Source organism: Phodopus roborovskii, unplaced genomic scaffold (genome assembly GCF_943737965.1).
Source record: "Phodopus roborovskii unplaced genomic scaffold, PHOROB, whole genome shotgun sequence".
NCBI lineage: Eukaryota > Metazoa > Chordata > Mammalia > Rodentia > Cricetidae > Phodopus > Phodopus roborovskii.
Window position 1 is genome coordinate 33545503 of NW_026126567.1, and position 113652 is coordinate 33659154.

General features: G+C 44.5%; 1 protein-coding gene across 1 annotated transcript; it reads left to right on the forward strand.

Moving 5' to 3' along the window:
* The first annotated feature begins 254 nt into the window (after positions 1–254).
* On the forward strand, positions 255–98786 carry Frmpd2 (FERM and PDZ domain containing 2). The gene is made up of 29 exons (XM_051202593.1): positions 255–390; positions 21652–21777; positions 23213–23370; positions 26077–26142; positions 28411–28602; positions 28843–28975; positions 30319–30403; positions 31130–31265; positions 32451–32522; positions 33108–33282; positions 36654–36801; positions 37340–37478; positions 42486–42641; positions 48127–48312; positions 54550–54694; positions 62318–62522; positions 68399–68487; positions 69868–69960; positions 71087–71194; positions 71284–71400; positions 74502–74660; positions 78050–78201; positions 81699–81792; positions 82711–82796; positions 84464–84611; positions 86415–86629; positions 89291–89389; positions 92765–93105; positions 98486–98786. Exons 1-29 carry the CDS (start codon positions 366–368, stop codon positions 98784–98786), a joined length of 4149 nt encoding a protein of 1382 aa, XP_051058550.1. The 5' UTR covers positions 255–365.
* Positions 98787–113652: the final 14866 nt, after the last annotated feature.

The window sequence follows — 113652 nt, forward strand, 5'->3', positions numbered from 1 at the left end:
AGGGATCTTTCTTTTATTGAGCAGGTGATAAAGCAACGTCATGATAAAAGCCTTTCTGAGCCAGCTCCTACAGCCTTCAGTGGCTCCTAATCCGATTGAGCTCTTACTGCTTTCTGGGCCCACTGGCCTTGAGAAGACTGCTGTGTGGCTATGCCAGTTACTGGCAGAGAGTGGCAGGAAGGCGGAGGGACCTTATTGACTTACTCACTGGGCAGCGAGTGCTTAGTGACAAACAGTAAACAAAGGCAGCCTGGGCTGGACTGAGGCTGCTCCTTCAGGAGGGAGAGTTGTAGCCCAGTGAACCTGTGTACTGCAGGGAAGTTTTTCTAAGTTGAAGGCCTAGACCCGTTTGTAGAGACATCTGGATGCAGCCATTGACAAAGGACACAGGTACTGCTGGGCGTGGCTCTTTTTTTCTCCTGTAAATCTGAATCAAGGAAAGTGAGAATGTATGACAGAGAAGGCTGGGGGAATTAGGATATATTTGGGCCCAGTCCTGCATTAGTGACACTGGGGACATTATTTACTCTAGGCCTCTTCTGGAGTTTGATAATCTGGTGTTTGTTTTCTAAGCAGAAATGAAGGACTCAGAAGAGAAGACATGAACTAGAGTCAGGCTCTTCCTTCTCTGAATTACTTGCTCTTTGGCTTCTGTGCAAATTGAAGCAATGTTTTAAATTCCCCAAGACTCAGTTTCCACATCTGCAAAGAAGGGGCAACAACAGCCATATTACAGCAATTAGAGTGTGTTTTCTCGGGAAACAATGACATTTGTGTTCTCCAGAAATGACTGTTTTGGTTATTGCTTAAAAACATACCCCTTATACCTCTGTGTTCATTGATGTGAATTTGGGTTGGCAGGAGTCGAAATAGCAGACCTGATTGACAACTTGCAGTGCTACTATAACCTAGTTAATCAGAGGTTTCTATACCAATTTTTGGGTAATGGATATTTTTACTTTCTTTTTATTATTAATTTATTTTTTACATTTGAATCCCAGTTCCCCCTCCCTCCTCTCCTCCTAGTCTTCCCTCTGCTCTCCTCTTATGTGCTCCGAAGAGAGGGTAAGACCTCCCCTAGGAAGTCTACTAAGTCTCTCCCATTATCTTGTTGAGGCAGGACCAAGACACCTCTCCACCCCCACATCCCTGTCTAGGCTGGGCATGGTATCTTCTCTCCATATAGAATGAGTTCCACTAAGTCAGTTTGTGCATGAGTGTTAGTTAGATATTGGACCCACTGCCAGTGGCTTCATATATTGTCCCAGTCACACCATTGTCACCTATATTAAAGACGTCTAGTTTGGTCTTATGCAGGTTCCCCAGTTGTCAGACCTCAGTCAGTGATCTCTCACTAGCTCCTGCCAGCTGATTCTGTGGGTTTCTCCATCATGATCTTGACTCCTTTGTTCATATTAGCGCTCCTTCAATTGTACACTAGGAGCTTGGCCCATTGGTTAGGTGTGGATTTCTTTATCTGTTTCCATCTGTTTCTGGAAGAGGGTTCAAGCTTCCCTGGGATTATAGATTGTAGGCTTGATATCTTTTGCTTTATGTCTGGTATCCACTTATGAGTGAGTACATACTATATTTGTCTTTCTGGTTTTGAGGTACCTCACTTAATTTTTTTTTTTTAGTTCTGCCAATTTGCCTGTGAATTTTAGGATGTCATTGTTTCTTACCGCTGAGTAGTACTCCATTGTGTAAATATACCACAGTTTCTTTATCCATTCTTCAGTTGAGGGGCATCTAGGCTGTTTCCAAGGTCTGGCTATTACAAATAATGTTGCTATAAACATAGTTGAGTAAATGTTGTTGTGATGTGAGTGTACCTCCTTTGGGCATATGCCCAACAGTGGTATTGCAGGGTCTTGAGGAAGATTGATCCCTAATTTTCTGAGAAATTGCCACACTGATTTCCACAGCAGCTTGCATTTCCACCAGCAATGGATGAGTGTTCCCCTTTCTCTACATCATCTCCAGCATAAGCTGTCATTGGCATTTTCGATCTTAGTCATTCTGATTGGTGTAAGATGGAGTCTCAGAGTGGTTTTGATTTGCATAATGGATTTTTTTTTTTTAACAATCACCTACCCAAACCCATGACATTTTGGGCTGGAGAGATAGATGGCTCAGTTGGTTTGGTGCTTATCATGCAAGCATGAGTCCTTAGTTTGGATTCCATCAATATAAGAAGCCAAACATGACAGGCAGCATGTGCCTACACTCACTGCTAGAGAAAGGCACAGTTAGATCTCTAAGGCTTGCTGACTGGCCAGTCTGGCTGAATCAGCCATCTCCAGATTCAGTGAGAAACTCTGTGTAAGACAAAAGGATGGAGAGCAATAGACATCCAACACTGGCCTTTATCCTCTACATGCATGCATACTCAAGTGTATGAGTGCACACACCTATGCACACATGTACACATGCACACATGCACATAATCCTTCCTGGGGGATAGAATGATTGGCTTCTACTAGTTTGTTGGAGCCTCCTTCAGGATCCAGAGGACTTTCCCGAAGGTAGAACACAGTGATGGGGAAGTGATGAATTGAGATAGGAATGGGATGTGCATGCAGAGAGTCAGGATAACCTCTCTCTTTTGGGCCAACCATGTACCTCACAAAACAGCTGGATTCTTTGAAAAGCACATGATAAAAAGACGATTCTGAAATTAAATGTAACCTAGTTGCTGTGACATGAAATCCTCCTAATTAGGAAGGCAAGAGGACTGGGCATTTTAGGCAGAGTGAGAACCTCTGCCAAAACAAGCAAAAGAAACCCAACAACAATAACAAAAACAGAAAAGAAAACTAAAATTAAATAGAGGAAGTTGGCACCTATTCTCTTGAAGAGAACTGATTGACCTTCCCCCAATCAGCAAATCCCTGATAGGGGTGGGGAGAGGAGAGCTGAGGGCATCTCTCTGAATTCTCTTCATCTAGACTTCTGAGTCTGCCATACCATGCTTTGTACACATTACTTTCATGAACTGAAATAGTTAGTCTCACAGGATTTCTTTTGACTGATTATTCTGCATACTTCCATTTGTACTGCTGACTTTGTCCTCCAGTTTAAAGAAAAAAAAAAAAAGAAGAAGAAGGTATTGCATCTTGCTAAAAGGTGTATTATCTATACAGTGGCATGTGTGCAAAGCAGTACAGACCTTTCTGGAGAGTCTAGGGCACTCCCTTGCCCTTTCTGCCCCCTATCAGTTGTACCCCTTCACTTAGGGTTGCAGGAGCCGCAGAGTGGTTTGGTAGGCGAATGGAGTATGGTCAGGCTCATAGTTGGCATGGGAATATGTGTGAAACAACTTTGAAGACATCTCTTCCCCTCCCAGGTCTCTAGTATCTGACCCTTTCGGCCACTGTCTCACCACAGAGTCTCCTTTTCTGCATATCCATCCTAAGTCCACTTGCTACTAGAAAGTTTGACTTGACTTCTATTGGAAGTTCCTTGTCTGATGAATCCTGTAAATTTCCCCCTTAAGAAAGCTGTTTTCCAGGTTCTACAAACCACTGACTGGTTCTGGTTTTCAGTCTACTTGAATACAGTACAGCAATCCTACCTCCAAATTCCAGCTGACTGCAGCACCTGGTTCGTTCAAGCACACCACAGGGATACAGAGAAGTGCCACCCTGAACTTTTAATATGCAGACGAACCACCAGATGGTTATGATGCAAGTTCTGACTAGGAGGTCTGGGACACCCAGCATTTGTATTTCTAGCAAACATCAGTGGATGCCTCTGTGGCTGCTCTGAGTTGAAGGGATAAGGACACACAACGTGTAGGTCCCAAGGCAACCTACTTGTGAAGTCATTTCTGTTCTCAAGCCATGGTTTTGCATGTTTATAACCGCTGTTTGCTGTGCTCACCCATGCCCAGTGTTCATGAGTAAATGGCGTTTGTCAAGGAATTAGCATACAACTGATATGGTGATTTACTGTGCAAAGAGAATGCATAGCTCTTCTGAAGTGAAGCAGGGTCCGATTCCATGCTGACCCCAGAGCTTGTCTAGCCATTCTACTTAGTGGTTCCCAGTTCCTTGTGAGTGTCCATGCTTCATGATTGCTCTGGCATAACAGCTTTCCTCTGTGGATGTCTTCTCTGAGGACTGTGTGGAAACTTGGTCTTCATTTTGCTCTTGGTTGTTTCTAGCTTTGTTATGAATTGTCTGCCAGTCTCTTCTTGCCTTGGCCATACACCTCTTTATTCTTCTATCTTCAGGAGGTAAAGTGGCTGTGTTTGCCCAGGGTTGTTGGAAACAGTGCAGTTGGTGATGGCATGAAGTCCAGGAGACAACCTAGCACCTTCTCTTCCAAAGCCTTACAACATGGAATGCTGGGAAATGCCTCTGTGGCTCCCACTCTCAGCTCTCACACTGCCTGACTGGGCAGAAACGAGATCTCTGGCGTCAGTGGGATTCACACAGTTAGGCTGTTCTTCTCTAGCCACTACTGTTTATTAGTCTACTCTGAGTGGGTAAGTTTGGCTGAATGAGATAACTGTAGTTCTGGAAGAATAGTTTAAAACAAGATTTGATCCCATGGGGTTTATGACAGGGCAAGAACCCACTTGAGCCTCTGTCCTGCATGTGTCCCCTCAACCAGAGATTTATTCCTTAGCTGTTGCTGCTGACGGAAGGAGGATTATGTTCTCTGTATTGGGGGTGCCTGCCAGAGCTACCCGGCCCTGTTCCTCAGGAATCTGTCCTTCAGTGTGTGTTTATCTTGCTTCTGGGCCCTCAAACTCCAGGTGCATCTACATCACTTATCTGCGACACCCTCCTGTCCATGCTGCTTTGTGTACCATTTAGAAACATTCTTTAGGTGATGATAAATCGATGATGGATTTGAGGGATTGTAGTTTCAATTTCAATATATCACTCTAAAAAGATCCAAATAAATTTAATCCTCAGATTAAATGGGAGTTATGAGAGGGCCCAGGCTGCAGCCCCATTTGCTAACACAATTTTTAACTTATTACACAATGCACGAGCATTTGAAAATGGCATTTTTTGTTTGGCTCAATGCCCTTCCGATTCATCTACATTGCTACACATATCTCAGTAGTATTTTATGATATGACTATACCACAATATGTATATACATTCACCAGACAAAGGATATTTTAGTTGCTAACAATTATTGATATTATAATTAGTTTATGTTCTGAGTAAAATTAGCAATCATATATAGGTTTTTAAAGATCAGACATGCTGTAGCATGTGTCATTATTTTATTCCTTCTGATGGCTTAATGATATTTCATTGTATGAGCATTGTATATTTTGCTTATCTATTCATCTGCTGATAAACCCATGGGTTGCTGGCTGTGTTTCTTTGTTGTTTTTGCTGTTGTTGTTATTGAAATCATTCTGAGAAAATTCCTTTTTACTTTTGATTATCTGAGAAATCATGTATGGGGCTTGGAATTTACAAATGCCTTTTCTGTATAATTGGATGTGATTAGATGATTTTTCTTTAGCTTCTGGAAGTGATGAGTTATATTAATAGATTTTTTGAATGTTGCACACCCGAGTTATTAAATTGTGTCTTGAAACTTGTTCATTGAATAAGAAGCAATGTCTCCTTTCATTTTAGATTTTGTTATTTATATCTTTTCTGTTTTTCTTGGCTTCTTTTTCCTATATATTCATCAATTTTATTTCTATTTGAAGAAATAGAATCCTACAGGCGTCTGGTTTCTCTGTTGTTTTTCTGTTTTGACTATAATGACTTTTACCAATTTTATTATTTGTTCTCTTTTATTCAAGTTCACATTCCTCTTCCTGTTGTGTGCTACATGGGACATACAACATGGATTCGGGTTTTTATTCTTTCCCAGACTGCACACTCAATGTTACACCTTTCTGTATAAGCACTGCTTTTATTGTATCTCACACATTTTCACTTAATTAAAATGTATTTTGGGGATGGAGAGATGGCTCAGCTGTTGAGAGTACTGGCAGCTCTTCCAGGAGACCCAGGTTTGATTCCCAGAGCCAACATGACAGCTCACAACCATCTGTAACGCCAGTCCTAGGGAATCTGATGCCTTCTGATATCTGTGGGCACCAGACACATACACAGTGCATAGAAGTACACACAAGCAAAACACCCATATGCATAATAAACTGTATAAATAAATAATTTAAAATGAATAATTTAAAATGTTTTAAAATTTTTCTCTTGGGAAATTTTTGCTCCATGAGATTTTTAATATTCAAACATCTGAGGATTTTAAAGATATTTTCTGTTATTACAGCAAGTGTGTGTGTGTGTGTGTGTGTGTGTGTGTGTGTGTGTGTGTGTGTGTGACTGTGTCTTTCTCAGTCACTCTCTACCTTATATATTGAAGCAGAGTATTCATCTGAACTCAGCTCACCAATTTAGCTAGTCTAGGTGGAATTACAGGCAGACTGCCATGCCAGCTTGGTATTTACTTGGTGCTGGGACTCTGAATTCCAGCCCTCCTTCTGGTGCAGAAAGTGGCTTTACCTGCTGAGCCATCTCTCCAGTTCCTCTGTTACTGATTTACAGTTTAATCCCATTGTAAACATATTTGAATGATTTCTGTAAATTTGTAAAGTATGTTCTGTGGTGTACAATTGTGGCAAATCTTGGTAAAAGTTCCATTTGAGCCTGAAAAGAATATATAGTCTGCTGAATGAAGTAGTCTATAGGTGTCAGTTGGGTCCAGTTGATGGATGAGGCACTCAGTTTAACTACGTCTTTATTGATTTTCTGCCTTCTGAATCTGTTAATTACTGATAGAGCAGTGTTGACATCTCCAGCTGCAATAGTGCACTGTTTATTTCCCACTGCAGTTGTACCAGTTTTTGCCTCCTGTATGAGCTCACATGCATGAGCACGCGCGCGCGCGCGCGCACACACACACACACACACACACACAGAGAGAGGGCACGCACACACACGTATGTGTGTGTCTCTCTGTGTGTGAGTGTGTGTATTTAGCATACAAAGGATTGGGCTTCCTTATGACATTTTCATACATGCATATCACTGTCCTTTATCATATTTACCCTTCCATTGTCCACTCTTGTTCTTCCCTCTGCCTCCTGCTGGTCCCCTTCTGCCTCTTGGACAGTCTCTCTTCTGTCATATATAAAACTAGATTTTCAATATCAGAGAAAACATGCTTATGTGTCTTTCCTTCATTGTCCTTTCCCATTGCCCCTCTCGCCCAGATTATTTTGCTTAACATTATACATCTAGCTTCACCTGCTTTCTTTCAAGTGACGTAGTTTCACTTTTATTTATGGCCAAATAAAACTCCATTGTGTTTCGATACCACATTTTCTTTACTCATTTATCTGTTGACAGGCATCTGTACTGCCTGGTTTTGTGTGTCACCTTGACACAAGCTAGGGTCATCAGAGAGGAAGGAACCTCAGTCGAGGAAATGCCTCCATGAGATCCAGCTGTAAGGCATTTTCCCAATTAGTGACCATTGTGGGAGGGTCCAGCCCTTTATGGGTGGTGCTAACCCTGGACTGGTGGTCCTGGGTTCTATAAGAAAGCAGGCTGAGCAAGCCATGTTGAGTAAGTTAGTAAGCAGTTCCTGCCTCCAGGAACCTGCCCTAGTTGAGTTCCTGCCCTGACTTCCTTTGATGATAAACAGTGATGTGGAAAGTGTAAGGCAAATAAACCCTTTCCTCCCCAACTTGCTTTTTGGTCATGGTGTTTGTTGCAGCAAATAGAGAACCTAACTAGGACAGCATCTAAATTGATTCCCAAACTTGACTACTGGGCAGTGTTGCAACAAATGTAGGCATGCTCATATCACTGTGGTATGCTGACTGAAATGTTTTGGGGTATATGACCAGATGTGGATCACATAGCAATTTTAAATTTAGTTTGTTTTTTAAAGACCCTCTGTATTGATTTCCATAACGGCTGCAGTAATTTATATTCTCTGCAGCAATATACAAGGGTTCCTTTTGCTGTTGTTTTTTGATGATGACCATTCTGACTAGGGTGTCTCAAATGCTTTGATGCTCTTCTGTCAAATGCTTCTGTATTAAGGATTTGTGTGCCTTGTTGGAGTGCTGACCCCTGTCACTGTGCAGCATTCTTGACAGTTTTCCTTGCTCTGAAATGATAATAATCACTACAGCTTTCTTTTATTTGTGTTTAGTATGATGTATTTCCATCCCTTTATTTTTAATTTAGTTTTTGTCCTTTCTCTTCTATCTGTTCCTTTATGTTTGAAGTATGTTTCTTATAGCCAATGTAGTAGGGTTTCACCCTCCCTTTTTTAAAAGTAATTTGTCAGTTCCTTTCAGTTACGATCAGACCATTTATATTTGAAGCGATAATCGATACACTGTGCAATGACTGTGCTTATAACTTGGCTCTCTCCTGTGCTTACCTTCTTAAATCTTCTATTGTAATACTATTGTTAATCATTCTTGAACTTTTTATAAGGCTCCATTAATAAGGTTCTATCCTCTGCCGTATCAAATAGATTTCTTTTTACGAATGTTTCTAGTGGTTATGCTACCATTTGCAATAAAAATTTACAGTGTACCTGAATCCGCTTTTAAACAATAAAGACGTAGTTGGATGCCAATGATCTTAGTTTTCCCCTGTCTTTATGACTGGCTGTCACTCACTTTATTCATTCACAGTGTATGATGACCCAATCCTTTGTTGCCATTATTATCTGAACAGTTAATTTCACAGATCTACTAAGAACAAGGAACATAAAAAGTTGTGAGTGGTCTTATTTCAGGATTTTAGATATTTTGGTCCATTATCTTTTTGCTTGAGCATTTTTTGAAGGGAACCCCAATATAATTTGTAGTGGGATATTCACTTTGTCTCCTTCTGTGGCACTGACCACGCCCATTGGGGGGTGGAGCCAGGGGCGGAACTCGGTTGGAGGAGGAGCGTGACTCTCTAGCAAGCTACCGGAGGACAGGAGGACTTGCAGAGGCATCCTTGGGAGCAGGAACCTGCTGGTGTTCACCTGTCTATGTTGTGAGTTATTTCTCCCTGAATAAACATCTATTCGGTCTGATTGTTTATCCAGATCCTATTGACCCGCAATAATAATTCTCATCCTTTCCATTGTAGGTAAGTTGTGATTTTCCTCTAGTGTTTTCCAGGATTTTCTTTGTTTGGTTTCCAGTACTTTCTATATGATATGTCCATGTATGTTTGTGCTAATGAATGCTCTTTGAGCTTTGAGGGTCTGTGTTTGGTGTCTGTTACCAATTTGGAAACTGCTCAGCTATTATACATCAGTATCTTTGTTCTACCATTACTCTCTTCTGAAGAGAACAGATAGAGACTTTGCTGCTGTACACAGTTCTAGGATAATCTGCTCCGCATTTACAGTTCCCCTTTATCCTGTAGTGTCAGCGTGGGAAAGTCTGCCGATATTATGAAAGGGGAGGAACAGGCCTTTAGTGTGGGCACTTATGTTTGTCTAGCTAGACATTATGCTGTTTACTGTTTGCTGTAATTGTAGGTATGTATTTTTTTTAACTCTTTATGGGCCCACTACCCAGCTCCCAAATAAATACATGGAGACTTCTTCTTACTTAGGAATTCCTAGCCTCAGCTTGGCTTTTTTTTTAGCTAGCTTTTCTAACTTAAATATATGATTTCTCTTCAACTACATTTTGCCTCTGGACTTTTTACCTTTCTTTATTTTAGATCCCCCCCCTTCTTACTCTGTGGCTGGCCCCTGGTGTCTTCCTCTCCTTCTCTTTTTCTCACTCCTTGATCATGTCCCTAGATTTCTCCTCCTATTTATACTCTCTATCCTCCAGTCCCACCCATTTCTCTCTCTTGCTTAGCCATTGGCTTTGGGCTCTTTATTAGATCAATCTGGTGTTTTAGGCAGGCAAAATAACACAGCTTTACAGAGTTAAGCAAATGCAACATAAAAAGAATGCAACACATCTTTCCATCATTAAAAAAATATTCCCCAGTATAAATGGTGCAATATGTCTTGAACTAGTATTCTACAACATCGATATAACAGTTAATTTTATGTGTTGACTAGGCTGGGCCACTGATGATTAAACATCACTTTGGCAGTGTGTAAGGGTGTCTCTATTTGAATCAGAGGACTCTGAGGAGAAGCAGAAGGTCCTTCCCACTATGGATGGGCCTGATCCTGTCAGTTGAGGACCTGGATAGAAAGAAGAGTGCAGAAAGGAGGTATTTGATCTCTTTCTGTGTAACTGCTTCAACTGAAAGAGCCCACCTTCTGTTTCGTGCCGGAAATTATATGATCCATATTCTTGGTTCTCAGGCCTTTGTACTTGGCTGGATTACCACACCAGGTTTCTAGTTTGTAGATGGCAGATCATGTTACTTCTCAACCTTCACAGTTGTGTGAGTCAATTCCTCATAACAAATCAGTTTCACACAAGCACACACACACACACACACACACACACACACACACACACACACACACACACTCCCATTGCTGGTTGATTCTGTTTCTCTGAGGGCCAGCTAATGTCTGAGGCTTCAGTTTCCTTCATTGTTCTTATTTCTCTCCTTTCTCCTGTATTTAAGTTTCTTGGAAATTCTCTCTTAACTGGAATCTCAGCCTTGCTCTTTAGAGAACAACTTCCCGACAGACATGAATTAGTTGAACTTTAATCAAATGCCAGATGCGATGGTTCTTTTCATATATAAATTACTAGATTGGTGGAACATAGCACTTTGAAGCTTAACTCAAAGGCGCAGTACACAACCATTTTTTAAACTCAAGACCTAAATAAAATGGATGGCAACTTAAACAGGGGTAGCTCTAACTACTCTCGTTAGCTCACAGGTCTACCCCTCCCTCTTATAGCCATGTGACTTTTGTAATCATGCAGCAGTTAAATTTCACTTTCTTTGCCTTGCTTGGTTTAAAGCGTTTTCATGGAAATGGCACAAGTGGAAGAAGACTCTGAAAGCTGTCAAGTACTATATTCCCCACAACTCATTAGCATAAAGTGTGACAGCTGAGGGTTCAGGCAGCTCATGCTGAGGACACAGAAACAGTCCCACAAACCTTTGGAAAGGCTGCAGTGGAGCTTAAGAGCAGGCAGGATTGTTTGTGCTCAGGTAGAACAAAAGCTGTATTAATACTCTTGAGTTATGTTTCTGACATTTTACTTTAAATTTTTGCAGATAATGTCAGGAAGACAGTATGTTTAGAATCATAGACTTTTCCCATTTCTCAAACTAATTGCTCCTCTCAAAAGAAAAGACCAGGCCCCAGGCTCAGAGCCTCTGGAGTGTATTACCTGTCATGAATTCAATACATTAAAAAATGGTTATAATTTCCTTCTCATTATATCTAATGATACAAGTTTCTCATTACTATAATAACAGATGGTTTCTTTGGGGGAATAAATGCATTTACATGGGGGGAACTTTTTCTTAAGTCAATGAGACTATAACAAATACAAGAGGTAGTATGTAAAAGACTTGGGGATAGGAGACATGCCACCTCAAATGGCTCTAAATTGCACCTCTGGCTGGATACAATTGGCTAAGGAGGCCATCCAGCTTAGAGCACCAAGGAGAGAGGTGGGAAGTTGGGCAGCACTAGCTGCCATTCTCTGCCCAGCTCATTCTATCTGTCCAGTCTAACCTGTGACATAGGAGCTGTGGTCTCAGCCTAATGGATGGAGAAGTATCAGTTCAAGAGCATCCTTGCACAAAGTCATGTCACAGTAGTGCTGTCTCCACAATGTGGATGGGTCATGGGGCTTGGGTCCTAGAGGGCAGAAAAGAAAAGGTACACTTGGAGAAGCAGCAGTGGTGTGATTCCAGGCACCACAGACTTGTTATGGTATGAATCTGGAATGTTCCCCAGAGGTTCATGTCTCCAGGTCTCATTCACTGACTGGTGGGGTTGTCTAGGGAGGGTGTGGAACCCTCAGGAGATTCAGATCTGTAGGCATTGGGCTTGTGTGGTGGTTTGAATAGGAATACTCCCGATAGGCTCATAGCTTTGAATGCTTGGTCACTAGAGAATAGCACTATCAGGAGGTGTGGCCTTGTTGGAGGAAGTGTGTCACTGGGAGTGGGCTTTGTGGTTTCAGAAGCCCAAACCAGCCCCAGTGACATTCTTCCTACTGCCTACCAGTTCAGATGTAGAACTCTCAGCCACCTCTCCAGCACCACATCTGCCTGCATGCCATCATGCTTTCCACCATGATGAAAATGGACTAAACCTCTGAACGGTAAGCCAGTCCCAATGAAATGTTTTCCTTTATCGAGTTGCTGTGGCCATGTGTTTCTTCATAGCAATAGACACCCTAACTAAGACAGCCTGGCTTGGGCTTCTGAAACCCCAAATCCCACCCCCAGTGACAAACTTCCTCCAACAAGGTCATGTTTATTCCGACAAGGCTATACCTACTAATCCCTCTCAAGTAGCATTGCTCACTCCTTAATGACCAAGCTTTCAAATATGAGCCTATGGGGGCCATTCTTATTCAAACCACCACAAGCATCATGGGAAGAGCTGCCATCCTCACCATGATGGAGAGTGCCTTTGAAACCCAAGGAAAATCTTTCTTTCTGTAAGTCACTCCTGTCACGTGTTTGTTCGTAGGAATGCAGAAGTCACCACAGAGAGCTCTGGAGGAGCAGAGCCCTGGTGTCTGTAGTCTTTTGATCACAGGCATGAATGGAATAGAAGACCCTTTTCCTTTGGAGAAGGGGAGGATTCAGCTTGTGGCAAACGGCACTCAGATCCTGATTTGGCTATGGGTGGACGGTTTGCAATGCCCCTCCAAAGGCACAAGCCCAGGGCAGGGGTGGGGATGGGGTGTCACAGAACAGAGAATGGGGACAAGATTGTTCTTCAAGCTGCAATTACTTGGGATCCCCACACCCTTCCTGGTTCCTTCTGGGGTGTCTGTTTTGGAGGCCTTGAGATTGTTGAAGCATTTCACTAAGGTTGAAATGGGATGTTTATATAGCACGTCAGTCCTGGCAGACAGATTGAAACAATTAACACTGTATCTTCAAAGTCACATCTCTGGAAGCAGCTCATGGTGCTGATGCTTAAAAGCCTGGTCTGGATGGTTGCAGCAGAGATGAAAAAAGACAGCAGTCAAGACGAGCTGACGCCTCCTCTATTCTCAGTGCTTTGATATAATCTCAGCAGTTCTACGATGCAGCGGCTGTTGACCCTAGGCCTCAGATAACAAAACTGAGGCTCAGAGAAGTAAAGCATATGTCAATGCATAAGGTCACACGGTCAGAGTCAGAAAGCTGGGGATTCAATGTCTAAAGCTCAGGTCATGCTTTTTTCAGAGAGAGAGAGGGAGAGGGAGAGAGAGAGAGAGAGAGAGAGAGAGAGAGAGAGAGAGAGAGAGAGAGAGAGAGAGAGAGAGAGAATGAAAGCAGGGCCCGAGAAGACCTGAAAAGTACTCCTCCACAAACTAAAAATAGGAGATCCATACCCTCGATTTTGAAATCTGTGACTGTTACCATATGTAGTAGAAGAGACTGTAGATGCAGTTGAATGAAAGGATCTGAGATGGCAGAGTGTTCTAGATTATGTAGGTGGATCTTATACATCACTGTGCTCACAAGATGGGGGCAGGTAGAAGACAGTGTGACTCTAGAGCAGCTACTGGAATGATGTGGCCAAAAACCCAGGAATGCTGACAGCCCCAGAAATGGAAAGAAGCAAGGAACAGATTCCCTTAGAGCTTCGGAGAGGGAGTGCAGCCTTGCCCTCACTCTGATTTCAGCTTTCCAGTACCTGAAACTATATGACAATGAAGTTCTGTTGTTTTAAGTCACCAAGCTTGTGGTACTTTGTTATGACAGCCATAAGAAAATAATGGGGGACATACGTAAAACAAAATTAATAAAAAAATAGAGACATAATAGAGGGCTTGGGAGTGCATCCTGAAGGCCGGCTCTTGAGAAGATATGAGAGGCAGCATGGATTCCGAGAAAGTTAGGAGGACAGGGAGGAAGAAGTAACAGAAAATAACTGGAGGAAGGAGAAGGGCCTGGCCACCTGTCCCCGTGAGACAGTGATGTGTGCATTGTCAACACTGCCACCTTTGGCTGTATGTATATGCCTTTACTTCTCTGCATCGGTACCCTGAACCCCAGAGATAAGAAAAGACCCCCAAGACCTGGGTCAGGCTTTCTTCCCAGAACATTCCAGAGGGGTGTACATCTCTCTAGAAGCCATGGGCCAAGGTCAGAGTTCCTCTGTGGTTCCTTGATGGGAGCTGGAGAGGGGCCTGGGAAGTTCTCAGAGTTTCACTGTTCAAGATCATTGTCTAGTCCAGATCATAGGGCCAGCAGAGACTGTTATATCTTCAGAAGCCAGCACCTGGCAAATGTTGCCCAAATAGCTTGACAACAAACACACGCAGAATTCGCTGCGGTAGGTACCCTCAGTCACAAGCAGCCACCCAGTGATCACCACTCAGCAGTTGTTTAGGACACACGCATGTCCCATGTCCTTCCTGGGGGTGGGGCAGAAGTCCATGTGAGCCTTGTCAGTGATGTAAACCATGCACTCACATGACTGGTGAGGTCCAGATGAGTGGAGATGTAAGGCGCTGAACTTCCCTTAGTCACCCAGCTGCAGGCCAGGGCACGGAGGCTTCAGCCAGCCTTTGCTGCAAGCATGCTGCACTGGTTTTATTTGCTAGCAGCTTGCAGCTGGCCAAGCTTCCTGTTGCTGCCAGGCAATAATGCACACCGTTCCTGCTCATCCCTGTGACTCTGCCTCCAGACTCTGTCTTCTGTCTCCTCATCACCTTCGCCATGCAGGGTTAACTCTGTTAACCCTGAGGATATTTGTTCTGTTTCTGAATCCCCTCACCCCACCTCTGAGTCTCAGCTCGAATGCCACTTCCAAAGATTCCTTTCCTGATATTCAGATAAAGTACCCCCTCTCTCTGTTATATCAGCTTGCCTCATTTTCTCTCTACAGCCTGTCATTCTACGAGACAGTGTTATTTTATGTGCTTACCTATTCATTGCCTGTCCCCAGCCCTCACAAAGGCAGGGTGCTATACTAGCCACTTATCTACTCAGAGAGCTTGAAATACACTATGCCCTTAATAAATACCTGTTAAACAAAGGATAGCTCAGGTAGCAGTGCCAGGACAGCCTCACAGATGAAGTTCTAGCTTCTGCTTCCATGGCTCATGTGAGAAGCACTAAAGGCCACCGGTAGCAGAATGTTAGCTTGAGCCAAACCAGGATGAGGGCTGCTGGAGGCTGGAGATTAACCAAAATGAATCTTGGCAAGCAGGATGCACAACAACCTGGAAATGCACAGGGTTGGGAGTATATGGGTGCGTGTAGGGAGCCCAGGATTGAAAGAGTGCTCTGAGGTTGTGAGGTGACTCCAGAAGTCCTCAGATAATGAGGTCCATGGAGACAAGATACAGGGAGGTTTGTGAGAGACGAGAATGGGGTTGTGTGTGTGCACCCATAGGACAAAGCAGCCCCCTTGGCTTCATGCTTTTCCAGAGAATCCCCACTGGCGGACTGACCAGACCAATCTGAGTAATATGATCCTGTGTTCTTTTAATAGTTAATAGTACCCCGTTTAGTTCATCGCACAGCAATGCCTTGCCCACCCGACCATTTAGAGAAACTTGGAGAGAAGCCCAGAGGTGTCATGGTGTGTTCCCAGTTCCAGACTGCTGCTCTGTGAGGTGTTTTGTGCCATCGTCACAGCCAGCAGAGTGTGGAGGAAAAGCCCATTGCGCTGGAGATCAGGAACATGAGCCCAAACCCAAGCCACGTGACACTAGTGGGCCAAATTGTTCTGTCTCTTCACCTCACTTCACACATCTGTAAAGCAGGCCTGACAACAGCACCATTTACATCTGTAGTGAGGCTAAAATCGTTGACTCAGTTGTCACACGGAACCCTGCTTGACATCTGGTAAGCACTAGGGAAGTGTGTGTGAGATCTTGTTCAGAGGAAGTGTCAAGTAGCTCTGAAACCACATTTGAAGAGAAAGTTAGCCATGACTTCATGTTGGTTCTTGAGGCCTGGCCTGGAGTGGAGGCTGTGAAATAGACCTCCAAAGGCTACTGCTGTCCACTGGGATGTCTCCCACAGGCAGCTGGTGTGGTGGATTATGGCTAAGGGCTGCCGGGGAATACAGGACTCTGGGTGGTTCAAGGCACCCACAAACTCTTGGGGCAGGTCATAACATACAGCTGCAGCCCTAGAACCAGGCAGAATGTTTGCACAGAAAAGTGGAATGCATGCATTCCTTCCTGCAGAGCCATGATGGCTTTGGAACAGGTATGGGAGTGGGCACAGGGCTGAGTCAGTGTGGATGCTGTGATATTGATACTTTCTATAAAAAGAACAGCTTCAGGTCTCAAGGGTCTCAGAGCCTTGACAACAAGAGAGGTGTAAGCACGCATCTATGGTCTTTTTCATGTTGGACGCTGTCCTTCTGTTTGAGTCAGGGGTTGCGATTGACCTTTTATGTTAGCTTTCCTGGAGTTCTTACTTCTCATGTACATCTGTGTCATCATCATCCAGTGTCTAGTCACCTCATCTGAAGGGCCCCTTTAGTAGTTTGTTTTTCCCTTACATTCAGGGTGATTCTGCTCATCGCTCTCTCTGCTCATCTTTCTCCACGCCCAGGGATTCTGGCTCCCAGGAAGTTAGTGAAGCTGAAGGTGTCCAACAGATAACTGAACAGTTGCTCATCTTTCTTCATTGATTTTTCTTCTGTTTCCCCCAAGCCGGTAATCTCCACCCCCTGTTTGTGAGTTCACTACTGCTGATGACATTTTGGTTACCGCTCTTTACTCTTTGGTTCCTCTTCTTAGAGTTTCTGTCTCATCATGCTTTCTCTGCTTAGTGAGGGATCTTTCTCCGGCTTCCCTCAGTTCTTATTGTTGTTCCTCTTCCTCCACCTTCTCTTCTCCTTCCTCTCCTTCTCCTTGTCACAGGGTCTCTCTACCTAGCTCTGGCTGTCCTCGAACTCACTCTGTAGACGAGGCTGGCTTTGAACTCACACAAACCCACCTGCCTCTTCCCCACAAATGCTGGGGTTGAAGGTGTGTGCCACCATGCCTGGCTCCCCTTCAGTTCTCTAAACACAGTTTATGGTGGCAATGTGAATACTTTTAAAGCAGCTAATGAAAAGTCTTTGTCTAGTAGTTCTAATAATCTGGGCCTCCCTAGGAATAATGACTTGTCTATTTTTTTTTTCATTTATGGGCTACTCAATAGAAGATCTATTTGTTGTGTTTTATGTATATGAATGCACTGTCTGAATGTGTGTTTGTGTACCAGATGAATATAGTACCAGTGGAGTCCAAAATATCTCCTAGAACTGGAGTTCCAGATAGTTGTGAGCTACCAGGTAAATGCTGGGAGTTGAACTCTGATCCACCACAAGAGCAGCAAGGGCTCTTAACCTCTTAGTCATCTCTGCAGCCCCCACAGGAAACTTTTCTTGTTTCTTCACCTGTATCATATTTTTCTAGGGTGATTGAAAATAACATTTTCAATAATACAATGAGCACCTGTGGAAAAATGTCCTTCCTGTTTTTCCCCAGGACTGCCATAGTTGTTCCTCATTGTTACTGCTTGTATCTTTAATTACTTCCCAGAACTTTCTTTCCAAGCACTGCATTCTCTATTATGTATAGCCACCAAGGTCTCCACTCAGTTTAGTGTCTCTTAAGGTTGGTGAGGGGTGTCTTTTAATGCCTGGATCTAATGTCTTCCTAGGCTTTGCTGAGGATATTTGTAGAGGTCTAAACACCATCAGTGTTGATCTGAGAGAGGCAAGGAGGGAATCCATCTGGTTCAACATGACTCAGGAGCTGGTGCTGGTTCAAACTTCTAAAGTCAGATACTGGGCCGTTAATTTTAGGCATGTTTAAGTACAGCATAATTTGGAAAATTTTCCTGGTGTAACACAATCCCCTGTGCACATGTACTCATAATTACATCAGAACTCTTCTCACAGTGTATGCCACTTCTTCCACGAAGATGTGTTCTACAGATAGGCTACTTGTATGATCTTAAGGGCCTAGGGATGGCCTTAGTCATGCAGACAGCATAGAGGTCATTTGGATTATTAGCCATCTCCAGCTTGGAGGAGCTTGGAGGAGCCCTGGGCTATAAAGATAACAAAAAGGTCACTTAGATGATTAAGTATCTCTGGTCCTGGTTGTGGGAGCCTAGGGGAGCCCCTGGCCATACAGATAATACAAAGGTCACTTAGAATATTAGCCACCTCGGGCCATGAGTGTGGAAGGTTTGTATGGCTTGGCCCTACAGGCAGGGCAAATCACCAAATTATTAACCACTTGATTCCCAACCTGCAGTGTGGAAAAACAGGTTATACAAGTCTCTCCTTGAACAGAAGGTCCTCCGTGTTTAACATTCTTGGTTTCCTTAGTGCTTATCTTTGAGCACAAGGACCTCTGTGCTCCCAACAGGTTCGAGTGATGCAAAGGCATACCTTTATCCACCTGCTGAGAAGCCCCCAAATCTGGCTTAGCCTCTACTTCCTGCTTGTTCAGTGTCTAATGGGGAACCAGAGGTAAATAATTAGAATCTTTTTAAGTATTGCAGAGCACGTGCATTATTCTGAACTTAGACACAGTTCTACAAATGAAAGTGACTCTAATGTTCTTGGAGATGTTTAAAGGTTTTTCAATTTGGCTACTATTTTCTTACCAGCTTCTCTGTGGGTCCTTGACTCACTTCTTATCTATACGATTGTTATTGCAATCACAGACAGCTGCAATGTTAAATAATTGATACAGATTAATTTTTTTAATAATTTTAAATATTTTTAAAAATATCTGTGGCCCTGGAGGAACTCTGGATTGGGTTCATATAGACAATTATTTGTTTGAGTCTAGTTTCAAGATTTTATTTTTTAAAGATCCCGTGTCCTCTGTAAGAACACTACATACTTTTAACTTCAGGACATCTCTCGAGCCCCAATACAAACAATTCTTGTGAGAGATTTCCAGGGATGAAAATGCCAAAGAATGGGATTAGAAAGGGCTATAGCTGTGGCCTGAGCCTGTGGTGTCTGAGGGAGCTGCTCATTTTCTCACTGCTTTTGTGGACAGGAAGATTTGGGAAGGTCCTTACTTCGGTGTTCTGTGACCTCCTCCCTCCTCCCTTCCTTCCTCTGCTTTCTTTAAATAATGTCTTTGTTAAGGACCCCAGATGTTTGACCTACATATTCCCTGCTTTGGATTTTGCAACTGCATTTCTGACAAAGTTCAATGTGCCACTTGGGTGGTGCCATGGCCTTTGTGCAGGAGTGTAGTGTTTAAATTTTTAAGATGCTAACAAACCATTTTCCAGTGTACCTGTGCTTTTCACAGTCTCACTGACAGTGTGAGAGATCTGGTTTCTAGGCATACTCATCAGCCCTTGGGGTTGTGACAAATGTTTATCTTAGTAATTCCAGCGTGTATGCAGCATCACGTCATTGTGGCTTTAATTTGTGCTTCCCTAATATCTAACGATGTTTAATATATTTTCATGGGTTTAATTTGGTATCTATGTAAATACCTTTGGGGAAATGTCTGTGTCATTTTCTAATTGGACTGTTTATTTTCTTGTGTGTGTTTGTGCACTGACCAAGTGTTCATCTGTGTAAGTGTGGGCATTAACTTACCATGGCATGTGCAAATAGGTCAGAAGATGAACTTGGCATTGGTCCTCATTGGGAAAGAGAGGGCCTGTTTTAGGCAGGGTCTACCCCACCCCAGACGACACTGCCTCCCTACCCCAGGCTAATTGGCATTTTAACTTCCAGTATTTACTTGTCAGTGCCTCTAGTCATGCTACAGGTGATTGTAGACTCTTGTGTTACAGCTAGCTTTTACATGGGATTCAAACTCAGGTCTCCATGCTTGGGCAGCAAGAACTTTTGACCACCAAGCTCTCTCTGAATCTATTTTCTTATTGATGAATTCTGAGGGATTAAAAATAGATAACCTGAATATGTGTGTGTGTCTTTTCTGATATGTGATTTTACATATTTTTTCTTAGTATAATTTGCTTTTTCATACTTTTCATGGGATTTTTCTCAGAGTAAAAAAAAATCAATTTCAATGATGTCCTACTTATCACTTAAAGATCCTTTTATAGATTGTGGTTTGGGCAGCAAGTTCCCAAAACGTTTTGCCTGGTCTTAGTCCCTGCTTTGCTCCTTGGCTTCCCTGAAAGTACATAGTTTTGTGTGCTATATTAAATCTACTACCCACTGTGAACTAATTTTTGTAAAGGTGTTAGATTTAGGCCATTGCTCAGGGTTTCTATGAAGGACACATGGCTATTTTTTGGAAAGGCCATCATCCTTTCTGCTCAGAACAGCGGTATGGAAGTGACAGCCTCAATTAGCTACAACCTGTATATCAGGCTTACATTGAAGTTTTTTTTTTTTTTTCTTTTCTTTCCCCCTAGTTTTGTCTCTTCCCTGGGATTTTGAGGTTTTCTGTCTGAGAATAAAAATATTTTTCCCTTTTCTTTGATAAAAGGCCTTCACCATGATTACAGAGTTAGAAGCACACAGCTAAATGGGAATGTTTAGTTCATATTTCTGTAACAGCTTTTAAAAGGAAAAAGAAAAAGGCAAAAAGTGAAAATAATGGAGTGGAGAGGAAAATAAGAAAGGGAAGGAGAGGGCCTGGTTTGAGTCCTAATCCATCTCTGGCAAATTTTAATTGCTACATATAATTATACACTTCTGATGAGCAAAGACAGCATGTAACGATCCACTGGGTATAAACAGAACACCTAGCACATCAGAAATTCACCTGGCTGCTGGGACTACTTTCTTGTCTGACTGGAGACCCCAGTTGCCCTCACAGATTCTTTGTGACAAACCACAGCTCACAGGTCAGGTGACTTCAGGAGCTCCCAAAGCTGCCTCCATGTCCAGGTGGAAGAGCTCGGTCTTTCCATTCCCCAGGGGGCTGAGCAGCTTTGCTTAGCCCCAGGGTGCTGGGGGTGCCTGTGGGTGCCTGTGGGTTCCTGACCCAGCCCTGTGCCTTCCAGCTTCTCCAGCAGGGCTTTGCAGATTAGTGAGGGTGTCTTTGTGTGTGGGGGACCGGTTGAAATGTCAGCTGTGGTTTAGAGGATCCTTCTAGAAGGAAAGAGAGCCACCCTCTTGGTGGTGGCATCTTCTCCAGCTTCCCTGTGTGTCCTTCCTGCTCTGAAATCTGGGCTCTTGTTCTCTTGGGGAGGGGGTGGTTCTCACTTGTTCTGCAAGCAAGAGCTGACAGAAGGGACTGCCCTGGCACTGCAGCCAGCTCTGAGTGGCAGCTGACAACTAAAGGCATACTCATGTATCCCAGACAAAAATGGTTGTCAATCTGGTTTCCCAGACAGAGACACTCCCTGGTGTAGAGAGCTCTCCCGGAGGAGGGGGTACTTCTACATGCCACTTGTCTTTCACCCATTTCTTCAACCTTTCATCTGATAGCTGATTGATCCATTTGATTGCTCATTCCCCGAGGAGCCACCAACCTGCCGGGCTAGGTGCAGTCCTGAGACTCAGAGGTGCAGGCAATGAGAACAGGGTGAACACGCACTATCTAGTAGCTGGAGTGGTAGAGCATTCATTCCCAGGCACTGCGGAACTCTGTCTTCACAGGCATGAGTGCGGCTTCTGTGACACTTGCCAGTGCCCTGCAGGTCAGGGGTGAGGCTCTGTCTGAAGAGGAAATCTGGTCCCTTTTGTCACTGGCTGCTGAGCGGCTCCTGGAAGACCTCCATAATGGTAAGAGAGTATTTGGGGCAACTGGGTCCTAGGGAATTGAAAGGAAAGTTTCTTAAAACAAATTTCCTTCTGGCTGCTTCTTGATCTGTGATCAACCCTCAGCTTTTAGAGCAAGAGAGCAAATGGTCCCCATCAGGCAGATGCTGAGGGTGGCTTGTCTCCAAGGTCCGTGCCATGCAACCAAGGCTGTGTGTGCTTCTGCTTGGGCTTGCATGGTGCTTACAGAGAGACCAGATGCAGCGCCATAGGCCTCTCCCAACACCTGGGCTGTCCCTACACTCCATCAGATGCTGTGCATTTCTGTCCCATCAGAGGCAGAACCTATGCTGTGGTCTAAACAAGGGAGATTAACATAAAAATCACTAAACTTGGATGTGGGTGTAATGAAGATATAAGAAAATCCTACCTGGACCCCCAGAGCCAAGGACAGGTCCTCCTTGGGTTGGGTTTTATCCTGATGGAGGAGCTGTACTTGTAGCTCCTGATGATGAAGGTCCCTAGATGACCTGGCCAGAGGTAGTCTACAGTCATGGTCCAGGTGGAGTAGAGGCAAAAGTCAGGTGATGACTCAGAGGGCCTGGAAGTTAGGGGTGACCCTTTGGAATGTGGGCACACTCAGGTAAACAGGCTGATGGTGCGTGGGCAGGAAGATGCCTGCAGCATCTTTGTGGACAGGTCCATGACAAAGTGGTCACAAGGTGAATGAAGCCAGGCCTTGAGATATCCAAAGGCTTTCATATCCTGTGGCTGAGTCTAGGATAGAGATGTCGCTGCCTGGTCATTATATTTATACCACTGGTTCTCAGACACTGTAGGAGAGCCCCTGCTTTCCTGCAAGGTCTCTGCAGTGCCTGTTCCGAGACACAGAGATAGATGCTTAGAGGAGTCTGGATGAAAAGGTGGGTTGGAGCTGTGCCGTGTTCAGTCCGCAGGTGAGGTGAACACAGACAGTTTACACTTAGGTATTGACCCAGAAGCCTCTGACTTAGCAGTTTCAGTGAATGGATCAGGGTGTGTGGGAGCAGGTGGGCCCCCAGCGTCAGCCAATGGAGGGAGACTGTATACCTACGCCTTAGCTTCTCTTCCTCCTGAGTTCTCACTCCCATCTCCTGCCCTGGGGGATCTGATTAACCCTTGAAGAGCTGGGCCATGATCAGCATCCCGAGGCCCTTACCCAGTTGTGATTTACTCAGGTTTGCATCAGTTTCCAGTTGGTCTTGACCATTTATTTTGAAATTCTCAGGTTTTCAATAGACTCAGATCCGGGTGCTAAATTCTTGGCCGCAGTTGCAATTATCTTTTGTAATATACATTTCTATGGGCTGGGTGAATTTTGCTCTGTGCCCATATAGGCCTGGGTTGGGGTCAGTACTAGAACAAGTGCTGTCTGGTACAGTGGCCCTGTGCTTACACCCCATCATTGCCTGGTTTCCAGATTCCCCAGACTACGTGGTCTGCCCCTGGTCACTTCTGCTTTCTGCATCTGGGAGTCTTTCTTTCCAAGACCACGTTTCTCACATAGAGGCTGCGCCATTCAAGGCTCCTGAGCTGCTACGGGGACCAAATGAAAATGAGCAGCTTGAAGCATCACAGGTGGGACACGTGGTACCCTGCCTCCTGGGGGAGACACCCCGACCCCCCTGCCCAGCCCAGTTCTGAAGCTCTGAGCATGTTCTTCGCAGGCTTTCCTTGCCAGCCAGTTACCAGCTCTTGGAGAAGGCAGTTCAACCTCACTGAGCCCAAGTTTCTCAGCCAGTTAAGGAGAGACAAACAACTTTGTGGGTCAAGCTTTACCAGCATTAGAAGCAGCGTAGGGGCTGGGAAGATGGCTCAGTGGGTTAAAGTGCTCAGAGAAACTCAGGTATGACAGGGATGAAAGCTGGAAGAGGGTTCCAGAGCTTGGCTAGCCAGACAGTTTAGTCAACCGGCAAGCTCCAGGTTCAGTAGGAGATCTCAAAACATAAAGTGGACATGAAAAAGGAAGGCACCCAGCTGCCAGCCTTTGGCCTCCACACGTGTGTGTATGGCCACACACACCACTCCCACATGTGTATATACATACCAACACACAGAGAGAAACATAAAGAGAAGCGTTGGGGAACACCGTGGGCAAATGGTCTTCATTATGTGGTCATTGGAGACATGAAGCAGGAGTCTCCCGAATGCCCCAGCCAGCCCTCCACAGACCTTTACCCTCAGGCAGCTTCAGGTAGCTTTAGCTGCCGAGGTGTTTGGTAGTGTACTGTTGACGTCATCCATTAAGTAGAAACAAAATGGATGTCAGTGAAGAGGGGACATGAGAAAAGATGGCACTTATGTGAGATGCAGAAATTTGTTTAGTGACAAGAGAGAGGGAGGGAGGTACAGAGAGAGAGAGAGAGAGAGAGAGAGAGAGAGAGAGAGAGAGAGAGAGAGAGAGATTATAAAACATAACATACAGTGCCTTATGCTGGATGGCAGCATCAGTTTCCTCAATGGAGAGAACGACAATGTGTTCCAGTCTTTTCAGTTTTAAAAAAGAAGAGCTCAAATGTCAGATTGCTTCATAGTGCTGGGTGGGCACAGCCCTTCTTGCTTGGCCTTTCATCTGCAGGGGAACCTGCAGATCTAGGGTGCTGCTCCTCCCAGGACCACCCTGGAATGCCACTGCTTTTCCTTTGGGCTCTGAGAAGAGTTCAGGGCCTCTATGGCTTCCGTGTTTGGTTCATCAGGGTCCATGTAGCTCCAAATTATACCATAGAAGTGAGAACATGGAGTACCCATTGCAAAGGCTTCTGTCCCTCAGGCCTGCACCTAACCCATGGAAACCTGGGCTGACCAGGGTACTGCCTGAGTGCATTCTGCCAGGTGACAGGGGCAGGCCAGCGTAATGCCTGAATCTTTACACCCAGGATGCCATCCCACTTCTTCCCAGGGTTACCGAAGCCATGCAGATGCAGTCTGGGAGCTTTCTCACACTGGGTCTGGGGGGTGTGGCTGGGTTATAGGGGTGCAGTTTCAGATAAATAAAGACAATGGCTTATAGGCACAGGTGACACTCCTCATCTCCATGATGTGGGACCTGCAACCACTTGTGTTAGACAGTCCAACACAGGGGCGCTGGATCTTCTCTAGCCCTGGATGTTAAGGCAAAAGACTGACTAGACTTTCCCCAAGGCACTTTATGTGAGCTCCCCGAAATACCCCAGGGAGGGCAAAGCTTTCCCCCACAAGCAGTGGAAGACACTGGGAAAGTGCCAGGCAGTAGCCAGTAACCACGGCTTTAACGCACGGTTTGTTACTTCAGGGGCTTCTCTTGCACAGTGTTCCAAAAGTATTTTCCTGAGAAAGATGTTCAAGAATATGATCTTTGTCTCCTACAATGTAAGCCTCCAGCACCATCAAAAGGCATTAATTCATCTGGAGATCACAGCTGTGGTGCTCAGGCCATCAGCTCCAGGCTTGGGTTCAATCTATGTTTGGGTTTTATTTAGGCAAATCCTATAGTTTCCCTTTGCTATAGTTTCCTCTTATCTAGAATGGGACAATAAAAAACTTGCCTCAGAGGGTTGTTGTGAAGACTAAATACATTTAAATAAGCCAAAGGCTTATAATAGGGCTTGACCTGATTATAATGACCACCCCAAGTGCTTTCATACTCCATTCTTGTGAGGGTTTGGGCAGAACACTCACTTTAAAAACCACAGAGCTTCAGAGAAGTCAGATCATGCTCTTCCTGTCACACTGTGTTATTTTCTGAAGAGCTACAGGACTTTCCAGTAAGACTGACCCATATCATGCAGTGTATGGATGGCTATGATTACAAGAAACAGAAAGCCTGAAATATAATAGCCAGAGCCTCAGTTAGTCATTCATTACTTAAGGAGCAATTTAGGAATGGGTAGCAACAACTAAAAGATATCAATAAGGACTCAGGACATACATTTCTATTCTAGTCCCCGTGCTTATTTACACATGGTTGCAAGATGGCTGCTATGACTCCACATATCATACGGTATTACAGATAGAAACAACAGGGCACGTGTGGGACCAGTCACATGACTTTTTTTCCCCAATAAAGCTAAAGTTTCTTATTCTTCTTCCGGAAGCATCCTAACAGATGTTCTCTCTTATTTTTTCACCAAACTGGGAGTCATAGTTACTGCTAGAAAGTAAATTTCTAGCCTGCAGCGTGGGAGGCAGCAAAGGTTAAGGAGGTACAGATGGTGCTGGGCTAGCCAGATTCCCATCCCTTGCTTCAATCACAGGACTGGGGAGCCCCAAGCCTGACTTCTAACCATGTGCTTTTCTCTTGGGCAGATGCATGTCTATTCCTTGGGGATGACTCTCTACTGGTCAGCAGGGTTTCGTGTTCCACCAAACCAGGTCTGTAAACAGAATGCCTCAGGTGTTAGCAGGTCACCCCTCTGGGCTAGCTTAGTAGCTCTACCCTAGGCAGGACACGCATCGAGTGTGGTGTCACCTCCCTTCTGTGCTAAGTCTTCCACAGGTATTGCCAGTTGATTGTCCAGTTCGTTCCTGAGTCCGTAAACCTCAGCATCTTCTTATACTCCAAGCAGACCCAAGTTGGGACTGGCAGTCAAGATAAGATTCACTTGTCCTCTCTGACCACAGGAAGTAGCAAGCTAGAGGGTGTCATGTACAACAAGGACAGTTGTTCATGTATTTTCTCCAATGCTTTCAGAATCAGCCCTTTCTGAAGTGAACTGCTGCCCTGAGAAAAGGGTTTTGTGCTCAGTAATTGAGATAAAACTCACCGTTGCAACCTCTCCTCTGGAAGAGGTTTCACACTAGTTTGTTACTGCCTGTGGCAAGCCTCAAACATGGAAGCTTTATGGAGCAAAGCGTGTTGCACAATTCTGCTGATGAGTGCATGCAGCATGTGAATGAATACATTGGTATATGTGCCCCCCGCCCGATGTGTATGTGTCTGTGTGCACCTATGTATGTGTGAGTGAATGCACATTTTCATCTGACATCATAAGAGCCCTTTAAAAGCTAGGCCTATAGAATCATTGCTGATCCACAGGACCCTTGGTCCTTTCTTACAAATACCCTCTTTTTCTCCCTCCTTCCGTCCCTCCCTTACTTTGTCCCCATCTCTCAAGCAGAAAACTATTTGCAACTCACCCTGCTTGAGGTGAGACAGCCACTGGCTACCTGCTGTCCCTATGGTTATATTTATTCTATCATCTCATCAGAGCACATAGATTCTAGAATCTGGCTCCTGCCCCTGTCTTCTGGTTCTCTGATATCCCCAGGGTTTGTCTTATGAATGTGTGACTTGCAATTCTAAAAATGCTTGGCTAATGCTTTGCTGGCCCCATCTTGTACCCAGTACATTGGGCTTCACACTACCATTCTGTCATAGCTCTTACTGTAGCCCTTTCCTTACACACACACACACACACACACACACACCAGCTCACCTGCACCTCTTGCCTCTGTGCATGTGCACCAGAAGAGATCATTCTGCCTGTTTCCAAACCCCTGCTGCTGTTTGAGATCTGCCTGGGTTAGGCTTTTGTCTGAATACTCTTCCTGAGGGCAAACGCTCATCATCTTCAGCTGTTCTTTCTCTTTAAGTAGTAACGTTTGTGTGGGACTGTGATCCTTAAGGCAATGAGGATGAAGAGCTACTGTGGGGACATAGTGGCCTGGTTGCTGTGAAGACAGGCTCCCTGAGAGCATGAAGGGAGTGCTTGTACCAGACTATTTTTTCTTTGGCCTGATGTCTGTGTGGCATTCTACCAATGGTGACTGCGATTGAGCCCCTGCCGGTTGCTCATGGCTAAGCATGAAAGGCCACTTCAATTTACAGGTCTGTACCAGAGGAAGTCCTCATGAGATAACTGTCCTCCCTCACCAGATAACTGTAGGAAGCACAAGGCTACCACATCAATGCACTGGTGTGAGTGTGTGTGAGTGTGTGTGAGTGTGTGTGAGTGTGTGTGAGTGTGTGTGTGAGTAAGTGTGTGAGTGTGTGTGGGTGTGTGAGTGGGTGTGGGTGTGTGTGGGTATGTGTGAGTGTGTGAGTGTGTGTGAATGTGTGAGCGTGTGTGAGTAAGTGTGTGAGTGTGTGTGGGTGTGTGAGTGAGTGTGTGAGTGAGCGTGTGAGTGTGTGAGTGTGTGTGAATGTGTGAGTGTGTGTGTGAGTAAGTGTGTGAGTGTGTGTGGGTGTGTGAGTGAGTGTGTGAGTGTATGTGTGTGTGAGTGTGTGAGTGTGTGTGAGTAAGTGTGTGAGTGTGTGTGGGTGTGTGAGTGTGTGAGTGTGTGTGGGTGTGTGTGGGTATGTGTGAGTGTGTGAGTATGTGTGAGTGAGTGTGTGAGTGGGTGTGAGACCACTAGTGCAGTCAAGCATTTGTCTCAGGTCAAGGTCCATGATGTCTGGCACAGGCTTTCCATCAGCTCACCGAGCTTGCATTACATGGCTCAGATTGGAGAGTAGCATGCACAGTAGATGTAGGAGCCATCGCTTGGCTTCAATGACAAATCAGGTGTCTGTTCCAGGAGAAGCAAATGCATGCTAGTAGTGATGAATGTGTTTCCTGGAGTCTCCGGGCCACGTGGGCCTTGGTGCCCCGCAGCAGCCATCCCACCTGGCCATATTTCTCACCAGTGTGCGCTCTGCAGCCCCTGCAGCTTCGAGAACCCGTGCACTCCCTCCTGCTGGCCATGTGCGAGGACCAGCCTAGAAGACGGCGGCCACTGCAGGAAGTTCTGGAAGCCTGCCGGGTTCATCAGGAAGAAGTGGCTGTGTACCCAGCCCCTGCCAGTCTCCATGTCAGTCGGCTGGTGGGCTTGGTGTTGGGCACCATCTCCGAGGTCAGTTATTGAATCCATCTTTCCCACTGGGAGCCACTAGCTGTGTGTGCCTATTGGAATTTAAATCAGACAAATTTTAATTAAAAGGAAATTCGATAATAAATTCAGGGGTTCCATGACAGAGCACTTGTCTAGCAGATGCCCCTAAGGAGTTAGCCTGACAAGGCAGCTTGCATTGTTGGTATCAATGCACCGGTCTAGACTGGTTGCTGATAGGTGAGTTTATCAATCCTCACTCAGGTGGAGAGAAGAGTTGTAGAGGAAGGCACCTGTGAGCGGCAGAGCAGAAGCCACTTTCTCAGGAGCAAGCTGAATCGGGCTGGCAGCGAGAGCCCCGGAGCTCGGGCCTCTGATGGTCTGCAGCCTCGTAGAGGTGAGTGTAAGGCTCTGAGAAGTTCTATATAGACAGAGGGTACTCAAAGGGACAAGTCTGTAACTCCTGCCCGGAGTGTGGATAACCCTGCTGTGTACACGGAAAGTTCCCATGAGAGTGCTATTCTCCCAGGAAGTAGCAATGGCCAGGGCCTAGGGTCACTGTGCCTAGTAAAGTTGAATAGAGTTAATTATAATAAATATTAGCTGTTTAAGTTGGAGTCCAGTTGTCCAAATTGATGAGAACAAGTTAGAAAAACTAAGAAAGAGGTTTTCTTTTGTTTTATGCATCAGTGTTCTGTCTGTGCACTATGTACTGACCTGATGCCAGTAGAGACCAGAAGAGGGCATCAGATCTCTTGTAACTGGAGTTTCAGATGGTTATGAACCCCCATGTAGGTGCTGGGAATGGAACTAGGGGCCCCCAGAAAGGCAGCCAGTGCTTTTACCATGGAGACATCATTCTAGCCCCAAATAGAAAAAGGTTTTAAAAACGACCTTGTAAGTGGAATGACAAGCAAGCAACTCATAAAGGACTTTAAATTTTTACTCTAGACATGCTGAAAAAGTGACTTTTACATTAACCTTCGAATATGTCTGTACCTGCTTCTCAGCTATCTGAACTTGAGTTATGTTTTAACTCCTCTTCTTGTTTCGATGACAAAAGCACCTGCAGGAGGCCGGGTCTGGTTTTGTTCCCAGTGCAAGGATACAGTGGAGAATATAGATGGGTTGACAGGCCCAGGTCACACGGCCTCCACAGTGAGGAAGTAGATGCTGGCACTCGCTCATTTGTCTTTGTTCAGGCTGGGAGCCCAGCCCATGGAATGGCATGACTCATAGGACTGATCTTCCCATCTTAATAACTGATATAATGTGTCTCTCAAGACATGCCCAGAGGCTTGATTCCAGATCTTGTCAGATTGATCAGTGTTAACCATTGCACCCTATGCATTTACTCATTCATTTTGAAACAGAATGTCATAACGTAGCCTAGAACTCTTGATCCTCCTGTCTCGACCTCTAAGTATGAGATCACAGGTGCACACCACCAAGCCTAATTTTATTTGTTTATTTTTATTTAAAGTTGTTTGTTGTCCCTAAACCAATGAACCGCCGTGTCTTTTGTCATTAATTAGGCTTACCCTCCCTCTAACATTCTTCCTACCTCCCTAGTCTTGTGACTGTCCTTTCCATTTGTGGTGTGAGAACACAGACTCAGAGATGTTTAGTGCTGACCAAGGGTACACGATTGATCAGTTGGGGCAGTATCCACAAGCTGTTTACCCTACAAAGGCGAGCTGTTTGTTTGCACAGCCCCCACCCACCACGCTGTTTGGTTAGTTTCAGAGAGAAGCACAGGGACACAGAGCTCCTTGGAGCGACGCTGGAGCACCACGGCCCACAGTCGTTGCAGCTTTGTTAATGGGTGAGTCTCCTGCTCCTGAGCACTGTGAACTAGGTGTGGGAGTCTACACACTCTGATTCTTTGTTGACTAGTGGTGAGAAACACCATCTTCAGAAAAAGATATTAGTGAAAAGCCAAGGAACCTCATGTCTTCTGAGAGTCCCATTCAGGCCCAGAGATGAGTAGAGTTTGCTGAATTCCTGTCCTCTCTGGTCACCTTCTGCACGGTAATCAGCTAAGTCACTGACTGGAGAGGCTTCACTCCTGGGGAGTGGGTTTATTACCCCAGCATCCCCTGAGTACATGACATAGTGTATGCACTGTGATGGCTTCAGCCCCTCTGGGTGATTGGAGTCCGTTAGCCTCATTGTACCACAGGACCTCTGTTGAGCAAAGCATCAGTAGGTGGTTCACAACTGTTTATTGTCAAAATGATTTGAATGTCTAAAATGAAACAAAGTCAGAGCCATGATCTATATAGGGAATGTTGGGACCTTGGGGTCACGGTGAGCACAGAGGCAGAAACCTGGGATGGTGGTAGTGGTGGTGGGGAGTATATGTGGTCTTATACCTTAAGTTGTTCCCCAGCTAGTGGTTGTGTAGCCTTAACCTCTGAGGGTCTCAGTTTCACCAACAGAAGATGCTGTGTTACTTCTCATGATGTGGGAACTAACACGAGGTGGCAGCTGCTTCTGCTGTAGGACGGATGCATTATCAAGTGCTTTACCCTTCCTCACTCCTGGCCAGTGCTGTTGCAGGTGTGGGATCCTGTGACTGTGAGGAGGGCTTGCAATGTGGCTCTGGACCTATGCTCTCGGCTGAAGCAGAAAGCTCAGAGCCAGCTGCATCTTCTCCAAGGAATTTCCTGCAAAGAAAGGGGAAGGTGAGCAAAGAGGTCTGGGGCTGGAGGACACTGTTAAGACTGGTTCCAGCTGGGACTTGTGACACAGGGAGAGAATACAGGCAGTGACTTCAGTACCCAGGGACCCTGTACTGACAGAAATCTGTACCTGGCTACTTGAAGCTAGGCATCATCCAGCCCCCATCCTGACACCTGGACTGGCTGTACAGTAGATGCTCTTTAGGATATGAGGTTGTTTCAGGTCCCCCATCTCCTGAAGTTTGAGGCTGTGTGTGTAGAACAATAGCCCAGTGTGGCACCTAAGAGAGATGACAAGACTGAGTGCACTTGTGAGAGGCCTTGCAGGCAGGGATGTGCCTGGGACTGCAAGGTGGCCTAGTTAGGAAGAAGCGTCTCCTTTCTTGCTGGTGTGTGTGTGTGCGCACGCATGCGTGCGTGCGTGCGTGCGCGTGTGTGTGTGCGCGCGCGTGTGTGCGTGCGTGCGTGTGTGTGTGTGTGTGTGTGTGTGTGTGTGTGTGTGTTAGGATTGGGGAAATGCGGAGGAATTGAGCCAGAGAGCAGCCACACCAACTTGCCCAGCCTCGAAGGCCAAGCTAACAGGACATACTGTTAGGGGTGACCCCTGCGATCTATCTATAGTGCCTGTGGATATTTCACAGGCAGGGAAGAACTCTGCTGAGGTCACTTAGCTTGTTAGGAGCAATTTCAGGGTTGCACTCAATTGCTTGCCACCTTGTTTTTTTGAGGCAGGATCTCTCATTGGACCTAGAACTCACCAAATTTGGTTAGACTGCTTGACCAGAAAGCCCCAGAGGGGAGTCTTCTGTCCTCACCTTCCCAGTGCTGGAATTATAGGTGCAAGCTACCCAACCTGGGATTTACTTGAGTTCTGGAGGGAATGAACTCAGGTCCTCATGCTTGAACTTGGCACTCTACCGACTGAAGATCTACTCAGTCCTGGTTTTTCTTTAAGTTTTGTTTTTGAGTCAGGGTCTTACCGTGTAGCTCATCCCTCAACCCATAGAGAACTGAGCACGAGCATGTGCCGCTATACCCAGCTTGTTTTAGGCTTTTGATACGCATGAATACTATGAACTTCTGTGTAAATGTTAACCTCTAATGATGCACAGGGCCGTAGAAGGCAGAGGGTGATGAGCTCCAAAGCCTGGAATCCTACTTTTGGTTATTCTGGATGTTTTTCCTCAGTTCTCCAGGCCAGAGTTCATCCTGTTGGCTGGACAGGCCCCGGTGACCCTCCATTTGCCTGGATCCATTGTGGTAACTACCTGGGAGGGGCAAGAAGGAATTCTCAAGCCAAACAAACTCAAAGCTGACTAGGCTTTGCTTGGGGTCTTTTCTGGGGATATCTTGGTAGTCTCCCTGCTCTAGGCCCTTCTCCCATGAGCCCCCTTGTCTCTCTTCCTCCTGGGATGGTGTCTTTCTTTTCCCAGGTTCCTATGCCATTCCCATGCCTGTCTTCTCTATAGCTCAGAGCAATGCAGATAAACACTAGGAAACCCTCTCTAGCTCAGTCAGGGGTGCATGACTTGTGGATGAATCTGAAGGAGAGTTGGGAAAGTTATGGATCTTATCTCCCCACATTGCTGACCTCATAGAATCTTCAGAGAGTTCAGACTTGGGTCTGGGTTCTGCATTTTACCAACTGTGCAACCCTGGATAAGTCCCTTATTGTCTTTAAGCCTCAGTTTCTCATCTGTTAATAGGGAGCAAAACTATACTCACTTCACATATAGTTAGACAAATAAATGATGTAATCCATGGACCATGCTTAGTCTGGGGACTAGCTCAATTAAAGACTCATAGTCTCCTCTTAATTGTAAGCATTGATGTTATTGTTTTCAGACCAAAAAAGGGAAATCCTATTTGGCTCTCAGAGACCTCTGTGTGGTCTTGCTGAGTGGACAGTGTCTGGAGGTGAAGTGTGACATGGAGTCCACAGCAGGAGCTGTCTTCAATGCTGTCATGTCCTTCGCCAACCTTGGGGAGACCACCTACTTTGGTTTGGCTTATGTGAAAGGTAGGCATTTCTGGGGACACTATTGACACGAACTTCTGGAAACCCAGGTTCATGAGTTCATAGACTCTGTTCCTTCTGGAAAACTTCTTGATCCCGGGACACAGAACTTTGCTTAACTCAACACAGGTGAGCAGAGATGGTGCATTGGTGAGCACAGATTGTCAGGAGAGAATGGGGTAGAATGTGGATTTGTGGCTTGCAGGGTCTGATCAGTTAGAGCACTCTGAAGTTAGACAAACAGATATTAGAACATTTGTGCATTTTCTGAGGAGCTGCTGGAATTTTGCACCTTGGTCCCAAAGAGTCCAAGTTAATCTCTCCTGAGAGAATGGTTTGCAAACATTTTATCTCCTCTCCTGCAAGCACTCCCGTACTGCAGATGGAGCTATCAGCCTCAGTGCACTGTGCAGAGGGAAAGAGGCTGAGAAGAGATTTTATGGGACTTAAGTCTGAGCTCCAGGCCCTGTCTGTGAGGTATTAAGAGTCTCCGTGTTTCTCATTCTCTAGCCTTTAAAGGGGGCTTGTGAGCTCTTAGTGTGTCACAGTGGGGCTGGTGGCAGCATATCCTTGTCTTTCCAGAATTCTCAGAAGACCCCACCACCACCACCACCACAAGGATACCTCTTCCAAATAGAACTGTAATTCTTTACTTCGATGTAGGTCATGGTCAATGAAGTCTAACTTTTGCTAACATACAAATGGAAGCTTTTTTTTTTTTTTAAGAAAGAATTGTATTCTTTTTAAGTGCCTGCTGTGTACCAGAAGCTATTCAAATCACTTTATTTAAAAAATGTTTTAATTAAAATACAGTTTTATCACTTCTCCCCTCCCACTCTTCCCTCCAACCCCTCCCATGCCCCATCTCTCAAATTCATGAGCTCTTATTCATTAATTATTGTTACATGCAAACCTGCTGAGTCTGTTGTGTGTGTGTGTGTGTGTTTCCAGAGATGACACTTGGTATTGGTTAATTGATTGATTAGAGAACTCATCTCCGGGGAAAACTAATTCTCCTTTCTCTCCCAACAGTCATTAGTTGCCTGTAGCTTTTCATCTAGAGCTAGAGCCTCATGAGATTTCCCCTATTCACTTTGGCATGCCAATTGTCATTGCCACTATTCAAATCTTAGTCAGTTGCATTGTTTAGATTTCATGGGTGTAGCTTTGCTGCTATACCCAGAAGGCATAATCTTACAGCAGACTTTCAGGTCTTCAGGCTCTCACAATCCATCCACTCCCTTTCCACCATGATCCTGGAGCTTTAGGTGTAGGGGTTGTGTTGTAGACATACTATTTGGGATTTGGTGCCTCTTGGTCAATTGTTGTCTGCATTTTGACCAGTAGTGGCTTTCTGTAATAGTCTCTGTCTTCTGTAAAAGAAATTTCTTTGATGGTGAGAACTGCACTCTCTGACTGTTCAGCCCACAGAAGATATTGCATTTTATTTATTTGAAATGTAAAATCCAAGTAAAAGCCATGGATTGGGAGATAGCTCAGTTGGTGAAGTGCTTGCCTTGTAAACAGGAGGACTTGCGTTTGATTCCCAGGACCCATGTACAAAGGAAATCTAAGTGTGATTGTGTGTTGTTGTAATCCCAGTGCTGAGGAGGCAGAGACAGGCAGATCCCTGGGGCTTGCTGACCTGCCAGTATAACCTACCTGGGAGTTCCAGGCCACTTACAGTTCCTGTCTCAATAAAAATGGCAGATGGTGTTTGAGTAATGGCATTCAAGATTGTCCCCTGGCCACTACAGTCACATATATATATGCATGCTTCCTCATATATGCTCCCACAGACATGCACATATATGTTCAAAGCATGAAATGAACAAATAATTAAAATCTAGGTGAGTACAACCTCTACCCTCCAGTCAAGGATTATGGGGATGATTCCTGGATTTCTGGGGCTGCTTAAGGAGGGGCCTCATGGGGAATCATGGATCTGGACAGAGATCATCTTGGGAGGTTTTACCAGCCCGACTGTATTGGGAACTCATCCATCCCTTGGAGAGAATCTATCTTAAGGGAAAGTGAGTATGGTGTGGGGAGTCAGATATAGCAGGAAGAGTGGAGGACTGGGGTTGGTGGGCAATGGCCATTAGAAGTACCTGGACATATACCTACCACTTCATATATAGCTCCCCTGGGAAGCAAAGGTTGGTTTCTGATTCAACAGGCATACCTTCTAGATGTGGTGGGAATTCACCTTAGACAAGTCACTGACCTACACACTGAGGCTGGAGAGTGGAGCCCAGGAGCAGACAGCTTGGGATATACAGAGTATCAGAGAGGAGCAGACCTGCAGGAATCCTGGGAGTAGCCTGTGATGCTCAGTCTGGTTGAGAACAGCTTTTAAGGGAGCAGAGGCACAGTGGTGTTATGTTCATTGGTTTGGACTGATCTATCCTTCATCTAAGTGGGCTGGAGGATCAACTCTGCAGGAGCTGAAGACCCAAGCTTGCAAATGAGATAGTTCTTACTGCTGACTTGGTCGATTCCTGCTGTTCCAGCAAAGTGCCATAGCTGGGTGTCTTAAACAGTTGGCTTCCCCCTACCACACACACACACACACACACACACACACACACACACACACACACACACACGAGGGAGAGGGAAAAGGGGCAGGAGAGGGAGAGGAAGAGATTAAACTCAGTCATGAGTACCATTAATCTAGATGTTTGGGTTCACTGCATGATTTGGAGGAGGATGCAGACATTTAGTAGGTAATGTGTATGTGACTGGGAGGTACAAGATGGCTCAACTGATACAGAAAGACCTGGCACATGGCAGGGTCTTCATACTCCATTCTTTTGTCATATGATGACAGCTGGAAAGCAGACGCTAAGGGACAGCTCTTCATTATAAATACAGTTGTCACTCAGCATCCACCATCCAGGCCCTAGAATTGGAATCTAGGACTCCAGCAGACTCCCAAATCCATAGAAGTTCTTGTATAAGATGATAGGGTATACGTCTGCATGTTGTATACCCCCATGTGTCTCTAGAGTACTCACTTCAACATGATCACTTTCTAAATGGGTGCCACACTGTAGAGGAGACAGTGACAGAAAGGTCTGTACATATATAGTATATGCAAAATAAATATTTCAATATGTGGCTAGTTGAATTTGCAGACAAAGACTGTGTATATGGAAGGCTGGTTGTGATTATGTTTCTTCTTTTTTTCCTTTGTCTCTTCTCAGTTCCTATGGTCCATGTAAGTGTCCCTTGTTACCAGATACTGAAGGGACCTTCTGCTCGCTCCTGTATCGATTCAGCTTACACCCCACCCCTCTGGGTAGATCTTAAGGGATGGTTTAAGGGCAGGGCACCCCCTATTAATTCTCCAAACTCTATTTCCATTTTAGGTGAAGAGTTCTTTTTCCTGGACGAGGACACTAGATTGGGCAAAGTTGCCCCAGAAGGCTGGAAAGGACAGCATCCAAAAGGTCCCATGGATACTTTGACACTCTTTCTGAGGATAAAGTTCTTTGTCAGCCACTATGAGCTGCTCCGGTGAGTGCCAAAACTCATTCCTAGGATCATTAAAGGGTCTATACCTGTACAGGCTGGCATTACATGTAATGGATAGTTAGAGGCGCGAAGAATGATAGATTGCATATAAAGGTCAATTTTTGTCCATAGAGTTCTGATGTAATAGAATCAAAAGGAAAACTAGACTTTTAGAGGCAGGCCCTGGTCAAAATGAGAAGTTCTCTTTTCCCTAAGTGCCTGTCATGCACAGTTCCACTGCTCAGGGGTAAGTGCATTGACTTTGAAGTAAGCCTACCATCTCTGTTTTCTGTTGCTTATTGGAGACACTATTCAACTGAATATCAGTTTTATGGCTTAAACAATATCCTTATGGGTGCTGGGTGAAATATCTAGTCTAGGGGGAGGGGGCGTGGTATGAATGGAGGAGCCCACACTAGATTCTCTGGTTCTGTTCCCTGGGTTCTGCTGGGTTGTATCCATTCTTTCCATGCTGAGAAGCCCTCCAGCGAAGCCCTCTCCTACCCCTCAGGCTGTCTTTATTCCTGTGTTTCTTTGCTAGGCACAGCCTGACAAGGCATCAGTTTTACCTGCAGCTTCGGAAAGACATTTTAGAAGAGAGGCTGTATTGCAATGATGAGACACTACTGCAACTGGGGGTCCTGGCCCTGCAGGCTGAGTTTGGAAGTTATCCTAAGGAGGTAGGGGTGATACCTTGGGTCTTTGGGTAGAATCACTGGAAAGATGACTGTGAAAGGAGACAGCTGTTAGAATGGAGAGGCTTTGCTTTTGAGAAGTGACATTAGCATCTCTCCATCCATCCACCTACCTACCCATCTACCCATCCATTCACACATCAAAAAAGCACTCATTAAACACTTTTCCTTTGTTCTGGGTAAACATACAAAGTTCATACATCCTAACATGGTTCTAATCCAGTACATCCCTCTTTATATCTGCCAGTTTATGCTACTACAAATGAAATAATATCCTAAACATTTAACTTACAAAGAAAAGGCTGTAGGTTTAGAAGCTGGAGAGCAGTAACCCATAGTGGGAACACATGTTGAGGCAGGGGGGGGGGAACTCAATATACCAAATAGAAATTCAGAGGGAGGGAGGTGGAGATCCCATGGTCCCTTTTGGAGCCTCCAATGATTTAAGGTCTCCCTTTAGTTCTTCCTTCCTGAAAGCTCTATCATTTTCCAGTAGCACACACTTCAGATCAGGACTATCCATACTGGACCCTTTTGGGATCACTAAGACCAGAGCCAAACAGTAGTGATGCATGTACCACCTACTAAGTTTTTATCAGCACCATCACCAAAATTAATAGCCAATCTTTACAAAGAGATGACTCTATCTGCCACTGACCTAAACATCTAACTCACATAAACATTGCAAAGTTAACATTACATATTCTAGATAGACAACCTGTAAGGATGTAGATTTTGGCAGGTGAGGTAGTGTGGGGAGTTGGAGGAGAGAAATCTGTAATCAGAATATATTGTATAAAAAAATCTATCTTCAATGAATGAAAAGATTCAATCAGCTTTATTTTTTAGTGTACTTTTAGCTTTACAGTAAGATGAAGTGAGAGACACAGAGATTCCTTGACCCCTACTTACAGTCTTCTCCCCAAAACAATATAACCATCCTGCTATTTTTCTTATAGTCAACCAACCTGTGCTGATACATTGCCATCATCTAGAACCCATAGTTGTGCTTTTTTTCTGTGTGTGGGTACTTCAGACAGCATTTGGGGAGTGCATTAGATTTCCATTGCTGTAACAAAACACCTGTGGCCATCAGCTTCCCCGGAGGAAAGATCCATTTGGCTCACAGTTTCAGAGGTTTTAATCCATGGTCATTGGCTCTGTCACTTTGGGTTGTGGGACACAGTGGATCATGATGGAAAGGAAGATGAAGGCTGCTCACCTCAAGATAAGCAAGAAGAGGAGAAGAGATGGGGTCCAAATATCTCAAGGGAGTGCCTTTAGTGACTCAGCTTCTCTCACATAGCTACCTCTTAAAGATCCCACTTCCTTCTAATAGTACCAAAGGCTTTGAAATCACATAGCCTTCAGGGGACATTCTAACTACAGTAAGGAGGCTTCAAAAGGGACAGCTCCTCTGTGTTGCCATTGGTCAGGAGGAAGAGGCTTTAGGTGTTTCATGAGGTAATGAGGCTGGCTAGGTTGCACCTGTCACGCTTGGGAGGCCTTAGTATGTCTTGCTAAGGCGCTTATGTATTATTCGTTAAGTGCTTCTGGTGGTGGGAAAAGAACTGAAAACTGCTATTGTGAAAGATGGGAGCCCCTGCAGAATTCTAAGCAGGGAAGTAACATGATTACATTTGCATTTTAAAGAGGGAGACAAAGGCAATTTAGTATAAAAATAAACCTCTTTAATCACACCATCACAGCAGAACAGCATTCCATGGGCACAGAGTCTTCCAGCCTTATCACATGTGGGAATTTTATAATCTTAGTTATTGCTGCACTTCATCTGCGCTCTCTCTTGTTATGTGTGGTCTTCCTGAGGATGCCGTGGAGCTGGGGTGCTTGCAACTCCATGGGGCTGGGACTTCCTTCACTTATCCCATCCTCTGTTGGACATTCCCGTGATAGTGTAAGTGACGATTATGATGCACCTGATCATTCTCTTTCTTGTGGTTTGGTTTTTGTTTGCTTGCTCGTTTTTTTTTTTTTTTTTTTTTTTTGAGACAGGGTTTCTCTGTGTAGCCCTGGCCATGTTGGAACTAATTTTTGTAGACAAGGCTGGCCTCGAACTCACAAAGATCTGCCTGCCTCTGCCTCCCAAGTGCTGGAATTAAAGGCTTTCACCACTGTGCCCGGCTGAGTATTCTCTCTTATAAATCCCACATGGATAAAAGTAGTTGTGCCTAGAACTTTCTAGGTTCATATCAGCTCCTTCACTTGGGTATGTTCTTAGCAAGAAATGCTGGGATAAAGACCCTATATGCCCTTTTGCTCCCTAAATGTTTCAATAAACTTTACTATTCAGGACTCCCAGTAGTCAATTTCCTGTCACTGTGACAGACTACCCAGGATAACCCACTTAAAGAAGGGAAGCTTTGTTTTGGCTTCACAGGCTCTGACCCATGTTTGCAGGCTCCTTCACTTTAGGTAAGCCTAGTTGAGGCAGCAAACATCAGGAATAGGGCAGAGCAAAACTCATTTTGGATTATGGGAGCCAGGAAGCAGAACTGCAGAAAGAAGGGAAGGGGCTAAGGTCCCAGAAGCAACCTAAAGCAAAAATTGAAGGATCTCACTCCCTTCTGCTGGATCCCACTTCCCAAGGGTTCTCCAATCCCTTTGAGGGATTTAAGATCCTAACTGTAACAGAATGTTGTTTAGGTTCATAGCAAAGCTGAATGACAGGTAGAAGGTAGAGAGATTTGCTGTATCAATGACTCCTGTCATCTCATAGTCCCCCCCTAGTGAGCAGTATAATCTATACCAGAAGGCACATTTGTTACAATTGATGACTGATGCTGACAGATTGTTGTCACCAGAGTATTTGGTTAGCACAGGGGTTCACTCTTGGTGTCGTATATTTTTGACAAATATATAACGACATGAATCACTATTATAGTGTCATGCAGAGTGGTCTCATTGCTCTAGAAATCACCAGGGCTCCCTTTATTAGTGATCTGCCTGTCTGTCCCCTGGCACCCACTTATCTTTTTACCATATCTGTGGCAGGAGATCTCATATTTGGAGACAACATACAACCTTTCATATAGGTTTATGTCACTTAGCAGCACACATTTAATCACCTCCATGTGTTTTTCTTGGTGGCTCTCTTTGTTTTAGTGCTGACTGGCATGCCATTGCCCAGATGCACTGTTTTTTTTTTTTCCCCTACTCATTCCCTGGACAGCTTTTGCTTCCAAGTTTTGGCAGTTATGAATTAAGCTGCTATTAACAACCATGTGCAGCCATTTGTTTATTTTCAGTACTGTGCATCTCACCCAGGGCCTCCTACATGCTAGGGAATGCTAGGCAAGCACTCTTCCCCTGAACTACATTCCCGGCTCCATGGACACGGGTCTTCAAGTCTTTGGGGTTGATTGCCAGGTCCTCAGTTAGAGTCTGTTTAAGTAAGAAATTGACCTGCTATCTCCCAAAGTGGCTGTACCGTTTTCCATTCCCACCCACAATGAATGCAAGGTCCCATTTGCTTCTGTTTTCTCCATAATACTTGGTGATGTCAGTGTTCTGTATTTTGGCCAACCTAAAAAATTTTTAAATTTATTTTAACATTTTTAAAAAATGCACTAGATTGCTGAGAAGTTTTTTCTCTGTGTGCCTCTGATTTGAACCCTGACTCAGCTTGGTTCACCTGGAGAATTCTGGGATTCTCATTCTATGATGATGTGTGGGTAGGCCTATGCCACAGCATGAATGTGGAGTGTTTTGGGCACAGTGGTGTGCCCTTCTGAACCTCATCAGACAGACTCACTTACCCTCTGAGCAGAGATCAGAGTCACCCAGCCTTCAGCTGCCTTCATCAGGATCACTTCCATCATAGCTGGGGGACAATGATTTGCCCAAGGGTAGCACAGTGTAGTAGTTGTTTCTCATTGGGAGCACCAGCCGCAAATAATGACATGGAGACTTATTGTTAATTATGAAAGCTTGGCCTTTAGCTTAGGCTTGTTTTCAACTAGCTCTTATAACTTAATTAGTCCATATTTTTAAATCTACATTCTGCCACATTGCTCTTTACTTTTTCTCAGTACGGCATATCCGACTTGCTCTGAGTCTACTCAGAAATCCACCTATCTGGATTCCTCCTCCCAGTTTCTCTCTCTGCTGGGAGGTCCTAACTATCCTCTTCTGCTTAGTTATTGGCTGTTTAGCTTTTTATTAAACCAATCAGAAGGCCCCTTAGGCAGAGACACATGTTTACAGTGTACAAAAACATTATCCCATGACAGGGTAGGCTGGCAGGGTGCCTCAAGATCAGAATCAGAAATATAGATGTAGGGTAAGTTCCCCCCTACCCCATCCTGCCCTCCTCATTGTTTTATGCAGTGGACATGGAGATTGTACCTTCATGAGCTTCACCATACTTCTGTTTGTCTCAAAGTCTGTGTTGAGGGAACCAAGTACGAGGTGACACTGATCTTCCATCTTCTCCTGAGGGGCTGTAGCCTCAGCTTCCTAAGCAGCAGAGCTGCTGAAGGTTGAGGTCTGGGTGGGGAAGAGGAATCTGATCTTCTCAGGCATGGTCCTGTATAGGGATGATGTCATATCTGAGACTTCCTTGTTTTGCTCCACTTCTAACACAGAACACAACACTGTGTCCCAGAGAGGAGTGTTCTTATCCTGGGGCCCATTAGGAGTATGATTCCACTTCTCCCTGCCTCCCTCCCTCCCTCCGTACCTCCCTCCCTCCCTTCCTCCTTATCTCCTTCTCTCCCTCCCTCCCCCTCTTTTTTTTTTTTTTTTCTCTCTCTCCCCTCTGAGACAGGGCTTCTTTGTGTAGCTTTGGAGTCTGTCCCAGAACTCATTCTGTACACAAGGCTGGCCTCAAACTCACAGAGATCTGCCTGCCTTTTGCCTCCAGAGTGCTGGGATTAAAGGCCGTGTCACCATCGCTCAGTCACATTTCTCTTCTGTTCAGAGCTGTCTGGAAGTTTTCCTGGGTAAGCCCTTTCCTCTACTTGCTATTCCTAGCAGGTGGAGAGAAAAGCATATTTCCGAATTCAAGATTACATCCCAGCAAGGCTTATTGAGCGGATGACAGCAATCCGGGTCCAAGTAGAAATCTCCGAGATGCACCGGCTCAGTTCTGGGCCCTGGGGAGAAGATGCAGAGCTGGAGTTCTTAGAGGTGAGGCCTCTGGGGTCCCAAAAGAGATGTCAGGGTCCGGGAAATGTAGCCAGTGGTTCTCTCTGCAGCCACAACTAGGGACCAAAAGGGATTAAATTTGCAAGGAAGTATAATCTGAACCCACAAAAGGAAGAATCTTTATCACCCTGAGCAACATGGAGTGGCTTCTGGTAATAGTGGCATTAGAAATGACCCTTCAAAGGGATAAGCTCTATCGGGCTAGGCTGGGTGTCACAGAGCCTTGCTGCTTTGACCTTAGAGAGACATCTGTGATACTTTCCTGTGGGCAAGGAGGTCTCATAGATAATACCAAGGTAGAGAACTAGGTTACAAGCTGGACAGAGCTATCAGGAGACTCCTCGTGTGCAGCCTTCTGAGTGGCTGTCAGCACAGCTGTGTGGGGTGCAGCTCCCTTCCATTCTGACCTCTCTCCTCACCTCAAAGTAGCAGCACTTCAGTCTCCTGCACTGAGAGTACTGGCAGTGAAGAATATTTTGCTGGCTCCATTACCTCCCATCACTGTCAGCCAGTTACCATGGGGAATATAGATAAGGAGCATGTGTTCCCTATCTCTGGTGGATTTTAGGTCTCAGAATGACAACTGCTTGTCTACATGTGGGCACACTGTGCTGGATGCTCAGAGAGCACAGGACCAATGCCAGTGGCTGGAGGGAGGAGGCAAGAGTAGCTTCTTTTTTTTTGCAGGTGCATGAGCAGCGTGTGTGGGGATGGGAGGATCTTCCAGAAAAGGTCTGTGTGCCTGGACCTTCAGACTTGGGGAACAGTTTCTAAAAGACACGGCGGGATGTGCACATTTCTCTGTAACTAAGTTTTCTAACTTGAGTCAAAATATTCTGTCCATGTGCTTGCTTGTTTGTTTTTGCCTTTAAGCCGACAAGTGCTTCAGAGAAGAAATGGAAAATCGAGGTTTTGCCTTTTCTTTTTTTGGCCAGTCACCCAGGAAAATGATCCCATCACCTAGCATGGAGGCATCCTGTGACCATTTCATTGTCTAAGTCTCACTAGAAACATGTACTGAATTCTGTAGTTCCATCTCACACATGTTCCCTGCTAAGAACATCCCCTTGATGAGGGGCATGAGGAAAAGTCAAGGCTATCGAATGATGAATGCCACAGGACTAGAGAGCTTAGTTGAGACCAAGAACGTCACCCTGCAGACCACTACTGCGGATACATGCTGCCTGCAGCCTGTCCCAAGTCCAGCTTTATGTGCTGGGCTCTACCATGTTCCTCCTTCCGCTGGTAGAACCATGAGACAGTGACTATAAAAATAGCTACCGTCTTAGAAGCAAAAGGCAGGAGACTATTTTTTTTCTTCCTGTCTTTCACAAAAATCATCGGGCAGATTTTGTTTCATTTGCATGCCATGTTCATTCATGTTGAGACATACTCTGCCTCCTACCCTTCCCTTTGGCAGCCTTCACACATGACTAGTGCTGTAGGCTGCCTGTTCTTGGTACAGAGAGCTGAAGGCAGAATGAACTCTGCACCCCAGAGCTCTCTGAGAGCATCCATATCACTGTGTAAGTTCTTGAAGTCTTTCCCTTCCCAGATACAAAAGAAAACATTTCCCTACCATGAGCACAATGCCATTTTGACATATTCACCCTTTTATATGAATCTATATATGCATAAATGCATATACATTTACAAGTGGGCACATATTACATAAATACTTCTATGTATTCATATAACCCTGCATTACAAAAACATCTGAAAACTTACTTTCAATCAATACACACTCCTCTTAAGCAATGTATTCTTTGCATTAATTAGTCCCAATCTGTAATACTGAATTCAGTATTCTTCTATATCCATCACTGACTGTATTTCTGTTTCATTTATTAGGGCAAGAATCTCATGAGTAAAGTCACACAGACGGTGGCAGTGCTCAGTTTAACCACTGATGCTACATATTGTTAAGGCATCGTATATCCCACTTATCTCTGGATATTCCTTGTCCCTCTAACCAGGATGCTAATACCAGCAGTGCCCTGGATTCACAGAGCCCACTGCAAAGCCACTATACCACAAATAATCACTGGATATTTAATTATAGCTCCTTTAGGCTTGCCCTTTTCAAAAAAAAAAAAAGAGGAAATCATTCCCAGGTGGCTGCCTGCTGGCTTGGTTGACGGATGCTGTACTCTGCCAATTCATTTCCTCCCACCGGCAGCAGACTTGGCAGCATTCCAGTGTGGGTACCACTGAACACCACCTTTGGTCTTGGAGATTCACAGCTGTGTAAGTGTGTGAATCCCTGATCAGCCTATTCAAGGTCAGCTCACTGCTTTCCAGATGTCCTCAATATATGACCTGCTCCCACTCAACTAGGTATTGTGATGCGATATGAAAACAATCTCAGTTGACTGTTGGAATCATATTGGCTAAATTCTGTATTTTCTTTCTCTCCTTGGCATTAATGAATGCATTCCCTGGGTGTTGCGAGCATTTTGTCTTTCACTACCTGGGAGGTAGGCTCCCTTAACCCATCCCTGCAAGTCTGCACCAAATTAGGAACAGAGTTAAGAGAAATGCTTGTGTGATTATGCAGCACGTTTTCCTGGAGTACGTTCTCAGAAGTGGAATTGTAGGGCCGAAGCACACATTGCTGTGAATTTGGAATAACAATCCATTTGTGACCTGCAGTACAGCAAGGGACAGTCAGGGGTGCTTGGTTCCTTTTTCACTTTGCTCTCTGCTGCTGGGAGAACAGGGAACCACGATGGGGTGGAAGGGCACCATGGAAGGCAGGGGACAGATGATATTATTTTACTTTGAACAGAATGAAGATGCCCCAGAAGACATTACGCCTTTTTATCTATGTTCCCAGTCTTCAGGAATGCTCTGAAGTTTAGTTGTTGAGAGGGAATTCTTGGGATCAAAAAAGACTCCTCTATTGAGATTCCCATTCCTGCCTCCAAGGAATCTAGGCAGGTTACTTGCATCAATTCAATGATTTGTCTCTCAGGTACAGGAGAATTAATTTCTGATTTTTAAACCAAAAGTTTGAACATCATATCCAATAACAGAAAACTGTTCTGATATATGTAGTAAAAATAAATTGGAACTATTATTTCCAAATGGAACCACATAAGTATAGCCACATAGACTCCAATGTATCGCCACAAATTGCTTCCATGGCCCTGTACCTTGTGTTATATTTGTTCTAACAGGGCTTGATATTTTAGGCATTTACATCAAGAGTGACAGAAAACAGAGTTGGCTTCACATGGGTAACCTGAGCATATTGGAAAAACAAAGTGAGGCTGGATGTCCTTAGCCACAGCTGGCAAATCTGTGTGAATGTGGACCCAGGCTGAACTTCAAAAGAGGCAATGAAGTAGTCTGGGCAGAACAGCCCCTGATAATGTCCAAATAACACATAGCTGCTTAATGGAGAATAGCTATGCCATCCAAACGTTTATACCCCTCACCTGAGCATGGTTCTAATGATGCTTGGTTGTGTGGCCAAACAAGACTTGTCACCTGGCAAGTGATGACAGGGAGCATGAAGCTCTTTCATGTTCCATGGTTACTGGTTCTATGCTTTGTGAAAGCAATTATAGATATAAGAACAGGAAAGGATGGAATTCCTGGGATGTCAGTAGCTGTCTTCTTTGTGTGGTGGGTGTTAGGTTGTTTTTGAGTCAGGGCCTCTCACTATGGCCTGGGCTTTCCGATTAGGCAAGGCAAGCTGGGTAGTGATCCTCCTACCTCTTAATCCCTAGTGCTTGGATCACAAGCACCCACCGGCTTTCTACACAGGTGCTGGGCATGGAGCTCAGGTCTAAGCCATCTTTCTAGCATCAAAAGTTAGTTTCTTTGTGACTTCCTTCGATCATAAGAACAGAAGAAGAAACACATGCTCATTAAAATGTTTGATCTTGTGAAAAACAAAACAAAAGTTTATTTTCAGTTGATGAATTTGAAGAACTTGATCTCTTGACTTGCAGAGACAAAAAAAAAAAAGTTTAAGTGACCTGAGTTACTGACATAATTACTTAGCTCTTCTGCCTGCCCTCCCTTTGTGCCTCCATTTTCTCCTTTGGAAAAAGACAGCTACACCTTTGTCTTATGATCGTTATGAAAACTCAACAATAATGTAACAAAACCTGGCTGTACTTGGCAGCAGGTGTTATCAGTACTCAAGTGCCACTATCTTTTCAGAATAATAAACAAACAAAAATGAAAAGTTGATGCTAAATAGTTTAAAAAAAAAAAGGCTTAGGAGAAAAAGCAAGTCTAGAAAAAAGGCATCTTTATTTTCCCAGTGACTATTTCTGTGCTTTAAAACAATGTTCATCAAATTCCTTAACAATGCCCCACATTGTCTTGGGCTGCCTCTCCTTGTCATACTTTAATCAATATCTGGCTTGGCCATGGGTATTTCAATACAAGTGCCCAGTGTTTTTATTGGATGACAGTAGTGATGATGGTGATGATGATGGTAACAACGATGATGACAGTGATGATAGTGTCTCTTTCAAGCTGAAAGCAGGAGGCTTAACATCCAGACATTTAATCCTGATCTCACAGAGAGCCAGGGTATTTGCAGGATCAATAATCATCAGCAGCAGGAGAGAGGTCAGCAGTGAGCTTGAGAATAATTTTGAATTGGTCTCTGTCAATGCCTGGGAATGGGGAAGATCATACAGATAGGACATGGCAGTCTTCTGAGGATGGAGATGCGGCACCGGATCTCCCCAGTGAAGCCTGTCTCAGAGGCTCTCAGAGGTCAGGAGCAGGAATGCAGATCTATGTGCAGCAACCTGAATGTCCTGGCCATGTGATGGCTGTTTAGACAATAAAACATTTGTGTTGAATTCACATCTGAAATTCTCTTGAGAAATCAATTGGCCTGATTAACCCTGGGACTTTTTATAAAATTCAATCCCTTAGCTTTGTAAACTGAGGCAAGAGCTGGGGCTGTGGGGATCCTACAGATGTATTGCCAAGTGGAAAGGCATGCTGGAGTGACAGGCATTTTCCCTGCAATTGCTCTTGGCTCAGCCTGCTTTGATAGCCTTGATAATGACCTGAAGTGCCCATGCCTCAGCTTTTGCAACTGGAACATGAAAAGATGGGACCAGATGAGTGACACAATTGGAGAGGGGAGCCCCTAACCTTGAGGTGTCCCAAGAGATTCTGAATCATAAGAAATACTTGTTCACCATCTTTTTATCCTAGTGTCCTGTATTTAGAAGAATGTGTCACCAATGCTTTTTGTTTGTTTGTTTTCCTTTAGGTATTCTACAAATAAAGGATTCTTTAGGTTAAAAAAAGAAAGAAAAATTCCATCACATCAAAGGTTTAGATATATTCCAGAGTGAGAAAAAATGTCTAGCTGGATGTTTTTCCTTCTTGCTTTGTCAACAATGGACTTTTCCACAGAAGGGGTTGAGGGTCATGACTTTGAACCAGCCAACTCATGGGTCCTAAGTTGGTCTCTTCCTCCCTCCAGGTTGTTCAGCAACTCCCAGAATATGGAGTTCTAGTTCACCAGATTTTTCCAGAGAAGAAGAGACCAGAAGGGGAAATGGCTTTGGGGGTCTGTGCCAAAGGTATCCTAGTCTATGAGGTGAAAAGCAGCCGCAGGATCACAACATCAGAGTTTCCATGGAGAGAAACTGGGATGATCTCAACTCATGTGAGTGAAGCTCGGTTTGCTAGCTGCCCATGCCTTCCTTTCCTTTGATCTGCAGCCCCTTTGAGGGGTAAGCAGCTTTGTGAATCCCCTTGACATATTCACATACAGACTGCCATCAGTTAGCCTGCATTCTGGTGCACTGACATATTTGGGAAGACCAAATAGGCCAAATACTTCAGGGGTGGGGTCTGGTGATCCCCAGGAAGTCCCTCTTTATTCATGCTCTCTTGCCAGCTTGCTCACAAGCCTCCATTAACAGCCTGTAGCCTAAAGTGCTGCATTTCCTTCCATGCATTCTCCTTAACACGAGGAGCCCATCTGTGGCCAAAGCAAGGAAAAGTAGGATCCAAAGGAAGAGAATGGAGTGGAGGTTGAGTGGAGTCCGCAAGGTTTGGAAACATCCGCCCTAAGGGTCTCGTCTTCTCTGCACACACAGGTGTCTGGTGTGCCTTGGGTGAACTGCGGGTACCCTGGCAGACAGAGTGTCAGATGGCCACTGAACAATTTAAATATGTAAAACTTCCAGCAGCTGTACATTTTAAATCATGTTAAAATGCCCTTTTAACTGTTCAGTTCCCCAATTTAGTTTCTATCAACTTGGCACTGGGACCTGGTAGCTGACTGTCCCTGCCTATCACAGGGCCGTGCAGGTCAGTATTTGTGTTTGACTGAAGGTCTCCTCTTAAAAAAAAAAAAGCTCTTTGCCTCTTGGCTCATACACTTTTTAGTTTTTATTCTGTTTACTTTTCTCCTATTGTTTAAATTTTTCTCCTAGTTAGATCATTATTTTTATTATCTGATATTATCATTTCCTAGGTAAAACATAGTTGCTTTTATTCAATTTCTGAATACCTTTTGTGATCTTTCATTTTGATTTTTGAAATTAACATTGTCAATGTATGTATATAATAGAAACACACATACACACACATATATGCATTATACATATATAATAGAATTCATAAAGTTTCAGAATTTTAATTTAATTGAATGATATTTAAAGAATTCAAATTATATTTGAAATGCAACACTATTACATTATGTCTTAGTCTCTTCACTACATGTTTAACTAATCAAAGATTTCAATGTGATTTGTCTAAATGCAGATTCTCTAAGTAGTAATTTTAAAACATGGAAAAAATTTGAGACCATAAAATTCAACAGTCCCCTTAAGTTTATTTACAGACACACACACACACACACACACACACACACACACACACACACACACACACCCCTCATAGCTATATATTTAATTTTATGGATATTTGTTTTTTCATTACTAGACCAAATTCTTTTTAAAAAATTAAATCTGGGAAGTCATCAAGTTCATGAACTCAAAGCAACTGTTTAATTATGTTTTCTGTACCCTGGTGATCAACTTCCTCCTGGGCATGAATATTTTGCTGGAATATTGTCCTGTGCAGTAATTTCACCAGCTGCTTCTGTCCAGTTAAGCATCTTCCACAGGAAATGGCTCTACATGCTTCTGCAAATAGTGGGTGTGCGTGGAGTGATCTGAGATTGGTTCAGGAGGCTAGCTTCAGTTTTGCCAAGATGCTCAGCCACACCTCATTATTCTTTGACCCTGCAGGAGTAGCCAGGCAATCAATGAGGATACTGTTTTCTCTTCCTTCCTTCCTTCCTTCCTTCCTTCCTTCCTTCCTTCCTTCCTTCCTTCCTTCCTTTTGAGATGGGGTTTCTTTTTTATGATAATATTTTTTATTTAAATTTGAAACAAGCTTCTTTTACATGTCAATCCCAGTTCCCTCACCTGCCCCTCTTCCTCTGTCCCCCTGCCCCAACCCCCATCCCATTCTCTTTCTGCTCCCCAGAGAGGGTGAGGCCTTCCATGAGGAGTCTTCAAAGTCTGTCATATCTTTTAGAGTAGGTCCTAGGCCTTCCCCTATGTGTCTAGGCTGAGAGAGTATCCCTTTATGTGGAATGGGCTCCCAATGTCCATTCATATATTAGGGATAAATACTGATCCATTATTAGAGGCCCCGAAGACTGCCCAGTCCTCCCAACTAATACCACATTCAGGGGGTCTTGGTCAGTCCTTTGCTGGTTTCCCAGCTATCAGACTGGAGTCCATGAGCTCCCCCTTGTTCAGGTCAGCAGCTTCTATGGGTTTCTCCAGCCTGGTTTTGACCCTTCTGCTCATCACTCTTCCCTCTCTGCAACTGGATTCTAGGAGTTCAGCTCAGTGTTTAGCTGGGGGTGTCTGCTTCTGTTTCCATCAGCTACTGGATGAAGGCTCTCAGATGGCATATCAGATAGTCATCAATATCATTATCGGGGAAGGGCATTTAAGGTAGCCTCTCCACTATTGCTTAGATTGTTAGTTGAGTTCATCCTTGTACATCTCTGGACATTTCCCTAGTGCCAGATTTCTCTTTAAACCTATAATGGCTCCCTCTATTATGGTGTCTCTTTTCTTATTCTCCTCTATTCTACCCCTGACTCAATTTTCTTGTTCCCTCAAGCCCTCCTCTCCCCTCCTCTTCCTCCCTTCTCTTTCTCCTAACTCCCGCTCTCCCATGCTCCCAATTTGCTGGGGAGATCTTGAGACAGGATTTCTCTGTGTAACAGTCCTGGCTGTCTTGGAACTCCCTTTGTAGATCAGGCTGGCCTCGAACTCATAGAGATTCTCTTGCTTCTGCCTCCAAATGTTGGGGATTAAAGGTTGGCAAGGATGCTGTTTTCAAAGAATGTAATCCCTGGATGCCTTGGCATCTATGTATACTTGACTATCAATAAAAAAAAATTCCTTCTAGAACAAGGACCCTAATGGTACTGGTAACTGTAGTGTTTTCAAGCATTAATTCTAATCTCTGGAGATAAAGGCATGGAGCAGAACAGATTATACAGGACTATACATGGCTCTCTTTAAGCAAAAGATACAAAATTACAAATAGCAGCTACATCATGAAAGGGAATGTTGCTTAGAATAAGAAAAGGAATCCCCAAAGTTGAAGATTAAAAAAAAAAAAAAAAAAAAAAAAAAAAAAACAAAAAAAACAGGACATCCTTTTTAAATAGTGCCAATGCCAGAAAAACACTCCATTGATTAACTTCCTGGCAAAGCCTATAATGCTCTCTCTTTTCAAATTTAGGGTGATGTATCCTTTTCTTGTTTTTTATATGACAGCATTTCATACCGTCATTTTATCTAGAGGGAATAAAAAGACAGTTTAACGTATCTTTTAGTATGGCCCAGGTAGGCTAGTTAAAGCATGCAGTTTGCACAGAAAAACACTTGCTCATTGTGGGTTGCCACAAGTATCTGTGCTGCAAATGCAGGGATTATGTGGGTGTTGGGGGTGGTGGTGGAGTCCTGGAGATGCCACTAAGGCCAAACACAGGGTAGGCTAGTCCCAAAGCAATCTAACAAACCCCATCTTATTTGTGTCTTATTAAAATAAATTCGTTGTGATGGGGTCTTTTTGAGAACTAAATTCTAGTTTTTAATTTATGGTGACTGTGAAAATTTGCCTCAGAGCAGCCAGAAGCTCTGTACATTTCTGCAGCCTCCTAGGTACTCAGTATTACAGCACATGGTTAGTTCCAAGTGGCTGCTGGTCCTCATGCCGAGACCTGTGTGGTATTTATTTATTTATTTATTTATTTATTTATTTATTTATTTATTTATTTTGACCTGTGTGGTTTTGTCCAAGGGGAGTGCATTGTAAAAGATAACTCTAATATGCGTAGAAACAGAGGCTAGCAAATCTAAAGCTGCTTCCAGTCATTTCATTTTGGTTTTTCCTTAGATGGATCTACTCTCAATTCACCCAATACTACCCAGTGGGATGGTCGAGGAAGGAAGGAGTATGGTTTTCTCCTCTTTCGACTTACAATGAATGTCTGAGATGCAGAAGATTTATGCTGCTCACAGTCACATATGGCTGCTTATTGGGCTGCTTTGAGCTAGTGGTGAGGCAGAGAGCTGGGTGGACACTTACATGGCGTGGCCAGAGAGCAAATAATTCGGTACCACCATCAAGGGCATGCCCTGGTGACCTAACTTAACACTTGCCCCTTTGATGGGTGTTTATGATCCTGACTAGAGCAGAGGGAGAAAGGAGGATCAATGGTCTTAGCCAACTACGGTGAAAGCATGCTGCTTTCCAATATTACCAGGACATGTGTACCCATAGCCAGCACTGCTCCAGGGAAGTGCGTGATCAGGCAAGGAAGCTCCAGGGAAGTGCGTGATCAGGCAAGGAAGCTCCAGGGAAGTGCGTGATCAGGCGAGGGTGCTGGAGCTTCAGCTTCATGGGCTCTGTTCATGGGCAAATATGCCCGTGTCTGCAGGGATGTAATTGCAAAGACATAGGAAAAGAAACAGGTGTGGGAGCAAATGGGCTGTGAACAAAGCAACAATAGCAATGGAACTAACTTCTGGGTATAAACTGTTCCAGAATGGGAAAGTGATGCTAAGAAACAAATGTAGCACTGTGGAAGGACCTGCAACAATAGGAGGCTAAGAAAAAATGTCCAGGTTTGTGCTAAAAACCCTGAGGTTAGGGTTCAATACCCTTATTGTATCCTTATTCAAGGAGCAGCTTGCCCTGAGGCAAGTTTGCTGTGGATATGAATTCTATTAAGTGGTGATAAACAGACATACACTCCAATCCACTACCATCAAGACCATCATTAGACCCATGCCCAGAAACAGTGGGCATTTCACTTCCTCTCAAATCCTTTCGGATTAGTTCCATTTTGGTGCTGTGATATAACAACACCACAGCCAAAAGCAATTTATAAAGTTAAAAGTTTATTTTGGCTTAGAGGTTCCAGAGGGACCATCTATAACGTCAAGGAGAACATGGCATAGTGACACATGTAGGGAGCCACTGAGAGTGGACAGGAAATGGGGGTAAAGCTATGAAACTCATCCCCAGTGATGTACTTTCTTCAGTAAGGCTTCACCTTCTAAAGGTTCCATAAACACCCCAAACAGCACTACCGATGGGGAGACCAAGTGTTCAAATACACAAGACTCTGGGGCATTTTTCTTTCAAACCACCATACTCTTGGAGTGCTGGCTTCCAATGGGAGAGTTCTGTTAATAGTTTATACATTGAAAGAATCTCTCTCTCTCTCTCTCTTTCTCTCTCTCTCTCTCTCTGTTTCCCCCTTTTCAGATTTGTCTGAGAATAGTTATCAGCTTTTATTTTTATTTATTTTACTGCTTGAGTGATTGATTGAGACAAGGTCTCATTATGTAGCCCAGTTGGAGTGGAGGGAGACCCACCTGCCTCTGTCTCTGCCTCTTGAGTGCTGGGATTAAAGGAGTGTGCCACCACACCCATGGTGCAGAGCCTGAGGATTCTAAATTTGATTCTAGATGGCAGGATTCCTAGATCATGTTTAGGGCAAAGAATAATGAGCCCATGAAGACAAGACATATAAATGCTCATAAAATTCTTAGCAGAATTCTAACCCATGCACCTTTTGTGGGGCCTTTTGTCTTGGCTATGAGAGAATTTAAAACAAGTGAAAGTGTGTTACAGAAAAGAATCAGGATGTCTCATAGGCAGAGGAACCAGAAACAAAGATCTGGGTTGCAATATGTGGAGAAGGGTTTCTGCTTTCATGCTTTGCCCAGATAAGGGAGGAGGCTTCCCGTATGCATGTGCCACTTTGCACACTGCTCCAAACACTGCTGTATTTTTGTTCTATCTCTCCCTTGGGAAGCTTTCACTATGCTAATGTAGCATAATGAGGCATAATGAGGATGCGGGTCAGTTCCCCATCAGTTTCCTTGATGCCTTGGTGGTGGCTGCTTCTGACTACAGCTCAGTTTATCCGCCTGCTTATTACAGTGCAGCTGCCTGCTTGTTTTCTGTGGGCTCCCTGTCTCATCAGAGCAAGAAGCTTGGAGCTTGTACAGTAAAAACAGTGGGGATGCTTGCTGGCCATTTCGTAAAGTACTTGTGAAGACCAACTGTCCACTGACTCATCTCACATTCTTTCCACCCAGCACACTCCTTGACAATAGCAATTATACGATAAGCATTTGGATCACAGGCGAAGGAGAAAACAAATAAACAGAAGGGTTTTGTTTAGCCATTGTCTAAGAAAAGAAATTGGGCCTTTGTCAGCCTGCACTTCCGGAACTGTGTTGATAGTTGAATTGAGGGGCTAGTCTTTTATGGCTGTTTACATACATGTGCTTCAAGGGAGGAGTGAGGATAATCAGGGTTCTAAGGCTGTGCTTGATTCCTCCAGAGAAAGAAGTTCACCATCACCAGCAGCATCACTGGAAAAAAGTACACCTTTGTCACTGATTCAGCCAAGACCTGCAAATATTTGCTGGGCCTCTGCTCTGCCCAGCACTGGTTTAATGCACAGATGGGTGCTCATCTTTTGAGTGGTAAGTATATACTGTACTAGCAACACACAAGCAGACAGGCTTGCTTGCTCATAGAATAATATGTATGAAAAAATGTAGTTGACCCCCCCAAAATAGCTGAAAAGTCACCAACAATGGCAGAAACACAGTAAAAACAAAGTATAGATTTTATTCTTAGATTGAACAAAAGTGAAAGTAACACTGGAAAGAAAAGTGGATACAGTCTTTCCAGAATACAACTTTCTGTCTTCTGTCTCCACCTCTCCCTCTCCCCTTCTTCCCTTTCCCTCCCTCTCCCTTTGCGGCCCCTCCCTCTGTCCATCCATCCTACTTTGTAAAAGCTGAACAGTCTATATCCCTTTGAACTCTCAATTTTACTGCAGGTATTTATCCTAAGTGTAGACTTTGGTAGCAAGTGGAACTGTCCATGGTACAGTGCTGAGCGAGGAAGGGCAAGAGAGGAGACCTGAGTGCACTTTCGTAATGGAACATCTCCACCTTCAGTAGGGGGTGAGGCACCGCCAGGTGTAATTTTGAGTCAGTTAAATGGTAGCAGGAGCACCCTAGAAATTAAATCTGTCATTTTTCTTAAGTTTTAGTGATTTATGCTTAAATTTAAGTGGACAGTTTAAGTATATTCATATGGTTAACATTCAATTGTTATAAAACAAGAACTAATGCAGAAATAAAACCAAAATCTTTTTTTAACTAATTTTCTTTTTTTACTTATTCTACTTGCTGACCATAGTTTCCTCTTCCTCCTGCTCCCCCTCCCATCTATCACCCCCTATCTACTCCTCCTCCATTCAGGGGCAGGCCCCCCATGAGAGTCAACAGAGCATGGTACATAAAGTTGAGGCGGGATCAAGCTCCCTCACCCCCTGCATCAAGGCTGGGTGTGCAACCCAGCACGGGAAATAGGTTCCCAAAAGCCAACTCAAGCACCAGGGACAGGTCCTGATACCACTGCCAGGAGCCCACAAACAGACCAAGCTACACAACTGTCACATGCATGCAGAGAGTCATTCCCTTGCAAGGTCCCTAGCTGTCAGCCTAGAGTCTGTGAGCTCCCACTAGCTCAGGTCATCTGTCTCTGTGGGTTCCTCTGGCATGATCATGACCCCCCTGGCTCCTACAATCCCTCTTCCCTCTCTTCAACAGGACTCCCTGATCTTGGCCCAGTGTTTGGCTATGGATCTCTGCATCTACTTTTATCAGTTACTAAACGAATGCTCTCTGATGACCATTAGGGTAATCACCAATCTGATTACAGAAGGCCAGTTCTGGCATTCCATACACTATTACTAGGAGTATTAACTGAAGTCATCCTTGTGGACTCTTGGGGTCTTCCCTGGCGCCAGCAAAACCAAAATCTTACTACCTTAAGGAGTTATGTATGCAAGCATGGCTATTTTCTTAGTATTTCTCAGTATTAAACTTTACCAATGAGCATGCATTACTGATGTAATTAAGAGATTAGTGCCTTAAAGAAGGCCATGCATCATACCACACTAGTTAGTGTTTGCTGAGCATGTGCTATGCAGACACTGACCGCTCTTCTCACCCCTCCTTGTGATAATCACTTCAAAATGGACCTCATTTGAGGATTGGAGAGATGATTCAGTGGTCAAGGGCACTGACTGATCCTTCAGAGGACCAGGGTTTGATCCCAGCACACACACAATCATTCCAGACCCTCTTCTGACCTTTGAGACACCAGACATGCATGTGGAAGAAATACATGCAAGAAAAACATGCCCCTCACATAAAGATTTCATTTATGATCACAGCACACACATTGTTTGTTTTCTCAAAGTGTACTAGTTAAGTCAGCCTGTGAAGCTAGAACCCGTGTCCCTTCAAGGGGCAAACCAGGGTTTGAAGTGAAGCCATGGGCCAGCTGCTTGGTGGTGAGGAGCTTCCAGAACTCAGAGCCTATCTGCACACTCCCCTGCGTCTGCCTTTCACCATTCACCAAGCATAGGCTTCAGTGGTCGAGACTTTGCTTTGAGTGCTGAACCTCCCGTGTTGTCTTTGGTCTCTAAGTGGATTTCTTCTCCTGTTTATAAAAGGGATGGTTGGGTCTAATGATGTACTGAACACCTCTGAGATGCTAAGGGTGTGGAGCCTCAGGACCCGCCCCACATCTATTGAACCAGAATCCACATGTGCAAAAGAACCTATGTGATTTCAACACAAGGACAAGGCAGTGAAGCTTTGGCTAAGGAGGTGACCTGAAGAGTCCCTGAGACTCAGCTGAGTGTCACTTACCAGCTACATGGCTCACATGCCCCTCTCTGAGTCTTGGTGTTATCACGAGAACACACTAACCATCTGAAGTCTGTGCTGTGCTCCAATGGGGCAGCACGACACATTTCTAGCTCCCTGCCCAGTGCTCAGTGTACTGTGACAATGGTGGCAGTGGCTTCTACATATGGGCTTTGTCTCTGTTCCAGACAGTTACACAGAGGTCTTGACACTGAGCTTTAGGGGTCAGTCCATGGCCTGAATGAACTGGAGAACAGGACTGAAATTTTCAGAAATAGGACCAATCACAGGGGTTAAAAGTAACCTGTGGTCTGTAATGTAACAAACCCATTTCCGGGGATCTAGAGAAGATTAATGCAAAGTAATTGTACCTGACTTTTCTGCTATTACTGTGTGTGAAACACTACCAATACTGTTTTTATTGCCTGATTTCAGTGACCATAAAATATTTAGACAGACATTTTGAGCTTACTTGTGAAATTGGTCCTTCCAGGCCTATTTCACTCCTAATACACTGTTTTGTTAAACATCAAATTCTGTCATCCTAGTAGTTTCCAGGACTCTAACATTTTATTTACATTAAAAAAGACCCACATAACCAACTTCCCTTTGCCTTTTAAGAATCTCTGTGACAAATTGTGTGTGAGTGTGTGTGTGATATGTATTCATACATATGGAAGCCACAGGACAAGCTCAGATGTCTTTCCTCAGGAGCTGTCTATCTTGTTATTGGGACAGGATCTCCCACTGACTACCTGGCGCTACTGATTGGATAAGGTTGTCTGGCCAGGGAGCTCCAGGGATCTGTCTGTCTCCCCCCATTCCCCAGCACTGGGGTCACAAACATGTGTCTCTGTGCTTGTCTTTTATATGTTAGTCCCGGTGCTTGCAGGACTGAGCAGAACCATCTCTCCAGAACCTGGACATCACTTTCAATGCTACATGGAAGGGAGAGCTGACCACCTCTATCGGTCCCCAAACTTATTTCCACAGTAAGACTCTTCTCTTTCCCTTTGACACAATCTTTACCTTGTTCAAATGGGATCATCCTTCGCTCATCCAGGAAACTGAAATCTAGGCTAACACCCTCCTTCCTTATCCTCCACCTCACCACATGCTCTCAGATAGGCATCTTTCTGGGACAGCATCCTTTTGGCTTCTCAGCTTTTCGAGTGGACTTTCAAATAGACTGATCTAGTCCCTGCTAAAGCTTGTTCACTGTACCACACCATCATCAGAGACAAGCCCCAAAGTTCTGAGGGGACTCTTCCTAGTCTAGTCCCAGCCTTGACTTCTTTCTTGTCCTGATACCTCTCTTTGCTTTCCAACTGTCCTGCATGCCATGATGATGGCTGCAGAAACCACATTCCAGTCTTCTGTGTCTTGCTGCTCAGTGGCTGTGATGGTTAATATTGACCATCAGCTTGACAGGATCTAGAAATGCCTAGGTGACAAGGCTCAGGCATACCTATGAAGGAGTATCTAGACTGGACTAGCTGAGTGGAGAGATTCACTTTAGTTATAGATGGAACTATTTCTGTGGGCTGTGGTCCTGGACAAAACGGGAGAGAGAAAACTGAGCATCCACATTGATTGCTGTCTGAGTTTTTCTTGGGGATGCAACACAATTAGCAGCCCCATGATTCCACTGTCATGCCTTTCCCACCATGACAGGCTTCCCCTTGAGCTATAAAACTTTCCTCCACCAAGGTGCTTTGGTCATTGCAAAGGAAAAAGTAATTAGAATACAGTGTTCTCCACTGCCATGCTTTTCATAACCCTCCTGGGATCAGGCTACCGAGGTAAGTCTGCTTCTCCTAGAGCAAGTTAAAGGTAACCTCCATCTTGAAGCCTCTCCTGATTGGCTCTTCCCAGGGGATTCCTTCCTGGATGGAGTGGATCACTGCCTCCTTTTGCAGACCTCTGTCTTTCACCTGTGACATTGGGTGTGATAGATAAGGAATTTTGTGAAGGTAGGGACAGTATCTCACAGCCTTCCCAGCTCCAGTGTGGAACAGAGGTGTGACAAATAAGAAGTGATATATACATGTATTTATTTACTTATGAATTGATTAATTTAGAGACAGTCTTTCTGTGTAGCCTAGAGTAGCCTTAAACTCATGCTCTTCCAGTCCTAGCCTTCCAGGTGCTGGACTATAGGCATGTACTACAGAGTCTGCCTCTAATACCTGTCTCTTGGGTAGATGGATGGATTGATGGATGGATGGATGATTTGTATGGACATAAAACTAGTTAATCATTTCCTTTTGATACATATATTTCAATATTGCAAATGCAACTGTGATACACATCATTAGAAAACTATTTTTCTGGCTTCCATGTCACCGATTAACCTCAGAAGTATAACTTTGGGTACCAAGTCAGGGAATTTTTAAAGCCTCGCTGCATTTCTGAATGTCATGCTGGAATGTTGGAGCTTCTTGCCATCTGACTTTTTTTTTTTTTTTTTTTTTTTTTTGCATTATTTTCAAAGAGTAGATGTCACTGTATTTTGTGTGTTCATGTGACAGTTAAAATGATCTCTCACTGTGGCTTTGTTTTACTTCTTTGATGGGTGAAAAGTTGAACATTTTCCAGATGTCTCTTAGCTATCCTTCTGTGAATTGTCTCAACAGGCACTTTACTTCATAGTTATATTTGGATCCCTGGGGATAAATAAAAAGTCTCCAGCTCTCGAGTGCGCAGTTCCAGGATAGAATCAGGCAAGATCTGTCATCACTACCCAGTGGGCCCAAACCTTTTCTCAATCCTTTTGGTGGGTGTGTCCTGGACTGTGGGATGTGCCTGGCCTTCTCTGAACCTATGCTTAGAGGATTGCTCTGCTGCTGCCCAGGCTCTTACCCCCTGTGACTTTTTCCTGGTGGCTTTGGCTCAGGATGCCTCTTGGGTGTTTGGGATGCTATAACTAACTTTGACTTAAGCCTTAACATCCAGACAGAACCAGACACTTGTCAGCTACTTTACTGGTATTAAAATTATATTGTGGAGTCACCCACAGCCAGCAGACAGACACCTCCCTCTTAGCATAACAGTGTCTTTGGGACATTCTCAGCAACCCTTGTTTCTAATCCCGGGAGACCAGCACTCTTGGCTCTCCCGCCTACCCATTGGTGTTCTAGTAGAGCACCATGGAGTTGATGCCTGCTGACACTGGTACCCTTGTTCCTGGTGACACTATCACTGTGCTACCTTGTCTCTGTCCTTTGCATGGAACATGCCTTGTGACATTGGTGCCCTGCTCGTGCAGAGTCTGTCATGCTGAGTATTAGCCTCTATGATCTCCATCCCTCACCTCGACATGTGGCCTCTATCCTGGACACTAAGACCTGCTCAACCCCCAACATTCCCTGGGAACATAGCTCCCGACGAACCAGGCATGTGGGGTTTTTACTTCTCTGTGAGTCCCTTTCTCTAGGGGACAGCTACTTCCTGGAATGCCAGTCTCTATCCAGTCTTGCTTGAAACCACTAAGTCTCTCCAGGCTAAGACTGGCCTCCACCATCTCTGCCTAGAAAATCCCTTCCAGATGTGGTTAAGTACAAGGTCGGTCACTGTTCCTTCAGGACTCGTAATGAGAAGGCTGGGGTCTTTCGTGGATCTTTGGTGCTGCTGTCTGTGGCTCAGTGTCTGTACCACTCCCACTATCCAGTGTGGACTGTGGAGCCAGTGGACTAAGTGTAAAACCTTCTCTACTACTAACCAGCCTTGGCACCAGCAGGAAAATATCCCTTCTCAAATTTTCTTATCTGTAAGATGGCTACACTATCCACCCCAGAGAGTTACGGTGAAGACTGAGTGAGACAGGGGAAGTGACAACGCTTGTCACGGATTCTGTCTCATAGGACACATTTAGTCGGAACTAGCTATTGATATTACCTTGTTCCTGGCAGACCCAAGCTCTGGAGTAAGACTATAAAATCTGTGCAAAAGCTGCAGGTCATGTTCAAGTACTCATTGCCCCACTCTGTCTTGCTCACTCAATGTGTGGAGTGATAACACAGTCTGTTTAAACTCCCAAATTCTCAACAAGTAATTCATTGTGGTGGCTGCCTTGTTCAGGGTGAACAGCCCTGGCAACAGAAAGGAGAGGATGTGCTCAAGTATTTAAATGTTCCTCATTCTCTCCTGGAGGAGGCATTTTACTGGGCGTGCACACATGCATTTACACACATCATATCACAGATATAAATACTTCTACCTCTGATGGCCATGCCACATATGCACACCCCATATGCATGCAAAGATAACTGAAAGACATTCATATGATGCACATCCCATCTACACCTCTGCACACGTGCGCATGCAGATACCATATATGTATATACATATATGGTATCTGCATGTGTATGTTTATAGTGTTCATTCATATATATATATATATATATATATACATATACATATATATATATGAATGAACACTATACATATACAAAAAAATGAGGGTGGCCATGGATACTGATTTTGCTGATGCTGTTATAATCCTTCCTTCCTGGTTTCAGTAGGGAGGAGGTGGATGGCCCAAAGACAGTCAACATTTTCCTTTCTCCAAATATAAATGAAATCTAGGTGTGGTGGCTCATTCTTGTAATCCCATCACTTGGAAGGTGGAGGCAGATGTATCAGGAGTTCAAAGTCCTTCTTGGCTATAAAGACAGTTCCACACCAGCCGGCACTACAGGAAACCCCATCTCAACACCAAAACTACAAAATGAACAAATAAAAACTGTAACAACAGCCCAATAGATGCAGTTTTGAGCAAGGCCTTGTTAACCTAAGAGATCTTTTAATAAAGTCTCAATTTCCTATGAATAATACAAACAGCAAAGAAGCAACCCTCATGATCATAGTCTCGTCAATGGAAGCATTTATTAAGCCTTACACGAAGGGGGAAAGGAATGCATCATGGACTAATACTGCCAGAGCAGTGTAGAGATTAAAGATTATATTCCACAGGGAAGAGCCTGATTTTGGGTCCCACATGCTTTGTTATAGGACTGTTTGCAAGTACAGATCTGTGAGGGTAAATGCAGAATGAGGTGTGGCGCTGCTGGAGCTTTGAATGGCACCAGTTAAAACAGGTTCCTGGCTGCCATTCTAGCAGCTACAGGGACCATTTTGCCTCTCAAGCTTCTGAAGTGTCTTTTATTAGCAAGTACCTCTTAGAAGGACTTGCATTTTTCAGGTATAGGCACAAGGACTCCCCAGGTTAGCAGGAGGAAGAATGTCAAGTCTCTCCATGCAGAAAATTAACTGGGAAAGGAAAGTCAGGGTCAGGAATGTATGGTTGTTATCAAGAGCCATGACTGAACCCAATGTAATCTTGTGTGTATGTCTGTCTTTTATCCCCCAATTCAGATCAGGATAAGTCTGTACAAATAGCCAACTTGAACTCTGCACACCAGGGACAGACCAGCCCTCTCACATGGATTCGGAAACTGTCATGCTCAGAAAACGAGCTGTGTGTACCCAGGTTGCCGAATGCCACAGGAGGCAGACTGAGCACATCCATGGAGAATGTGCAAGGCGGCAAGGAGATCAGGATGGAAGGAATCAGAAGCAGGTGGGTTTTGTCATTCTACAGAGCCAAAACTACCAGGTGCAGGGTGCACTGGAACCACCTGTATCTGAAGAGCTGAGACTTCCAGGTGTGTGGTGCAGTGGGCCTATCAGTACTCAAAGGAGGTTTTTAAAGCTAAGGAACGTGTGTTCTCTGGGTTGCCTTGAACTTGATCCAGAGATTGACTGTAGACCACTACAGTGAATTAAGCTGATGGCCATGGAACCAGGTCTTATTCCCATATCCTCTGTTCTTACCTTCTGGTAGAGAAAGAGCTGGATGGTAATGGGAAGTTGAAGAAGGTAAAATTAACAAATGCCACTAATCACCTTTGGACTAACATAAGCCAGGTACCATCACTCTTGGAACTTGTTCCCCAACCCACACAACTCTGTGAAGTTGGTTTTTATTATTGTTTCTGTTTTCTGGAAGGGAAATTGAAGTGCTAGGACTTAATACCAGCAGCTTATCCTGGAGACTGTACTGGTAACCCTGACATGCTACTTTCCAGGATGATGGCTTGCCATTTAAATTCGAATGTGAAAGCAGTAAGCTCATAAATGCAGTGTTCATCGTAAAACAATGATCCATACGTTTAAAAATAACCTAGAACTTGGATTACACTTACAAGGCAAGTTACATAAATAGCACCGATTCCCAGGCTGTGTACTGAGGAAAGGGGGCGGGGTGGCAAGATCTGCTTTTGGGGGAAGATGAATTATACATCTGCTTCAGCAGGAGAGAATGGATAATTCATTTGAGCTGAAATACATGCATATACACAGACACCCTAAAGTAATACTTAGAGAATTATTGCTCCAATTCTGCTGATGCAAATGGATCTCACTATGTAGTACAGAATCAATCAGTAATGAGAAAGCAAAACTCATTCTAGTCCCCATTACAAACCACCCCAAGGACAGTGGTGTGGCCCAGAAGCCATCTTGTTATTCTGCTTCACAACTTTGTGGATTAGAAGAGGAGACAAAACTCTTGTTTTGTGTGGTATGGAGGGTACCGTGGTGGTCATTAGCAGTGCCTGCTGAGTACAGGCATCATGGTGGTCATCAGCAGTGCCCACTGTATACAGACATCATGGTGGTCATCAGCAGTGCCCGCTGTATACAGACATCATGGTGGTCATCAGCAGTGCCTGCTGTATACAGACATCATGGTGGTCATCAGCAGTGCCGCTGTATACAGACATCATGGTGGTCATCAGCAGTGTTCATTGTATGGAGCGCACCGTGGTGGTTTCAGCAGTGTTCATTGTATGGAGGGCATCATGGTGGTCATCAGCAGTGTTCATTGTATGGAGGGCATCATGGTGGTTTCAGCAGTGCCCCCTTGGATATGCTTCATTCTGGCATCCTCTGGCCCCTGTGCAACCTCAGGGGCCCCTTTCCATGCAGTGGTTCCCCCAAGGGTCTCCACTGCTGCTCTGGGCTCTGAGAATTTGGGTCGTGACATGTATCCCAGAGACAGCGTGTCCTCATTTCTGCCATCACTCCTGGGTTCATACAAATTCAAGGGGACTAGAAGTGGGCCTCATTTTAATATGTGAGTGTCAGTAGATTTGTGACATCTCTTACCAGTCACCCCTTGGTTTAAAGTACTGTATAGCATTTCATTGTTTACGGGCAGAAGCAGGACTGTGAAGAGACGGCAGCCAGAGGTGCTTGCTGCTGTGCCTAACAGTGCAAGTCCTGCTCCTGGTACCCTCATAGTGGAAGGAGGAAACCAACTCCTGAAGGCTATCCTCTGACCTTTACACACACTGCAGCATGTGTGTGTCCCCATACATGAACTCCCCCCCCCACACACACACATACACACACACACGTAATTTAAAATGTAAAGAAAAATAGAAAATGCAGAAGTAACTATGACCCATTCCAGGCCATTGTGCTAGCTTTCTGTTACTGTAAGAAAAACAGCACAGGTAATAAACTTAAAAAGATGTAAGGCTAATTTGGACTCACAGTTTCAGTCTGTAACCAGCTGGCCCCACTGATTTTGGAGCTGTTGGGAGGCAGCACATCACCGCAGGAGTGCGTGGTAAAGCCCACTCACTTCTGGTGGGTGGCAAAGAAAAGATAGCAAGGGGAAGAAACTGGGGGACCTACTACCTCATTCGTCTAAAGACCTCTGTTAATGTTTGGATAGGAAGTGCCTTTCAAAAATTCCCTTACTGAAAGCTTGCTTCCTGCCTGGTGACACTATTTTGAGAAATGCTGGAAACTTTAAGAGATGCAATTTAGTTAGAAGAAGTAGGTCACTAGGGACAGGTCCTTAGGAGCCTATTGTCCCTCATATTGTCTGTCTCTCTCCATGTCCTGTCTGTGTGAGGTGAGCAGTCTCTGCCACTGCTTCCATGGTGCCCTCCTTTGCCCCGACGGCCTAGGCCTGGGACTTGAAACTGTGAGTGACTGTAACCCCTCCCCCCTACATTGTTTCTATCACAGTAACACAAACCATCTAAGATAACCTCTTGCCAAGCCTTCCCAAAAGACCCACAGCAGGGGCCTGAGCCTTTAACTACAGACAGGCCCTGGAGGATACTTACTGAAATCATAGTAACCACCTAAGAAATGTCTCAACAACATGGCAGCCATGAGCACAGTGGGGCTGGAAGTGTCTTCCCATGTAGGAGCTTTTCAGCATTGCTTGGCTGCCTGCCCTCCAGCAGGAAGCTCAACAGGAGCCTCCACCAAACCCTCTAAATCGTGTTGCCTCTGCACTAAATTTTTAATGTCCAATTTCCGAAGTCCCTAACAATTCACTTCAGAGGAGGTTACTGGTAACCTTTAGGCAAAGTGGGAAATCCTACTGATCTGAGTCTTTGGCCACCTGCTAGTTCTTCAAGAAACACAACAGGAAACTGTGACTTGGGGTTTATGACAATGGGGCTGGGAAGGAGAGAGTAAGGAAAGGGGGAGCATTAGTCCGGGGTGTGGGCCATAGAGGAGCTGCTGGGGGGGACCAGGGCTCAGTTGCACTGGGTGTTTCAGCACTTGCCCTGAACTCTAGGGGAGATGGCAGGAACCTGCCCCTTTTTATGATGGTCGGGATGGGTTCAAGCCTAAGTCAGGCATAGGTACAGTGGTGTGTGTGTGTGTGTGTGTGTGTGTGTGTGAGAGAGAGAGAGAGAGAGACAGAGAGAGAGAGAGAGAGAGAGAGAGAGAGAGGGAGGGAGGGAGGGAGAGAGACTCCTTATTAGCAATAGGATTGTTTTCAGTTAGACAGAGGGAAGGAATGGCATGGGCAAATGGACAAGCCTGTCAGTCTAACTGGAGTAGTTTCTTCAGCATCTACTGTATGCCTGTCTTGGGTGGGTGCTGAGAACTCAGTATTCACAGCACAGACATGATCCATCCCTCCTGGTCCTCACAGGTAGGCAGAAATGGCCAATCATGATCATGCGGGGAAAATCAGGTCATGCTGGTGGCTTGATATTCGAGGCATGTAGGCTAGAGTCAGAGTGGGAAGGGTGGGCAGCCTGAGGCATTGCCCCAGAGGGGACCCTATCACCAGTGCCATTCACAGAAGTTGTTTACACCGAGCTTCTGAGGACAGAGATGTTGGCTACCTTCCTTTCATCTCTTCTTTGAAGCCTTTTCTGACCGCCCAGCAGAGCTCCCCCCCCCTACAATGGCTCCATTTAGGACAGCCCTCCCCCTCTCTGTGTGTGCCCACCCCGGCGAGCACATGCTTGCATCCTTCTGCACAGAGATGCCCAAGAATAGCAGTGCACCAGTTGTATCCCCAGCCCTGAAGCCAGAGTGTGGAAGTTTTCAGTAAATAGATTTTGAGAGACTAGGAGAGAGAGGGATGGAGAGAGAGAGAGAGAGAGAGAGAGAGAGAGAGAGAGAGAGAGAGAGAGAGAGAACACTACTTTTAATTGTGGTAAAATACAGGAAGCATAAAATGTATTATCATACCCATTTTACGCTTTCTATTTTATTGTTTCTATGGCAGTGGCACTGAGCACATTCACATTGCTGTTGTCATCTTCCCACATGAAAACTGCCTCCCCTCAGCACTTCCTCCCACCCAGCCTAACCTTAACTCTGCCCTTGGTACCTGCTAACTACTTTCTGTCTGTGAGTATGACTCCTCTAAGTTCCTCATATAACAACTGACTCACACACCGTTTGTCCTTTTGTGACCAACAGTAAATGAATTTTGAGCAATTGAGAGATTGTTCCTTGGGTGGCCCATATCATGTGAATTACAGAAACCCAGGCCAGACAAGCCCAGAGACACTATCCAAACCTCTCTCAAGTCCTTCCTGGGTGTTGGAATGCTTCCTTCCCTTGAGCCTGGGTGACTTGGCCAGTGTCTCCCCCTGTGCACTAGTTTGGAAGGTTGATGCTCCATAAACCTTCCAGAGGACTGGCCCATCTCTGACTCATATACCTTGAAAGTCCAAGCCTGGCCCTAGTGGGTTTTAGTCAAATTGGGTTGGACTTGCAGCAGGACCAGATGCAAAGGTGAGCAGATACAGAATAAGGCTCCTGCCTGCTTGGAAAGAGCTGTTTTGGTCTGCCTCTGCTCCCATCACAGACTCCACATCCAAAACTGACCCTGAGAAGGTTCATGGGTGGCTACCTGCACCAACATTTCCTGCTGCAATCCAGTTGTCCAACCATCATGGTAAGGGTAGTCTCCCTGGTGTTGGGGGCATGCTTGGTGACACTGATCTGGTGGTTGGCTGTCCTGGAAGCCTTGTGCCAGCTGTTTCTAGAGATGTAAGCACACACATATTGTCATCTCTTGTCACATTCTACACTCTGCTTTGCTTCTCTCTGAGTGTGTTTTTGAGGCAGCCCTGGGCCACTTGATTCATTATTAGTCTACTGTCTAGAACAGTCTTTGCTTAGTGGAAATCATGTGCAGTAGTCTGTTTTCTGTTGCTATAAAAATGATCAACAAGGCTGGGTATATGAAAAGGAGGAGGGGGTTTAAGTAGCTCGCATTTTGAAAACTGAACATCCACAAAACATGGTGCTGGTTCTGCTGGACCCTCTACTTCCACCCCTAGCTTCTTTATCTCATAGCAGATGATTTTGTAGGAATGCATGTTAGAAAGACTCAGTGAAAGATGTGGCTAGGGGCTGGGCCAGTTTTGCCCTTTTAGAACAACTCTCTATCTCATAGAACTAGCTGGGATCCCTTAGGAACTAATTAATCCCTTCCAAGGAGGGCATCCCCAGTGACCTAGTCATATTCCACTAAGTCCCCCTTCTTAAAAATCCAACCACCTCCTAACAGCACCTCCCAGAGGACTGAACTTTCAACAGTTGAACCCTTGAGCCTTGGGGAACAAATGACATTAAAACCATGCCACTGCACATTTAGTCAGCTGAAAGCCTGCCCAGAAATTCCCATGTGACAAGGGGGCATCCGACTCACATGCACCAATGGAAGGATGAGTCTGCAGTTCTCAAGGGACACTGCCTTTGTAGGGCTGCCTGGTCCTTCTAGGGACTTTTAGTTGAAAACTAGAGCAAACAAAAGAACATCAGGAGAGCCCCTACAGCTTGGGTTTGGTGACTTCACGAGCCTGGGAACTTGGAAGTTCACTCCCATTTTATGGCTGAGGAAATGGGATTCTGGAGCCACTGCATAAACAAACTAAGGTGGACAGTGGAGGTCCATGTGAGGTCTGGGTGACTATGATGAGCCCTCTGGGACAGAGACCCTAATGCCATTCCTGCTTGTGTTGTCTTCCTCACTAAATCAGCCTGTGGTAGAATTGGTCTAAGGATCTACCGAATTGCTTGGCACAAAGCTGCCTTCTTCATGCCACACTAACAAATGGCTAAGAAGATCCCTTCCAGGAGCACCCGATCTTATATTTCCATCTTTCCTCTCAGCCCTTACCCTGGAAGAGAGCAGCTGGGCAGCATCAGTTCGATCCAGAAGCCAACTCAGCATCTCTCTGGAACAGCTGTCCAGAGCACAGGTACAGACCAAACCCAGCAGGTGGAGGGAAGGAGGCCTCACACAGGGAGGGCAGCATGCTTTCCCTCACAAGTTTCCAGTCACAAGTGAAGACAGGGATTTTGTAACTAAGGAGAGTATGGCTACTTAAAGAATGTTAAGCCTGCAAGCCAGATCTGCATGCTGCCACATCTCTCTGTGATTAATTAAACTGTCTGCCTGCTAGACTCAGGCATTATCCTTGGGGAAGGAAAGATGTGAATTGCTTGTGGTAGTTGGTCATCAGAGGGGGATTTTCCCACCAGAACTGTGACAGAAATTGTGTCCTACCTCAGGACTCCAGCTTCCTAGAAGTAGCTTTAGGCTTCTATTTTGGGTTTCCTATAGACACAGGCTTTGGAAGTACTCCAGGATATGCAAGCTGGGCTGTCAGCCACTGCACTTTGGCGACTGGTAGAGACCTATGTTAGGTTTTCTTTATTAGAACAAATTTCTGAGAGAAGTCAATTTAAAAAGAGGAAAGATGGGAAAGCAGAGACAGGGGGATCTCTGTGAGTTGAGGCAAGCCTGGTTTACGTATCAAGTTCAAGTTCTGGCCTAAACGGAAAGGTTTATTTTTACAATGACTTCAGAGGTATCAGTACAGGTTGCTGAGCCCTGTTGCTTTGGGTCTGTGATGGCAGAGTCTATCATAGCGGGAGTGGATGAGGGTGAGTCCTGTTCACTGATGAGAGTCAAGAGAGACAGAGAGCAGAGAGACAGAGAGATGAGGAACCTGTGGTTGAGTATTCCCTTCAAGACCACACATGCAATGACTCAATTTCTATACCCTTTAAAGGCACCCTCTCTTAAAGGCAGTTCTACATCCAGTAGCAATTCACAGTGACAGCAAAACTATCAAGTCATGGTCCTTTGAGGGACATTTAAGATCCAAGCTATTGTCTCATCTCTGTATTTTAGTTTCAGTTGTCACTGACAGGAAGTACAACCCCCACTTACCCTCCGACTTGTCTCAAGACCAGTGCAGGAAAGAAAGTTAGGTGGGGATGGTGGCTCTTGCTTATAATCCAAGAGACTTGACCACAGAGGCAGGATGATCAAGATGTTGAAGTCAGTGTTGAATTCATAGTGAGTTGGAGGCCAGTGTGAGCAACACAGAGAGATCATGTTATAGGACACTTGCCTATCATGTACAAGGGCCTAAGTTCCATCTCTAACACCAATGAGGAGGATTTACAGTGGCCCAGTTGTGGTTCAGTCAAATATGTGTTGAATGAGTTGTTCCCAGGCTGGTGGGAGGTTTGCTGTGAGCTGCTCTTGCTTGTATGTGCGTGTGTGTCTTGTTGGGTTCCAGCTGACTTGGGAGGAAAACCCAAACACTGTGCTTTGATTCTGCCTCCAGGGCCACAGTGCAGCTGGAGGAAGAGCTTTAGGGAGGGACCCGACCAAGATGTGGTGTGTGTGACACTGAAGCGTGACCCACATCGTGGTTTTGGTAAGAGGGTCCCCTGAAGGTGAGGCCCAGGCTCCGCTCAGCAGAGAGGGGATGAGCATCGTTCTCCCTTTGACTTTTCCTCTCTCACAAACTGGCCTCTTCTCTCCTATCTTGCATTTTTCAACAACCCCTTCCATTTTTTCCCCTTCCTATCAGTGCCAGCAAAGAACACAAAGCCTTTTGGGGCAAAGAATTCCTTGCAAGTGCTGATGTATTTTCAGAGTGCATCTAAGCACAAGATAAAAATAAAACACCCTCTTCCCCACACACCTTGTGCCAACCTTTCTCCAGTATAAATAGGTTCTTCGTGATGTAGAGGAGTAGGCAATCTTTCTCATCTTCAATTATTAATCACATTTAAGAGTCCTTAAAGCCACATAAGAAAGGAAGATCCCGAGAGAGGGATTTGGTTGGAAATCATCTTCCCTGGGCCTGGGAAGACAGCTCAGTTGGTAAAATATTTTCCATGCAAATGTGAAACCAGAGTTGAGATCCCCAGCACCCACTTTAAAAAAGTTGTGTGTGTGTGTGTGTGATGTTATGCCTGTAATACTGGCACTCCGGAACTGAGACAGGGATTACTTCAGCAAGCTGGCTAATAGAGTTGGTGAGCTTTGCATTCAGTGAGAGGCTGCCTCAGTAAAGTGTAGGGGCTGAAGTCCACATTGTGACTCACAACTGTAATTCCAGTCTCAGGGGGATCTGACACCTTATTCTGGCTTCCGCAGGCATCACACACACATGGTACAGAGACATACAAGCAAGCAAAAACACCCATAAACATAAGGAAAAAAATCTTGTAAAGTAATAAAATGGAGAACATCCCAGGAAGACACCCAGTGTCAAATTCTGGGACCCCACATGTGTACACATGCATATGAACTTATACACATGCAAAACACACACACACACACATAGATAGGTGCCGGCAACCCTAAGTCCTGTCACAGAGCCAGTTGGGTCGGTGGGCTACATTTTCAGCTTTAGCTGTAGGTGGTAAAAGGAGCAGTCTGCTTTCTCCAGGTATCTCGCTCAGATGCTCTTATCAGCTATGCCACTTGGTAGCTGTGTGAGGCACAAAGTTATTAAGCATCATCTTATCATTAAATGCCATCTTGGATTACAGGTTTTGTCATTAACGAGGGAGAAGATGCAGACCAAGCAAAACCCGGCATTTTCATATCTTCCCTCATACCTGGGGGACCAGCAGAAAAGGCTAAAATGATCAAACCAGGTATACCTTAAGTTAAATCACCAGAGATGCTCTAAGTTACTACCTTTCTCATTTTCTTGATGGGGTTATTGAGACTTTTTTCCTTCTAGGGGGGAAGATACTAGCCTTGAATCACATCAGCCTGGAGGGCTTCACATTCAACATGGCTGTTAGAATGATCCAGAATTCTCCTGACAACATAGAATTAATCATCTCTCAGTCAAAAGGTACATTTCATCTAACTGTCAGCAAGGGAACAGCCTCCTCTGTTACCACCACGGCCACAAAACACAAAGCTTCATGTAGGTCTTTTGTGTAGCTCTCTGCAAGCATGGCTCTGGCTTGCAAGGAGGCAAACCAGTGGCACAAATCAGTATGCTGTGAGATCTCAGGGCCAGAGCAGGGTCCCATGATTGCTTGTCTCTTTGAAAGGCAGCAGCCTCCTCATTATGTATGGCTGGATACACCCAGTGTATATGTGTTCCCGCCCACTCTCCTTGCATGACAAGGAGGGAATTCTGATTGACACTCAGGTCCAAGATTTATGCAACTGGAAAGGAGAGGGAGATTGTCTCCAGTTTGCATCTGCACAGAGTTCTTGCTTATGTAGCTCCAGATCAACCCCTAAAGTCCTAATTGGGTTAAGGGCTGTTTTCTTCATGTTTTGACTTAAGAACAACAGCTAAGCAACCAACATTTAGGCCAAAGAACAATATTATGTTTGTTTTAAGCCATTTTGGTGGGGTTCTTGATAGAGGGGATGGAGGGAGGTTGATATCCTCTCACCCTGCTTACTAAGGACCACTGATGCTTTTTGGCTGGGTGATCTTGTAAATTGCATGAGGTGTGGAGCAAACTCAAGGCTCATTTCTAAATGCAGACATCCCCCATGCTGTGCCCTAGGAAAACCAGCCTCACACTTGCACATGCTGTTGCCAGGTGACTTTCTCTCACCCTCACTGCAGGTAGGGTCTTTCACAATGCCTGGGGCGGGGGAGGGGGCAGCCCCAACACTTCCATCACACTAGCCTCAAGACCTGCTGTCTCTGTTGGATTCTACAGCGCTGACACCTCTTTCTGAGGCAGGTCAGTAATCTTTGAATTTTCCTTCACACTCTGCATTGATGGCATTCAGTTCACTTCTTGTGTTGTCAGACAATAATACTAGATGACCAAATCACAATTCAGTGTAGTCCGAGGACAGCCTACCATGATGGTCAAGATGTTAAACATTGGTATCCAAAATCTAATTGCTCTAACCACACTCTTGTGTTAAAATTCCAGACAACAGGTGCATCCACTGTCTGGGAGTTACATGCCATCTTCACATGGTGGCCCAGTTACCTGTTGGGAACATGTGTTCCCACAGTTGATATTTATATTGAGCTGATCTGTTGCTGGGGGAAGAGGTCTGGTGATGGTCTCCTGTTAAGCTGTTCTAGATGGGGCCTTAGGAGCTGGCAGGGAATAGACCATCATGACAGCTATAAAAATGGATTGTAAACTGAGTTGTAATCACCCACAGAAGGTCAAGGTCCTTTAGAGCAATGGAACCAAAAGAATGGGTGTATATTATAAAAGGGGACTTAGACTGGCTTAAATGACCTAGACTCCAGCATGCAGTGGTTCTCTGTGTGATGGAGAGGCTGAGGATCATGGCTGCTTAGTCCATGAGGCTGGATGCTGCCACTGCCCCATTCGGTAGCAAAGGCCTGGAGGATTCCTGGGAAGCCACGAGTCTTCAGTTCACACTGCAAGGCTAAGGGAAGATACTCAGAAGCAAGGAGAGAAGTTTCAGAAATCAAGCAGTGCTACTATCCCTTGGGTCTCTACATCTGGGCCAAGGTCAAAAGATGCTGCTCACTCTGAGGAAGGGCTTACCCCTTGGTTAACCATTCCTGGAAATGCCCTCACTGACCTGCCCAGGGATATTGCTCTTAGCTGACTCTAGATCCTATCAAGTTGCCAATCACAATTAAACAACATGACTCCTAGCTTATACTTCTGTTACACAGAACACAGTGGGACAGGCTGGCTTTTCAGGTCTAAAGTCCCATTCTCTGCCTCCATGAAGGGCATGGAAGAAAGTGAACAGCTCGTACTGCCCAAAGGACAATGACAGTAGAGTTTGAGAGAAAATGATCAGGAACTTGGTCTTACAGACTGGCACATCCCCACCCTCCACACACTCCATGCTAAATAAACTTAGGTTTGGATAACTCAAGACCAAACTTATTAAATAAAACTCATCAGATATGTGAGCTTGAGCACTTGCTTGGGTTCTAGTAAGTTGTTTCAAAGTAGTAAATCTACCTGTGAATTCCCACCTTCATGTCTGAAAGGAGCCTTTCTCCAACATGCATCTGCTGAACTTACATGCATATTGTATTAGCACACCAACAGTAAATGTATTTGCTGATTTATATATGCCAATCTATATATGTGTATATGAGTACACATATGTATGTACATACACATCTTCATACATGCATATAAAATCCCTAGTCTATGAATAATCTCTTTTATTAATCCTGCAATGTCATGCAACTGACATATCTATTTTAGACATAAATCAAAGGCCAGAAATGTTGGTTATCTTATTCCAGGGTTTACCTATTGATCTCCATCTTATTTTTTCCCTTTATTCTATTGCCAGTTAGAGTAAGCAGGAATCCATGATCAGCCTTCACTTAGAGGAGCCCAGAGCCTGCTATTACCCAGTATACTCCAAGGGCGCTACATGTTGATCTTCATGTCACATGCTGACAACAGTTTTCTCCTCATGATTTTGTAGACGGTCAGGGTTAAGAGAAGCCCTACATGTTGAATGTGGGATTTAGGACAAACTACTTCATCCTTTTGATTCTGTTTTAATTGATTCACTAAATAATTAATATGTTCCTAATTAAACTTAGATGACACCTTCCTGGTGGCCTGTTGAGAGGATGAAAAGATCTCATCATTCCCTTCCCTCCTCTCCCCTCCTCTCCTCTCTTTTCTTCCCATATCCCCTCCCCTCCTTTCCTTTCCCCTCACTTTTTCTCATATCCCCTCCCATCACAGGAATGACAGGAGTTTAATAGAGAGGGGTTGGCATCCTTCACTATCCTTGCTCTCATGTTTTAATAACTGGGCCATGCAAGTGACTTCTATTTGCATTTTTGATCACTTCTAGAATCTTCCATTTATTCTACATGCAACATTCTTCATGAAATGCCGAATGGCAACTATAAAAAGCTCTTGTCACTCAAGGAAAATTCTGTGTCTCATAGGATGCTAACAATATGCCAGCCTCTCCAAGCATTGACTTCTTGACTTGTTTTTATAGGTGTTTGCGGAAACACCTCCAGTGAAGAAAAGAACAACACAGGACATTCTGGCATGTTCTGTACAGACATCTTGGGCAATGGGCACCAGGGAAGAGAGTCAGCACACCCATATGACAAGGACAGAAATGTCAGAGGACTGGAAATGGCTCAGGTGCAGGGCTCATCACCCAGGCAGGGGCCTCCACCCTCCCTTCCATTGTTAAAGATGCTTATCCTCTTGGTCTACATCCTAGAGTCTAGAGGAAAGAGAACAGGCTGTGGATCCAGTGAAGCTCCCATGTCCTGTGCTGTCCTCTTCTCTCGATGTGCCATGTCAAGCTGCTATGGGTTCCTTAACTTCTTCTTGGCATGGGAAACAGGTAAAGCAACTGACAGGGGGTTAAGGATCAGTTCAGAGCCTCCAGTGTTCCTACTCATTAGAACTATTTCTGATTATGACCACATGAGGGAATTGATTGATGCCTAGAGCAAGGCAGGTACCACTAGGTGTCTTATAATCTTGACTTCCTTGAGCTAGTGTTTAAATAGTCATGTGCTTACCATTGCCCCATGGAGCAAGAAGGCAAAGTATGGCCTTGGCTTCAGTCCCTGTTCTGCATTGCCTGATGTCTCCTTGGTGGCTGGGTGGGTAAGTCCCCCATAGTCTCTCAGGTTCACCCTTTTCTTTTGTTCTGGATCCCTTGCAGTTGAAATTCATAGGCTCTTCCAGTTGATTCTTCCTGGGAGAAGCTTTGGCAAGAGCCTGAAATTCTGCCACAAACAGGGATAAGCCTGTCACTGACATAGGTGGCCATCTCTGCATTGATGACCAGAACCTACCAGCAGCTCTTTACTGCAGAATGACTTCCTGGCTTCTGTCAGCCACTTGGTCTCCTCACCCCCAGGCTCAGAGTGGCTACAGTAGCTACTACTTCTACCCCAGGCTCAGCAGCTGCTCACTGCTTCTCTGAAAACTTCTAGAACCATTCAAACAGACTTGGTAACAGCTCTCCTCCCTGGCCCAGACTTTCTTGTTCTTTGGGGCTTCCTTAAATAAACAGGTTGCTCTATGTCTCCCATTTGTCTCTTGTGGGAGTAGAAGGGTAAAGTCTGTCCACAAGGATCTCATTGATGAAGCCTGTGTTCCATATTGAGCAAATTGTTGGGTTTATTGTTTTGGATAAAATCTTGGGGAAAATGGTACTTGAGTCTATTACTAAGCCATGGCATTCAAGGGATTTGTGTTTCATGAACCACCCCCAAGGGAGGACTAGCCATGCATATCCACAGGACAAGCTGGCCCTCCACATTCTATTCCCAATCTAGGTGGGGCTGCTGCTTCCTCTGGACTCAATGGCTTCAACCATGTAATGTTCTCTTTCATTCCACAAATAATTGTCAACCACTGCATATGTATTAGGCTCTAGGCAGCTGCTGACATAGCAAAGAATTGAATGGACAGGTCTCTTACTCACAGCTCAGAGAAGCATGTTATGCCCATTGTGCAGAAGGAATCTTTTCCTCCTCATTTCCTGGATAGGGTCCTTGTAACATATTAGCATATCAGTAAGAGAAGAACATACACATTTATTGATTTTGTTTTTATAGTAGATTTTGTGAGGAAATGAAAACCCAAAGACACATTTAAACTAGTATATTCTATAGCAGGTTTGGAGTAAGTGGAGAACTGTGACTAAGTACAAAGCATGAGCCAACTGGAGGACACTTATTGAGGCTGTTGGTTCAATTCTCTTTATCCCTGACCCTTTAGCCTTTGAGCTAAGGCTGCAACTTCCTATGGGACGAGGGAAGGTATTTCACACATGAGGGCCTTATGCCATGCTCAGGGAAAGGTTAGAAAATCTTTGGTTCCAATGACAGGCTTCAGTTTAGACAAGCCAGAGGAGGCCAGAGACCTGCCTACTCATAGGTTCCTTAAACTTAGGAGAGTCATTTTGCCAAGTGGCTTTATTATGTTATAGTATGTTCTGTCCCCAGCACCAAGGTCTGGCATGAGTAGGGCTCTTTCCATGTTACTATCTTCTTAGTTGGTCATATTGTTCATTCACATGGCTCAGGCGTGATAAGCTGGATGCAGCTGGACTTGCAGACTCACCCCTGTAATCCAGCATTTGGGAGGCTGGGGTCAGAGGATTGCCACAAATGTGAGGTTAGCCTGGTCTGTGTGGCAAGCTCAAGTCTAATAAGGTTTACATAGTGAGAATTTGCCTTAGATCCTGCCCCCTAAAATCCGGACACAGAGTCAGAGATAATGATAATGCTAGCGATAATCGCTGGCTTATGTGTCCTGTAGCATCCTTGGGCACTTTATAAGAGTGGAATATGAACAGCAAGGAGGGGGTGGGGCGCATTTTCTATCTAGAAGCATTGGTCAGCCAGTTCAGCACACCTTGTAGAAACTCCAGATGTGCCCTTGAGCTTATGTTTCAGCCAGACCTGGCTTCACATTTCAGTTTTTCCCTATGCTAGCTGCATCTCTGAGTGTTCAGGTGATAACACTCCCTTTATCCTATCCACATGAACATATTGGTTATCTGATTGGGAGTCTCCTTGCTAAAAGCCTCAAGCCCCTTAGATAGCAATTCCACATGGGCATGCGGGTCTTATCCTTGTCTCCAGCAACTTGCACAGTAATGCCAGGTTTATTCCCGTTTCTGTTGCCATAATAGAATAGGTGAATTACAAACAATGGTTTATGTGGATAAAGATTTGGTGGCTGGGAAGAGTCAGATTGAGCAGCCACGTCTGGTAAAGGTTATTGTGTTGTGTCATGGTATGGCAGGAGGTGCGACATAGGGGAGAATATGTATGAGCATGAGATATGGAAAGAGAAAATGAGGACAAATTTCTCCTTTTTATACACAGGTATCCCTGTAACAATGAGGCCTTCATGACCTAATCACTATGAAAGTTTCATCTCTTAATATTGTATTCATGGTGGCTACATTTAAGGGTAACTTGTGGAGATGTTCAAACCACAGAATCCTGGAAATAATAGGTATTCAACAAATGTCTTACACATAGTTGAGTGGATGAACAAGTCTTACATATTTATTGTCACAAATACCAAGGAAATTGCCTGGTATGTAATATGATATTTTTCATAAAACCTTTAGCTATTGAAAAGTCAACCATAACATGACTAGTCTTGCTTAAGGATGGTCAGATCCTCCTGAGATTTGCTTTTTGCCTCAAGGAGTTGCTGGTAGCCAGCATGCTGTACTTGGCTGCCATCATATGCTGAGTGATGCAGGAAGTAACTGAACAGTTCTAACATGGATGTTTGCCCAGTGAGTGCAGACAGGAGGAATGCACACATATTCAGTCCCTGCCATCACCAGCATTTTCCCAGTCATGGTTAGGAGGCATCCTTAGAGGCCAGTTACATGGATTAGGAAATGGAAGCTAGACAGTCTGAAAGAGTCCCGCAAGGTCACATGGGAAGGAAGTGATGAAGCTGGAGATGTCTCTCTAGGCTCCTGTTCTTCCTGGGTGCCATGCTGCTGGCTCCTAGTAGTGAATGGGAGCTGAGAATCTGCAGGGGTAGGGCAGGTGCCTCATGGCTCTGTTTTTCTGTTGTTTGTTTTTTTGGGGCAGGCTGCTGGTTATTGTCCTCCATCCCCTCCAGAAGCCAATGCTGGTGAAATCTATTTCGTGGAGCTGATTAAAGAAGATGGAACACTTGGATTCAGCGTGACTGTAAGACTTTTCGGGAGCTTGGAAAATAGCAAAAGGGATTCCATCCAGAGCCTTGAGGGGTCTTCCCACTCAGATAATGTGTTCATCGTCTTTAAGTGCACATTGTATGTAAGGGGTAAACTGAGCTTTCAGTGTGAAATGAGAATTCAAAGACAAACTGGGAGACACAGAGCAGCTTGAGATTGTGCTGTGGGCAGGTTCTAAGGAAGAGGATGGGAAGAAGGAAGCAATGTGAGAGAAGTTGGGTAATGTAGTCTGGCTCCAAGCTTAAGCTGGACAGCAAGAAGGGACAGTAAGGTAGGGCTTCATGGATGGAAACCAAAGGTGAGTGGGTAACTTGCTATCATCCCAAGTGGGACATAAACGTGTGCTCCATCCTCTGGGGGCCAAGGTAAAGTTTAGCCTTTGAGGTCTTCATCCTAGCTGACATTTTGCATTTGGCTTTTGAGCTCTACTGTCAGGTGTCGAAGAAGGGAGGTTCCCCATGTAACGAATCACCAAAGGGTCAGGAAATAGTGTCCACAACGGTGGTGCCCACAAATTCAGAGGTCCAGGTTGGGGAGGCACTGTTTGTATTAGTGAACACTGAATATGACCCATTACTTAATACTCTGGGGTAGGGCTGGACTTCAGTGATGACACTATTGGATCCAAAGAGAGAGAGTGGAAATTCCCAGCATGTAAGGAAATGTCAAAGGCAATGAAGAACTTCACAGGTAACTCAATGATGAGTGAGGAGAGCAAATCTGCACATCTACAGCAAGGATACTTGAATTGCTTAACCGCCAGCAGATGAGTTTAACACCAGGAAATAAGGGTTATGAAGTCTATAGGGGACCAAATAGGCTAGAACTAAAATGGTCCATTTATTCTTGGCTTGATAAAACAATCTTATCATAAAACACCAAACACAGCAATTTCTCATCTATAAAACTTGCTGAAGTTTAGATTATTCAGATATATGCATATGCCAGGAGGAGACTGGTGGTTTCTTTGGACTAGCAAATACATGATTGTCTTTGGAGGATTTTCATTTCAAGAATAATTATTGAAATTTCCCCCTTAAATCCAAGTGGCCATTAAACAAATGAAAGTCATTCAAATCCATGAAAAGTTCCTGGGGTATACAAGGAAGCTAAAGGGAAACTTTAGAATTTATAACTGTCAGCTTGGCCAAATATAGCTGGTGTGATACAGAAAAGGATACTATCACACTGAGCTGGTGGAAATGTGAATAATTGCACACATATTCTCGTTAGGATGTAAGCTGACAAAAATCTACTTTTATGAAAAAAAATGTGCATATCCCTGGGCCTACAGACATTGAAATGTGGATCCCACTAAGCAGGGCCATGCATGTGAAGGTGTTGAATGCCATGTTGCTAACAGTGACAAGCACACTGAAGAAAATGAGTACAGATCAATGGAGAAAGGTTGCATGTACTCTGGCACTCATGCGTAGGATCCAAGTTGATATCCCCAAGACAAAAGAATCAGCACTAGCTCTGCCCACATGGAAAGGTGTCCATCAGGTACACACTAAGAAGGGAAGCATATACAAAACACTGACTTTGAGCTCTGTACCATACAGCACACAATCTAGCTGAGTTGGATTGGTCTGTATCTGTTAATAAGACACAAAGATACTAAACAGTGTGAAATGAATTTAAATGTGTTTGCCTGGGATGGGAGAACTGCATTGTTTGTGTCCAAGTTCAGTATGCTTTCCTAAGTCAGCTGAGGAGCTACAGAGGTAGAGGGCTAAAAGCCCGAGGTTTAGCAAGGAAAGCTAGCTAGGCTGTGTGAGTTCACAGCACCAGCCAGATCCTGGGTGGTGGCTCTTTTCTGGTGACTGGCCACTTTGTGTTTGCATTGCCAGAACACAGAGTTTCAAAGTAGTCTTGAGTCTTGCATAGACTTCCATTAGCCCATAGTGTCTATTAATTTAACTTCCCACAACTACAGCAAATACCAGAAATATAACCATATTACAAAGTAAAGAGGTTCATTCTGGCCTGCAGTTTTAGAGGCTTCAGTTCATGATTGGCTGACTCTGCTGCTTTGGAGCTGTGGTAGCTCTCATGATACAGGGATGGGTGGATAAAGCCACTCTATCATGGCTAGGAAGTGAAGGGAGGAGGAAGAATGGAGTCTCATAAGCCTCTCCAAGGGCTCACTCCTGGGACTAAAGAATTTCCACTCTGTTCCATGCTTACAGGTTCTATTGCATTCCAATAGCACTGAGCCAGGAGCCAAGGATTAATATGGGACCTATGAGGGACATTCAAGATTCAAACTAAAACAGAGTGCTTCAGCTGACTGGCTTGGCTGTCCATTTTGAACTCTATATGGTTATACTAGTATGGAGAACAGCAAAGGGAGGTGTATGAACATATACTCATTATTATTGTGTCATTAGTAGTGTAATAGGAAGTAGAGGCTGGGAAGGAGGGAAAGATATACCATTGAAAAAATAACTATCTATATGTATGTTTACTTGTTATGAGTAGGTTTTCCCCCTCTGGTATGGTCCCACTACCACACCAGCCCCAAATAACACACAGAGACGCTATATTAGATATAATTCTATTGGCCTGCTACTAGCATTTCTTATTGGCTAGCTCTGTCTTAAATATTAACCCATTTCTATTAATCTAAGTACTTCCATGTGGTCTCATCTTACCAGAGAGAGGGGCTGGCTTTCTCTCTGTCAGTCCACCATCTTGAATCTCCTCCCTCCTACTGCCTCTCTCCTCCTAGTCTCCTAGTCCTGCCTATCTTGCATTGCTATTGGCCAACAGTGCTTTATTCATTAACCAATAAGAGAAACATTTACAGAATGACATCTCCCATCATTTACCTTTATAGAGTGAACTGAAATAAAGACACAGTCTTGGATCTTGATCTTCTGACCTGCAGTTTCATACTTTATTGTCAAATTAAAAAAACAAGCTGTGGAGCCAGGCACAGTGGCACATGCCTATAACTCCACAATTTAGGAGGCAGCAGAGGATCTGGGTTCAATGTCAGTCTGGGCTAGATAGAAAGACCCTGTCTTGAAGGAAAAAAAAAAAAAAAGAGTTGCAAGATACTGAGTAGTTTAAATTTATTTTTACTCCTGAATTTGTGTTCACAAAGAAGCATGCAAATATACAAAGTGTGTCAGACACAAGTCCTCAGTCCTTAGGGCAAGCCTACCTATGCTGCTTGTTGCCTACATAGATTTTGTGCATCATACATGACTCTGGTTACTGAGCAACTGCCATGTGCCAACTGGGGCTTGGCTTGGCTTGGTTTTCTCACTCCGCCTATATTGTCAGGTCTGTGTAAACCTGACCATCTTGCTCACTGGGAAAGAGATTTTGTCCAGGTGAATACAGAAGACTGTCAGAGTGGGCTAGATTGTAGTTGGGAGAAGTTAGGTTCTCTTGTGAGGGAGGTCAGAAGGCACCCCAGAAGGGACAGCTGGGTTCTGAGTATGGCCTTGTATTCCATAGGGTGGCATCAATACAAGTGTACCTCATGGAGGAATCTTTGTGAAATCCATCACTCCTGGAGGTCCAGCTGCCAAGGAAGGACAGATCCTACAGGGTGAGGGCCAAGTCGCGCCGGCAGTTGTGATTTCTGTGGTTTCGACCCTTGGCTGAGAGGGACAGCTCAAGCCTTGCTCATTTCAGCTCTAGAGCCTCCTGTCTCTTCAGGGCCTGATTTCTTTGCCTGGGAAGGGGAGGATTTCATGGGCTTCACCCACTGAATCAGTTGGCCATGGTCTAAAGTTCATAATGTAAATTGGTTAGGAAATGTAAGAGAAGCTCGCTGCTGGGGGAGAGTGCCAAACACTGTTTCCTTAGGAGGACAGGGCTGATACCGGAGACCCCCACATTAGCACAGGGGATATCACAGCTGTGAGCTTTCTCCCTGTGCTCCTCTAGAGAGCAGACTTCGCATTGGTGACCCCACTTCAGCACAGGGGCACTGAGAGCTTCTTTTCTGCCCTGGATTTCTCATTGTTCTGAAGAAAAGGAGTGATTTTTATTCTCTGAAACTGCCCAACTGAACTAGAAAAAGACACTAAAGATCTTATTTATTTCTCTTTTCCCTTGAGTTCCAGTATTCCCAACATCAACTATTGTCTTTCTGACCTTTTTTTTTTTTTTTTTTTTTTGAAATAGAAAACATCCTGGGGGATATAAATATTACCCCCCCCCCCCACAAGTGAGTTGAAAAGTCTTTTAAAAAACAGTTTCACAGGAAAATGGTAGGTAAGATAAGGGTGACCAGACCTGGCTTGGCCACTTCGTGAGCCAATAATAGACAGGCTTTCATGTCCTTGCTCTGTTGTAAGCCTCAGGAAGGGGTCCAGAGTTGTCAGAGAGGCAGCTGAAGCTCAGGCTCCTGCTGAGCTCAGGGCCACCTGGCAGCTCTGCTTCCTGCCCAGTAGGCAGGAGGCTTATTGAGAGTTCTTGCATCCCTGGGGGACTGGGCACATGACCAGCATTCCTTTCCCAGGTGACCGGCTCCTGCAGGTGGATGGAATGAGTCTATGTGGTCTGACTCACAAGCAGGCTGTGCAGTGTCTCAAGGGTCCTGGGCAGGTGAGTACACCTTTATTGGGGAGCTCTTCTTACTTCTAGAGCATTCCAGAAGTTACAGTTGCCTCCAGGTAGGAGGGAGGCAGCCAAGAAACAAAATAGGGCCTTTTTAGTCTACATCCCCCCCCCTTTTCACTTTTGATCTTCACACCATTTTTCTATGAGAATGTGAAACCCAGGAGGTAGCAGACAGATGTTTCTAAAGTAGAAAACCTCACACCCTTTAAATAGATTTGGAAAGCTTATAGTTGCTTGCTTTGATTTGGGCTTCAGACAGCAGAACAGAACCGAGGGAGAACATAGGCTCCTGCAGGCTGTACCCCTGCCTGTGCCAACCCCTTTGACCAGGTTATCCACCTGCACCCAGGCCCTGTCTCTTCCACACTTTACCCATAGTGACCTCCATCTCCCTGTTCATGTTCTTGTCTGTCATCCTGTGCTTACTCCTCCCAGGACCTGAGTTTGGTTGTTCTAGGCTTCTGTACACCACAGTGAGGTAGAGATTCAGGATGCTGGGAGCTAGAATCTCAGTGTACCCTCTAGTCCCTGTGATACTAAGGCAGAGTCCCAGGACTGCCACCGGGCTCTGTTCTCTATCTCACATTGGAGTTCTTTAATTGTCCCAGTATCCCAAGCCACATAGTTCCATGGCTTTCTCTTGGTGGTAGAGGAGCTAAGAGGGAGAGAAGAGATTTCAAGGCCCTTCACGCCAACTGCCAGGTACATTTGCAGTCTCTCCTCATATTCTGAGGAGGGGGGTCATAAATAATTAACACTGTCTGCTTATTGGGCTGTCACTAATGCACATGGTTAGAGGAAATATGTCTGGACACTGGCACAATGCCAAGTAGGAATTGCCATGGTGGTGTCATGGGTCTGGTGCTTAATGACAATTGCAGCAGAAGGATGGAGTCAGGGTCAAGTGTCCCAAATGGAAGCTTGGCATTTCTAATAAGCTTCCTGGTGAGGTCCAGTCACTGCATTGTGAACTGTGCTGGGTAATGAGAGCATGAGATGCTGTGGGGAAGGATGAGAAGTCAAGCCAGGGAAAGTGGGGGAGGGTTGACCATTGTGGGACTCTGATGCCATCTGTGGTTTTGGGATTTAGGTGATGGGAGCTATTGGGGACTCTTAATTGATCATTGCTAGTTCAGTTTCATGTCTTAGACCAGCTCACTAGTAGCCATGCTGGGAGTGGACCAAAGAAATGTTCCTTGCTGTAGCAGAGAGGGAACGGAGCCATTCTGAGGGAGTCACTTTGCTGGAGAACACGTAAGCCTTAAAACCAAAAGAGCTTGGAGGCAGAAAGGGGAGAGCCGGATGGCTCCAAGTGTGGCCCTTTGAGAAGCTAATAGGGGGATGGCTCCAAGGCTGAAGGAGCAACTCAGAGCAGAATGAGAAGGCAGGGGAGGGAGAATTAGCGGGGAGGAAACAAGCTTGTCACAGCGTGTGCTGGTGCCGATGTATATTGGTGCGGAGGTATACATGTTACCTCCAGTGCCACTTGACTAGTTACAGTTGGGTTGGCCAATCTGTATCCCAGCAAGGGCTACCCTAGAGATTTACATTTGAGAATCAAGTGAGGCAGCTCTCTGGAAACATTGGAAATTACAAAGCATCTGCAGTTACCACATGAAGTATAAATGGAGTTTGTCTTCTCATCTCTCTAGGTGGCACGGCTGGTCTTAGAGAGGAGAGGCCCCAGGGCTACACCGCAGTGTCCTTCTGCTGATGACAGAATGGGAGATGCACACATGGCTGTTTCCCTGGTAACAGCCAGGTCTGGCAGACCTGCGAGCTGTGTCTCGGTGACAGATGGTAAGAGGAGAGAGAATTGAGTGGTACTATTGTCATATCATTATATACTGCTTTGGAGTTGTCAAGTCAAAGGGGAAAAGCAGGGAGACTTCCTCTGGATTTAAAAAAAATGCCAGCAGGGTGGCTCATGGTTGTTGTCCAAGCTGGTGGAAAATATTCTTGGAAAAACAAAAATACATTGTGTCCAAATGACTACCATCAGTAATTCTGCTCCCAAGTCATATGAGGTCTCTTGATCAGTGGCCTGAATATTGATGTTTGTACACAAATATTTAGAGAAGAGATGAAATTGACATGAAAGGGTCAAGTATTTTCAAATACAATTGCTTCTACATTCCATCAAGGCTGATGGAGACATCTTGGGGCTGACAAGGCAGACCCGGACACAAGGTGATTAGGAAGCCAGTTTTGTTAGTAGTGTCCTTTAAAGGTCAAAGCCAGCCGTGACCAGCCTAGAGGGACATACAGCATCTCTTGACGAGCCTCCTCTCTGCATGTCTATGTGATTTTGTTTCCTGCTAGGAAAGGCCTGTTTCCATAGAACACCTTGGGTTGGAGCTTGACCATATCCCACTCCTTCCATAGGGATTGTTATGGTGGATCCACAGGAATTGTGAGGCAGGTTGGATGCATGGTGGTGCCATTCTTATTAAATTCTTATCCCCTCAACAACTCTGCACTCCGAATGGTAGTACCTCATGCTACAGACCTCATTCTCTGCTATTTTCATTCTTGCTCCAATGAAAATCTACAATCCACAGCTCTGTCACTCTCTTTACCCATTGTCTTCTAAATCAGTGAGGACAAAGCAGGAGAAACCCAGAGGTTCCCTTTGGTTAATAGACTCCCTAGATGCCCAAGGCTGTGTCTATCTCTGGCAGACCAGAGGTAACCAATCTTATGGTCAGTGTACATGGCTAAACAAAACAGCAGGGAGAACATTCTTCAGAGCTGACTGTCAGTGTCCCTGTGATCTGTTTATGTAAAATCGCATGTTGCATAAACTAAAACTTCGTTAAGATCTCACATCACAATGTACATGTAATACAAGTTTTACTGGATACTATAAGCAGACGGTGTGTGTCTAAAGATCCTTCCTTACATATACATTTAGTTGTTTATATTTAAATACTTGTCATGTGTGATGTTTAAAGTGTGGTAATCCAAAGAAATATTGTGAACTAGAGAGCAAAGATTTAGTCTACAAGAAGAATGAAGGCGACCTTAATCATCTTTTGTGTCAATTGCATATTGATGAGATAGTTATTTAGATACGTTGATAGTCTCTTGCATAGCATGGTGAGGTGTGAAGGTCTCATGTATTCAAAAGAACATACTTGGAGCTTTAGTTTCTCATGAAGATGCTGGGAAGCAGTAGTGAGATGTGGCTTAGAACCACAGTTGCCAGGGGAAACTGCAGTGGGCTGTGTTGCTCAACTAGGATGCTGGGAAGGTTAGGTTCATTCAATGCACTTTCAACACAGTCTTTCCCAAAGTATTTATGAGGATGTAGTGAGTTAAATACAACATATTTTTTACCTTATACCTGTTTCCTTTCACTTTTAAAGTGTGTAGCTACTCAAGAGTGTTAAAAGGATTTTTATGGTTTGCATTTACAACTTAGATTCTATCTGTGGGCAGCCCTGATCTGTCCTGTGTGTGATGGACTCCATCATCAAAGTTAGCACATGAAATACTTCTTTGCAAGAGAGAAGCAATTCATCTCCACGACAACTCACAGGTCAAGGCCAGCCAGCTGCCATCCACCGAAGGGCCCATTTTCATGAACTCCCAATGTTACAGGTCCTAAGTTTGAAGTCAAACTGAAGAAGAATAGCAGTGGTTTGGGATTCAGTTTTGTGCAGATGGAGAGAAGAAACTGCAGTCATCTCAAGAGCAACCTTGTAAAGATTAAGAGGCTCTTTCCTGGACAGCCAGCTGAAGAACATGGGGCCATTGCAGCTGGTGACATTATCCTGGCAGTGAATGGAAAGTCCATAGAAGGCCTTACCTTCCAGGTGCTCAGAACTGGGGGAGGGGAGTACAGATCTGGGAGTGAGCTGGGAGAAATCATGTTTCTTTGAGGACCATCCCTATAGAGAATACTTTGGGCTCCTGGAATTCACCCCCTGTGGGCTTGGTGCCCACAGAAAGTAATCAACAGGCTGTGCCCACAGTTATTTTCTATCTCCGTTTATAAATATGTGCCTTAAGTACTGCTTTTTGCTAGGGCCCTCAGGGAACCCGAGCCTGAAACCTGGCATATGTGCTGACTAATGGTCTCTCTGTATAAATTCAGGGAGGCAGTGTGAGGCTGGAGGGGCTAACAAGGGTCCCTTTTCACTCACCCTGAGATTCATGTGCTGAATTTATATCTTTGCACACATAATGTAGCATAAACTGTCCCACGCATGGTCAAAAGTACGAGGGGCTAGAGAGATGGCGCCGTGGGTAAGAGCACAGACGGTTTTGGGGTCTGAGTTTGGTTCTCAGCACTAGTGTCCAGTAGCCCACAACTTCCTGTAACTCCAGCTCCAGGGGATCTGATACTTCTGTTGATCCCTGCAGCACCTGGATTCACATGTTCACACTCACACAGAGACACACGGGCAAAAACATAATTAAAAATAAAAATAACATGATAGTGAATGTGGGAGAGACTTGTAATACAAAATCTCAAGGAAATGTCTGTGTTAGTTGGAGTACTGGCAGAAAATAGTTATTTGAGGAGACTTTAACAGTGGTATGGGCATGCTATTGGCAAGTTAGAGGTGAGTATAGTGATGTAGATGGAGTACAGCTATCCACCTTCCCATTCAAAAGGTGATGAGAAGGAGCAGCTACCCAAACCAAGAGACAGAATGGGTAACAAGGGTTCACTGACATGATCTGAGGCCTTCACTGAGGGATGTAATCATCCTATGATGACCCAACAGAGGACACCAGGAGCCAACACCAACCTCCCTCTCTTTCTGGTCCCTCCCTCCAGTCAAGCCCATAAGGATGCTTCATGCAGCCCATAAGTGTGGGTCAAAGCATGGTTTTCAAACAGAAAGTAGCTTGAGCTGGATAGGGGGTACAGTGTGTTCCCAGAACTGCATGAGTTTCGATGAGGAGGCCTTGTCTTCAAATGTCTATGTGATCCAAGTGTGGATCTCTAAGCCACTGCTGGGGACCATAGACATGGGGGTGATGATGATGGTGAGGAGACAGCTGTGCATCCTCACAGGTCATGATGGGGCTGAGAAAAACATGAAAACTACAGACGATAGAGAGGATAAATCATGCAAGAAAAACCCAGGGTTCTGTGTACATATCCAGGTGCCAGGAAGAGGGGCTGTGAGTTTTCTGCCACTGGGACAAGATGCCCGAGAAAACTGACTTTAAGAAGGGAAATTTGGTTTGGGCTCATAGTTTCAGGGGTTTTAGGCCATGATTGTTTGGTCACACTGGCTATGAGTCTCTGGTGAAGCAAACTTTATGGTAGGAAACGTGTGGCAAAGTGAAGCCTCTCTCCTCATGATAGCTGAGATGGAAAGAAAGAGGAAGAGAGGGTGAGAGGGATGGAGAGAGGAAGGGAAAGAAAGAGAGAAGACAGGGAGACAGAGATACCTAGAGAGAGACATACAGAGGGAGAGAGAGCTTAACAGAGAGACAGAGGCAGAGAAAATACACACACACACACACACACACACACACACACACACACACTGCTAGATAGCAGGGAAACAAAAAAGACAGAGAACCAATATTCCCTCCAGGGACACAGCCCAACTAGGCTGTCCAACTAGGCTGCACTTCCTGTAGATCACATCACCTCCCAACAAACACCATGAGTTGGGGACCACGCTTTTGTCATACGAGCCTTTTGAGGACATTCCTGATATAGACTTGAAGAATACAATCAGTGGCAGACTTGGGCAACCGAGGGGACATTGTGGATCTCCTGGATCAGAGATTCTCAAGGGGGCTGGATGTCACCTCTTGGTGAACCCTGAGACAACCGAGGTTGTCACAACTGATATGTGCTGTTGTCATCTCATGGGTAGAGACTAGTGATGCTGCTGAACACCCTTTGTCACATGGAGCACGGGTCCCAACAAAGAGTTATGTAGCCCCAAATATGGAGAAGGCAGGGAAGATGGAAGATCCTGGTGGGGACAGGAAGTGGGAACTACAAACACACTATGTGCTCCAGCAGTGAGAGTGTGGCTAGAGCACAGGTTCAGGACTGTGGAGGCTTAGGCTGTGTTACAAAGATGAGCAGATGGCAGAGGGCAGTTTGAAAGGCAGTGGCCAGCAAGTGCAGGTTCTGTGATCTGTGTGGTTGGGGTGAGCAGGGAGGTGGCTCACTAGGAGAATGCATTTTGGAAAGAGTGCCCCTCTTTCCAATGTAGACAGAAGCAGGCAGGGTCCTCAGAGAAGGTTCCCACCGGGGAGCAGCTCTAGGGCCTCAGCTTCATTAGGAAGAGATTCTGGAAGGCCTCTGTGTATTGCTGCTGTGAGTTGCCAAGACACTGTGGTTCCTGGGTGTTTGGGAAGTTAAGTTTACAGTGGTGTTTTCCCAAGTTCTCTGGAGCCAAGCTGTAGGTCAAGGCAGGGAGATGGTTTCTTGGGCGCACAAAGCAGCAGGTCCCAATGAGGCAACCCAGATATGACTGTGACTGGGTTTCTTGCAGGAAGTGCTCAATTTATTGCGTGGGGCTCCAGAGGAAGTGACACTCCTCCTCTGCCGACCCCCTCCTGGGACACTGTCTGAGATGAAGCAGGGATGGCAGGTAAGACATGGGTCCTTATCTCTCCTCACTGGTCCTGTCAGCCACTCACTTTTCAGCCTGGTGGTCCCGAAATGGTCATCACTACTTTTTTTTTTTTTTTTTTTTTTGCGGGGGTGGCACAACACCAGCCCTTTTCAGTGGGGCAGGAAAGCATCTTCCCTTCAAACCTTAGGGCATCTATTTTTCTCCCCGTTCCCTTGCTCCCACCATTGGTGCCTCCTTACAGGTGTGGAGAAAATGGTTAGACTTTGGTCATGGAAGTACTAGGCTGTGTCCTCTGACACCCTGAACACAGAACCAAGGCAAAAGAATTTCTTGTAGGATTTTTTACACTGAGGAATAAAATGTGTACCCACCCACCTAAAGACTGAAACATACAAGTATGGCTGATGCAGAGGTCAGAGCTACTGGGACCACAGAAACGTGGGGGCTTTAACTGGATGTGTTTGTTTATTAGTCTGGTTTTCCAGAGAAACAAAACAAAGGGAGAGATAATAGATGGACTGAGGATAGTTGGATATATGGATGGATGGATGGAAAGATAGATAGGTATGTAGATAGACAGACAGACAGATGGGTACTTATATAATTCTGGGACTGGCCAGCATAAACTCCACACAGCCAACCAGCCCGCTGGAGACCTGGGAGGAAGTTTAGACTGTGATGCAGAGGGGAGCAGACGGGGCAGAGCTGCTGGAGAAGGTTCAATGCAGTGAGCTGTGTGTGTAGGTGGGGTGGTTGGTAATCTGGAGGTGGAATTCCCTCTTTTTGTGTGAAAGCCACTCTTTCCTTCCTGAGAGTTCTGATTGGATAAGGTTCTCCACAGCCCGGAGGGGATGCTCTTTGTTTAAAGGCTATCGATTTTGGCATTAAGCACACCTAAAAATATATTTATAGTGATATCAGTAGTGGTGTTAAAAACATATTGTGTGTCTGACCTAGTGAAGTTGACATATGAAAGGACCTGTCAACTACTGGGGACTCCCTGCTGGGTCTCTGGGTAATTGACTCTTTGACAGAGATTTGAGGACAGGGAGCCTATAGGTTGGCCCAATGGAGCAATGCTGGTGTGGGTCAGGAAGATGTCCTCAGCAAAGGGGGAGGTCAGTGTACAGACATAACAGGGCCTCAGCTGACTCCACAGGGAAATCTGGGGCTGAGATGGCCTCTGGCACCTATCCAGAGTAGCACACCTACATTATAGATGCACACGAGAGTATGCATCAAAGCATCTCCCTTGAGGTGGTGGCAAAGTATGGTCATGAGCCATCAGCTATTTTCCTTGAGCACACAGAGGAAAAATGATAGTTCCTGGTACCACGGAAAATGGATCCAATAAAGAAGTCAATCAAGTATCTATTTGTGAAGAACAAGTATGAGGTCCAGGTTAGAAAAAAAATGAGTTTGAGAATTACTAGTACATAGGCTTATACAAAGGCATGGAATGGTCTATCTCCTCCTTGGAACATGAAGAACACAGCACTGAGAGCTTTGGTATAGAGAGCTAAGGCCAAGGAGATAGTAATGAGAAGAGGGTGCACCAGGCAGTAGTGGGCATCTTGTACACAGAATGTGAGTGAGGCTGAGGAAAGTGGGCAAGAGGTTGGACTGAACAGCAGTGGGCATCGCATACAGAGTATGAGTGAGGGTGCTTCTGCTAAGTAGGATGTACCAGTTTGAAGGTTGTTGCTGAAAGCTAGAGAGGAGAAAAGGACATAGAAGTGCCTTGGGACTTTTATCATGAAGGGTGTTGGCTTTTTCAAACCTCTTTTCTGCATCTAGTGAGATGATCCTCTGTGGGTTTTCTTTCTTTCTTTCTTTCTTTCTTTCTTTCTTTCTTTCTTTCTTTCTTTCTTTCTTTTTGTTTTTATGGTAGATTACATTGAACCGTCCCAGCATCTCTGGCATGAAGCCTACTTGGTTATGGTGAATGGTCTTTTTGATGTGTTCTTGAATTTTTTTGCAAGTATTTTATTAAGTATTTTGTATCTGTATTCAGAAGGGAAATTGATCTGCAGTTTTCTTTATGTGGTTTTTGGGTATCAGAGTAATTATAACCCCATGAAATGATTAGACAATATCCCTTCTGTTTCTACTTTGTGGAATAATTTAAGGAGTCTTGATGTTAACTCTTCTTTGAAAGTCTGGTAGAATTATGTACTAAAACCATCTGGCCCTAGCTTTTTTCTTTTATTTTTTGGTTGGGAGACTAATGATAGCTATTGTTTCCTTAGGGGTTATAGGTCTATTTAAAATTTATCTGATCTTGATTTAAATTTGGTAAGTGATACCCATTGAGAAAATTATCCATTTCTTTTAGATTTTCCAATTTGGTGGACTATAGGTTTTTAAAGTTTGTTCTTGTGATTCTCTGGATTTCCTTGGTGCCGTTGTTATATCCTCCTTTTCCTTTCTGATTTTGTCCATTTGGATAGCCTCTCTCTGTATTTTAGTTTGGATAATGGTTTGTCCATCTTGTTGATTTTCTCAAAGAATTTCTCAATGTAACTCTTTGTATTGTTCTCTTTTTTCTTTTATTGATTTCAGCCCCAAGTTTGATTATTTCTTGCAATCTACTCCTATTAGATGGGGTTACTTCTTTAGTTCTAGAGTTTTCAGGTGTGCTATTAAGTCACTAGTGTGAGATTTCTCCATTTTTTTTAAATGTAGACACTTAGTGCTATAAACTTTTCTCTTAGAACTGCTTTCATTGTGTTTCATAAATTTGAGTATGCTGTGTATTCATTTTCATTGAATTTTAGAACGTCTTCCAGATTTACAGCTCTCAAACTAAAGTACTTAAAAGACAAGCCTATGCTGCCCAGGGAACAGGCACAGGATCAAGACCGTGACGGACGAGAGGCTGATTGCAAAGTCTCTATAGCTCAGAACTAAAAGCATCTGGAAAAAACTTCTTATTTCTTTAAAAAATATTTTAATTTTAAAAATTATTTGTATGTGGGTATGTCTGCCTGTAGCTAAGTACAGATGAGTGCAGGTGCCTGCATAGGTCAGAGAAGGCCATCAGGTCATTGTGAGCTGCCTGACATGGATGCTGAGAATTGAATTCTAGTCCTCTGCAAGTGTAGCATATGCTGTTAGCCACTGTACCATCTCTTCAGCCCCCAACTTTTTTGTCTGTTTTGTTTTTCAAGACAGAGTTTCTCTGTGTAGTTCTGGCTGTCCTGGAACTCTGTAGACCAGGCTGGCCTTAAACTCAGAAATCTGCCTGCTTCTGCCTCCCAAGTGTTGGGATTAAAAGCATATGCCACCACTGCCCAGCTAAGCCCCAAACTTTTTTATTTCTTTAAACATTTCTTAGGGTTTCTTCCATGTGAGAGATAGCTTTGGTAACCATTCATATTTCTTTAATAGACTCCTGAACTATCAGAAGACCAAAGATTCACCATGGCAACATGTACTGAATCAGAGCAGAGCCCCAGCCTAGATCAAGACAGCTGGAGGGACAGTGCTTCCCTGGACACAGGGGAAGGCCTGGGTGCCAGGCCAGAGTCTTCCTACAAGGTTGTCAGAGAGGTGAAAGGAAACCAAAACAGACAGGGGCCCTGGACCAGGTCCTTGATGCACCCTATGGAATCCCATCCTCACTTGTGCAAACTCCACCAAGAACCAGAGGCACCAGCATTGGCTACCTCTTTGGAAAAGGATATGAGACAAAACTGCTATTCCGTATGTGATATCAGGAGACTGGGAAGGTAAGATTTACCACATTTGCAGACATTTTGTAAGCTGTGTGTATTGTGTTGTCAGCTGATTACAATTAAGTAGTCACCTACTATAGAGAGGATTATTGTGCCCAGCACTGTTTCAGGCATTTGAGGAGAGTTAGAAATTACAGAAGCCCATGGTTGGCCATTGATACAACCTGTGAACTTTGGGGAAAAGCAAATTCCACCCAGATGACAATCATTCCCAGTATGTCCTACAGGCTGCTGACGGCAGGCCTTGTGTTTTCTTTCAGCACACAGAGTGTGTTCTGCACCCCATGGACTCTTTAGTTGCTGTTGTATAAAGGGAGACCTTGTGTATATGCTCATTTCTATTCATAATATAGACCTTTTTTTGGTTAACACTACCTGGAAGTATATTTCTATCTCTAAAACCAGGCTGAAACCTTCATTTCAATGACTATTTTTATTTAGTCTATAGCTCTGTGCCTACCCACCTTTAAGTATTTCTAGTTTTAATTTCTGTTCTCATGAAAAACTTCTAAATTCAGTTTGGAGACTATTTATAACATGCACAGACCTTGAACCTTGTCAGGGAGCAGAGCTGGGGAAGGGAAGGAGAAGTGTAGGGGGAGGCAGGGTATGTTTCTGCTGCTAGGTATTTGTAAGCATGCATGGGCACGAGCAGGCATTACCAGGAGTAATGATTTATGTTTGAAACTATATAAAGCTGTTGGGATTCAATGACTCTCTTTTCTGATCCCTGTAACAGAGTGATGAGAGTAGACTTACAGGGACTGATAAGTGGCATGATATACTCAATCCTCTGAGTCTATAGGTTCTGCATTTGTGCATCTGACCAACCTTAGCTTGCAATTATTAGAAAAGACACTTGTACTGAAATATATAGATGTTTTGGTTATTATTTTCTAAGCAATATAGTATAACAACTATTTATAACCCATTTCATTGTATTCGTTATTATAAGTGATCTAGAAATGAGTTAGTATGTACAGTAGGAGGTCTGTAGCTGATACACAAGCATATACAACATTTATATAAGGGACTCCAGCATCTGAGGATTCTGCTGTCTTTTGTGTGTTTGTGTGTGTGTGTGTATGTGTGTGTGTCCTAGAACTGACCTCAGATGGATAGTGAGATACCATGGTATGCAGCAGAAGGCAGGACGATACAGCTGGGCTCTGAGAGAACTATGGCAAATAAAGGCCAGGCTTATAGTACCTAAAGGTATCTAGACACAATTTTTAAAAAATACTGTGCAAGTCAAACAGAAAACAACTTGTTTGCAACATAGAAACAGCATGGGCAAGCACATGCATCCATAACATTCATTCTCATCGTCTAATAATTAATGTAATGTTCCTTACAATGTTACAGTTTTGGTTTTTTTTTTTTTCACAATGGAATCCTGGGAATCATATGATGTACTTGATTAAGTGATAAATGAAAGGACTTAGAGACTTGACCAAGGCCAACCATTGGTAAGCTTCTGTGGGACATATGAGAATCCTCCTTTCCTGCAGGCATAAGGCCATTTGTCAAAACTTCTAAAGGTTTTAAAAACATGATTATACATTGTGTGTGTGTGTGTGTGTGTGTGTGTGCGCGCGCGTGCGCGTGCACGCGCGCGTGCAACGAATGTAAAAACTATAGAGCATGTATAGAAGTCACAAGACCACTTGGGAGAGTTAGTTCTTTCCTTACACTCAAACTTGGGTCATCACATTTGGCAGCAAGCCCCTTTATCTTCTAAACCATTTCACCAGTCCTAGAGGTCTAAAAGTTTTATTATCAAGAATCTGAAAAGGGACCATTGACAACTGGATTAAAAGCATTTCTGGGTTTGAATGCGAGTCTGGTTAGATCTAGATTTCCATATGACTGTAACTCAATGTAGCCAATAGTTAATAAAAACATTTTAACTTCTAATTAGCCCAGACCATCAGTGCTCATTCATGTATTACAACATATCGGGTTTCATATAAAAAATGGTCAACTCTAACCTCATACTCCATGTGGGAGTTCACATCGTAGCTTCCTCGGGAAGGGCTGCCTTCTCTCACCTGAGTGTTTTGAAGGTGCACAACTTGCTCCTGCGTGAGGATCCATTTGTCACCACACCCATGGTGAAGTTTACCTGTTCATATTTTTTTTATTTGCAAGTTCTGACCTCCATATCCTCTGATCTGATTGTTATTCACTCCTAGAAAATTATGTTTCTATTTATTCTTGGAAATTTTCATGCAATACAATTAGAATATTTTGATACTACCCATTCCCCTCTCTTAACTCCCCCCAGGTTGTCCCCCACTGCCCTACCAACCCAACTTTAGTCCTTGCCTCTTAAAAGACAAGCAAGCAAGCAAGCAAGCAAGCAAACAAATAACCCCCCTGGAGTCTAGTTTGGTTTGGTTGATTGCTCCTCGGTATGTGGTTTGTGCTGGGTTGTGTTCAGTACACTAAGTGTCGTTCCACTAAGGAAAACTGACTTTCCTTCACCTAGCAATAATTAAATGCCACAGCTTCTTGGCAAGGGGTGAGGCATTTTTTTTTTTTAAAACAAGAGAATCATTTATTTTTATTTCCTGAATCAGATTAAATTTGGCTTACTTATAAGGGTATGCCATATGTCTCCAAATTGCCATTCTTAAAGGGTGTTCCCTTTTGAGGGTCACTAGAGTCCTTCATGTCTGTTCAGAACATTCTAGTGAGCCTTCTGATGCTCAGTTGCTATGGTTACCACCTCCTTTTTTTTTGTTTTTGTTTTTTGTTTTGTTTTGTTTTCTTCCTAGGTTCCTGTGGCCGCCATGTTTTGTTTTGTGTGTCATGAGGCCATGAGTAGCGAGCTACAGGCCCCTGTGGGCCCATACTCCCCTTTGCACTGCTTCCGTGGAATGACAGTGTTCCTCCTCTCCCCATTTCCTGGTTTTACTTTTCCCTCATTTTCTTCTTCCACTTAAGAATATTTCCTCACTACTAAAACAGCACACAAATCATGGCAGCCCCTCCTCCCCTCCTCCACAGGACGGTCCTTACCTGCCCTGTGTGCACTCATAGCAACCATCTCCAAAGAAAGACAAGTGTAGTGTATACCCAGAAATCATTGAAAGAAGGGTCTCAAGCTTGCAGATAGGATCCTAATTAGTATTGCAAAGTGGGACTGTGGTTATCTACGGGCTCCTTAGGAGCGTCTGCAGGTCTGATGTGGCTGTGCCAGCCAAACTGCCCCATTGATTTCTGGCCTCTCTGGGTCCAGTTCGGGACAAAAGGCTCAGATCTGTGGAGAATGTAGTTTAGAGTCAGCATTCCACTTACTCGTGTGTGTGCCTGGATAGCTGTCTTTCATTAGTTGAGGGCTGCCCAGTTGTAAACTAACATCAGGATTCCCCATCCACTGTGCAAGCCAGAAGAAAAAGTGACAGCACTGTACCTGGCACATAGTAGGAACCAGCACTGTTCTGTATTCCTACTCTTCCTTGTTAAAGAGCAAGCTGCATGGAATTGAAATTCCTAGCCAACTGCCAGAACTTACTATCGCCAGGTGGCTCTGTCTTAACACCAGATGGCTGCCAGCACCCCAGCAAACTCAGTGTGTGTTTAGATTAGATTTCACTGATCCTTCCTCATTCTCATCTATATCTGACATCCGGAGACTTTAAAGCTCCCATGGTGCATTGCCATGGAAGAGCTGCATTGCATACCTATGGAAGAGCAGGCTTGGCTGGGGATACATGTTTCTGCCAGGCTACTTGCTAAAGTTTGGGCACAGGCTGACCATTGTATCAAGTCTCATTATGCTTGGGCATCCTTATAGAATGTTCAATGTCATCTATGCTTTTGGCTAAGTCTCATATGAAAGATAGAGGTATTTCTTGAAGGTGTGGAGGGGGATGATGGTAAAGATGCAGTGTAGACAGCCAGGCAGCTGCACTGGCCCACAGGTAGCTGTGCTCTGCACCCTCGGGGCCTCCTATTTCCTGCCTGGGCAATACAGGATTTTTCTTGCATTATCATAACTACCTGCTGTTCCCTGCCTATGTTTATAAGAAAACATAATTTATGTACATTTGATCAAAGTCATTACATTCTTAAACCAAAGTTTCCTCCCAAGTACTTGACAATTTCTAAATTGTTTTATAGTCTTGGTAAGTCATTTATTTTTATACACACTTTTATACACATCCTATAGTTAGTTTTCCATACTGGAAATAATGTCCCTTCACAGCAGAACTCAGGCTGGGGTGCACACTGTCTGATGTTTCTAGCCATCAGGGTATTATAGAGTTGATTTTTAAGAGAAGGGGGGCATTATGGGGAAGAGGAGAAGGGATGGGGGCATGTAACGAAACTAACTCATTGATCTGGGTGTGGGGCAGGAGGCTGAGAAATGAGGATCTATGTATTTGGTTAGGAAAAAAGAAACCAATTAAATCTTTATGCTTTCCTCTTAGATTTTCCTTCTCATCTTCTCTAACCAGATTAGCAACAGATATTTTCTGAGTGCCTCTCTGCCTGTCTGCAATGCTTCACAAGACACCCTGTCTGCAGAACTGCTCTTACTCATCTGAGGCATGTGTGGCTATCTTGGGTCCTGCCTGGAAGGCTGAATCTTTCTCTTGCATCTGCATGTGCACCACCAGATAATGAGCCTGTCTGGTCCTCTGCCACCCGCGTCCTTCTTTTGACACGGGGAATAAATGTCACTCCAGCTGGCTGCCTCCCTAAACAGACACTTCACCAGTGCTTAGAAAAGGACCTGCTATTTGCACAAAACACTTTGAAGATTGCTCCTAGTCTCCTTGGGCTCTTTCCTTCTAATCTGTCTGCTAAAATAGTTCAAACAGTCAGAGTCATAATAACAGCATCTCATTGATGGAAAACTTACCCTGGGCCAGGCGTCCTGGAAGTCATATAATGTATAGCAATCATTTCATTTAAACATTCCAACAATCCAAACAATTTCTCCACCTTCCAGTGTGCTAGATGAGAGAACCAAGATTGCAGATAAGCAGTAAACCTACCCAGGGTCTCAGCTTGAAAAGCAGGTCCAGAACTGACCCCAGCTCATAGCTTTGCCTGCACTGCTGTGCCCTCCAGCAGCTCCCACATGGGCTCCTAGGTTTAATACACTGAGCTGCCTCTGCTTATCACTCACACTGTGATATTTCTGTGCTACACTTGCTTTCATTAGCCTGGGAGTCTCACCAGTTCATTATATTTGCTATTTGCATCCCGGTACCCAGGGCATCCTCTGGGAAGAGCTGTTTGAATCTGGCTGGGTTATAGGTGATGAACCAGGAGATTTGGACCCCGAGAGGCAAGGAGAATGGGGGTGGGCAGGAATTTCTGATGGAGGCTGGACGACACACAGGTTTCTGTTTTCTAGTCTTGGATTAGACAGGGATGATGCTGGAGGCGACACATGTTTTCTACGTGAAACCTCTTCCCTCACCTTGGATGATGAAGAATACTTGACTCTCAACTCAACTTCCTCTGGCCATCTGCCCTGTGAAGGATGTCTAGAGGCAGATTCGGAGACTATTCCTCTGCCACAGTTCTGTTCTTGGGGTGCTCTCCCAGAGTCCTCACTTCTGGAAGGATCACACGGGAGTGAGAGTGAGTGGGAGGATCTGGAGGAGACCGTGGCTACGGATGACACCCTCAGGTGGGTATCATACTCTGTGTGAGATGAGGCCTCACCGAGCTCACTTGGGCTGGTGTGGTGGTCCCTCCCCTTGGGTATCATCTGGCAGCCATTTCTGCTGAGTGCTTACTGTGGTCCCTTTTCCATAGTGACTACCTTACCAATGGGGTACTGTTCTATGTGCTATACCAGAGACTTCTCCAGGACTCTACAGTGACTAGAGCACAGAGGCAGGATTCAATCTTTCTCTCCCTGCTCCTCAGCTCATGTGCCCCCTCTGCTGACTCTAGCACATGTGTGGACACACCTTCTCTCCCCAGGTTTAGCTCTTTGGAGATCAGCGTGTTAAGGGCTGGTTTCAGTCTAGTCTATACCTGCCTGCTCCTGGGCTACGTATGCTTCAGAGAATACTCCAGATGTCATGCTACTAGAGTCTGCTTATATTATAGAGCCTTATTTATGTGCGCATTAGAACATCAGGCATGGTGCCACACATTTGTAATCCCAGTACTTGGGAAACAAAGACAGGAGAATAAAAATCAGAAAAGCAAAGGCTTTTTGTGATCAGCCATATAAAAAGTTCAAGGCTAGCCTGGGATACATGAGACCCTATCTAAACAAAAATCGAAGAATTAACACAAGCCCCACCCACATCCCAAGCTAGGAGTGCAGCTTAAGGCTGGGACAGAGTAGGCACCAGAGATGAGGGAGGAGGAAGTACAACATAAACTGTCTGGTTGGAAGTAAGGGAGGTTAAGTTTCTACAGGTGAGTAACTAATTCACACCTTCATAAAGTCCTACCATGTGTGTAGATCCAGTGTAAAACAAAACCAAAACCAAAAAAACCACCCTCCCTCCCTCCCCCGCAAAGTGCAGACTATTCAAGAAACTTTCCTATCAACCTGTTTCCAAGATGCACTGAAAGCTATCAGGCATTTGTTACGGAAGATTCTGGTGTAATTAAAACTGTATTGCTCACTTTGGTTCCATTGTGTCCCAGCCATTTCCCTGGCTGTATAAAAGTATGTTTAGCCACCACAAGTGCCTGAACTGGGGCCCTCAAAGGATGATGGCAGGCAAGCGGAGAAGGAGTTGGGTATTTGAGATTTGACTATGACGCTAAAATTCCCATTCTTTTCTGAAATAGACAGCAAGTTAGTAGGAGGACTCCGAGGCTTCAGAGGCAGCTCAAATATATTTGTAGGGAATCCACATCCTGACATTCCGGAAGACTCCTGTGGATTTGCAGAACTGTGAAGCCAGCATGGAGAGGCCTTTGTGTGAAGAACATGCTTCTAGTTGAGTTCAGTGTGGCTAGAGAGCTGAAGGGAGGCTGAGCTACCTATGGGCACCCACAGGGATCTGACTAAGAAATCCAAGTTTCTGTGCATATGAAATGCTCCACGAGAGCCGCAGCTCCAGGCAGCTCCAGGCCGCCTCTAGAAAGAGCAGCAAGGAAAGGGCATGACAGTGGGAGGAGCTAATGTTTCCAACCTGGTACCACACCATTCCCTGCAAATGGAGGCAGTGAAGCTACCTGAGGCTGTCATCGAAAGGCTGAGGTGGCAATGTAGGATGAGCTCTTGGTAATAGCTAGCTATTGTTTGCATAGACTTCAGTGGGAAGATGCAAGCTTTCAAGGACATCCAATTCTGTTGTTTTTCCACACAGACAAAGGAACTAAGCAGACAGGCTTGTGTCTTAACATCAGGTTGGGGCAGGGAGAAGCACCCATCTGTGGTTGAGGGTGGAATAGATGGACTGTCAGTCATAGAGAGTGGCTTGGGGTGTAGTTGGGATGAACCACATTATCATCTCAAATCCTTCCCCAAAAGGAGAACAGGTCTTGCCTCCTCTTGATACAGGGTAGCAGTCAGATGTTGTGTGCTCAAGTTGACAGCTTGGGCCTGGGCTCTATGGTTGGTTCACATACATGCTTCATAGCACCCAGGGATACCCATCTCTGGGATACCCATCCCTGGACAGTATGATTCTTTTGGGTAAAGCACCATGAACACCCTTTAAAGTCTCTAAAGGGTGTAAGTCATCCAGATGTTAAGTACTTCTGCATATTATCCTCTTGTCCCAGAAGCTGGGAGAGGAGGATACAAAGAGGACGTCACTTATGGCCAAGTAGTGCATCCTTTATAGACATATTTTAAATCTTGTTTGCTTTATTCAGACACAGGCAAGAGTAAAATTCATTTTCTGGTGTTTAAGAGATGAATCCACAGTTAAGATCACTTCCAGAAGATCAGATTGGTTCTCAGCACCCACATCAGGCAGCTCACAACCACCTGTAATCCAGTTCCTGGGGATTTGACACTGTCTACCAGCTTCTACAGATACCTGCACACAGGTGTCACACATACACAAGTTTAAAAAATCCTAAAAAGGTATTTTTCTATAAACTAGTTTGCCCAGGATCACGTACTATGTGGACTCATAACTGTCAGAATTGGCTTTTGATACATTTTCCCAGAATTCATCTTTCGATGTGAGTCTACAACACACACACATCTTTCTATCAGGTAGCAGGAGAACAACTTTTTTTTTTTTTTTTTTTAAGGACCTAGAAACACAAGCATTTATTTATTTTCATGCATTGGTTTTGTTCGAGGCCACTGGTCTCTGCTACACTATCAACACTGGGGCTCTTCCTGGATCCCATTGCTGCTCTGCTTCTGGACATCCCTTTGTATACAGGAACCTAACACCGCCCCCAGTCTGTGCTCCAATAGGTCACAGGTGGGGTGGGGCCTACTCATAACCCCGGTTCTGGGATGGGTAGTTGCAGGGTTGCTCAGCCCACCAGCTCTCCCCATCCTCACCACCAGGGGGCTCTCCATCATTTCAGTGATGAGCAAGGGGCAGGGCCAGTTCTCTGCTTCCACATCCTCAGGGACTGCTCTCCCACACCTACACTTTCAGGGCCAGCTCTACCGTGTTGCCCAGTAGGTATAGGGACCATTCTCCCCAGTGCTGCAGCTGATGAGGGGCAGGAACAGCCCTCCAGCTCTTACGACCTCAGGGCCAACTCTCCCCCCCTCCCTCAGATGCTGATAGGGGGAGAGGGCATATCTCCCCTGCCCATACCACCACATGACCCCGAGTGATGGGGACAGCTCTCCTATGCTCACATCTACCAGGCTGGTTCACCCACACCTCCACCAACAGGGTGAGCTCTACTATGATGACCAGGCAAGCTGCAGAGTCCATTTTCCTGAGTGCTACAGCTGGTAAGGAGGAGGGTCAGCTCTCTCACTCACCACAGGTGTCAGGGGCAAGAGGAGGAAGGCATCTTTACCTTGCTTTTACCTCTGCCATCAGAGTCAACTCTACTGTGCTGCCCAGGTGAGGTGCTGGGCCTGCTCTCCTGAGTGCTGCAGCTGGTGAGGGGTTAGCTCAGGTCTCCCTGCAGATGTTGAGGGGCGAGAGGAGGAGGAGATCTTTCCCTCACCCACGCCACCAGATGGCAGATGAGAGGGGCATGACCTGCTCTACAAGTCTCATCCCCATAGGACCAGCTCGCTCTATGGTCAGTTCTATTGTGCCCAGGTGAGGTGTAGGACCTTCTCTCCTGAGTACTTCAGCCGATGAGGGGCAGGACCAGTTCCCACCTAGTGTTGCAAACAGTGAGGGGCAGGGCCAACTCTTTACAGCCCTATCCTCTCTGTCTTTGGAGATGTCAAGGACATCAGACATCAACACAAACTGTGGCTTCATCAGGACCATGGGCCTAGGCATGGGCCCTGGGGTACATTTGCTCACCTTATATTGCCAGGTGGGCTCATGTCTTCTCAAAGCCGGGGCAGGCTTACATATGGGTCTCTTTGCCCTGCTTAGTCTGTCACGGAGTTGGGCAGGAAAGTGCTTGTTTACTGTTTTTTTTTAATTTATTAAAAAGCATTTTTCTTCTATGAAGCCAAACAACAACAAAACCCAGTAAAAATAAAATCACCAAACCATAGTTCAGGGGGATTATAAGAACAGGGTTGAATTATGTGATTTAGAGTGGTTTCTGCCCAAACAACGAGCCACCTACTAACAGCTGCTGATTCTTTTAGGTGAGCACACTGAACTAGGCATCTCCTGGGACAGATACTGAGGGTTTCTGCATGGACATCCTTTTGGCGGAAGAGCCCTTCAAATGACTGTGGTCCAGACAATGTACCTACTTGCTCTGCCATGGAGAAAGAAGCATCCCCAGGAGGATGTGCTGAGATGGAGCACCTGCCCAGTTGTTAAGTGCTAACTTCTCATTTCTGAGGCTAATCATCATTAGTAGCCATTACTTCCTCTTCAGTTTAAGTCAAACAAATCTTTGTGTGTGAGGAGTGGGGTTTCCCTCATGAAAGTAACGAACTAGTTCCTTTAAGTATGATAAATAAGGGCAGGGGAAAGTTCTGGTTGCCACTTTGGTGGACCATTATCCAAGATGGATGAGGTAACATTCTGGTTCGCACCGTTGAGTCCTCATTGATCAAAGGATTCTGCTTATCAAAGTGTACCTAGTGTACTGGAAGGAATCTGCCAAGGGGCTTATCTCAAAGGCCACAGGCAAGACAACTCTGTATTTTTCTGTTTTGGTTTTTCTATGTCTTTCTTTTAGCTCCAAATAGTGATGTGCTTTTAAATGATTTTTTTCTTTTGATCTTACTGTCTGATTCTCATTATATAAAAAGTAAACTATAGTAGAGCTAACATTTCTTGATGTTGCTATGCAGATGCCACCATTAATAAATTAAAACTTGTGGAATTAGCAAATACATAAAAGAAACAGATCTGGTGTAAGCCAGTGTAAACCATTGGTGTGACACTGTATAATGAGGATCACAAAGCAGAGACAGGGTTTCACATCAGGGAGATGAAGACAACTTAATAATATAATGAGGGTGTGTGTTTATTGTAGGTGTGGCTTGTTCTGCTACTTATGGAGAAGAATTTTCCAGCAAGTTGAATAGCCCTGTTTCAGACTATGTAACACCTTTGCTTGTTGAGGCATAGTTTTGTAGGCCTCACCTTTGGATAATTAATTAACTATGCAATAAAATGACTAAATAACAACATTTTCCAATCCAATGAACTCTGGTTGCTTCTTCCATACTTGGACTAGAAATGGGCCGATACACAATCAAGCACACATGGTCTTCCTCTCGGTAGGACAGGCCCCTTCTCTTCAGGCACATATGTCCATGCTGAGCCATTTTTTCATACAAAAATTTGTTAACTCGCCTTAAGGGCTCAATTGCAGCTGCCACTTGCTTTATGTTAGGGGAAGTATGAGGAGTGGTACAGTCCTGTGAATTCATGGGTGAGCCGGCACTCAGCACACATCTGCACACTTCTCTGCGTGGAACACTTTCAAACTTGCTGATGCTTGGGAGTCCAAAAACACAGACTCACTGGCCTTATCCTTAGGAATCCTGAATCACTGGGGCCAGATGATGCCGAAGCTAAATACTATTTCCGAGCTCAGCAGATGATTGCTGGAAGTTGCTGAAATATATGTATATCCAGCCCTAAATACAATGTAAGTTGGTTAACTCATTCAAAGTAGTACAGATATCAAAGTTTCCCCAAATAATTTGTGTGTCAATTGTGGTTTCTATTACTATACTGGTATAATAATTTGGAGCTGTAGACAACTTTATTCTGTATTCAATTTGGTTTTATGTTCATAATATAATTAATAATATGAAGAAAATGTATTCTGGAATGAATTTATATTAAAGGCATAGGCTCTAGAATAGATAAAGTATCTTTTAAAAAGAGAATAAGTGGGAGAAATCACTGTGCCCCAAATTAAGGCTTGCTATGTAGCTATGTAGATATAAGCAGATCCATGGGACAGAAGGCAGGACCCAGAGCTATGATCACATACATATTCTCAACTGATTTTTCTTTTCTTTTCTTTTCTTTCTTTTTTTTTTTTTTTTGACAGAAGCACAGAAGAAATTCCACAGAGAAAGGATAATTTAAATAAATAGTATGGGGATAGCAATGAATAATTATCTAAACTTCACACTTTGTATAAACCAAGTAATGGACTTAACTGTAACTGTAAAAGGGTAAGACTTTTAGAAAAGGTTAAAAAAACAAAACAACTTTGAGACCTATGATTAGACAAGGAGATCTTAGACTTAATCTATAACTGAAAGAATTGAGATTGTTTCCCCCCATAAAAACTCTGGTAAAGAAATGAGGACAAGCTTCAAAACGAAAGAAGGTAGCTATACACCCAACAGAGAACTAGTATCTAGTGTATAAAAAGAATCCTCAAAACCCAATAGCAAAAAAGAATCCCAAGAAGAAAATTGGCATAAATTATTAGTAGACATTTCTCTGCAGATGTTATACAGTTTCATATAAACAATCCAAAGATGCAATGGCCACCAGGGAAATGTAAACTAGAGTAATGATATCTGTATACATGCCTCTACATGGTAATATATTCATGCAGACAATAACCAAATCTGGCGAGGATGTGGAAAGACTGCACTGTCTCCGCATTGCTGCTGAGACTGCACTCTCTGTGCTGCTGTGGGAATGCATTGCCTCTATGTTGCTGCTGAGACTGCACTCCTCTGTGTTGCTGCTAAGAATGCACTGCCTCCACATTGCTGCTCCAAATGTAAACTAGTGCACCAGATCCAGAAACACCTCGATGATATCTTATAAAACAAGACATGCAATTATCATAAGACCATGAAGTTTCACACTGTGAGTTTACCCCAGAGAAATTAAAATTTATGTTTATACAGATATTCATTGTGACTTATTTGTAATAGCACTGAACCAAAGCAGAAAAAAGTCTTTCAACAAATGAATGCCTAAACAGTGGGTGATAATCCATATAAAAAAGAATGTTAATGAACACACACACACACACACACACACAACAGGCAGGGTGGAACTCCAAAGAATTACACTAAGTAAAAAGGCAGTCCAAAAGATAGTAAAAATCTGATTCCATTTGTATAACATTCTTTTAAAAATTATTTTTCTCTCATACAATATATCCCGACTGCACTCTCCCCTTGCTTCCCCTTCTCTCTGGCTCCCCCATCCTCATCCACGACTTCTCCATTTCCCTTGAGAAAACAGCAGTAATATCAACCAAATATGGCATAACAAGATACAACAAGACTAGGCACAAACCTTCATATCTAGGCTGGACGAGGCAACCCATTAGGAGAAAAAAGATCCCATGAACATGGAAGAGTAAAAGACACCCCATTGTCATTGCTAGGAGTCCCACACAAAAACCAAACTAAATAACCGCTGCATGGATGCTGAGCGCCTAATGCAGACCCACGCAGACTCCATGACTGCCACTTCTGACTCTGTGAGCCCCACGGAGCCCTGCTTTGTTGATTCTATGGGCTGTGTTCTCCTCGTGTCCTCCACCCTCCCCTGACTCCTACAACCCTCTCCACCTTCCACTTCAGAGGGGTTCCCTGAGCTCTGCCTAATGTTTGGCTGTGGGTCTCTGTATCTGCTCCATCAGCTACTGGAGGAAACCTCTCTGATGATGATTGGGCTAGGCATGAATCTACGAGTACAGCAGAATAAGCAGAATAGCATTAGGAATCATTTCATAGACTTTTTTTTTTTTTTTTTTGTCAGTTGTGTTTGGTTCTACCCTCTATCTCTGAGCCATCCATCTTCCACACCTTGGCCATCCGGGCAGTATCAGGCGTGGGCTCCTTCTGTGGCCTGGGCCTGATGTTAGACCAGTCTTTGATTGGCCACTCTCATCAGCTCTGATCCACCACTGATTGTTCTGGAATTGTATAACATTTTTAAAATGACAAAAGTTATATAAAAGGTGGATAGATGGGAAGTTAAGAACAGAGAGGGAAGTAGATACAGCAAGAGGAAGCGTGTTGTGAGATGAGAGGCATCAACCCCAAGATGTTGGAACTACCCTGTAATATTGATTTTTAGTACAGCAAGTATGTGAATTTATCTGTGTGATAAAATTATATGGAATTCAGCATGCAAGTTTAAAAACAAATTAGAGAAGACCTGATCAAGATAGATGGATTATTATCATGATTATGGTATTATACCAGTTTTGCAAGATTCTGTCTTTGGGCAAACTGGGTAGAGAGGATTCTCTGTATGGCTTCTTTTAATAGCTTGCAAAAGCACAACCATTTCAAAACAAAACAGTTTAATTAAAAAATGGCCGAATTCCCAACTCCACTGTACTCCATGGATGCCTTGTATACTGTCAGGATGGGTTCTACCGAAAGCTATGGCTCTATGGACCGTGTACAAAGATTGGAAGCCTCAGAGACCGACTGCATCTGTTTTGCCCATGACTGCTCACCAGCCTGCCTGCAGAGCCACCACTGTGGTACTTTAGTAGTTTTTCACAAATTAAAATAATATATACCATTTCTTTTTCCTAGTTACAGGAGCTCTGTTGCAGAACACAACCATGGAAGAAAAGGAACCAAAAGAATTTTGGGAAAGCAGTATCTGTGTGCTCTATTTCATCTTGATAGACACTTAATGAGCACTCACTACATAGCTAGGCCAAGAGGATTGGAGATGAATGGCAGTGTGATTGTATATGGGAGTCCTGCTTCCTAGGGAGAATATCAAATGCAAACACATGAAATAGCACTGTAATCAGAGGGAATTGTGTCAGAATGAAGATAGAGAAACCAACATATAGACAACAGATACTCTTTTAACCTCAAAAGAAAGATTAATCCTGTTAGAGATTATACCTTGAATGAGAAGAGATGTGTGTCACAGGACTTGGGTTGTTGGGTATGGAGTAGTAATGAGTTGAAGTAGAGGAGGAGCCAAGGGCTGGGGTGGATTGTGAGCGAAGTGACCTGGCATCTCAGTTATGCTTGTTAGAGAATTCATACTGGAGAGACTAACCTGGTTTGTGGGGTAGGGCAACAATCGACTCAAGGAAGACAGGCTCACATGCACCTGGGCCAAATGACAATAGATAGACACTGCTCAAACTGAGAGTCGAATTAAACCATTCCTCTTTTGAAAGTTGATAATCTCAGATATTTTGTTACAGCAACAGAAAACTGAAAAAATGCAGGGACTATTGAGGAATAATGTGTTTGGCAATGTTTGGTTCTGTACATGTAGAATCTGAGATTTCTCAAGATATAGAGCATAGCAGAGGGGCATGGTTTTTTTTTTTTTTTTTTATTGCGGTGAGATTGCACTGTACTCTTTTGCAGAGGACACAATTACTGAGGTCTCAAAGCAGTATGAGCCATGCCTTTATCTACCAGACACTGTGCAGAAAGGGCCCTAGAGACAGATGTGCTCTACACACTAACAAGCTGGGAGAGCAACAGGAGGAGAGTGTGGATGTGAGTGTAAGCAGACACAGCCAAAAGCCAGCAGAGAGACAGGAGAGGAAATGATGGAAGCTGTGGATTCTCTGCTTTTAAAAAATTATTATTAGAATCATCCTTGGCTGACTGACTCGATGCCCTTCCCCTTTGATAAAAATTAGCTCAAGACCAACAGGCCCCAAATCTCTTTCTGACCCCACTCACATCCATCCTGTGCACCCTCGGTGGGTATACAGTAGTCTGTGAATGGCCTTTTCAGCATCCTGCCATCCTTCTTCCTGCCCAGATATGCCTGGCTCGCTGGCTTCAGAGAAATGCCCCCTTGGCAGTGATAGAATGAACCACTGTATTTTACTCAGGGGACACAGAGATATCTTTTGGGGGGTATTTTGGACAAGTCCTCCACACATCTATTGAGGAAATTAATTATTTATTCACTCCACTGGGTATCTTCTGATGGCCTTTCCAGGACTCAAAGAGTAGAACCAGTCTTAAGAGTCAGTGTTATGGATGCCAGAGCAGGAAGATGAAGGGACTGTGGGTCTTTGGTACTATATAACTGAGCTTCTGAGCCAACTATGTAGGAGTCCTGTTCTGCAGTATGTTCTGGAGATCTCATGGTGACAACTCTGCAAGGGTTAATTCGTTACCACAGTGGGTGGAGGCTATGTGTCATCACACAGGCAATGAAGTTGGATATGATGATTTCCAGCAGGGAAATCCCTGAGAAACAATGAGCATCTTCCATCCAGCTCAAAATACCTGCCTAGGCAGTTCTTTGCAGAGAGTGCCAACTGCAAAGGTAGGGCATGTAAGCTGGGTGAGAAAGGAGAAGCATAGAGTTCCCTTTCCCCAAGCGGGAATACAGAATGCGGACTAGCGATGAGGTAAGTCGGAGTGAGACTACCACAGAAATGGAGCTGTTCTGGGCGCTGTGAACTAGACACTAGGTCAAGTTTGATTGACGTTGGAAGGACACAAAGAAGTTGCACTCTATTAAATTCAACTAAGATACAATAATGTGGCAACATCTGTATTCCTTCTATAAAGCTGAAGGTTTGGCATTGATCAAGTAGTAACATTTAAGGCGGAAAGCCCTGACTCCAGCTTGTCTCTTAAGAGTCTGGCAGTCTCTACTGAGTGTTCTGCCACACCATTATTTTATAGTGAATTAGCAGAACGAGTGTGTATGTACAAGAGTTTGTGGCAGGCCCTCATGCCAACTTAGCAGCTATCTCCAGGTAAAGCCTACAGACTTTCCTCAAGGTGTCACTTGCAGAGCAATGGGCACAACATTGTTGTAGATGGATTAGCAGCCACCTAAGGGAACAATCATTTAAATGTGTGGAGTTTCTGCCATCTGCCAGGCTCGGGGACGGGGCATTTGTGACGAAGCAAGTGCATGTTCTTCTGCTCTTTAAGTAAAATGGTTTTCAGTCTCTGCTGAGACTTTTATTGGGATTGGACTTCGCTCAATTTATTTTTATAGAGTCTTTTATGGCAAGTGTCTCAAAGTCGGGCAGAAAGAAAGCAGCATGCTCTAGAGGCCACACAGCTTCTTTGAAGCTCATGGTTCTCATCAAACTCATATTTAATTCTGGCTGTAAAAAATTCCATCCCAAAATAAATCAAACAACCAAGCATAGGCCTGCACCAGGGGTGCTGTGGAGGGGAAATGTCACTCAAGGGACTATTCTGTCCTCTCACCGCTTTTCTTTCCGTTTTTCTTCTTTGACAGGCTCCCACACTGGTCTGGAATTCATTATGCAGACTAGTAGACCTTGAACTCTCTCTCTCTGGGCAAGTGTGTGTGTGTTGTATTGTGAGGTGTATATATAGTATATGTTGTTTGTAATTGTTAATGTGGGTGTTCTCACATGTATGTCTGTGTGGCTGTTTATGAACATGTATGTACACATGTAGAAGGCAGAGGTAGAGAGCAGATCACTCGCTACATTTATTTATTTATTTGAGAACTTGTCTCTCACTAAACCTGAAGTTTATCTACTGGACAAGGCTGGCTGGAATGAACTTCAGGGATCTACCAGTTTCCACAGCCCCTCTCCTAATGTTAGTAATACAGTCATGTGTCACTGTGCCCAGCTTTTTACTTGGGTTCTGGGGATCTGAACCCAGGTCCTCACAGTTTTATGGCACTTACTTTACCAACTGAGCCACCTCTCCAGCTTGGCTACAAACTCTTGATCCTCCTGCTTGGGCTAGCTGAATGCTGGGGTTAGAGGTGTGTATTACCATGTTTAGGTTTCTGTCAGTATTTCTTGTTTTCTATTATCTGCTTTTCCAGCTCCAAGCCTTGATGGAAAGCTCTGAAGCTGAACTTAAGCCTGGGTCTCAGAGACTATGAAGAAGTAACTTTGCCAGCTAAGGACTTTTGACCCAGTTAATGATACCAGGCATGGGTTTCATCTTCGATATGGTCCTTAAATCCAGTCTAAAATTGGTTTTTATTATTCGTCTAAATGGACATAGTAATAAACTTACCCTTGAGTTCTTATCTTTATAACCATAGATTAGTGTGCATCACTCATTCCTCATCAGATAAAGTCTTTTTAATAGTAGATGACAATTAATAAAGAGACCCACAACTGATCACATGTAGAGAATAAGAGAATGTAGAGTGCTCAGTTCTAAATCGGACATCTATATCATTCTCCCTGCCCAAAAGGCTTAGGGATCACCCAGGAAGGGATGGTGGGAAACTTTTAAGAGCCAGAAGAAATATATTCCCATAGCAAAACAGCATTTTCTGGATATGACAGCACAGTTGTGCACATAAACTCATGAAGGCTGTGACTGCATGCACAAGATCTTCACAAGATCAAGCCAGCCAAAATCCCAGCATAGATGAGACGCATGAAGCAGCTATAAGCAACTTATGATTGTCTGAGTGGTCATATTCAGTTTTTTTCAAGGATGACAACCCTCAGAGACAGCTCATGCCCCAAATATATGGTTCTATACCCATATACCTACAAACACCACTAAATGGACTCAGTGGGTATTAAAAAGAAATGAGAGTGAGTATATAAAGTTGGAAAGGAAAAGTGATGGGAGGGATAAAGAAATAATAGCCATGGAGGGAAACATAACTATATGTATATATGAATAGTAAATAAACATTTAAAAGGCAAAATAAAAATAACATAGGATCCTGAGTTACTGGATTTTGGTACCCACTAGGGTCTTTTCTAACCTATAGCTTGGAATGAGAGGCATAATCCTTCCTCACCAGATAGGAGACATTGTTTAGTGCTTAGGGGCTACCCTACAGCAATCCTGGATACCCAGATTAGGGGCAGGGATGGTAAAGCCTATGAGATTCCAAAGACAGTACTGACTCCTTGTCCTGGTCACTACCTTCTTCTAGCTCAACTTCTCTGGTTTGTGGTTTGGATGTTTGTTTCCAACCAACCCACTAACCAATCAACTAACCAATCAACCCGCCAACCAATAAACCAACCCACCACCAATTCACCTACCCACCAACCAACTAACTCATCCACCAATCAACTAACCAATCCACCAACCAATGAACCAATCTACTGGCAACCCCCCCACCAACCAAACTAATCCACCCACCCACCAACCAACCAACTAGCCCATCCATCAATCAACCAAACAATCCACCAACCAACAAATATTAACCAACAAACGAACTCACCACTAACCTACTCACTTACCCACCAACAAACTAATTCATCAACCAACAGACCAAACCACCAACCAACCAACCAATCAGCCAACCCACCAACTAACCAATCAACCTACCAACCCACCCACTCACCCACCAAAGAAGCAAACAACCCAAGAAACAACTCACCAACCAACCAACCAACCAACCAACCAACCAACCAACCAACCAACCAATATACCAAAATCCTTAACCAAACACAAACCCTCATGTTGGAATTTGAGTGCCATTGGGCTTGGAACTGTGTCCTCATGAGTAGGTGTGAAGGCACTATAAAATACGAGGAGGTGCCCCCTTTTTCTCTTATCTTTTTTGCCTCCACCAGATGTTGAAACAGTGTTTATCTTTTGTAGAGAACATAGCACAAAGAACGTTGCCAGGTTCTGGCTCCCTGATTTTTTACTTCCAGTTTTCTAGAAGTATAAGAAATAATTGACATTCTTTATAAATTACAGAAGCTCCCCATTATCTAAAGTTTTGATTTTAAAAAAGTTTTAGCTACCTGTGATCAATTGTGGTCCAAAGAAAAATTAATGAAAAATCTCTCCAAATTAAGTGCAGGGTTAGCATTAACATTTTCAGTATGGTAGAAGCCCAGCCTCTCTTATTCCATGTGCCTGATCCATGAGTCATTCCTCTGTCTAGTGTGTCCATGCAGTATATGCTGCCAGTCCACTGGCCAAATAGTAGCCTTCTTGGTTTTCAGATGGACTGTCATGATATCTCAGCACTATGTTCTAGTAACTCTTGTTTAATAATAACCACAGAGGGTTAGAGTAATGATGGTGATAGTCTTATAATAAATTTTTACAATTTTCCTACTTTATTATGAATATTGTCAGCTATGTCTTACTGTGTTTCATTTATAAATTAAACTTTGTAGTATTTATAAGTGTGTAGAAAGAAGAGTATATATGGGTCTGGTACCTTCTGTGACTACAGGCACCTATGGTGGTTCTTGAAAAGTATTCCCATGGATGGAGTCTATTATACTCATCCTTGGGTGTTTTCTTATAGTACCAAAAACAATAGAGTGTGGTATCTGAGGAATAGCCAGCCAAAGACCAATAGAGATATTTGTCTGTCAGGTTGAAAGGGGATGTGGAAGAATGGAGCCAAATAGGCAAAGCTGGGACTCAGGCTGGAGAGAGGACCAGGCCTTCACTGGAAGCAAGGGTTTGGGGATGTGGTGGAAAGCCCTGAGGTTAAGTTCCGGATCAATGTAAAGAGGGACCTTAGTAATCAGGTTTTTGGCCTCTATTTTGGGGTCACTGTCTGGTTCATGACAAGATCCAACCCCGCTTTCAGAAGGACCAAGGGGAGAGAGCAGAGGGTCTGTTGTTTAGAGAGACTCAGAAAATGAAGACAGGGATGTGAGCACACAAGAACTCTGGCTGGGCACTGGGGCTGATGCTTCTCTTGTCTCAACAAAGACCCACAAAATTCTGTTGGTACGTTTCTTGGGGTGAGCTCTTCTCTGGAAGCAAAGTGATGACTTTGCTTATGGTCAAGCCTGCAAGATGCTTCATACTAATGACAGCTGGTGAAAGCCGGGTTTAGATAGGTCAATGAAGAGAGACTATCTCCAAGCCCTGGATCCTGGAACAGGAAACTCACTGCTCTGCACCAGGACAAAGCATAGCTCTTGTTATTGAGCCACACATCAGCTCAAACATGGAACTTTCTTCTTTGACAAACATGAAAAGCTGGGGATAAGTCTCTCTCTCTCTCTCTCTCTCTCTCTCTCTCTCTCTCTCTCTCTCTCTCTCACACACACACACACACACACACACCTACCTTGTCATATTTTCAAGGGAACTGGACCAAACACACACACACACACACACACACA

Bases quoted from the DNA above. Each gene is read 5' to 3' on its own strand.
- Frmpd2 (XM_051202593.1), top strand. From the start codon at position 366: ATGCAGCCATTGACAAAGGACACAG. The intron at 30,404-31,129 runs GTGAGTCTCCTG...ACTCCTGGCCAG, and splicing joins CGTTGCAGCTTTGTTAATGG to TGCTGTTGCAGGTGTGGGAT. The intron at 31,266-32,450 runs GTGAGCAAAGAG...GTTTTTCCTCAG, and splicing joins TCCTGCAAAGAAAGGGGAAG to TTCTCCAGGCCAGAGTTCAT.